Source organism: Balaenoptera acutorostrata, chromosome 11 (assembly GCF_949987535.1).
Source record: "Balaenoptera acutorostrata chromosome 11, mBalAcu1.1, whole genome shotgun sequence".
In the NCBI taxonomy this organism is placed as follows: Eukaryota; Metazoa; Chordata; class Mammalia; order Artiodactyla; family Balaenopteridae; genus Balaenoptera; species Balaenoptera acutorostrata.
The window spans coordinates 49,318,591-49,434,449 of NC_080074.1; the positions used below are offsets into that span (position 1 = coordinate 49,318,591).

General features: G+C 40.8%; 1 protein-coding gene across 2 annotated transcripts; it reads left to right on the top strand.

Moving 5' to 3' along the window:
- The first annotated feature begins 12,770 nt into the window (after positions 1-12,770).
- Positions 12,771-103,649, top strand: CPM (carboxypeptidase M). Of its 2 annotated transcripts, none has more exons than XM_007195044.3 (9): positions 12,771-12,794; positions 13,098-13,260; positions 56,906-57,003; positions 67,166-67,338; positions 68,727-68,911; positions 69,611-69,781; positions 73,248-73,400; positions 100,979-101,127; positions 103,407-103,649. In XM_007195044.3, the coding sequence occupies exons 2-9, from the start codon at positions 13,101-13,103 to the stop codon at positions 103,647-103,649; spliced, it is 1,332 nt and encodes a 443-aa protein (XP_007195106.2). In that variant the 5' UTR covers positions 12,771-12,794; positions 13,098-13,100. The 2 variants fall into 2 exon arrangements, with proteins under 2 accessions (XP_007195106.2, XP_057412224.1); XM_057556241.1 differs by having other exon boundaries at positions 56,910-57,003.
- Positions 103,650-115,859: the final 12,210 nt, after the last annotated feature.

Consider the following 115,859-nt stretch of genomic DNA (forward strand, 5'->3'; position numbering starts at 1 on the left):
CCCTGCTCTGTGCATCTCTTCCATCTGGCTGTTCCTGAGCTATATCCTTTTGTAGGAAACTGGTGCTCTAGTAAGTAAAATGTTTTTCTGAGTCTTGTGAGCCATTCCAGCAAATTAATTGACCCCAAGGGGATGGGGGTTGTGGAAACCTCCAACCTATAGCCGATTGATCAGAAGCTCAGGTGATAACCTGGATTTGTGATTCTCAGCTGAAGGTGGGTGGGCGGAGAGGAGGATGAGGGACCAGTCTTGTAGGACTGAACGCTTAACCTGTGGAATCTGATACTATCTCTGTGTAGATAGTGTTGACTTAAAACAATAAAACAGCCAGTTGTTTTACCATCAAAATGAGTTTATTCAAGAAACAGCAAAGAATTGCAATTCAGGACACGCAATTTATGGAGAACCACAGGCAAGTCCAGAGAACAAAGGAGAGGACCGTTCTTTTATAAAGGAGAAAGGGGAGTTTGGAAGAGCTGTTATAAACAAAGAGTCCATTGGTGGAAACAGGAGTTTGAAGTGTAGTGGCTTTTTATTGGCTGAGTTGTGACAGTCTCATTGGCAGGGCAGTGGCTGGGCAAGGAGAAAGCCTTCCTTCCTCCTGCTGGGTAGTAAAGTAGTAGCTTTCTTCCTGTTGGAGATGCAAGATATGTCTCTTGCTGTTAGTAATGTAATTGAAGTTGAGTGCTAGGGCCTTCCCATTCCGTTTTAAATGTTTTCTGTTTATTAGTTTTCAGTAGTGTCAGAATTGAGTTGAATTGTAAGACACCCAGTTTGTGTCCAGAGAACTGCTTGTTGGTGCGGGGGGAACCCCATGTCCCCACATTGAAATCAGGTGTTCAGATGCTTTTAGATGAGAAACAGCTATTAGAGTTGTTTGGAAAGTCGGGATGTTGGAAATGGATAGAAAATATGACAGTATAAATGTATAAAAAATGGAATGGCTCATCTCAATATTGTTTCTAACGGGTGTGAAAAATGTAATGAAAACTACATGAGCATATAAAATAAAACACACTGTTCTCTCTGTCTGGACCCTCCCTTTCTCCATCCTTTAGGTTTCAGCTTAAAGAGACACATCTTGAAGAAGCCTTCTCTGACCTCCACTCATGCCCACCCCAACCTGATTAGTTCCTTCTGTTAGTCTGTCTCATAATATCCTGTAATTTCCTTATTTGTGATACACATCAAAATGGTCACTGAGTGTTTCTTGATCTCTGCGACTTCCCCAATAGAATATGAACTCTATTAGCATGAAGGCTATGTTTCTCCTTTCCACCATGGTATTCACAGTGCTTAGTATATTATTAGATGGTCAATAAATAATTATTGACAGGCTGAATGAATGAATCAATCAAGCAATCGTGAGGAGACGAGAATTTGTTTTGGGTGTTGTCTAAGTATATTTATAATTTGATTTTGTGGAGGTCATTGTTGAATGGACATGATTTGGGCTATTTTCAAAAGGATCATTGAAAACTAAATAATTAGATGAACTTACAAGTATCAACTATATGCAAATAGTCTGTCATTCTGGTACATATACATCTTTTTCTTTCTTTCTCCCTGCCCTCACCCCTTTTCTTTTCGTGGCAGGTATGGGATATTAACAAAGTTGGAGAACCGTTTCTCAGATACACAGGTTGTTTTTTTTTTTTAATGAGCCAAAAGATATTAATTTCTCAACATTTAAAACAAAGCTAGAGAAGAAAATGGAATTCAGTGATTATACTGTTTCCTAAACAGACATGAGTACATTTATCATCTGCTCTTATGGCAGATGGTTTGATAGCTACATAATCCAGTGACCCAATTAAATGCTGCTAAATATTACCATCTTGGCTTTGGAAATTTGCCTTATTTGGCCCAGGAAGCTTTCTCTCAAATCTATCATATAAAGTATAGCAGAAAAAGTGAGAATTATTTTTTCACTCAAAGACCAAGCTTTTAAGAGAAAAAGTCACTTCTAACAATTGCTCCCTAACAGTAGATTATCATGATTGATTAAGATCTATTCCACTATTGGGAATATATTGGAAGAAGCTGGGATGTAGAAATAAAAGAGAAACAGAAGCAATCTACTATATCTTTTGTTCCTTTCTGTCTTGCTCATTTTCCCTAGGTGGTAATAATAATGATAACAACAATAGCTCCAGTCTGGGGCTTATGAAGAATTTACAATATGCCAGTTGCTGTTTGTTATAAGCTCTTTGCATATAGTAACTCTTTTAATATGTGCAACCCTATAAGATCCCTACAAACTTATAAGATTGATACCATGATTAACCCCATTTTACAGATAAGGCCATGAAAACACAGAGAGGTTAAGTAACATGCTCAAGGCCAAACAATAAGTGGCAGAGCCAGGGTTTAAACTTGGGTGATCGGGCTCCACGGACTTAGTTTTGAGCAATTTACTATATTGCTTAATATGTAAAAATATATTGAGGCTCTCTTCTTCCTAGAGTAACATTTATAAATCAGCAAGCATATACTAAGCACTGACCTAGATGCTGTGGAACCCAACTCACTCTAGTTGGGGTACCTTCCTGACCTAAATTAAATACATACCACACTTGTTTAGATTTTTCCTGACAGTGGTTCTCAACCGGTGTGTTAGGACACCCTGGAGGGTCAGATCTAAGCTTTGATCTGATTAAACTTTCATTTTGCTCCACTGTCAGTAGATAGATAAAATGTTGAGCCAAGAAGGTAATGCTTTGCAATGTAGAATGTGGTCCAAAACCCCGAAGATAATACATAAGAGGCAGAAAGTAATGTCAAGCCAGCTCCCAAGAAAGATCACAGGTTTCTTCGAACATGTGAGCTTCTTTAGCGGAGAATTTTGATTCTAGAATGTAAGCTACATAAGGGCAGGGATTTGGCCTGTCTTGTTCACAGTTGTACTCCCTAGGAGATAGCACAGTGCCTGGCACAGGTAAGCAATAAATAATTGATAACGAAAAGAATGAATGAATGAAAGAGAGGGAGGAAGGAAGAAAGGAAGGAGGGAGGGAGGGAGGGAAGGAGGGAAGAAAGGGTGGGCCAGAGCAACAAATAGTGTTACTCCCACAGTGATGCATGCAGCACTGAAGAGGGACCATGGGGAGAGTGATAATGGTGGATGCTTTTGTAGTCACTGCTATCTATTGTTATACCCTTCCAGGACCTACGTTGTGCTTTTTGATGACTTAGCATTTTTCAGCTCTTTCTTTCTGTATGCTGTCAAAAATTCTAGAATTCAGAAGTTTATCATGAACACAGATGTGTACACAATCCTTTATAAATCTCCCAAAGGAATGCTAACATATTTCCAGCTGCACAGCCAAGATAAAAGAACTATTCTGCTTGGATTTCAATAGAAGCTTGCATAACAAATAAAAAACACAATCACCATCCCTAGAGAAATGCTTATTAAAGAGATGTACAGTTCTAAAAAATAAAGGACCCCAACCAAAAAGAAAAAAAGATACAGCACAGACTACAGAGTTCTTGTTTCAATCAGAGTGCTTGAGCTGAACTGTGTTCTTTAAATTTCTGGGTCCCACTGTTTAGATATCACTCTGTGGTCGTCTAGGAGAAGGACAGAATCTTGGACCTTACTGGAAACCATCTCGCTTTTCACTGACAGCTTTCATACCCCTGACTAAAAATAGTAATCTTTCCATCCTCCAACACTGTAAAGTCACTTTCTTCTCCTATTTTTATCAAGAACTAACAGATTCCGTTTTGGTGGAGGTAGAGATCTGATTTGGGGGAGCTAGTTTGCAGGAGGTAGGTGTAGGGCTGAGGGGGGAGAGTCAGGCTTACAGTAAATACCCCTCTCAGCTATATGGGAAGCAGCAGGCAGTGGAGTCATTGAGTGGCATTAGTATGAGGCATCATATTGTACAGCTGAAATTTCAAGAAAACTTGTCTTTTTTAAAGGCGACGTTTTTAAGAGCAGTTTTAGGTTTACAACAAAATTGAGAAGGAGGTAGAGAGATTTCCCATATACTCTCTGCCCCTATATGTGCATAGCCTCCCCATTATCAACATCATTCACCAGAATAGTAAATTTTCCACCAAGGATGAGCCTACATTGACACATCATAAACACCCAATCATCTGTAGTTTACCTAAGTGTTCACTCTTGGTGTTGTAAATCCTATGGGTTTGAACAAATGTGTAATGACATTTATCCATCATTATAATATACAGAGTATTTTCTCTGCCCTAAAATTCTATGTGCTCTGTCTAGTCAGCCCCCACCCCTTCAACCCTACCCTGGCAACCAGTGATCTTTTCATTGTCTCCATAGTTTTGACTTTTCTAGAATGTCCTACACAGTAAGTCCCCTACATAAGAACCTTCAAGTTGCGAACCTTCAAAGATGCGAACGTGCGTTCACGTGTCCAATCACGTAAGTTAGTTCACGTGTCTGGCGTACATTGTCACATGCATGCATCCTCTACAAGTGGTTGTGCTTTTGTGTACTTTACTATACGGTACTGTATAGAGTACAGTAGGACAGTATCTTTATTTCAAGCCCAGCATGTACGGAAACAAGCGTAAAAGCAGCGGTGATGTAGCTGGCACTGCTAAGAAGCGCCAAACGATAACGATGGAAACAAAAGTGAAAATAATTGAGAGAGTGGAGTGAGGTGAAAAGATGGGAGAGCTGTTGTACTTTTCAACGTAGTGTACTGTAAGATTAAAAGTGTTTTCTTTATTTTTTGTGTTTTTTATGTATTATTTGTGTGAAAAGTATTATAAACCTATTATAGTACAGTACTATATAGCCAATTGTGTTAGCTGGGTACCTAGGCTAACTTTGTTGGACTTACAAACAAACTGGACTTACGAACACACTTTCAAAAGGGAACTCGTTCATATATAGGGGACTTACTGTAGTTGGAATCATATACTATGTAGCCTTTTCAGATTGGCTTCTTTCTCTTAGTGATATGCATTTAAAGTTCATCCATGTCTTTTTTTTTTTTTTAATTAATTTATTTATTTATTTATTTTTGGCTGTGTTGGGTCTTCGTTTCTGTGCGAGGGCTTTCTCCAGGTGCGGCGAGCGGGGGCCACTCTTCATCACGGTGCGCGGGCCTCTCACTATCGCGGCCTCTCTTGTTGCAGAGCACAGGCTCCAGACGCGCAGGCTCAGTAGTTGTGGCTCACGGGCCTAGTTGCTCTGCGGCATGTGGGATCCTCCCAGACCACGGCTCGAACCCGTGTCCCCTGCATTGGCAGGCAGATTCCCAACCACTGCACTACCAGGGAAGCCCCATACATGTCTTTTTATAGCTAGATAGCTCATTTCTTTTTTTAAAAATTTTTATTGGAGTATACTTGCTTTACAATGTTGTGTTAGTTTCTACTGTACAGCAAAGTGAATCAGCCATATATATATATATATATATATATATATATATATCTCCCCTCTTTTTTGGATTTCCTTCCCACTTAGGTCACCACAGAGCATTGAGTAGAGCTCCCTATGCTATACAGTAGGTTCTCATCGGTTATCTATTTTATACATAGTATCAGTAGTGTATATATATCAATCCCAATCTCCCAATTCATCCCACCACCTCCTTCCCCCTTGGTATCCATATGTTTGTTCTCTACCTCTGTGTAGCTCATTTCTTTTCTGCACTGAATAACATTCCACCGTCTGAATGCATGACAGTGTATCCATTCACTTACTGAAGGACATCTTGTTTGCTTCCAAGTTTTGACAGTTATAAATAAAGCTGCTATAAACATCTTTGTGCAGTTATTTTGTGTAGCCATAAGTTTTCAACTCATTTGGGTAAATACCAAGGAACGAGATTGCTGAATTGTATGGTAAGAATATGTTTTGTTTTGTAAGAAGACACCAAACTGTCTTCTAAAGTGGCTGTACTATTTTGTACTCCCACCAGCAATGTATGAGAGTTCCACGTCCTCATCGGCATTTGGTGTTATCAGTGATCCCAATTTTGGCCACTCTGATAGGTGTGTAATTAAATCTCATTGTTGTCTTAATTTACATTTCCGTGTTGACTTATGATGTGGAGCATCTTTTAATATGCTTACATGCCGTCTATATCTCTTCTTTTGTGAAGAGTCTGTTAAGATCTTTGGCCCATTTTTAAATCAGGTTGTTTGTTTTCTTATTGTTGAGTTTTAAGAGTTCTTTGTATATTTTGTATAACAATCCTTTATCAGATGTGTCTTTTGCAAATAATTTTTCCCAGTCTGTGGCTTGTCTTCTAATTCTCTTGATATTGTCATTCTGCAGAAGTTTTTAATTTTAATGAAGTTCAGCTTATCAATTATTCTTTTCATGATTCATGTTCATTTGTGTCAGGGAGGAAGAAATTTTCCTCTACCCTTCTAGATTGTTCTGGCTGGTCTAAGAATTAAATTGACATGAGACAGATTAACAGGAGAAAATCAAACCAAAGTTTAATAATGTGTATACAAGGGAGAGACCAGGAAAACTGAGCAACTTGCCAAAATGGCTGAAGCCTCACCTTAAATACCATCCTCAGATAAGTCAAAAGAGAATGTTGACGGTGCAGAGTCAGTTACAGGAGATTACTGACATTGATCTATTTGTTTACTCTTTCACCAGTACCTCACTGTCTTGATTATTGTAGCTTTATAGTAAGTCTCGAAGTTGGATCACGTCAGTCCAACTTTGTTCTTCTCCTTTAATTAATTGTGTTGGCTATTCTGGGTCTTTTGCCTCTTCAAATAAACTGTAGACTCAGTGTGTTGATATTGACAAAATAACTTGCTGGGACTTTAACTGGTATAGCATAGAATCTGCAGATCAAGTTGGGAAGAACTGACATCTTGACAATATTGAGTCTTCCTATACATGAACACACAATCTCTCTCCATTTATTTAGTTCTTTGATTTTGTTCATCAGAGTTTTATAGTTTTCGTCATATAGATTTGTACATATTTTGTTAGATTTATACCTAAGTATTTCTTTTTGGGGGGTGCTAATGTAAATAGCATTACGTTTTAAATTTTAAATTCCACTTGTTGTTAGTATATAGGAAAACATTTGATTTTATATACTAACCTTGAATCCTGCAACCTTGTAACAACCACTTATTTGTTCCAGGAGGTGTCTTTGTCTGTTTGTTAATTCTTTCAGATTTTCTACATATATGATCATGTCATCTGTGAACAAAGACAATTTTGTGTCTTCCTTCCCAATTGTGTACATTTTTTTTACCCTTTTTCGCCTGATTTCATTAGCAAAGACAGCCAGTATGATGTTGAAAAGGAGTGGTGAGAGAGGACATCCTTGCTTTGTTCCTGATCTTAGTGGAAAAGCTTCAGGTCTCTCATCATTAAGTATGATGTTAGCTGTAGGTTTCTTTTTGGGTTTTTTTTTTTTTTTTTGCTTTGTGCAAATGAATTTTATTTTATTTTTTATTGGAGTATAATTGCTTTGCAATGTTGTTTAAGTTTCTGCTGTACAATGAAGTGAATCAGCTTTGTAGTCTTTATCAATTTGAGAAAGTTCTCCTCTACTCCTAGTTTACTGAGAGCTTTTATCAAGAATGAGTGTTGGATTCTGTCAAATGCTTTTTCTGCATCTATTGATATGATCATGTGGTATTTCTTTTTTTAGCCTGTTGAAATGATAGGTTACATTATTTGATTTTCAAATGTTTAACCAGCCTTATATACCTGGCATAAATCTAATTGGGTCATGATGTATAATTCTTTTTATACTTTTTTGGATTCAGTCTGGTAATATTTGGTTGATGATTTTTACATCTATGTTCGTGAGAGATACTGATCTGTAGTTTTCTTTTCTTGTAATATATTTTTCTGATTTTAGTATAAGAATAATGCTGGCATCACAGATGAGTTAGGAAGTATTCTCTCTGCTTTTATACTCTAAAAGAGACTGTAGAGAATTAGTAAAATTTCTTCCTTAAATGTTTGGTAGAATTCACCAGTGACCCATCTGGGCCTGGCATTTTCTGTTTTTAGAAGGTTATTAGTTATTGATCAATTTCTTTAACAGATACAGGTCAAATTTTGTCTTTAAAAAAAAGAAATTTAAATGTTAACTTGTAGAAAATTGGTAAGATGCTAATATTTTTGTCTAATAGAGATACAAATAACTTTTGTCCTTTACAGATGAAAATGATTTCTGCTCTGTAGAGAAGATAACACCAAAGGTTATAGTTTACTGCTCTGCAGGACATTAATCAGGTTTATATCTAACTTATCAATAATTTAGAATGATTTCAGTGTTCTTTTTTTCTTACACTGATATATATACAACATTATTTCCCATATCTTTCTTGGAACCAGTTTTGTTTCCTGCTGGCTTCCTTAATAATGAGTTAAAATAAAAACTTGACTTACATTTACTCTGTATTTGTATGAGAACTTTTTCAAACATTTTGAAATTATACTTTTGACATTTTATAGGAATACAGCTTGGCCAATTACTTTAAATTGCATGTCTAAGAATTGATCCTAAGGAAATAAGTATGTGCTCAAAAATTTAGCTCTAAGACTATTTACTGTGTATAACAGTGAAATACCAGAAACAAATGTACAACATTAGGGGACTAATTAATACCTAAATTTGTTTTAAGAATGGTTGTTTCTGGGTAAATGGAATTTGTAGATTTTAAAAATTTCTTTTACCTTGTTCATATTTTCTTGTGACACTTTTAGAAGAAGGAAAAAGCAAGCTGGAAGGTCACAAAGTCTAGTTTCATTGGTCTTCCCATTTTTGTTGACATCTATTGAGGTATTTAGCCCCTGACCGTAGTCTCCCCCTCTGCTCCAATTCCTACCACTATCTCAGGGAACTTCAGAGTTCTGTCCTTGGACAGAATCATCTGCCCACCCTAGCTTTTCAAATTCCTTAATATCCCATTTCCAATGACCTTCTTCACTTCTGTAATTCACTCCAAAGAAATTGTAGATCCCATCTTCATTTAGAACTGTTTACCTCTGACACTTCTGTGCTTTTCACTCTGTTTTGCTTTTAGATGAAAATGCCTTCATTGTTCTTCCGATTAAAAGTAACACATGTTTAACTGCAAATTTTTTCAGAAAATACAGAAAGATTTAAAAAAGAAAAATCAAAACCTGGCAACTTAGAGCTGACCACTCAGCATTCTGTAACCCTTAAAACTTTTCACTAGGAATAGTTTGTTTGTTTGTTTGCTTTTCGAAATGGGAATTTACTATTCATTTTACTTTTACAATCTGCTTTTTGCCACTCAATGACTTATTTTTTCAAGCCAATAAATACAGACCTATATCATCATTAATATGGCTGAAAATATTTTATTGTATGGCTATAATATTCTTTATCTGACCCAAGGTGTCTCAACCTCAGCACCAAAATTTGGGGCTGGATAATTCTTTGCTGTGGGAGGCTGTGTTGTCATTGGAGGATGTTTAGCAGCATCCCTGCCCTCTACCCACTAGAGGCCAGTAGCACTGTCCTCCCTGCCCTCTACCCACTAGATGCCAGTAGCACTGTCCTCCCTGCCCTCTACCCACTAGATGCCAGTAGCACTGTCCTCCCTGCCCCCCACCCCTACACACCAGTCATGACAATCAAAAATATTCCCACCTATTGCCAAATGTCTTCTCTGGGCAATGTCAATGCCCAGTTGAGAACCACTGATATAATCAACCTGCTATTGTTTGTTTATCTACTTTGTCACAATTAAAAACAGTGGTGCTTATAAAGATCCTAACGTATAAACTCAGCACTTCTCCAAATTACATCTATAGCTTAAGTTTTTAGCAAGAAAGAGCGTATTTAAAATTTTGATGTCCATTCCCCAGATTTCCTCCAGAAAGGTGTATCAATGTATAATACCATTTAAATAGCAGAAATGTCATTTCCCCAGATCTTGTCCATTTCTAGGTATTATCAATCTTTTTAATCTTTCTTGGTGGTAAGCAAAACAAAATATTATTTTGTCCTTTTAATGTGTAATTCTTTGATTGCTAACCAGGTCAGTAACTTTTACTGTGTTTATTGACCATTTGTATTACTGCTTTTATGAACCACCTATTAATGGCCTTGCCCATTCTTGATTTTGTAAGAGCTATTAATTCTTCCAGTTTGCAATTTTTTGGGTAACATTTATGCTGAGCTTTCCTTATAGAAGGTATACATTTTTATGATGTTAAACTATCTGCCTTTTTATTATGGTTTTACCTTTAGTGGTGTCGTGCTTAGAAAGATCACCTCTGAAGTCTTAAACTTTAGTGTTTTAGTCTATTAGGGCAACGTTTTATTCCTCCATGTCTTTCACACTCTAACACTAAACTTTTTTGACCTCTAGAAAATTTGAACGTACATAGGACTGGAAATCTTATTAAAATGGGTGTTCTGATTCAGTAGGTTTGGAGTGAGACAAGGGACTCTGCATTTCCAGCAAGCTCCCAGGTGATGTCAATGCTGTTCCTGGACCACACTTTGAGTGGCTAGGTTCTGGACCTTCAGCCCTCCAACCCCCGTACTCCCTACCTCCATTCTCTGATTGGCTCTCTCCTGAATTTGCTTCCACTCCTTACCTAGTGTGAACCCCAAGGGCAGTAATTTCAACTATACCTCACCCCTTTGTTTATCTGGAATAAGAACCCTGGCGACCTCCATCCCAGTATTGACCAAGCCACCATCTTCTCCAGGCTCCAGCCACAGCGTCACTAAAGGAAATCTCAAAACTGCCACTTGCTTCTGTAACAAATGTTTGATTTCTAAAGTCACATCAGAAATCTGTCACTTTGTTCCTTGACAGTTCCCTTTCCCATTCCTTAGAGTAACTCTGCCTAAATTTAATCTCCTCGACCCTATTCCACCTCCTTTCAGGCCTCCAGTCAATAAACGACAATGAAAGAACTTCTTCAAACCACCTGGTAAAAATCACAGTTAGCATAGTAACTGCTGCATACTTTTTATTTTAATCCACTCAAAAACCCAACAACATCATATTAAGATTTTCCAACTCTTAGGAAATTCTGCTTAAAGATTTATGAATTAAACTAGGTTATTTACTTAATAGATATTTCCCAGAGTTCTCACAATATGCCTGCCAACCTTATTTAGGTTAAGTACAATTATCATTTCCATCTTACCGACTAGGAAACTAAGGCACAGAGAGTTGACACAACCATTGAGTGTCAGAGCAAAGACAGGGACCCACCCATATCATGTGATGCTATAATCATAGCTCAAACTTCTTTACTCTGCTACCTGGGAATCACAGGGGGCCTCAGGTTCCGAACCGCTCAATTCTACAGTAGTATCTGTATCACAAACAAAGAAGAGGAAGGATGAAAAGTAACCTTTAAAAATTGTATAAAAAAAAAAACAATAAATTATTTAACAACAACAACAAAAAGAGACAGGCAGTCACTAGAGGTTCTCAGCTCTTGAGGGCACATTCCATTCACATTCCCGGGCCTCGGAAATTTTGTTCAACCCGTCTGGGGTGGGGCCCTGGCACTACTGTTTTGTTTTGTTTTGTTTTGTTTGTATGGCTGTGTTGGGTCTTCGTTTCTGTGCGAGGGCTTTCTCTAGTTGTGGCAAGAGGGGGCCACTGTTCATCGTGGTGCGCGGGCCTCTCACTATCGCGGCCTCTCTTGCTGTGAAGCACAGGCTCCAGACGCGCAGGCTCAGTAATCGTGGCTCACGGGCCCAGCTGCTCTGCAGCATGTGGGATCTTCCCAGACCAGGGCTCGAACCCGTGTCCCCCGCATTAGCAGGCAGACTCCTAACCACTGCGACTACTGTTTTTAATCTGTTAAAGGGGAATGTTATCCCAAATCAGTGCTTTTCAAACGTTTTACATTCACTGGACCCGTGGCACAAATCTCCCGTTACTCTGATAGGTAATGTGTGACAGGTGTGCGCGGCCTTTGCCCGTCCCACACACCCTCTGGGTTTCGGCGAAGTCCTTGTTATCTCTAGTGCAAACACAGATCACCATATCCTTCCAGAAAGAAGCATTTTAGGTAGAGATAACTGAAACTGGCCTAGACAGTGTTAGTGGCGGCAGCGTTGACTTTACAATGATGCCTCTGCTGCCTTCCTCCACGTGGTTTCCAGATTGCCAGTCTTCAATGTAACTCTGATTTAGTCAAATCTCATACACTATAAATATTTGTCGGAAAATTGCCTGGACTCCACACGACGGCATTTAAAACTTCTACACGCACGTTCTGAAATGCCACGCGACTACAGAGCAGGGTTGGGCCGCCTGGCGCAGCTGAGAGCGCGGCCCTGGCGACTCGGGTCGGCGCCGAAGAGCAAAGGAGCCCGCGCGGGGCTGCGGCCGCCCGGAACTCTTGGCGCCTCGTGGGGCTCCAGGTGAGCCCGGGGCGCGGCGGTCCGCACCGCCCAACTCGAGAAGCCATCCGAGCCTTTAGCGTCTCCAAACTCGCTGCAGCTGGAGACACCTCGCGCGCCTTTGGTGGAGCGCCCCGGACCCCTTCAGAGGACGGAGCCGTGGCCGAGGTGAGCGCACTGCCGACCTGGGGCGCCGGCAAAAACTGGGGCCGCGCGAGGTAACTCGGTTTCGGGAAGCTCTCAGCCGCGCCCCAGCACAGGCCGCCGCGACCGGGGAGCTAGAAAGAAGCAGAGGAGCCCGGACCGCCCGGCTCGGCCCCGCCCCGGAGTGCTCCGCGCGGCGCCTGAGTGGGCCGGAGAGACGTCAGTCAGGCGTCGGGGGTGGGACCCTGGCCGGGCTATTAATACCGGGTCCCGCCCGGTGGCAGCCGCCGGGCTGCGGTGAGCGCCTGGGCTGGGGTGAGGAGGGTTTCGCGCGGGGTCGGGTGCAGCTGCTGCAGCTGTCGGGCGGCGGAGAGCGGTGGAGACGTGGGGAGGAGGAGAGGGTGGGAGGCTGGATGGAGGGTACCAGGGGCTGCCCGTGCTCCGGGTGCGCAAACTCCCGAAGGTGTTGCTTCCAACTTTTACCTCCTTCGGAAGCTGGGAGTGTTAGTGCCGGGAGGTCTGAGACTAGACAGCGGAGCCGAAGCGAGTAACGTGCACACTCCCCACGACCCCCTTCCTCACCTGCTCAGCTTTATTATTGTTTTTATTCATCTCTAGAACATGGACTGCGCCCGCCTCTGGCTAGGGCTGTTGCTGCCTGTGGTAGCTGCGCTGGACTTCAGCTACCACCACCAGCCAGAGATGGAACGGTTCCTGAAGAGTATTACCCAAAACTACAGTTCTATCACTCACTTACACAGTATCGGGAAATCTGTGGAAGGTAGGGTCCGTCTCGTGTACTTTCGCAAACCCCTAGTCCTCGGTTTCATTCATTAAATATGCCTTAAGCCTCCTGTTCCCTCTCCATGAAGCGACTCAGAGGGGCTCGAGCGGATCCGTCCCTGACTTGCGTGTTGGTTGTTTCTGCTTTTGTGTGTTGTGTTGCTTTTTGTCAGGGGAGTAGTAAGACCTGAATTTTACTAAACGTCTCCGCTGTCACTCGGTGTCGAGTGCTTTGCGTTAATGGCGTTCTGTTTTGGGATCTTGCAGACATTGATTTCCTGGGATGAGTACTTTAGGTTTTAGTTTTCTACATGAACTTCTGCCGAGGAGGTCTGTTTACCCATCTCAGGTTTGCTTCCCTTTTTGTGGCTTCTTTAAACAAGACTCGGACTGTTAGGATCGTGTCTTCAAGTCTCTTTTAAACTAAAATAGGACAGTTCTGTTGGTGAGATTTCTATGTCACGTATAATTAGCCCTATGGCTTAAAGTTATGCAAAAAAGTGGCTCTGGTACTGATTAAAAGGCTATTTTAAAAGGTATCCATTTGAATGAGACAATTGCTGGATAATAAGTGTACCATAGCAGTGATTGGTATTGCTCTTAGTATTTTCGCGTTCATTATTTAATTACTTTATTGTTTTAATTTAGAAACCATATATTAAGTATAAATATACAACTATATATTAAGTAATTCTAATTTTAGTAGATAGGAAAATTGAATCATAGTGAAATTAAGTATTTTGCCCAAGAACACTCAGATCTTGAGTGAGTTTTATAACCAGGATTGGCACTCAGATCATTCTACTTTAAGGCTTAGCCATTTTGGGACAAGGCCAATAATTTTACCAGATATTATTATTTCTCAATCTTTTATTATATTGGTACCTCCCCAAAGAGATTAGCAGATAACTTAATGTTTAAATTATAAGTTTTGTCAAGTGTATGTAATTTGGATGTCAGCTCTTTATAAGGTGTATTTCAACCCCATGTGAATTTTAGCTCTGAGTTTTTCAACCAATTTGTGAGTCTCTTAATTACCATATTCTTAAGTAATCGTTTTCCAAAAAATTAAGGCCATGGTTTTTATATTTTAAAAGTATTACATAAATTTGCTTATGTGCAATGCAACATAAAAATCCTTGGCTTATGTGTGTAATGGCATTTTTGTTTTTAAACAACATTGCTAAGGAGTTGGTGCCGGAATTACTCCATATTGCTCTATCATCCAAACTTATAGAGGTTGGATGTATGAGAAAGCGTATCTTGAATCAGCATATGTATTCAGCCTTTTGAAATCATTTTCCCCTAGGGCTAGAGAAGAGCAATTTTAAAAGATCTAAGAATACTAATTATATTAATAAAGGAAATATAGAACACAGCTAACCTGAGTTATTGTTCAGTCATTTAACCCACAAGGTGATGCCAATGTTGTTAATTTTAAGTACTAAATGATTTGGTTTTTATTTTCTTCAAGCACAAAGTGCTTGTGACTGGGGGCTCTCAATGTCAACCAGCTATTTTGATCTACCCTGCGTGCTATCAGACCACGCTAATAATGAAAGGCAGCAGGCTTAATTGTTTTTACCTTGTGTGCACTATTGTGGTTAAAGGACTGAGGAATTACCATGTAAAAAATAAAATCTGACACTAGTTTAGGTCAAATATTTGTATTGAGTATGTTCTGAATAATTACTCCGATTAAGAAAAATCCCAAATCTGCTATTAGGTTCTGAGTAGTAGGTTAAACTGCACGCTAGTAACTGGAAGTCGGTTGCCAAGGATATTTGTTGGTACTCTTTTCACTAGATACACAGTTTTCCCTGGCCATCCTGCCCTCTGATGTAAGATAAGTTTGCTTAGCAAACAAGATTTACCATATGTGTTATTTATTTTTCTTTGTTATTGTGAATGTGGGCAACATACCTAGAAGGGAAAGTAATATTCCTACCTCGCCAAATACATTTTTAGTTTTTGTAAATGCATATCACGTGTATTTTCATTACTGTAATCAGGGGTTCTCTTCTGCTTTTTTTCCCCCAGTTCACATTATTTCATTACGTATTTCCATGAATTGAAAGGTCTGCAGGTGTGAATTGATTGCTATATAGTATTTTATCCTTGATTATGTGAATTTCTTAGTCATTCACCTCTTTGCGGCATCTATATAGTTTCTGGTGGCCTCTGTTATAAACAGTGATGCTAAAAAAACCATTGATACACGTCATGATTAATGGCCTTCTATTATAATTGATTTTTTTCCAGTTTTTAATTTTGAAATGTTTGAAACCTACACAAAAGCTGAGTACATATATGCACTTCACCTAGATTCAGCCACAGTAGACAGATCATATTTCAGTTGAGCGTTCTAGAGGAAATCCCACTACCTAATATCAGAGTAAAGAAAATCTTAGGTAAAACAACAGAGGCAACTAAAAAACAAAAAGAACAGACAGCTGAGTTGAGAAAAATCAGAAAATGTACAATGTTCATTGATTCATTCCTTCATTCAGTTAAGGGAGCACCTCTCCTATCCTTTTTTTTTTTTTTTTTTTAATTACGCCTAAGCCCCTCTGTCTAGCATGTTCCTGGCACCTATTCAGTGATTTTTATCTGTTTGTTTAGTGGCTTGACTATTTGCTGAGGGAAAGCCATGTGAAGCAAGCAAAAAGTTGTGCCATTTGTGCCCTGCTATCAGGTAGCCCCCTTTAAAATACAAATGTAGTTATTACAGATTCCCCAGCTATTCTCTCCACATCCCCCCAAATTAGTTCTAGGACCACTTTAAATGAGATTTCCTACATCTCTTTTCTAAGACTCTTGTCTTTCCTCCTGCTAAGTCTAACCTTGATCTGAATAAGGAAGGTTGCAAAGGGCAAGGGTTAGATAATAAAATCTGTTATAAAGTGCTTTCCATGTATTCAGTGTTGTAATACATTATTTCAATCTCAACAACTCAAAGTAGGCCTTATACTCATTTACAGAAAGGATCCAATGAGGCACAGAGAAGTTAATTAACTTGCTGAAGATCACACAGCTGATCAGTGTTAGAGGGAGGCTTCAAACTCAGATCCACCTTCTCTGAAGCACATCTCTTTCTCATTAAGGAAGCGGTTTGACACAGGTGTGGCTGGTCACATGAAGAGTGAGGTAGTTACTGGAGGGTTTCAGAGTCATGTTTTGGGCACATTGGATCTGAAAGTAAATCTTCTACCAAGGATCCAACACAGTAGCCAGTAGCCACTTGTTTACTGAGCAGCTGAACTGTGACTAGACCAAATTAAGGTGTGCTAAAAGTGACTTTGAAGATTTCATACACAAAAGTAAAATAGTCCATTAATATTTTTATATTGATTCCATGTTGAAGTAATATTTTAGATATAAAGGTGAAATAAGAAATATTTTTTTAAAAACTTCACCTGTTTCTTTTTACTTTTGTTAATATGGTTGTGGTTTCTAAAACATTTTAAATTACATATATGACTTGCATTGTATTTTGATTGGGCTGTGCTGCTCTAGACAGAAATTTGTTATTAGCAATTTTCTTTTTCTGAGTACAAAAGGAACTCAAGTTCATTCAGAAAATTGGGAAGATACAGCAAAGCACCAAGGAGAAAATTAAAATCTCACCACCCAAAGGAAACACTTAGTAGACCTGAAAGACTATATGCCCTGTTTTGTGCCTTTCTCCCCTCCCACTGAGCCAAATATCTTGCTTGCCCCTGCAAACATGTTATTTCTAAAACCTGAGTTTTAATGCCTGCTTTGTGTTCTATCAATGGATATACTATTGTTTTTTTAACTTACACCCCACTGACAAACATTTAGTTTGTTTCTAAGTTTTCCTGTTATAAAAAAAAAAAAAAAAGTGCCATAGTGGACATCTTTGTAGCTAAGACAGCAAAAGTTGTCAGAGCGCACACAGGCTTTGGAACTACAAGGCCCAAGTTCAAATTCTAGATCCTCTATGTTGTAGCAGTGTGACACTCGGTGGTTAGAGTAATTCCTGGCACATAATAAGTACTACATAAGTGTTGCTGTTAAGGATACATTACCTGCTATTGGGGATACATTTCCAAAAAGGAAATTACCAGGTCTTAAAGCAGTTCTATGTATTTGATACATGTAACCAAATTGATTTCCAAAAGGAGTATTGATTGATAATCTCAAGAAATGTATGCTTACGTCTTCTAACTCTTATACCAGTCGTAAATCAGGCATTCCTGGTTTGAAAGATTACTATAGTATTTGTCAAAGGGTACAAAGTTTTGGTCATACAGGATGAATACGTCCTAGAGATCTACTGCACAGCAGAGTGCTTATAATTAACAATATTGTTTACTTTATTTTTTTTATTTTTATTTTTTTTAAAGTATTTATTTATTTATTTATGGCTGTGTTGGGTGGGTCTTCGTTTCTGTGCGAGGGCTTTCTCTAGTTGTGGCAAGTGGGGGCCACTCCTCATAGCAGTGCGCGGGCCTCTCACTATCGCGGCCTCTCTTGTTGCAGAGCACAGGCTCCAGACGCGCAGGCTCAGTAATTGTGGCTCACGGGCCCACTTGCTCGCGGCATGTGGGATCTTCCCAGACCAGGGCTCGAACCTGTGTCCCCTGCATTGGCAGGCAGATTCTCAACCACTGCGCCACCAGGGAAGCCCTGTTTACTTTAAAATTTGCTATGAGGGTAGATGTTATGCTAAGTGTTACAGTGATGATGATGATGAAAGATTACTGTAGCATAAAGTTTTCATTGTTGTGTTTAAAGTATAAAGGAGAATTTATTTCTTCTGCGTTTTCCCCCAAGAATTCTCACCTTCACATATGCATTCAACAAATATTTATTGAATTCCTCTGCCAGGAGTCGTCATAACATCACAGATACTCAAAAATCTCGCTAGAATTGGCTTAGACTCCTGCCCCAAAGAGACATGTACTGTGCTCATGAACACAGACCTCTCATTGCCTACTCCCCTTGCCTGGGTAGATTCTGGCTGGCAATTTACCCTCTGGAAAGGACACTTGATACAAGATTTTGCCACAGCATTCGATTTTCTGTCACCCTGTTCATTTCTCAAGTGTGATCGGCAAGCCAGTTTGCTTGAGATCCTGTATAAAATGCTTTCTGTGATGTAAATATTGACATATTGAGGACTAAATATCAAGACAGCCACTAAAATCTGGGAATTTCAGCTGTAATATACATACCTGTGATTTAAAATTACATTGGGGTAGCAAGCCTTTCCCCTTCTTTAACTTGAAATGTAAAGTCCTTTTCTGAAACACCTTAGGAACATCAGCCTTGTTTTATAACCATTAAGTTTCTTAAAGACACTGCCTTTTTTTCTTACAAGGAAATGATTTAGATTTCCACTATATTTGTGGTATGAGATTTTAAGAGGAAGAGACAGAATATCCAAAAAGTAACACAGATGTTACTCTGCTTCTTATATCTAGGAACCATTTTTGTTCCAGATCTCAGAAATATCCAACCACCAATACTCTAGGGGCATTTGAAAGTTAAAAAAATAATAATTGCAGCCAACATTAAGTGAATTTTACTCTTTGCCTGGCACTTTACATATACCCCTCAATCACTCTAACAATGGTATGAAATACCATTATTATCCCCCAATTTACATGTGAAGAATTGAGATTGAATGAATCATCCACAGTTAGTAAATGACAGCGGGGTGATTGGAACCAAAGTCTGTCTTGTGCCAAATAGTGGACCCTTGAAGCTCTTTGCTGTAGAGAAAAGTTTCTCCAGTTACCTTTTTCTCTGTTCTTGTCCCTTTTCCCCTCCCCCACGCATCCTTCTCCTCCCCTTGCTCCGACTGCTGTGATTCTGCAGAAGTTGAGGAGCGTCCTCCAACATCCAAGAACAGGCCTGTGTTAAATGTATTTTATGTGCGGAGTGATAGGCTATGGAATCCTAGACCCCTTTTCAGTATTTATGGTTTCATCCAAAGCAGTGTGAATTCCATATTTTGGTGTAGACTTAATTTTTTTTCTATATACCAAAACTGTTTGGTTATGAGGCAAAAGGAGAACACTGAGATTCTGGTTTGCACACTTTCGGGACACCCACCCACCAAAATGCTGTCTCCTGAGCTGAGAACAGTGGTTCTCATTAAGAGTAGTACTGCCCCCTAGGGGGAATTTTGGAAATTGAGGGGAGGTTTAGGCCATAACTTTTAAGTCTTCGGAGGGGGGACCTCGCTGATGCATCCTCCTGATCTTGTTAGCAACACACAGAATAGTCGTGCCTAGTGAAAAATCGTCCTCCACGTTTTCTAATGTCTTCCATAGGTGTAAGACCAGCTTACAATTATCTGAGCCTAAAACCAATTCCGATTTATGTACAAACACAAAATACTTTTTCCCCACAATTTTAATATGTACCAAACTTTCCAGGAATGTACCTGTAGGTAAATTGAGGGAAAATTCAATTATATTTTTCTCTGAACTTGATTCCGAGATATTTCACGTTCTTAAAATCCTGGCATCAGTGACCACACAGCTGCATCAGTCTGCGTTTGTAATAAATGCCTTCACCGTGAATCTCAAGAATTGATATAAGCAGCTTTTTCTTATTATAAGTTGCTTTCTTTTTCTTTTTTTTTTTTTTTTTTTTTAGAAATCAGGCTGTGGGTTTTTTTTTTTTTTTTTTTTTTTTAATGAGGATCTTGAATCAGATGCGTATGTTTGATTGATTGATTGATTGATTGATTGATTTTGGCTGTGTTGCGTCTTCGTTTCTGTGCGAGGGCTTTCTCCAGTTGTGGCAAGCGGGGGCCACTCTTCATCGCGATGCGCGGGCCTCTTTCGTTGCGGAGCACAGGCTCCAAACGCGCAGGCTCAGCAGTTGTGGCTCACGGGCCCAGCCGCTCCGCGGCATGTGGGATCTTCCCAGGCCAGGGCTCGAACCCGTGTCCCCTGCATTAGCAGGCAGACTCTCAACCACTGCGCCACCAGGGAAGCCCAGTTGCTTTCTTTTTATGTAAAGTTTGAACATTTTATCAATCTTTCTGAAATTATGTATGCAAATATTATTTTCTGTGGATTTCATGCCAGCATGGTGAAGGAGGAGCTGCAAAATCTTGGATGTGAAAAAAGAGGCATCAACTGATAGGGTTAGGGACTGTTGGTCTAAAACCACAGATGCAGAGAGCTGATAAGACCCACTTCAGATTTATGTAGCCAGCATCCAGAAGGTGTTTGGTTTCCGTTCTTAATCAAAACACGAGTGCCTAGAGGTAACACTGCGGTGACGAATAGTATCTAGAGTTGAGAGATAACTGCCATTCGCCCTGTTTCCTTCCTTTGGTTTGTGAATTTAGAATGCCCCTTTCTCGAAGAGTGCAAAGTCAGAAAGTAAGATAAGAAGAATCTTAAAGTAAAAAAAAATGTTTTTTATTGAAATATAATTGATTTACAATGTTGTTAGTTTCAGGTGTACAGCAGAGTGATTCAGTTATATATAGATTTCTTTTGCAGATTCTTTTCCCTTAGAGTTTATTACCCAAAAAAAGGTAAAATTTTGAAGATTATATCAAATACCAACATGCATTTGGGTTAGGGGAAGAAGATTAAATCGGAACTTCCTATCTAGTGATTGAAAAGAATTGGTATTCTTCCTAGCTCCGTAGCCATTCAATGTAATATAGGGTAGTGGTTTGCTGAGAGGTTAGGAAATCCTAATTTGAGTTTGTGTGCAAATAAACAGACATAAAATAAATAAAACAGACATAAGTTGCACATTAAAAATGTTTTCTCAACCCTGTTTTACAAGGACTGCTACATGTCAGATGTTTAAAAAGTGTACATTTTCCAGTCTGTGACCCTTCATGTACATAGCTTTGTCAAAAGCTCAGCTGGAGGTTTACTCTCCTTGGCATCACAAAATGCCGCCAACTTCAAACAAGTTGCCTTCAAACTGGCTTCACAGACATATCCCGAACTTCCTCAGAGCTGAAGATAGCAGCCTTCATGGTGGGGTATAAAGGCATTAATGACAGGGTAAACCCTTCAAATATGCAAGCACTGTCGCAGAGTCTAGAAGAAGAAAGCAAACCCTCCGTTTGTATAAACAAAGAACTTTCAGTTAGTTGTTTACTCAGTTTTTAAAATTTCTCTGATAGGAATCTCTCTGAGGAAACTAGAACCACACTTAAGGAGCACAGCCAAAGTCACCTGAACTGACAGTTATCCAAATACATAACTCAGCCTCCTTTCTGACAAAGTGCACGGGTATACTGTGAATACAGTCAGGTGAAATGGAGCACAACGTCACATTTTTAGAGCAGGAATGGATGTTAGAGACCGCTTGATCATTTATTCAGTTGATTGAGGCTTGGTTCAAAATGTCACCTCCTCCTGGAAGCCTTTTTCTAGTCACGTGGGCAGAGTTAGAATCTCCTTGCGCCCCTCTTCCAGAGCATCTTCCAGGAGCTCTGTCTATGTTGTACCTGGAGGGCAGGGACCACGCTTCATTCGTCTTCATATCTTAGGCCCAGTTAGGTGCTGATTATATGTGACAGGCACAGTGAGCGTCACAGCTGAAGAGTTTTTCCATGCATAGTAAAGGAAACATTAATGTAAATATGCTTTTATACACTTTTATACAGTATAGTATATAGTATGCTATTATGTATAAGTATATAGGATGTATATTTTTATATATATACTTTTATATACATTTATACAGTTACACATACTATATGTAACTTTATATATGCAACGTTATATAGTTATACATATGTTGTATGTAGTAAATACTTCAGTTTCTCAGGAAAATGAAATAGTTTTAGCAAAAACAGGTTATACTGCAAGAAAACAATGTTATGGGAAGTAGCATGATACCTTGGAGAAGTAGTATAGAAGGACCTCATTGTGACATAGCTCACGCTGGTGCGTAGGAGGGCAACAGGGAGGTTAGTGGCCTTCAGGCAGTCAAGGGCATAACTGAATCATTCACTGACACACCTAGAGGGGTTCTGGCTCCCTCAGCCCCCAAACACTAACCAAACATGTATTAAGAGAAGAGAGAGTAAATAGAGGAGACACACACACACACACACACAGACCCCCTCCATTAAGAAGGGGTTAAGTAAATATCCCTCGTTTTATTTGAACAGTGCAAAAATAGTTCAAGTGTCTATCTAGAGAATGTGAAAAAGCGAAAAGGACCATGTGATGAAGCCTCCCCCCTCCCCCCCCCACCAGAAAAGTTAAGCAGATACTTGGAATCCCTCGATTTTAAGGGTCTTTTTTCCCCTCCATACTCAGGAATGCTTTACAGGTTTAAGATGTTCAGGTTTTGGAAATACACAGGTAGACAGACTGAAGGTTGAAAGTATCTTAACTTTAATTTTTAGTCCCTGTTAAGTATCCATTCCCTTGCCCATTGTTGGTAACTCAGTCAAGCCCATCCATTAAAATTCTTTTAAAGGGGGCTGTTCACTCTTGTGAAAGTGTGGACACATGGGGAGAACAGATCATTTTAACATGGGGCAATTCCACAGGAGTTTTCCCATTATTTTAAAATTAGATTTACTTACACCTTAGTAATCATACCAAATGCACGTGGGGTTAAATTTGAGATGCAGGTTCCTCAATTAAGGAACACATTTTATTTTTTTTCTATTGCTCTTAGAGACTGAGATGAATAATCTCTCTCTACTAGAGATAACCTAGAGATAAGCCTAGTGGGATTATCATTTGTTACCGGTAAGTTCCTTTCTATTTATGAAAAAACAGAAAGACAAATTGGGAAGTACCACATTCTAGCCTTACTAAACATGTAGCTGCGCCTGGGGATCTTGTGAGTTTTAATGACATATACTTCAAAATGCACAAAATGTGTCTTCAGTCTCAGCGGCACTCTAGCTTGCAGTGTAGGGGTGGGCAGAGAGTCCAGAGGCTTTGAGGTGGAAAGGATTGTGCTGTATTCCAAGAACAGAAATGAGGCCGGTGGTGCTGGGGCACAGTGAGCATGCAGAGAGTGGGACTGGGTAAAGCTGGAGAGGCGCGCAGGGGACAGTTCACAGAGTGCCTGGTATGCTAATTCAAACAGGGAGAGTTTGAATTCTGTTCTAAGAATAATGGGAAACCATTGAAGGGTTTCAATCAGAACGATGTCATCTGATGTAGGTTTGGAAAAATTATAACATTGGCTGCTGAATAGAGAAAATTTTTTTTTTAATAAATTTATTTATTTATTTATTTATTTATTTTTGGCTGTGTTGGGTCTTCGTTTCTGTGCGAGGGCTTTCTCTAGTTGCGGTGAGCGGGGGGCCGCTCTTCATCGCAGTGCGCGGGCCTCTCACTATCGCGGCCTCTCTTGTTGCGGAGCACAGGCTCCAGACGCGCAGGCTCAGTAATTGTGGCTCACAGGCCTAGTTGCTCCGCGGCATTTGGGATCTTCCCAGACCAGGGCTCGAACCCGTGTCCCCTGCATTGGCAGGCAGATTCTCAACCACTGTACCACCAGGGAAGCCCTGAATAGAGAATTAATTAGAAAGGGGCAAGTATAGAAGCAGGGAGACTAATCCAGTTGTAATAATCCAGGCAACTGTTGATGATGGTAATTTGGATGAAGATGCTGTATTAGAAATGGAGAGAAGTGGAGGGATTAGAGATTTACTTTGGAAATAAAACCAACAATACTTCCTTAATGGATTGGAAGGGGGTGGGCAGAGATCAGGGAAAAATGAAAGATCCAGGATGACCTGTAGGTTTTCAGCTTGGACAGCTGAGCACCTGAGGTATTATTTACCAAGATAGGAAATACTAGAAGAGGACAAGTTTGGGTTGAAATCAAGACCTCTGATTTAGACAGTTTTTAAAAATTTGAAATCCTTAATAGACATCCAGTTGGAATGTCCAGTAGGCATGTGTGTAGGTGGGGTTTGGAGGAAAGTTTTGGCTGTAGAAATAAGTTTGAGAGTCATCAACATGTAGATGGCATTGAAACCTATGGGATTATAAAATAATCTAACAAGATAGTAGAGATAAAAAAGGGCCAGAATAGAGCCAGAGGATACTGTTATATTTTGAGTCTGGTAGAGATAGAAGCCAAAAAAGGAGATGGAAAAAAAAAAAAATTCAACAAGGAAGTGGGAGAAAGATGAAGAGTGATATCACAGACATGAAGGAAGGGCAGCAGTTCAAAAAGGAGGCTGTCTCCGGGTCCCATGACCACCCACTAGTGAATTGCTGGAAGGACTCGTGACTCAACAAAGTCATGCTCGCAGCCAAGATTTATGAAGCAAAGGACACAGTGCAGGCACAGCAGAATAATGATACATGTAGGCAAAGACTAGAGAAGTCAGCATGGGCTTGCCGGTTCTCCCTCGGTGAGGATCCCACAGATGCATGCTTCTCTCCAGCTGTGCACTCAGGGAAGCCCACTCGAGTCTTGGAGGCCCAGAGTTCTTCACAGGAGCTGGTCACATGACTATTGTGACCCACAGGGTGCAGACCCACACTAGGTCCCAGGTGCCCATCATGAATCTTCATGTTTACTTTAAACAACGCTTTCAGCCTGGTACACGCTGACCCTCTGCCTTGCATCATTAATTAGTGAACACTGAAGGAGTTTAGTGCTCAGAGTTTGGTTAAGAGTCATTACAACGAGTGCAGGTGTTCCAGAGATAAGCAAGAAGTGAATAAAGCAGACCAGCTGTGTTAACTCTTTCCTCACTGAGGTCGTGGTCAACCATGTTGGATGCAGTTATAAGTGAAGACTGAGAGCCGTAAAGTTAACTGACAGATCCCAAAGTAGCCTTAGTTAAATCTATTTATCTCTAGACAGATTCATTCAATTTATGCAGCAAACATGTATTGAATGCCTAGTATAGTTTGTGGCGTGTGCTGGCCACAAACTATATATAAAAATATAGAGGTAAAGAAGTCACATGTGGTCCCTGTCCTGATGGAGCTGATGATCTGAGGGGTGAGTGGGAAGGAAGAGACATCCTAGTAAATGCAGATGAGATTCACCCTAGGGGAGTAGATGGCAGGGGACGGGAAGGACAGAAGTCAGCCAGGTGAAAGGGGGAAGTCAAGGCCATAAATAGCCTGTTCAAAGGCCTGATGGGTTAAGGAGCATGTGGGCCTTGTGCAGCAAAAGAAGTTGAGTGTGGCTGGAGAGGAGAGCATGAGGGGACGAGAGGAGGCAAGATGGGCAGATGGTGGAAGGCCTTGCCCACCTTGTGAAAGACTTCTTGCTTCTTCCAAAGGGAATCACATCATCCTAGGGATTCCTGCCTGATAGGAAAGTGACAGCTTTGTTTTCTTGATTGGAAAATTCCTGATCATTTTACAATTCATTTAGCATTACAATAAAGATTCCCTTTAAGAAATAAGCTGAAACAGCCATGTCTGGAATAAGAAATCAGTGAGAAAATACAAACATGCCAGGGTGAATAAACGAGAGCACCAACAAAACATAATAAGAAATCTGTAAAAAATAATAACAGTTCCTAAGAGCTGTCAGTGTGAAGAGTTCTGATTTAAATAGCATAATTGGATCGGATTATTCACTTAAACCTTAAAGGTCACTTATCTTTATCATACAGCTTACCAGAAACATTTCAATGATGCATTGCACATAGTGTCTTTTTGCCCTCACAGAGCCCAGATTAGACAAAAAGAAATGATTTTTTTATCAGCCATTTTGGAGACAAATTCTGGTTATGCCAGACTTATACAGAAAGTGATAAATATTACTTAAATCTAGAATTCAAAGAGAAATGTCAGAGTACCTAGGAACAGACACTTAAAATTTTTTCCCAACGGTATGCAGATATAATATTGACGTACGACATTGTGTAAGTTTAAAGTGTGTGACGTGATGATTTGATAACCCATGTATTGTAAAAGGATTACCATAAAAAGATTAGTTAACACATCCTTCTCCTCACACAATTACTATTTTGTTGTGGTGGTGGTGCAAACATTTAAGTCTAATCGTTCAGCAACTTTATATAATACCGTATTGTTATCTATAGTCACTGTGCTGTATATTAAATCCTCAGAACTTAGAGCTGGCAGTTTGTACCCCTTGATCAACATCTCCCTATTTCCCCTGCTCCCCAGCGCCTGGCAACCACCAATCCACTCTGTTTCTATGAGTTCAGCTTTTTTAGATTCCACATATAAGTGAGATCATAGCTCTGTCTTAGTTCACCTAGCATAATGCCCTCATTTCCTCCATGCTGTCGCAAATGGTAGGATTTCCTTCTTTTTCACAGCTGAATAATATTCCACTGTATGTACATATCACATTTTCTTTAACCGTTCATCCATCTGCAGACATTTAGGTTGTTTCTATGTTTTGGCTATTGTGAATAATACTGCATTGAACGTGGGGATGCAGATACCTCCTGGACATACTGATTTCATTTCCTTCAGATAAATACCCAGAAGTGGGATTGCTGGATCACATGGTAGTTACGGTTTTAATTTTTTTATAGTAGCTGTACCAATTTACATTCCCGCCAACAGTGCACAAAATAGAAACAGATTACCTTCTGTTTTAAAGCAATATTGGAATATTTTTATTATGAAGTACAGTTGACCCTTGAACAACATGAGCTTGAACTGCGCCGGTCCACTTACATGCAGATTTTTTTTCAATAGTAAATACAACCAAGCTACATGATCCGTGGTTAGTTGAATCCTCCACTGAGGATCTACAGATACCAAGGACCAGCTAAGTTATACACAGACTTTGACTGCTCAGAGGCTTGGCACTCCTGACCCCTCTCACTGTTTAAGGGTCAACTGTACAGCCACTTGAACTTTTCAGGTGATACGTAGCAGCACTGAGAGGGGACATAATCTTGGGCTCATTTTCTAGGTAAGCTATTGAATAGGAGCAGCGAGGATGGGAAAATGAAAGAAATGCAGCTGCTCTTTACTGAGTACCTGTCATGTGCCAGGCACCGTGCTAGGCCCTTTACAATCTTTCCTCACTTAAGCTATATGAAAACTTTAAGTTATTTACGTTCACGTTTTAGAGCTGAGAACAAAGAGACTTCATAGATGAAGAAATTGATGATCCAAAATTATGTCTTGGTAACTGATAAATTTGGGTTAGTAATCCAAATGTGTCTTTCAGTAATTCATTTACATATCCGTTCAACAACGATGTATTGCCCTGCTGTTGTCTACCAGAACCTGGGCAGGTGGATACAAAGAACCTGGACCTTTCTCTTTAGGAACTAGGGCTGGGGCCTTACACCCAATCACCTTAATGGGAAAAGCACTGTAACAGGGCCATGAAAGTTCAAAGGCCTGGCCTCCAGGGTGCTTGGGAAAGTCGAGAAAGGCTTATCAGGGAAGCTGATAATTGAACAGAGCTTTGACTGTTCCCAGGCAGATAGGTGAGGGGGTAGGAATTCCCGGTAAAGGGAATGGGAAAACAGACTGGAGCTAAGAGGCAGGGTGAGATTTTGCTTCCAGCAGCAGCTGGGTCACCGAATGCTGCCCCTGTACACGGTCAAGGATAAAGAGCTGACAGTGATTTCTAATGTGTCTTAGCATCTAGGGTATCTTAGTTTGTGCTCACTGGAAAATACAAAGTTTTAGAAGGATTTTGTCATTATGGGTTTGGTTTGGGTTTGGTTTTGGTTTTTTGTAAGCAGATTGTTCAAAGGACAGTGATAAATAGGGAAATATTTTGACTCACGTAAACTCTTCACTAAAACTGCATTCTTTGTAGCCCCCAGGGGACTATGGTTCCACAGGACATTCTGTTCTCTGTCCTTGGGAAAATATGTTTAAAGAGTAATAAAAGGGGGTATTTGACCATTAGTAATAAAGTTGTACACTTTATTAAATGCTTGTTATGTACTAACTACTTCCATGCCTTATTTTAAATCCTGCCATCAATCTGGGAATTAAGTAGTGTTATCCCTGTTTCACAGATGGGAAACTGAGGCTTGGGGAAAAGGTGACTTGCCCAAGGCAACTTAGCTGGTAAGGGGCAGAGCTGGGAACTCAAACCCAGGATTCAAAGTACCAGTTCTTCCAGTTTTCAAATGGTCTCTAGAACCTGGAGGCTTCCGTCAAGATGACTTGAGATACTTTAGTGAGTAAGGAGACAGTCAGCAGCTTGGGTTCCCCTTCTTTAAACCAGAGCAGCTTAGCTTTCACTTCTTACATTGGATCTTCACACAAGAATCTATTGGAATAAAGGTTCCATGACCCAGGGGCAGGTAACATGAAAACTCCTGCGCTGACTATGGAATCTTTGCAAGAACAGACTGAGGAAGTGCCATAAACAAGGCAATATGCCGGACTCTCTGGCGGGTGCTGAAGGGTATTAATTTCTGCCCTTTGGAATGTTCTTTTTTAGTGGGGCATATATATGTGATGCTTTACAAAGGTTCAGAGCCCTCTGAAACTGATCAAAACAAGATTGTATCTGTTAGAAAACATTGAATATACTCTATCAAGCCAGATGCTAGGAGCTTGTATAAATAAGAGTATCTTGGCTGATCACCTATGTGTTGGATTAGACAAAAGATCTCACTCTTGAGCCTTCCCATGCCTACATCCTTGCTGTACTCCGGGCAGACGTAGTCTATCTAAACATCGCAGAATGCTCAGAAACACTCTGACCACCTCTACTGATTTGTCTGGGCCCAGGAGCTCTGCCCTGACAACTGAGATTTAGACTTATACAGACTCCATTGATGGACGAGGTGGTAGAGAGCAGAATCTGGCCATCAAGAACGTTGGATTTTCCAATGAGCACAGAGTAAGGTACCTTAGATGCTAAGGCTGCAGGACCCCCGCCACCCGATGGGTAGGACAGAGTGTACTCAGCATCCTTGATGTCTGGGAGGAGAAGTTGCTGGTGTAGCATAGGGATGCTTGAGCTGCCCTGACCTGCCTAAACTCCTCCTGTGCCCGGGAACCAGAAGGTTGGGTCAGACAAGTAACTGTGTCATTCCTCACCACTGGGGTCCTACTTGCTAGAGGGGGAAAGCTTTCCCCTGTATGCTAGAGATGGAGATAGAAGTGAATTAAGGGAGGAAAACAAAAGTAACCTTTTACATGGGGTAAATTAACAGAATCCCAGCTGCTAAACACTGAGGTTTGCTCCATGAGCAGTCCAAAGCCTGTTTCCTCTGAAGGACATATTATGAGCTGATGTTAAAAGCACATGTGATCTAGTGAGAAACTGTTCAATTTTCAGGTGGAAACTCTAGGGAAATAGAGTAAGCTACTGAAACAGAATACTGTTCAATATGAGAAGGTAACTCTCCAAGCATTTGAGTTTCAAAACACCTTAGGCTCATAGGAATCACAGTGTAATCTTAGAGTGACCAATGAGAAGTTTAATAATGTCCTCGCTTATATTCATTCTTTTTATAGCTGCCTTTAAAACAAGTTCTCATTTGGCTGTCATTTAAAAAATAGGTTTTAAAATTAGGTGGTAGGGTGAAATTTGAGTGTTTTATTGAAGCAATCTTAATTTTTTACATCTTGGTAAGGAAGGGATGTTGATACCAGGTATTGAAACTGGAGAGCTATCAGAATAGGGGGAAATACCACATTTATGTCCACACCTGTAAATACACAGATATTTGCATTTAATAGTGCCTAAGAACACAGACTCTGTAGAGTACAGATTGCCTGGGTTCAAAGCCTGGTTACGCTATTCAGTAATTGTGATCTTGAATGAGTTTCTTACCCTCTGTGCCTATTTCTTCTTTTGTAACATGGAAGTAATAGTATCCATCTCATAGGATGACCAGAGGGTTAAATAAGTTCATAGATGTTAAGCTCTCAGGATGTGATTGGCACATAATAAATGCTACAGAAGTATGAGCTACTATTGCTGTTATATAAGTTGGGATATTTGGCAACTTAGATGAATGGCACTGACACATGCTTTGGTGTTTAAAACACTTGAAGCTACCCTTTATTGAGGGCATCTTTGGTGTCAGGCACAAGAGAGGCAGTATGCGTGCTTTGTCTCATTGAACCATCACAACACCCTATAAGGTAAATACCAATTGACAGCTTTAGAGACTGACTTGTCAGCGGTTTCATAACTTGCCTGGGGCCGCAAAACAAGTCGCTGGCACATTCAGACCAGAGCTCCCAGACTATAGAGCTTGCCTCCGGCATATCTGCGGTTTTAGGCTGACCTCATTCCCGCCAGCACACCTTGTGACCTGGCCCACACAAGTTCTAGCATCGGGGCTAGACCCTCCATTTTACAAAGCAGGAGTATTAGTCCATTGGATTAAGTGGATTGCCAGCGGTCACCCTCTAGTTAGACTGAGAAGTTCAGATTAGGAAATCAGATCTAATATTAAGGCTGTGTCTCTATATGTAGGGTCCAATTGCTTGTGGTATGTTTGACAAAAAAGACTCAGGATAAGTTGTCAGATACCAGGTAACGGATTCCATTGGGATCTAGCATATGCATGCTCAGATACTGGGTGACAGATCATCCTTTGCTTTAACTGGTTTTTATGTACTTGACAACTTAAATGAACATAGGAAAATGAGGAGTTTTTGTTTTTCCACTTTTGCATTTGCTTTGGAAAATCCCCTATCTCTTTGAGAGGTTTAAAATCACATTAACAGTAATGTAGTAATCTTAGGAAAAAACCCACCCATATTTCTCTTTATCACTCTTTATCTCTGGCCCTCAGCAGATGAGAGCTTTCTGTCCTATAGAAAAGCACATTTGCACAAAGTATGTATGAGGATGTAGATTTACAGCATTTATTTATAATAGTAAAAATGAAAATGATATAGTCATCTAATTGATGCCATTGAACTGTACACTTAAAATGGTTAAAATGACACATTTTATGTTATATTTTATCACAGTTTTTAAAAATTAATAATGTAATATACCAAAACTATTGCTTGTACACTTTAAGTGGGTGAATTGTGAATTGTGTAGTATGTGAATTACATCTCAATAAAGCTGTCCAAGAATAACCATACATTCATCAACAGGGAATTGACTAGGTTATGCTATACCCAGTCAATGAAACATTCCACAACCTTTATAAAAGAACAAGTTAGATTTTTCTTTTGACACGGGAAGATTCCAGAATATATGTGAAGGAAAAAAATTCATATCCAAACTTTTTTCTGTGCATTTACATAGAAAACATATGCACATGTCTACAGTTTTATGGGTATTGCTTAGCTAGTATTGTTATGCAGCTTGTCTTTTTCACTTATGTGTGTTGGGGGTTGGTACCTGTAGGCATACCTCATCGTTTCAAACTGCCCCATACTAGTCATGGTTTGAGTTTACCATAGCTTATTCAGTCATTTCCATGTTGATGAGTATTTAGGTCATTTACAACTTGTAGTTTTCTCAAACAATGCTGTGATTGATACCCTCAAACAATGCTGTGATTGATACCCTCACTAATTTCCCGAGGTGTAGGCATTGCTAAGTCAAAAGGCACGTGCATTCTTGTACTTGGTAGCTACTCACAAATTGCCCTTCAGTAGGATGTATATTTACACTCCCAACACCACACGAGTGTGTACATTTCCCCACATCTTAACCAACGCTGAAATTTTTTTCCAGTCCAATGTGTAAAATATGTCTCCATTTAAAATTGCACTTTCATGATTGAAACTTAGAATGAGCATGTTTTCATATTTTACTTCACATTAAATAAACATCAAGGTACTGCTCTAGATGCTGGAGACAGCAGTGAACCAACACAAATTCCTGCCCCGTGGAATTTACATTCAAAGTTCACTGGCCATTTTTATTTCCTCATGCCTTTTGCCTATTTTCCTACTTGCGTGTAGGCCTTCTTACATATTCAGGACAGTCTTTGTTATATACGTGGCAAATATTTTCACCCATTCTGTGGCTTGTCTTTTTTTTTTTTTTTTAATGAGGATCTTGAATCAGATGCGTATGTTTGATTGATTGATTGATTGATTTTGGCTGTGTTGGGTCTTCGTTTCTGTGCGAGGGCTTTCTCCAGTTGTGGCAAGCGGGGGCCACTCTTCATCGCGATGCGCGGGCCTCTCTCGTTGCGGAGCACAGGCTCCAGACGCGCAGGCTCAGCAGTTGTGGCTCACGGGCCCAGCCGCTCTGCGGCATGTGGGATCCTCCCAGGCCAGGGCTCGAACCCGTGTCCCCTGCATTAGCAGGCAGATTCTCAACCACTGCGCCACCAGGGAAGCCCCTGTGGCTTGTCTTTAAACGTTGTTTTCAACATCTTTTGCCTTACAGAAGTTTTAAATTTCTATGAGATCATCAATCTTTTTCTTTATGCTTTTATGTTTTATGTCTCATTTTAAAAGGCCTTCTTTACCCCCAAGGTCATAAATGTATCCTATACTTTTTTCAATATTTTTATAGTTATAGTTTTTACATCTAGCACCTGAATCCATCTGGAATCTATTTTAGTGAATGGAGTGGTCTGTGGATGGATTTCGCATCCTACAGTATATATTTTTAAATGCTCAAATTTTTAAAAAGTATGTATGATTTTCATAAGCATTAAGAGTGATGACAATTTTGAAAAGATACTTAGGGAGTGGATGTCCAGAGGAGAAAAGGTAAAATGGTGGGAAAAGAAGCCTCTGGCCTGTGGAGTAGATTTGGGTCATAATGGATCCAGATGGGGACAGAGACAGAAAGAGAGGCCCTGGCTAACCTCGTGTCCTGGGAGCTACAGCAACTCAGGCAATACATGAAACATCTCAAATAAAGAAAATGTCAACTTCAGAATACAAGAATGAGAAAACAAGCCAGAATGCATCAGAGATTAGATTCTCTGGTATTTCTAGTAGTAATATAATAGAATTTGTTAATTCATCATCTGGGACAAAAATGAGTTTGGGATAATTCCCTATTTAAAAATAATCCAGCCCTGCATTAATGATGGACTTTATTCCCATTAGTTCTGGCTACCAGCGGTTAATAATAAGTGGCATATTGATGAACACTTTTTTAGATATAAGAAAGCAAATGTTGTGTGGCAGAAATAAGGGTAACAAATGAACGAAACTCTGGTAGATAATTCTTTAAAGGGGGGTGGAGTGGGATCTAGTCTGGGCTAAGCCACTCAAAACCACCCTTCTTCCTTTAGCATTAGATCCGTATGATCCTTTAGTGTCTGAGTGTTCCGCTGATGTGTTAAGCTGAGTGTTATGCTGATGAGTTTAAAAATACCAATCCACTTATCAAACACGTGTTTGCTTGCTTCGTGCCAGGCTCTGTTTAAGTGCTTTTCAAATGTTAGCTCACTTACTCCTCATAACAACCCCATGAGGCACAGATATAAGCCTTATTTTACACGAGGAAACTGAGGCTCCAGAGTTAAACAGGGGCCCAGCATCACACAAGAAGTAGCAGAATCACAGCCTGGACCGAGGCGGTGTAGTTCCAGGTAAACATAACCGCTCTGCTAATGCTGCCTCCGCACTGGCGATTTCAGCAAATGCAGCGGTCAGGAAACAATTACTATACTCTGAGCCCTCATGAGGCAGAACTGAAAAACAAGTATCAGGGAAAGATAGTTGTAATGCCTCTATGGTTATCAGATCACCCAGGAAGGAGCTTCTTTAAAGTAGAAAGACAGGACTTCCCTGGTGGCGCAGTGGTTAAGAATCCGCCTGTCAATGCAGGGGACACGGGTTCGAGCCCTGGTCCGGGAAGCTCCCACATGCCGCGGAGCAACTAAGCCCGTGCGTCACAACTACTGAGCCTGCGCTCTAGAGCCCGCGAGCCACAGCTACTGAAGCCCGTGTGCCTAGAGCCCATGCTCCGCAACAAGAGAAGACACAGCTACTGAAGCCCGTGTGCCTAGAGCCCATGCTCCGCAACAAGAGAAGACACAGCTACTGAAGCCCGTGTGCCTAGAGCCCATGCTCCGCAACAAGAGAAGACACAGCAACATGAAGCCCGTGTGCCTAGAGCCCATGCTCCGCAACAAGAGAAGCCACCGCAATGAGAAGCCCGTGCACCGCAACGAGGAGTAGCCCCTGCTCGCCGCAACTAGAGAAAGCCCGTGTGCAGCAACGAAGACCCAACACAGCCAAAAATAAATAAATAAATTTATTGAAAAAAAAAAAAAGGCAGAAAGACAACTGGCCCATCTGCCCTCCGGACCAGCCCTCTGACTTCAGTTGCAACGTGAGTTCCGTAGTTCCTGGCAAAGTTTAGCCTTGTGGTAAAAACCGAGCAGAGTGCCTGTAGATATAACATGTGGCATATCCATGCAGGGCTAGTCTGCTACCTTCTGGAAGACAGTGGTTCTCCATTTCGTTTGCATCCCAGGATGGACTACTACACGCTCCTGAGAAGGAGTTCCATTTACACACGGCAATATGAGTGAATCCCCAGTAGGGGATAGATAGCACCGGGGAGTAGGCCCAAGGGTGCCTCTAGTTGCTGGATGGGCAACTGTGTGTTCAGTTTATACAATCCACAGTGAGCTGTGCAAGGTGCAGTTTTCTGTGTGAATATTGTATTTCACTAAAGAGGTTTTTGTTGTTGTTTTTAATGGTGTATATCGTAGTCAGCTGAGGTATTGGGAAAAATGCAAACGCCTGAACTCACATCTAGGGGACCACGAGTTTGCAGTTTTAACAAACACCCCAGATAATTCTGCTGCAGGTAGCCCAGAGACCTGCTTGTAAGAAACACAGTCTGCTGTTGACCTGCTTAACCCTGGCCAGCAACAGGACTACGTAAGCTGAGGAAAAGAATTATTTGAGAATGATTATTCGAGAGATATATCTTATATGATTTTAAAGATCCACATAAATGCGGAAACACTGTACAAAATGCGTGCAACAAGATTTTTCTGAATCCTTCTCATGCCTGCATGAGAGGTATTTAAAAATCTTCCCACATTTTAATGAAAAGAGCATAAACTCCAGGCCTGGCTCTATTCTACTCAAGTTTATCTCCATTAGATAGAAGTCATCTGTACATGACTATCGTCGTTCACGTCCTCCACTGTCTCTTCTTCCCCTTCCACCCAAATGCAAGTGCCATGGTTACAACTGCTCCCCCCAGCTTACCCGGTTGGGCCTCTGTCATACCATTTCATGCCCACTTACACATATGTTAAGTGGGGAGGGCGGTTTGAACAGCACATTATCACTGGCACCTGATTCTGAGGAATGGTTGGGCACATCTCAGGGTGTTGCCCTAATAGTAATTCTGTGGCCCAGCGTTGCTAGCTTGTTGAACAATGAGAAACCCTGGCAAATCTCGTTGCCCAGCCTTTCTTAAGAATCTGCCTCATCTGTATATCCCAACCATTTGATTGAGTGTGGTGAGGTGAAATAGGTGACAGCTTGAATAAGGTGCCTGTATACACGTGTCTGAAACTCAGTTGAGGTAAACAGAGGCACACTGTCCGAGAGGATAAAGGCCGGCCACCATGTGTGGCAAATGATAAGTGCAGACCTGCCTCTGTTGCAGCAGATGTGAAATGATCCAGGGCTACATTGACTCATTGTAGGAAAGTGTCTAATATAGTCAAAATGGGTCTCTGGGATGGCTCCTTATAACTATTTGGACTTTTCACTAAAGGTGCCTGTGTCACAACCCCTGGAAAAGAAGGTGCCTTTCAAGAGGCCTGACTTGCATCGTATGTTGATAGTGCATAAAATTGATCGTAGGCCTTTGGACATGGCATCTGGCCCACTCTCCCTTCAGAATAGTTTGCCAGTGGGCCATGTGCTTTGTGATCAGGCTGCCTCGTATCCTTGTGAAACTGGAAGGGCATAAGTCGTTAATTAAATATATATAAGCAAAGATCGAGATAAGATGTGCTTTAGTGCGTGAGTAAACTCCGGTGGCTGGTTAGCAGCTGCATTTCCTCACGCTTCTTTAGAAACGCGCATTTCTCAACCCACATTTTAAGGTAGGAGCTGATCTGAGGTGCAAGCTAATTATATGGTTTGAAGTGGAAACATTGGATCTGGAAGATTTTCTGACCTTGAAACGTTCAGTCGCAGTGGCCCATGTGAAATATCGGGTCTGCTCTGGCAGACAGCTCAGAGCTTGAACATTCAGTGCTGCTCCCTTGGACATACTAAGCCAAAGCTGCAGTTATAGGTACAAGATGGCACTATTAAAGCTATGATCTTCAGTTTAGGAAGACTTAGGATCAGTCAGTTGGACATACACAGCCAGAGAAACAGTTGGGAAACTTAGCAACTTCCAAAATAAATGATTTCTTTGTCCATGTGGGCATAGGCCTACTTTGCAGATAACATTGACTTTGACTGGTAAGGAGTTAGTGTCTCAAAGCTCTTCTAGAGGGGGGCTTCCCTGGTGGCGCAGTGGTTGAGAATCTGCCTGCCAATGCAGGGGACACGGGTTCGAGCCCTGGACCGGGAAGATCCCACATGCCGCGGAGCAACTGGGCCCGTGAGCCACACCTACGGAGCCTGTGCTCCACAACGGGAGAGGCCGCGACAGTGAGAGGCCAGTGCACGGCGATGAAGAGTGGCCCCCGCTCGCCGCAACTAGAGAAAGCCCTCACACAGAAGCGAAGACCCAACACAGCCAAAAATAAATAAATAAAATTTTTTTTAAAAAAAAAGAGACACCAGAGAGCTCCCCCAACCTCTTTAAAAAAAAAAAAAAAAAAAGCTCTTCTAGACACAAAAGGAGAACAAATGACTTTCCAAAAGCTTCTTATTGATGAGTCTAATACCACCAATGGAGAAGTGACTTATTAAGGGTTGCTCTTATTGGGCGGGGAGAGGGACATGGGAGAGGAAGCTCTGGCTTTGTTTTAGGAGTCAGATGCTTCATGGATTTAGGAGTTAGCTGCCTCAAGTTCTTTGTCCTGAGAAAGATAAACATTTATTGCATCTAAGACGGTAACAGAAAGTTCCACTTTACATTGAAGGAGCAATGTGGAACAAACAAACAATCTTAGAGTAAAACAAAAAGCCAGTTTGACCCCAGGCTGTCAGAGCCCATTCCCTCAACTGTAAAATGAGGATAGTACTAATTGCCTTACCTATCTCGTGGGGTTTCTGTTGAGGATTAAATGGTAAGATGAAGAGTGAAAGTGTGTGAAACGCTTTGGAAATTATGTAAAATATCAGGATTTTAAGTAGATATGGTTTCCTGAAATCTTTGAGTTCTTCCTCAGATTCCATGACTATGACATCATTTAAATATGCTACCCCTTCTGTAATCCTAGTAATCCAATTCTCAGTGCAACACTGGAAAAGCCCCAAATCAATAGAAATTCCTACTAAAGCAGCTCACCCTATAATGCCCCTCAGTGAGTGACAGTTGTTGATGGGTCTGCTGAGAGCATCATTGCCAACTCTCTTGTAAGCTTGAGAAATCCGTTGATAATTTCTGAAGGTTGGGTTTTGCAATGATGTGACTGCCAAAGCACTGATTCTTGTGGTTTTGTTTTTGTTTTTGAAGTAAATATTTATATTTGTATTGACTTTGCAATGAACTTAACATGTTACTTTGTTACAGAAGTTGACACCAGCTTGTGGCTTAAATGATCTAGAACCATAGTGTTAAATATGCTCATATTCTTCTTGGCCATATTAAAAATAAACAGAAGCAGAAGTGTAAATAAATCTCATACTCACCACTCCTTTGAAAGAGGTTAAGTGATTATCATGTAGCTTGTTAAGGTTGTTGACAACAAACATATGCTCTGATTTTGTTAAGGGGTAAATTGAAAGGACCCTTGAAAGCCACAAACTCTGAGTCCACGTTCACAGGCACTTTTTCATCCTCTCCTTCTCAGCAGCCACGGTCTGCCCCTGCCTCCCCTCCCATTCCTCCCCGTAGTGGTCTTACCGCTCTGTTCTACCCAAAGCCCAGAGGGGAGTGGTGACCAAATGCAGGCAGAGGGAACAGTTCCAACCATTTACATCCTTTTTTCCCTGATCCAAAGCCCAATCTGGAGGAAGACACGAAAGTCACAATTAAAACTGCCCACCATCCAAGCTTTACTGATCCCTTATTCTTATCCTATGTTAATCACTTTGTCTTTGCTAAGTTAATGACTTAGTTAATGTTGTGACCAGAAAACTCAATGATCACGTAAATCATGTGATTTAAAAATATTTCTGTAATTTTTTTCTGGTTGTAATAGAAGTTTTAAATATCCTATAGTTAACATTCACATTTGCATCGAAATGACTTTTCTTTCTTAATATATGTGGAGATTTAATAAGCTATTGTGCCCTGGTTTTGCATAGTAACTTTTTTTTTTTGGCTGCATTGGGTTTTCATTGCTATGCGAGGGCTTTCTCTAGTTGCGGTGAGCGGGGGCTACTCTTCATTGTGGTGCATGGGCTTCTCATTGCAGTGGCTTCTCTTGTTGCAGAGCACGGGCTCTAGGCGCGTGGGCTTCAGTAGTTGTGGTGCACAGGCTCAGTAGTTGTGGCACACGGGCTTGGTTGCTCCACAGCGCGTGGGATCTTCCTGAACCAGGGATTGAACCCGTGTCCCCTGCATTGGCAGGCAGATTCTTAACCACTGCACCACCAGGGAAGTCCCATAGTAACTTCTTTTTTTTTGGCTGCATTGGGTCTTCGTTGCTGCGCGCGGGCTTTCTCTAGTCGCGGCAAGCAGGGGCTGCTCTTCATTGCAGTGCGCAGGCTTCTCATTGCGATGGCTTCTCTTGTTGCAGAGCATGGGCTCTAGGCATGTGGGCTTCAGTAGTTGTGGCTCGCAGGCTCTAGAGCGCAGGCTCAGTAGTTGTGGCGCACGGGCTTAGTTGCTCCACAACATGTGGGATCTTCCCGGACCCCAGGGCTCGAACCCATGTCCCCTGCATTGGCAGGTGGATTCTTAACCACTGTACCACCAGGGAAGTCCCCCATAGTAACTTCTTAACCTCTTTTCTAGTATAGTTCTGTGTTTTCATCAGGAAGAGGCAGCCTGTGAATTTCTCACCTTGGGGCCTCCATTCCCCACCTGCCATGGCTTCACCTTTCAGGTGAACATCTTGACCCTCATCTCACCTTACAGACTACAGAAGCCAGTGAATCAGGCCATGATTTTTTTTACCTTTACCTTTAAAAAAATCTTTGCTCCCCAGCTTTTTATTTTGAAATTTTTCAAATCTATAGAAAAATTGCAAAAATATTAAATACTCAGTCTTCATTTATATATCCACAGCTGTTAATATTTTGCCACATTTGCTTTCTCTCATGAGCTCTATCTGTAGGTTTTGCTGAATTATTAGAAATGGTAAATAGCAAGCTTACTTACAAACACTTAAACATGTACCATCTAAAGATAACTTCTTCCTAACCACAGCACACCATTATTAAATTAAGACAATAATAAATACTCAATGAACAATATGCTCCATTTTCAAAGTTCTCCAATGGTTCCAAGAATGCCTCTTATAACTCTTTTTTTTCCTCTTAGAATCCAATCAAAAATTGGAAACACATTGTCTATAGTGTTCTATCTCTTTAGTCTCATAATCTGGCACAGTCCCCCTGCCTTTTGTTGACACTGACCACCTCCTGTTGGACGAGTTTTATGTCACTAACTGATTCCTAACGAACCAGTTCCTTTTCAACAAACTCTGGGGTTGCCCACCTACAGTGATGAGTTGGAATCTCTCCACAGCAGGACCAGACTGGAAATCTTAACATGATTTCCAGCCTCATTCACCTGGAGATGGTTAAAATCTGAGTGATGGCTTCAATCACTTTGGCAATAGACCACGTAAGAACATGTTGAGGAAGACGTGTTTATGATCCAGCACAATAGGCTGAGGCGACCTGCTTCCTCCCTGCCCTCGTGGCAACGTGTGCTCACTGCTTCCAGACTCAGCACCAGCCTCAGGCATTTTGCTCTGGGAGTTCTGAATGACGTTCAGTCCTCTGGTGGTGTGAAGGTTCGTGACAATTTTTACGCTGTCACCATCGATTTTGAAGGACATGTTCTCTCAAGACAGTCCATTCTGCTCTGTGAATCCACAGTCAATTTTTTAAAAATTTTAGTTGATTTTGGTCTACCTGAACTGATCTGCAGATCTTCTGAAAGACACATTTTTTTGGCATGAGGTTTCTGTCAGTATGTTAGGGACACTGTTTACATTTGAAATTTGTCTTTAATTGCTCTGATGCTGCATCATCTCCTAGGGCCTGTAGGGCCAATAGCATCATCAGCTGGTTCTGTGCACTCAAGGCCCTCAAACAAACATGTGCTTACCATGTTTCTGGCACTGTTTATAAAACTCGTGAGGATTAAATGAAATAGAAACCCCATGAGGTGTGGGTACCATCAGTCCTACAACAGATGAGAAAACTGATTCACTCAGTGAGATTAAGTAATTTACCCAACACCATATGGGTAGTAAGGGGCAGAGCTGGGGTTTAAACACTGGCAATTTGATTCAAAAACCTGCACACGGCATTGTTACATAAGGTGCCACTAAAGGGACACTGTGTAACCTTCAGGAACTCTCATATGCTGTTTAGAGGCCTCTGTTGTGCTGAAATTCTGGTTTAGATGTGCTTACCAAACTGTTGACCCGTTTGTGAGACAAATCTCAGAATGGTAAAACCAATGAGAAGTCCACCTTTGTTAATCGCACAAATGCATCAAATGTGCGCTTTTTTAAAAAAATTAATTTATTATTTTATTTTTGGCTGTGTTGGGTCTTCGTTTCTGTGCGAGGGCTTTCTCCAGTTGCGGCGAGCAGGGGCCACCCTAAATCGCGGTGCGCGGGCCTCTCACTATCGCGGCCTCTCTTGTTGGGAGCACAGGCCCCAGATGCGCAGGCTCAGTAGTTGTGGCTCACGGGCCTAGTTGCTCCACGGCATGTGGGATCTTCCCAGACCAGGGCTCGAACCCATGTCCCCTGCATTGGCAAGCAGATTCTCAACCACTGCGCCACTAGGGAAGCCCTCTCAAATGTGCTACTTTTAGGTCAAGTTTAGACCTTGAAGGAACCTCATCTTGGCAACTTCGGGGCTTCTCCCATTGTCAGGAGTTCAGCATCCTTCTGTCTGGACCCTGGCTTCCTTCACTTTCAAATGAAAGCCTTTTAGGTACAAACTCAGCAAGTAGGATGGCTGAGAGAAAAGGTCTTTATTCTCCTAAGTAGCTTATGAGGAAACTAGTAAATTAATTGCCATTATTCCCTGCCACTAAAAGATGAGTTCTTATGGTAGCAATAAATAGGCAATGAGGATAAGCAGGCCTCCAACAAACTGAGGTTTTTTGGGCAGTGGGGGTTGGGTTGGGGGGCTTCAGATGAATCTGAATTGACCTCATTGTAAAACACAGCTATGTGACACCTACAGGAACTTATAAGAAATAAAAACACCAACTGGGGAGAAAGAACCAAAACACCAACACTGAACCAGAATGCCCCTGCAAACCATAAGAGAGAACCCACCAACGGACAGTACACGTACAGTGCTAACTGTAATTATTGATCTTTCAAAATCAAGCATTTTTTAAAAGTCTCAAGTACTTGTTTGTACTTTAAGATGACATTCAGCTTGGCTGTTATTACTGAACCACTTTTCAAAAAGAGGATCTGACTTTGTTTGACCTCTCCCCTAAGGGACCAAAAACAGAAGTTCTCAGGACTTCCCTGGTGGTGCCGTGGTTAAGAATCCCCCTGCCAAATAGAGACACAGATGTAGAGAACAAATGTATGGACACCAAGGGGGGAAAGTGGTGGAGCAGTGGGAGGTGGGTGGTGGGATGAATTGGGGGATTGGGATTGACATGTATACACTAATATGTATAAAATAGATAGCTAATAACCTGCTGTATAAAAAGTAAATAAATTAAATTTTTAAAAGGAGACTAAAAAAATAAAAGAATCCTCCTGCCAGTGCAGGGGACATGGGTTCAAGCCCTGGTCTGGGAAGACCCCACATGCCGCGGAGCAACTAAGCCCGTGTGCCACAACTACTGAGCCTGCGGTCTAGAGCCCGCGAGCCACAGGTACTGGGCCTGCATGCCACAACTACTGAAGCCTGCGCACCTAGAGCCTGTGCTCCGCAACAAGAGTAGCCCCCGCTCGCCGCAACTAGAGAAAGCCTGTGCGCAGCAACAAAGACCCAATGCAGCCATAAATAAACAAATAAATTTATTAAAAAAAAAGAAAAAACGGAAGTTCTCAGCTTTTTATAGTATGAGGCCTCTAGAGATTTTCACTTTGGGGATTTAAAAATGAGTTTCCTGTCTCTGTATGAAAGACTAGAAGGGAACATGAAGAAATTAGGGTGGTTGGAACATATGAATTATGGCTAGTTTTTAAAACTCAATTTTCTAAAATCTTCTTTTAATTTTATAGGTTAAAAATTAAAATTTTTTAGAGGAAGTGGAGCAGATGTATCGGCTTCTGACCTGGGCGTAGAGTGGGAGGAACAGAGGAGGTGGTGTTGGAAGGAGGACGGAGGCAGAGGAATTGCCTGCCGTGTTCTTGTTTGGGTTGACGGTTGGTGATTAATGAGACAAGCGCTCTGCTTCTCTAGGAGTCACGACTAGTCTTGAAATCAAAATGAAGAAGAAAGGAAAATGTCCTCCAGCTCAGTTCATCTTCAGATTTTTCCTTTTCTCTTTTCAATTGAAAAAGGTCGTGTCCCCAAGCAATCAGAAGAATCCCTGATTTAGAAATTGAAACCCCCAAACCTCCCACTGAGCTGTTCAGGAAGCAATAAAATGGAACTGACATCTCCATTTCTCAGGTATCATTTCACAACATTAGTGCCACGGGGACACGTGTGTAAGCAAATGAAATCCCATCTCCCCGTGATGACAGAAGAGTCTAACCTGAAGCCAGATATTTTCTTTGGATCTTAGCACTCTCTTGTATGGATATTTCCAAGAAGGTCTGCATACCCTGGAATTGATCTAGAAATCTGGATCTTTTTCAGAGCCCACCCCAGATAGCTCTTGATAGACTAGCTGCAGACTTTTCCTTCAGTACTGGACCAGGGGTGACCCTGGCTCCAACTGGACTCCCTTATTTGGTCATTTATCCAGCCATCCATTCCTTTTGCAAGCATTTATTGACCATCTACTGTGTATGTGCCGGGCACTACACTAGATGCTGCAAGCACAGAGGTGCACAATACCTTGCCTACAGGAAAACCTGTGGTTTCAATGTTAGGAGAGGGGTTGCAGAAGCACTGTGGGAGAAGTTGAAAAGAGAGAGCAACTCAGGCTGGTAAAATATAGGATCAAGGAAGGAGAAGGGTAAGAAAGGTGATGGATGGGAGGGGGCGTTTGGTTGAGCCTCAGAAAGGCAAGTGGAAGTTGGCTACTTAGATCAGGTAAGGTAGACAGAGGACTAGCCATGCAGGAGAAAGAGCGTGTATTTATAAGCGTCGAGGCCTTTTGGAATCACACCTGATTAAGCATGCCTAGGTGTATGGGATTGTGGTGGAAGGCTAGAGGCAGCAAGGGGATAGTCCATGAGAGGCTGGGGTGCCATGCTGAGGGGCTTGGGTTCTACCTTGATGTCATGGGAGAAAAAGGGACCGGTCCATACAGGATAAGCAGTGAAGCCATGCAATCTGATTGACATTTGATTACCATGACCACCCGGACCCACCAAATAATGGAGAGTTTACCAAACGTTGTTTTTCTTTTGGACTTTGTTTTTTCAAATGCTGAAAGTGATGTCAGAAAGCAAAAAGTTAGTGTTTTTCAGGGCAATCTAATCAGTTAGTGATTTACATTTGTTTCAGCTGACTTAATGCGAGGCTCAGGATTGGCATTCAGGGCATATTTGTTGAAGGAATAAATGAGAAAGTGAAGGGTTAAGCCTTTGTACAGGATGGTAGCTAATATAATGAAGGTGTACCTGATTTTAGCTCCTACAAGGATTTACAAACAAGACTCTTCCACATGAAACCCTTAGAAAACTAACCGAAAGGCAGACTGTTGTTTGGTTGGTTGTTTTATTGAGAAATAGTCGACCATAGTGTTTTCAGTGGCAAAGCTTGTGATGCCATTTTATAGAAATATCCTACAAAAGGAGAAATCAGGGTGAGCCAGAGTGGTCTGGGGAAACTTCCTGGAACTGAATGCATTGGATTTGAAAAGGCAGAAAATTCAGTGATGCATTTTAGGCCGAGGATGACACAAGTGAAGATGAGGCTGAGCCTGATGCTGGTGGGAGCACTTGTGTTAGCAGAAGGTGGGCCATACGGGTGGAGGTCAGGGGTGGAGGACCCTGAACCCCCGGGGGAGGGATTTGGGTCAGATGAGCCAGTATTTACCAAGAAGAAGTAGTCCTGTGATGCACCCGTAACTTTGGAAACGCTACAGTAGATCTTTATTGAACACCTACTACACACGAGGCACCTTTAGGTGCCAAGAATATAGCAGTGAATAAAACAGGCAAACCCAACAAAATGGCAAACACACCGGCAGTGCTCACGTGTTACGTTCTAGTTGAGGTGGCCATTACACAAGTAAATGATTAAGCTTACAATCTCAAAGAGTGAAAAATGCATGAAGAAAAGTTCCACAGTATTAGGGAATGACCAGGGTATATCTGGTGACGGTGGTGGTGCAGCCAGGGGGTGGAGTGGGGAGGATGACAAGTCACTGGTGGAGGCTGGTGCAAGCGAGGTGGTCCTCGGTAACAGCCAGCCCTTCCCCGCAACGATAGCAGGATTCGCACCCTCCGCTGATCGAAGCTTCCTTGTCCAGGCCTGGCCCATCAGTGTAAGAAGCCAGGAACGCTGGGTCTAAAGGAGCTGGCCATTGGGATCTACTGCTGGTGGGCCCATTGGAAAAGTGCAGATGGACATGTTTCCCGGGTCTAAGGCACGCAGGCTTCACACCTGTGCACAGGCCCTGGGGACCGCTGAGTCTCACAGCCTCCTGCGGGGCCCGGCTCACCCTCACACAGCAGGTGGCCGCACTTTGGACCCCACACCAAGATCTCTGCAGTGGGAAGTTCCAGTGCGGCAGACTTCGGCATTAAACACCTGCCTATCGGTCCTGGGATGGCTCCTGTGCCCCACTCCTCCCCATATCCAACTGGGCCCCGAAACTCAGGGCTTCAGCTGGAATTTGGAAGAGTCAGCCCCGTCCCACAGCTGCTTCCAGGCAGAGCAGAGCACTTGCTCTCGTCACCGTAGCTGCAGGACCCCCGGGATGCCCGATTCCTTTCTGCACCCCTGAACCCCTTCTTTTTTTTTTTTTTTTTTTTTTAATGAGGATCTTGAATCAGATGTGTATGTTTGATTGATTGATTGATTGATTGATTTTGGCTGTGTTGGGTCTTCGTTTCTGTGCGAGGGCTCTCTCCAGTTGTGGCAAGCGGGGGCCACTCTTCATCGCGATGCGCGGGCCTCTCTCGTTGCGGAGCACAGGCTCCAGACGCGCAGGCTCAGCAGTTGTGGCTCACGGGCCCAGCCGCTCCGCGGCATGTGGGATCCTCCCAGGCCAGGGCTCGAACCCGCGTCCCCTGCATTAGCAGGCAGACTCCCAACCACTGCGCCACCAGGGAAGCCCTGAACCCCTTCTTGACAAGTTCCTCCATTCATGAACAAGCTCAGGAATTCCTAGCCCACTACACAGGAAATGGCAGCGAAGCTTCTTGGGGTCATGTGGCTGACTTCTGGCGGGGGGGGGGGCGGAAATCATTGCATCTGTCCAAGTGGGTTCGCAGCTTTGCAAGTACAGAATCAGACAGACTAGACCTTCATGTGGGCTGGCCAGACCGCTCAACTCAGTGCAGAAGCCACAGTGAATGCTGGACCATTTGCCGTGACAGGAGGGCATGTGTGTGAATCTTGGGCCCCAGAGACAGGGTCTGTGGAGAGCAGATGGGTTTCGTCCATGTCTCTCTGTTGCTGTTCCACCCACACTACTTTTTCAGCCTAGTCAACTTAGCAGACAGATCTCTGAACTACAGCCATCTCCAGATTCCACAACTTTAGGACAAAGCCACTAAGGCTTGCCTGTAGTCTTTGTGTTTTTTTTTTTGTTTTTAATTGACCTATTTTTCCATATTTTTTTTAATTTAATTTAATTTATCTTTTTATACAGCAGGTTCTTATTAGTCATCCATTTTATACACATCAGGGTGTACATGTCAATCCCAATTTCCCAATTCATCACACCACCACCACCACCCCCCTGCTCCTTTCCCCGGTTGGTGTCTATACGTTTTTTCTCTACTTCTATGTCTCAATTTCTGCTCTGCAAACTGGTTCATCTGTACCATTTTCTAGGTTCCACATATATGCGTTAATATATGATATTTGTTTTTCTCTTTCTGACTTACTTCACTCTATATGATAGTCTCTAGGCCCATCCACGTCACTACAAGTGACCCAATTTCATTACTTTTTATGGCTGAGTAATATTCTATTGTATATATGTACCACATCTTTTTTTATCCATTCATCTGTCGATGGGCATTAAGGTTGCTTCCATGACCTGGCTATTGTAAATAGTGCTGCAATGAACATTGGGGTGTATGTGTCTTTTTGAATTATGGTTTTCTCTGGGTATATGCCCAGAAGTGGAATTGCTGGGTCATATGGTAATTCTATTTTTAGTTTTTTAATGAACCTCCATACTGTTCTCCATAGTGGCTGTATCAATTTACATTCCCACCAACAGTGCAAGAGGGTTCCCTTTCCTCCACACCCTCTCCTGCATTTGTTGTTTGTAGATTTTCTGATGATGCCCATTCTAACTGGTGTGAGGTGATACCTCACTGTAGTTTTGATTTGCATTTCTCTAATGATTAGTGATGTTGAGCAGCTTTTCAAGTGCTTCTTGGTCATCTGTATGTCTTCTTTGGAGAAATGTCTATTTAGGTCTTCTGCCCATTTTTGAATTGGGTTGTTTGTTTTTGTAATATTGAGCTGCATGAGCTGTTTATATATTTTTGAGATTAATCCTTTGTCTGTTGATTCATTCGCAAATATTTTCTCCCATTCTGAGGGTTGTCTTTTCGTCCTGTTTATGGTTTCCTTTGCTGTGCAAAAGCTTTGAAGTTTCATTAGGTCCCATTTGTTTATTTGTGTTCTTATTTCCATTTCTCTGGGAGCTGGGTCAAAAAGAATCTTGCTGTGATGTATGTCATAGAGTGTTCTTCCTATGTTTTCCTCTATGAGTTTGATAGTGTCTGGCCTTACATTTAGGTCTCGAATCCATTTTGAGTTTATTTTTGTGTATGGTGTTAGGGAGTGTTCTAATTTCATTCTTTTACATGTAGCTGTCCAGTTTTCCCATCACCACTTATTGAAGAGACTGTCTTTTCTCCATTGTATATCCTTGCCTCCTTTGTCATAGATTAGTTGACCATAGGTGCATGGGTTTATCTCTGGGCTTTCTATCCGGTTCCATTGAGCTATATTTCTGTTTTTGTCCCAGTACCATATTGTGTAGATTACTGTAGCTTTGTAGTATAGTCTGAAGTCAGGGAGTCTGATTCCTCCAGCTCTGTTTTTTTCCCTCAAGACTGCTTTGGCTATTCGGGGTCTTTTGTGTCTCCAGACAAATTTTAAGATTTTTTTCTAGTTCTGTAAAAAACGCCATTGGTAATTAGATAGGGATTGAATTGAATCTGTAGATTGCTTTGGGTAGTATAGTCCTTTTCACAATATTGATTCTTCCAATCCAAGAACGTGGTATATCTCTCCATCTGCTGGTATCATCTTTAATTTCTTTCATCAGTGTCTTATAGTTTTCTGCATACAGGTCTTTTGTCTCCCTACGTAGGTTTATTCCTAGGTATTTTATTCTTTTTGTTGTAGTGGTAAATGGGAGTGTTTCCTTAATTTCTCTTTCAGATTTTTCACCATTAGTGTATAGGAATGCAAGAGATTTCTGTGCATTAATTTTGTATCCTGCAACTTTACCAAATTCATTGATTAGCTCGAGTAGTTTTCTGGTGGCATCTTTAGGATTCTCTGTGTATAGTATCATGTCATCTGCAAACAGTGGCAGTTTTACTTCTTCTTTTCCAATTTGGATTCCTTTTATTTCTTTTTCTTCTCTGATTGCCATGGCTAGGACTTCCAAAACTATGTTGAATAATAGTGGTGAGAGTGGACATCCTTGTCTTGTTCCTGATCTTAGAGGAAATGTTTTCAGTGTTTCACCATTGAGAATGATGTTTGCTGTGGGTTTGTCGTATATGGCCTTTATTATGTTGAGGTAGGTTCCCTCTATGCCCACTTTCTGGAGAGTTTTTTTTATCATAAATGGGTGTTGAATTTTGTCAAGAGCTTTTTCTGCATCTATTCAGATGATCATATGGTTTTTATTCTTCAATTTTTTAATATGCTGTATCACATTGATTGATTTGCATATATTGAAGAATCCTTGCATCCCTGGGATAAACCCCACTTGATCATGGTGTATGATCCTTTTAATGTGTTGTTGGATTCTGTTTGCTAGTATTTTGTTGAAGATTTTTGCATCTATATTCATCAGTGATATTGGTCTGTAGTTTTCTTTTTTTGTAGTATCTTTGTCTGGTTTTGGTATCAGGGTGATGGTGGCCTCATAGAATAGGTTTGGGAATGTTCCTTCCTCTGCAATTTTTTGGAAGAGTTTGAGAAGGATGGTTGTTAGCTCTTCTCTAAATGTTTGATAGAATTCACCTGTGAAGCCATCTGGTGCTGGACTTTTGTTTGTTGGAAGATTTTTAATCACAGTTTCAATTTCATTACTTGTGATTGGTCTGCTCATGTTTTCTATTTCTTCCTGGTTCAGTCTTGGAAGGTTATACCTTTCTAAGAATTTGTCCATTTCTTCCAGGTTGTCCATTTAATTGGCATAGAGTTACTTGTAGTAGTCTCTTAGGATGCTTTGTATTTCTGCGGTGTCTGTTGTAACTTCTCCTTTTTCATCTCTAATTTTATTGATTTGAGTCCTCTCCCTCTTTTTCTTGATGAGTCTGGCTAATGGTTTATCAATTTTGTTTATCTTCTCAAAGAACCAGCTTTTAGTTTTATTGATCTTTGCTATTGTTTTCTTTGATTCTATTTCATTTATTTCTGCTCTGATCTTGATGATCTTTCCTTCTGCTAACTTTGGGTTTTGTTTGTTCTTCTTTCTCTAGTTCCTTTAGGTGTAACTTTAGATTGTTTATTTGAGATTCTTCTTGTTTCTTGAGGTAGGCTTGTATAGCTGTAAAGTTCCCTCTTAGAACTGCTTTTGCTGCATCCCATAGGTTTTGGATCGTCGTGTTTTCATTGTCATTTGTCTCTAGGTATTTTTGGATTTCCTCTTTGATTTCTTCAGTGATCTCTTGGTTATTTAGTAACGTATTGTTTAACTTCCATGTGTTTGTGTTTTTTACATTTTTTTCCCTGTAATTCATTTCTAATCTCATAGCGTTGTGGTCAGAAAAGATGCTGGATATGATTTCAATTTTCTTAACTTTACTGAGGCTTGATTTGTGACCCAAGATATGATCTATCCTGGAGAATGTTCTGTGCACATTTAAGAAGAAAGTATAATCTGCTGTTTTTGGATGGAATGTTCTGTAAATATCAATTAAATCTATCTTGTCTATTGTGTCATTTAAAGCTTGTGTTTCCTTATTAATTTTCTGTTTGGATGACCTGTCCATTGGTGTAAGTGAGGTGTTAAAGTTCCCCACTATTACTGTGTTGCTGTCGATTTCCTCTTTTATAACTGTTAGCAGTTGCCTTATGTATTGAGGTGCTCATATGTTGGGTGCGTATATATTTAAATTGTTATATTTATGCAATTTAAATTGCATATATATTTATATGTTAGATTGTTGATCCCTTGATCATTATGTAGTGTCCTTCCTTGTCTCTTGTAACATTCTTTATTTTAAAGTCTATTTTATCTGATATGAGTATTGCTACTCCAGCTTTCTTTTGATTTCCATTTGCATGGAATATCTTTTTCCATCCCCTCACTTTCAGTCTGTATGTGTCCCTAGGTCTTAAGTGGGTCTCTTGTAGACAGCATATAGAGGGGTCTTGTTTTTGTATCCATTCAGCAAGCCTGTGTCTTTTGGTTGGAGCATTTAATCCATTCACGTTTAAGGTAATTATCGATACGTATGTTCCTATGACCATTTTCTTAATTGTTTTGGGTTTGTTTTTGTAGGTCCTTTTCTTCTGTTTTGTTTCCCACTTAGGGAAGTTCCTTTAGCATTTGTTGTAGAGCTGGTTTGGTGGTGCTGAATTCCCTTAGCTTTTGCTTGTCTGTAAAGCTTTTGATTTCTCCATTGAATCTGAATGAGATCCTTGCTGGGTAGAGTAATCTTGGTTGTAGGTTCTTCCCTTTCATCACTTGAAGTATATCATGCCACTCCCTTCTGGCTTGTAGAGTTTCTGCTGAGAAATCAGCTGTTAACCTTATGGGAGTTCCCTTGTATGTTATTTGTCATCTTTCCCTTGCTGCTTTCAATAATTTTTCTTTGTCTTTAGTTTTTACCAGTTTGATTGCTATGTGTCTCGGCGTGTTTCTCCTTGGGTTTATCCTGTATGGGACTCTGCACTTCCTGGACTTGGGTGGCTATTTCCTCTCCCATGTTAGGGAAGTTTTCGACTATAATCTCTTCAAATATTTTCTTGAGTCCTTTCTCTCTCTCTTCTCCTTCTGTGACCCCTATAACGTGAATGTTGTTGCGTTTAATGTTCTCCCAGAGGTCTCTTAGGCTGTCTTCATTTGTTTTAATTCTTTTTTCTTTATTGTGTTCCGCAGCAGTGAATTCCACCATTCTGTCTTCCAGGTCACTTATCCGTTCTTCAGCTTCAGTTATTCTGCTATTGATTCCTTCTAGTGTAGTTTTCATTTCAGTTATTGTATTGTTCATCTTTTTGTTTGTTCTTTAATTCTTCTAGGTCTTTGTTAAACATTTCTTGCATCTTCTCGATCTTTGCCTCCATTGTTTTTTCTGAGGTCCTGGATCATCTTCACTATCATTATTCTGAATTCTTTTTCTGGAAGGTTGCCTATCTCCACTTCATTTAGTTGTTTTTCTGGGGTTTTATTTTGTTCCTTCATCTGGTACATGCCCTCTGCCTTTTCGTCTTGGCTATCTTTCTGTGAATGTGGTTTTTGTTCCACAGGCTGCAGGATTGTAGTTCTTCTTGCTTCTGCTGTCTGCCCTCTGGTGGATGAGGCTATCTAAGAGGCTTGTGCAAGCTTCCTGATGGGAGGGACTGCCTCGCCTGTAGTCTTTGAATAGAGAGCAGTTTGGGGACAAACTGGTACATCAGTTGGCAAACCAATTTGAGATTTGCATACCAAAGGGAGCAGATGATAGCTTTAACTTCTCAAACCTTCCTCATAGGATCCTCTCAACCTCCTCCTCCCATTTCCAATTCTCCCAAGGGGAGACAGAAAAAATCTCACCACCAGAAATGGGACACGGCAAGCTTGGGACACAGGTTCACATTTCTCTGATATTTTCCATCTCTTAGGTGACTGAAGCAGTGCTACATAGTGATTAAGAACAGAGCAGGCTCTGAATAGACTATCCTGCACCATCCCTTGTTAGTTTGGTTCTCAAACTTTAGCATGTGTGAAGATCCCCCAGAGAGCTTGTTAAGACACAAACTGCCGGTTCTCCCCCCCCCCCACCCCGAGAGTCTCTGACTCAGCACCTAGGGGTGGAGCCTGAGAATGTGCATTTCTAACAAGTTCCCAGGTGACACTGATGATGCTGGTCCTGGGACCACATGCTGAGAATCATGGCCTTATGAGCTTCCCTAGGATGGCATCCACCTGTGTGAAAGGATAATCTTTGTGCCTACCACTTGTGGTTTCAGGGCTAAGTGAATAAATGTAAAATGCTCTGAGCTGTGAGTCATACTACTGTGCAAACACAGCCAATCTGGAGACTTTTGTCCCTGTTTTGTTTGCGTCTGTTTTGTTTTTGTCATGAGCCACTTAGCAGGAACCTCTTCCTCCACTTTCAAGCCCAAGGACACATGACTTTGGAGACTGAGTGTTTAACTTGACTGCAGTCATTGCAATTTTTCAGCTCTTCTGGGACATTATTTGAAATAGGGCTTTGCGTGCTGTGTTCAGCAATTTGTGTATGTGGTAATGGGAACATACCTACGTGAGACCGAAGTTTTGGTGTCAGATCGTTGGCTTCTTTTTAGGGAAGGCAGGAGGGACTCGCCAGCCTTACATCAGCCTTGCCAATGGAGTTGTTATTCCCACTATGTACGAGGTCACAAACTCATGCCTTGAGAAAGCTCCCCCAAGGTTTGACTTAGGTCCAAGGGTAATTGTAAGGACACAAAGAGAAATATGGAAGTCTAGGAAACAACTGATCCATCACCCTGGAGATCGGAGCCTGGTGGGTGGGACCATGAATACAACCAGCCTCATCGACACTGCAGCTCTGCTCCTGGGAAGGGGCCACCCACGCAGCGTCTCCGCTTCTCTCTGGGCATGTCCCGCTGAAACTCTGGGAGTAGAGAGAGTCTGATGGGGTCGTTATGCCAACACTCAGTATGGACTGTCCCTGTAGGGTAGCCCTCGATTTGGGTGTCTTGCTCTGGCTCAATCGTCAAAGCCAGGTAGCAGCCTGGAACTTGCTCCAGGCGCAAATTATGGCAGCGCCATGCTGAAAGAACTGCCAGGGAACTTTCCCCCCAGGGTGGGGTTGGCCCTGGCCTACCTAGTACTTTCAGGGAGATTGAGGCAGCCTGGCGTCATCAGAAGAACACAGATATTGGAATCAGACAGACCTGGGTTTGAACCTTGGTTCTTCCACTTAAATCAATGAATTGTGGATATCACCCACCACACAGAGGTGTTGTAAAGATCAAGTATTATAAAGTGCACAGCATAGTGCCCGGCACAGTCTCTGAACTTAATAAATGATAAGAGTCGGTATTTTATTTTTTAAAAACTGGAAAGACGGAAAAGTGAAAAAAAAAAAAAAGTACTTGGTTTTATCATCCTATCACTTAGCCCCTTATTACTGACAATGTGCAGTTTTCAATTCTTGTAGGGACTCGCCCATTATTTCATTTAAAGCTTTATATGCTTTGGATCTGTTTTCTTCCATGGTATTTTTTTAATGAACAGTCTGTTTTATATGGTTGTAGTTAAATAATTTTGCATTCTGATTTCTTTCACATGATAAAATATTTTTACATTATAAATTCTGTACGTAATTTGAGTGGACATGCTGTAATTTACATAAAATTACTTAGAGTTGGACACCTAACGATGGAGCATTGGTTGAATAAATGGTGCTGCATTTGTGTAATAAAATACTAAGCAGCCATTTAAAAAGATGTAGTCAAAGAATATTTGTTAATATAGAAACATGTTCATGATTATATGGAAAATGAGATGATTTTACCTCAAGATCCACTGCCTCCCAAATCTATCTGGATATTCACTGCCTCAATCTCAGCAGCTTTCAAACTTTAATAGGCCTCAGAATCACCAAGGGAGCCTGTTAAGTGCAGGTTTGGGGCCCTCCCCCTAGAATTTGATTTAGGAGATGGGGCTCAGGGATTGGTGTTTTTCCAAGGATCCAGGTGATTCTGATGTGGGAATGACACTCCCATTTCTACCTGTTGAAGCTGTACTTCATTTTCCAAGCTTCTCCTTCTACTTTCTCCTGAACGCCTAGAGCGTTCTGTTTCCTTGCCTTGTGGATCTTTGTGAAGCCTTCTGAATTGTAAGACTTTACCTGGTCCTACAAGCAAACTCAGCTGGGCACCATGTCATATCCCTGGGCTTTGTGTCAAGCTCTGAGTGGGCTCCTGGATATAGATACTGAAATCCTGGAATCCAGGTTTTGTTTACTTTGCAGTGAAGAGAAAGTGGCCGAGCATTTCAGAACTCTTGAGCACACCTGGTATTAGCAGGACCTTTGAGGAATAAAGGCAGCCTGTCCAACCTTGGCAGAAAAAAATCTTATTTAAATTACCCTCACCTTGGCAATCAAGCTGTGAAAAGTCAATAGTTTGTCCTTTGTGCATTTACTCTGGTCTAAACCAGAGATAACCAGTGTTCGTTGGAGAGGCTGGTTAAAAAACTTTAAGAGGCTTGTCATTCCTGGTGAATATCTCCAGGTTTTCATTCTCAGACTTTGTGCCATGGAGGTTATTCAAGGTAAGTTTCTCATCTTGTGGTTTACTTAGGGGCCATTCAAGTCAAAATTGAGATTGAGTTACCACCCAAGTACTTCTTCACTTAGGTTTTATTGGTTTGATTTCCCTCCTTCCTTAAACCAAATAATATTGGATACCCCTGTCAAGTCAGGTTTTTCTTGTCTTACACTATCCTTTATATTACAGGTCAGCTGTTGCAAATGCAGAGTTAGAAATATAACAACTAGTAAACATTATGTTGAGATGATACTGAATTTTTTCCCTTGTTTGTGAGGGAACTAGGCCAGATTCTGTATAAATCTGTGGTTATTCTAGGTTTAAAAGCATTAATAGCTACAGAAAAGAATTCCCCAGAAGGAAACCTAAAGAGCCAAGATTAATAGAAAAAAAGCTCAGAAAAACCTCTCCCTTGCTTCACGTGAAAATATTAACTTGGTAGATTTGAAGCCCTAGATGACCTGAGAATTGGTACTATTGGTGGATGAAAGGTTCTGGTTGATGAAGCGGTTCTGGCGGGAAATCACTGGATGGATTGTACTTGTCCACATGACTAACTCGGAGTCATTCTTCAGAACTCTGTTTAGAAGTCAGCTCTAAAACCCCTACATCTGTAAAGCTTTATGTGATCCCACTCCTTGGAAAAAGTTCCTCGTTTACTCTACAGCCACAGCAGTACCTTATACACACTCTAAGGTCGTGTATGTCACAGTCTAGTGTAATGATGTTTGCACACTGCTGTTCTGCACTAGACCAGAAACTCACTGGGCGTAGAGAGTGTGACTTATTTGTAGGGTCTAATCACCTGCTTAAATGCCTGGATATAGTGGTACTAAATAAATGGATGTGTAAATGAATGATGTGGGCGTGCTGCACTGAACAGGTGGCACCAATCAGATAGACTGCCTTTTGGGGGTGTTTTCTGACAATTTCTGCAGTTACTAAATATAAAGCATCACCCTGTCTAGACGAATTTCCCTATAATTGTTAGAATAAATTAAGAATAAATGGTGAGGGCTTCCCTGGTGACGCAGTGGTTGAGAATCCACCTGCCAATACAGGGGACACAGGTTCGAGCCCTGGTCCAGGAAGATCCCACATGCCTCAGAGCAACTAAGCCCGTGCACCACAACTACTGAGCCCACGTGCCACAACTGCTGAGGCCTGTGTGCCTAGATCCCGTGCTCTGCAGCGGGAGGGGCCACCGTAGTGAGAGGCCCATGCGCCACAGCTGGGGAAAAGCTGGCGTGCGGCAGCAAAAACCCAACAGAGCCAAAAATAAAATAAATAAAATAAATTTTAAAAAAAAAACCTTTCTAAAAAAACAATAAATGGTGAAAAAGACAAGTCCAGTATCTGCTTCTCCCTGGATTCCTTATGGCAACTGGGTATTCCCCAGCCCATTGGACCCCCAGATTGAAGGAACTACACCCGAAATTCTGCAGAAATCCGCTCAACGTTAGCCCACGAGCTGCTGTTAAACTCCTTTCCTGGGTTCTTGAATTCCACAGAAGGCTTAGCTGTCACAGATATGTGAACTTTGTATCTAGGTGCTAGATATCAAATACTTCCCCAATCTCTAATTTTGAAGTGTTTGTATTAAAAGAGCCAGATGATTTTAGAATCGAAAGAAACCTCTTCATTTTACAGATTGGGACACCAGCCTTCTTGAGAGACAGGCAGTTTTCGTTAGTGGCAGGAGCCCTAGAGTTGAGTCACATAGGCCGGGATTCAGGTCTTGGCTCTGGGGCTCAAATCACAGCCTCTTACTGGCTGTGTGATCATAAGCAGTTTATTTAATATTTTTTGAAGGTCAGTGTTTTCATTTGTAAAGTCCGGTTAAAAATCCATCTCCCTGGGTCAGGACAAGGGATTGCCTCAGGTAACGTGAACCAGAGATGCAATGGTAACATCTGCCCAGAGCAGATGTTCAACAGTCTTGAGTCTCTGCTCTCCCTTGCCCAAATCACACCATTTATGGCAGAGTCAGGACTTAGAAGTTTCCCTTGAGGCATTGTTAGGATGGCTTGTGCTTCCCGGCTTACGTGGCAGGACTCATGCCCATCAAGGACACTCGTTGCTGAGAGGCTGTGTTACATGAGCATTCGAATATGACAAGACTCAGGATTTACTGTAAAAACAATTTCCCTTCTGAGTTACATATGTTCTTGCTGTTGCTTTCTTCACGTTCCTTGCACTGAGAGTTACGGCACCCTCCCTATCAACTATCAGTAATAATTTTGTGTAACTGTGTGAATGAGCAAGATCGCTTCTATAAAGCACCAGAAACTCAGAGCAAGCTATGTAAACATTTTGGAAAAATAAGATCTACATAGCCTAATAAGTCTTCGATTTTAAAAAGTCACATTCTAGAATAAGAACTTAAATATTTGTGCTAAATTGAAAGGGTTTTGGAAACTAAAAGTGTTTTAAGCAAGGCAGCGTTAGTCACATGAACTGAGGTGGTTGTGAAACATCCATCAGGTGGGAGAAGCAGCATCGTTTGTTCACGGTTCTCATTCTCCCAGAGTTCATTCGTCATTTCAAAAGACAACTCATTTTTCTATACTCTTCTTCCCCGTAAAGGCAGAAACCTGTGGGTTCTTACTGTGGGACGCTTTCCAAAGGAACACAGAATCGGGATTCCAGAATTCAAATACGTGGCAAATATGCATGGAGATGAGGTATGTGTATGGCTTGAATATCTGACATGTCACCAGAGAAGCTTCCCCTCGGGTCTCTTGTGCTCTGTCTAAATGCAAAGGAAGCAGCAGACACTGTAGCAAAGAATCTGGAAAGGTCTTCCGGTGAGGCCTTCTGCGAGGATTGAAGGAACCAGGTTCCAAAAACCAGCACAGCCATCTGGTTGTTTGCCCAGTGCCCTGTGCAGGTAACTGGAACGTTTTTTGTTTGGGGTGTGGAAGAACAACAGTGCCCCAGCTCTGGACTGCCAGCAAGTCCCCGAACTCCTGCCTGTGTTGGTTTTCCCCGTCTCCTGCTCAGCATCGAGGTGACCCAGCAGAGGAGCAATATTCTATTTGAACTAAAACAATCAGATCCCAACTAGCTATCCAAACTCCTAGGAGCTGGCTTTTTGAATGCTTTTGTCACTTTCTCTTAATCTAACACTTGGCGTTTTCAACGCTTAAGTTTAGAGCAGCGGTCCCCAACCTTTCTGGCACCAGGGACCGGTTTCATGGAAGACAATTATTCCACAGACCGGGAGGAGGCGGGGAATGGTTTCGAGATGATTCAAGCACATTACATTTATTGTGCACTTTATTTCTATTATTATTACATTGTTGTATATAATGAAATAATTACACAGCTCGCCATAATGCTGACAGGAGGTGGAGCTCAGGCGGTAATGCAAGCGATGGGAAGCAGCTGTAAATACAGATGAAGCTTTGCTCGCGTGCCCGCCGCTCACCTCCTGCTGTGCGGCCCGGTTCGTAACAGCTTGCGGACCGGTGCCAGTCCTCGGCCCAGGGTTGGGGGACCCCTGGTTTAGACCGTCAAGCTTAGGGCTCTGTCATCCCCATCATTCAGCAAACCCTTAAATTCCATCATGATGTCTCGCCTCTTTTCCAGCTTATCGGGGATCCACTCTCTTTATTTTGCTTTGTTTTGTTTTATGTTATTTATTTTACATTTTGCAAAATACCCTTTACCACGCCTGCCTGCCCAGCCATTCTTGCCAGGTATTTGAAGGTGCTCCTCTCCATTTCTCACCTTCCTTCCTCAGAGTATTTTGAGAATATGACAACTGCAGGATCTTCTGTTCCCCAGAACCCCACACAACTGGGCAATCCAGTGGGAGGGAAAGATAGTGCCCAGTCTTGACAGTAAAGAAAATTGACGTAGGAATATCAAACGCACTTAACTTTAAGGAATGTCAAAGAACAGGAATATTCCTATAAGTATAACCTGCTGACTTGTTATGACACTTCCAGGTCTGCAGTAGTGTGGGTGGCACACGCTGCTCGAATGCTGGGCTTCCTGTCCTGGCTTAACCCTCCCCAACCCCGGGGCGCCACCCCACGTGACACACACACATTCTGCCCTTCCCAGGCACGCTGCTCAACCCGTCCTGGTCCTGCCGAGCCAGGGGACTTCTTGTCACTGGAGCTCAGATGCAAACACTTGCCTTTGAGAGAGTGGTTGGTCTTTGAACCTGATTTGGGGGTGGTTGGAAGTTACTTTTTTAAGCATAATGGGCTTTGCTGGAAAAGGCTTGATATTGCTGGGAGTCTGACCAAAGTTGTTTTTAACAAAACAACTATTCATGACAGACAGCAGCCCAGACTTCCTTTCTCTTTTGCTATCTAGTCAATTGATCGAGGTCCTGTGGGATCCATTTTTAATAAGAGACATTGACTCCAGTAGCTTATTTATTGAATTCCTGGCATTTCAGAGGTTGCAGCCTGATGCTCAGAAGTTAATCCTCTCAGTTGAAACTTCCAAAGAAAAGCAAGAGTCCTTCCTCTCACTCACCCCTGAATTCACTTGTACTTTCCCAAATTTCTGACATCTTGCCCTCCAGGTAGTTAATGTATCCCATCAAATCAGGGCTCTCTCTTTCACTGTTGTTCTTTGAGGAATGCTAAGGACTGAGATGACTCAGAGGGAAAAGTCCCAGTGTGTTTCGTGTGTGGGAACCTGAAGTCCTGCTATCCCCTGTGTGTCCCAGCTGGTAGCAGTGTCTGGCGGCTCTGGGGGCCATTGAGAAACTTATTATCCTGAATTTAGATCTTGTATGTTCTGTCCTCCTGGAGCCACTAGGAGCTGGGGAAAGTGATGGAGTAACCCAGGAGCAAAAGGGTCACTTGGATTAGAAGGTTTAATCACCTTACTCATCCTTCTTCTCTTAGACCTTTTGGAATTGAAAGAGCATTTTCAAGAACCCACTCTTAAAAAGCAACATAGATAATATTTGGGGGCAGTAATTCTTAACCTTCTTTAGTTGGATTCCTTGCTATTCTGGCACAAACTTTGAATGCTGATCTCAGGGTCCATGGATCTTCTAGGAGTTTGTGGATCTCACGTGGAGAAGCCCAGCAGGGGTCATATGTGTACCGAGCAGTGTGGTGGACAGAATTGACCACGGTATTTTTTAAATGTTTCCTCTTTTCCCTGGACCCCACCTCAGTGTGTGCGTGTGCGTGTGTGTTGCCCACACTTAACCCCATGGCCAGGCAACAGTGAGCGTCAGCACCATCAGGAAGACCCAGTCATGTTGAGCACACACACCGTTTTCCCCCGAGAATCTTCACCTACTTCGTGATGCCTTCTTTTAGAATCGGGTCTTTATTAAATTAAAAATAACCTGTTATTATTACAAAATCAACATACGTACATCTTAGAAGAAAGAAAACATTGTATACTGACCTTATACAAATTAGGACTGTCGATTCCTTATCATTTATCCTTCCAGATATTTTTGTGTGTGCAGTTTCACCAAATGAGCAATGCTAATTTGCTCTTTGAAACATTTTTCAGTTAATACAAGCTACCCTTTCATGTCAGTAAATGTTTATCCTATCTTTACCTTATATCCCATGTTCTAGTTTCTCCAGTTGTCCTCAAAATGTCCCCCAAAGTGTCCATTCAGAATTCTGTCCAAGATTATGCATCATATGTGGTTGACATATCCCTTGAATCTCTTTTCATCTAGCACGTAAAGAATCTTTTCATGACGCTAGACTTAAGCGAGAATGTTGATCCATTGTGTGTCCTGCAGAACGTCCCACATTTTGGATTGTTTCCTTCCTTATAATATCATCGATTTTGTGCCTCTCATCCCCCTATTTACTTCAAACTGGAAGTTAAATCTAAAGGTCTGTGGGATTCAGGTGAAACATTTTTGGCTACTGTGTATCTTCGGAATCGTGAGTTCAGGCTAATTAGCCTGGCTACATCCACAATGCATGAAGCACGCTGAGGGGAGCAAAATCTACTTAAAACGGCCCATTTTCAGGTGAGAATTGTTACAAAAGAGTGAAGTCAAACCTCCTCTGGTTTTGTACGATATTCCTCTTGTTCTCAGTCACCTTGTCATGAGCTCATGTCCTCACGATGCTGCATCGATCAGGCTGGCAAGTTCCCCTCCATACAGCACTCTTCGACAAGAAAAGAGTAACAGTAGCCAACATTTACTGCGCATGGACTACGCTAAGTGCTTTGTATGCGGCCTTTCTTTTGCTCACTTCTGCAGAAGGCATGTTTGTTAGTGCGTTGACCAGGAAGGGAATGCAGGTTTCTTTCTGTTGGTCCTCTGGGCCTGCATCAGAGCCTGAGCAGTGAGCCTTTCCCAGCTACGGCTCTGCCTCCTTGACCCCCTCCACTGCCTTTGGAACGCTCTTTTTTTAGTGTTTTCCTTTTTACATATAGACCTATGATCTATCTCAAATTAATTTTTGTTTGGATGGATTCCCAGTTGTTCCAGCCCCGTTTGATTAGAAGATTTGGGCTCATTCACCGTGTGAAAGCGTAGCAAACTCTTAGAGTAAGACTGGAGTGAGCATCTCCATGTCACTTTTCTCTGTCCCTGTCTCATGCCTACTGCCCGCCTCCCCTCCCTGATTGCCGGGGAGTCACACAGGCGAGCCGACGGAAAGAGCACCTGCCACCCTTGATAAACCTTTGTCACCTGCTGTTCATGCTTTTTCAGAGTGAGGGAGACATTTCTGAGCTTCTAACTTTTCTCATTTTAGTAAGACTAGCAGGTGTTTTCCTGGTTTATCCAGGTTCTTGTCTGTACACACATCAGCGTGTGGAATTGTAGAAGCCCCAGTCCCAGATGTCATTCACACAGGCTCCTAATCGGCAGTGTGCGCACACCTGACGTCCAGTCCTTGTTATTCATTGGGAGGGATGAGACCAGAGGTCCCTGGGCGGGGCTTTCTGCCATTCTCCTGCTCCACAAACATTCACATCGTTTGGGAGTGGGGTCTTTGTCCCCCTCACCCTCCCCTGACACCTCATTCTGCTACTGGCTGGCTTTGTAGTAAACTATTACCTATAATCTAAAATCAGAGCTTTAATGAATGCTGGGACCATCATACTGGAAATGGAAACATCTAGTACCCTCAGCCTAAATGTGGGTGCAGGAGAGAAGCCTGGAAAATCACTCCTTGCTCCTTCCTTGAGCCCTCCCTGTTCTATGTTTTGTGCCTATCTGCCATCCCATGTTTTAAAATTTTTGCAGGAAAGAAAATCTTATACCTGGGCAATCTCTAGATTGTTAAGACATCTCTAATCCCTGTCTAATGGAAATATCCAAGTGAGGCATGACTATGTGTTTAAAAAGTTGGGTGCCTGGAATTTTAAGCTAATCCAGGAGCAGGCAAAGTGCAGGTGAGAGGTTGGGTCCACAGGTTCCCTTGACTGCAGGGCCCATGGTCTTTAAGTATGGGGGGAGGTATTCAGTCTATGTCTGTTAAGCATAACTGAATTGCCAATTCTGATTCTTTTTATTTTCTAGAGTTTTTTTTTTAAGCTTCTGTTTCTTAAACATCAATGAATTATTTTTCCTATGATGGTTTATTTGGGTATAAAGTTCTGAAATACCCACATCACACTTAGAATTTCACATTTGGTGGCATTAGTTTATAGTTTATTGGATTCCAGACACATAGTGGAAAGGAAAAACATTGCAAAAATATGGATAATAGTGATCATAGTTTTCAACCTAAAAATAAAGGCTAAATGGTTTTTTGCACACCTTCTAGGTATAAGAGACATTTAGACAGTAGTTTGTATGTCTAACTGTCTATATTTAGAGGGTATTTTAATGTTCTACATGAACAACAGGACATAATATCCAAAATTGTGCCTATCCTGGAAAATCTTGGGCTGTGTAGTCAACATGCAATAGAGGTTCCAAACTTACTAAAACAAGACAAAACAAAGCTTGCCACTTCTCCAGCCCTTTTTTCCACCTCTATCCCAGATGATGACAAAATGTGCTCAGTTACACAGCATGGCTTTGGATAATTATTTCCTTTTGCATTTAGACCAAACTAATCCTTATTCCAGGCGAAGTGTCTAATTCCTTTTAAGCATGTATTAAATTCCTCATATAATTATCCTCTTTCTCTCCATCTCCTTTTGGTGAGGGTGGGCCGGGGAGCCAGGGTGTCGAGTCCTTGGCATGATCAGAATTGCTGGCCCCCAGCCCTGTGAAGTGTGTTCAGTATTGAATGTCCTTTCAATGAACTAACTTGATCATTTGTATCTCCCCTCTCACTGAGAACCTTAAGTCCTCATGTTTTCAGAAAGTTCCTCCTCAGAATAGTCATGACTTTGTAATGGATTTGGCAACTGTAACCAACAATCATTTATTGAGCACGTGATATACCAGGAGCTGGGCGAGATACCAGGGCTACACAGGAAGCTGGTTAGGATCCCTGCCGTCAGACCTTGGATGGTGGAGTTGCGGGGGGGTAGGGGGGTCAGTCAGGGTCGGTCAGGCCATTGTAATATGTGTGAGCCCTATCAGGAGAGCACAGGTGAGGAGAGTTAAAGGACCACCTAGGCAGGTCATGGAACCCGGACTTGGGGAGGCCACGGAAAAGTGTGCTAGATAATGTAATATTTAGGCTAATACTTGAAGATGAAGGATTTAGCTAGGCAATCAGACAAATGAATTAAGTCTGTACCACACCATGTGGAGCCCCAGAACTGACAGGCTTATTTTCACCCAGAAGCTGCATTACAGTGTAGCATTTCAAGAACGGACTCCACCATTAGGAGAGCTGAAGTGTTGGCACTACCCTCTAATTCACTCTCGCACAATACACTACCCAGTTGTGGACTGTTGCTTCAAAATTTTTTTCCAATTGTTCTTAGAAGTGCTAGAACACTCGTTTTTATCTATCTAACAAATTCCCACTTGAATGAATTGAAGAAAAACTGATAGAGAATTTATTTTCTGCTTTCTGGGTTCTTGCCATCTTTTTTTTTTTTTTTAATTTATTTTATTTATTTATTTTTGGCTGCATTGGGTCTTCATTGCTGCACGTGGTCTTTCTCTAGTTGCGGCAAGCAGGGGCTACTCTTCACTACGGCGCGCAGGCTTCTCATTGCGGTGGCTTCTCTTGTTGCGGAGCACAGGCTCTAGGCGCGCGGGCTTCAGTAGTTGTGGCACGCGGGCTCAGTTGCTTCACGGCATGTGGGATCTTCCCGGACCAGGCCTCGAACCCGTGTCCCCTGCATTGGCAGGCAGATTCTCAACCACTGCACCACCAGGGAAGCCCCATCTTTTTTTTTTTTTTTAACTTTTTATTTTATACTGGAGTATAGTTGATTAACAATATTGTGTTAGTTTTAGGTATGCAGCAAAATGATTCATATACATATACATGTATCTATTCTTCAAATTCTTTTCCCATTTAGGTTGTTACATAATATTGAGCAGCATTCCCTGTGCTGTACAGTAGGTCCTTGTTGGTTACCTATTTTAAATGTAGACATGTGTACATGTCAATCCCAAACTCCCTGACTGTCCCTTCCCCCCCCCCACCCTCCCCCCAGTAACCATAAGTTCCTTCTCTAAGTCTGTGAGTCTGTTTCTGTTTTGTAATAAGTTCATTTGTATCATTTTTTTTTAGATTCTGCATATAAGCGATACTATACAATATTTCTCTTTCTGACTTACTTCACTCAGTATGACGATCTCTAGGTCCATCTTGGGTTCCTGCCATCTTAATGACCAGATGAATTATCAGAGAAAGACTCTAGAAGCTGATGTGCTCACCCAGACTTTCAAGCTCTTCATTAGGGATTCTTTCATTAAGTCCACACTCTCACAAAAGGAGCTAAATGAAAGGCTGGTTAAGCTAACGGAAACAGTTTTGACCACATTCTTTTTTAAAATTTTAGTCTCTCTAAGGTTTCATATTCAAAGACTTAATTTTAAATGAAGGGAGGTCTATACATAAAACATGAATGAGTGTTTGAGACATTTATATTAAGGTTGAGAAGAATTAACTTGAATAATATGTGGCATAAATTTGCTGTTACAGAGACAGGAAAACGTGGTCCAAGAAAACAAGAGGACTTTGTTTAACTCCCTCTGAAATTTCATCTGTTTACCTCACCATTTTTTTAATTATCTGACTCTTAATTGGTTCTTTATCATACTTCCAAGATTTTTCTTTCATCCTCTGCAGTTACGAACTTGTGGTTTGTTTTGGAATATGGAGACAAACAGAAAATACCTCGGTCACACATTCGTTACCTTGAAAGAATCATGATTTTATCGTTTTTGTAAAAATAACATAGGTTTTCTTTAATTTAAAAAGCAATACTAGAAAAATAAGAGGAAATAAAAACTTCGGAATACTATCGCTCAGAAATCACCATCATTAGTATTTGCCAGATGCTATTCTAGACATCTATGTATTTCTACAGCAATAGAATGAGAGGAATCAAAAGGATATAAAATGAAATGTGTGTCATATTATACGTGTTATCTTTAAATAAGAAGTATGAGGTTTAACTTTACTTGAATTTAACAGAATAGAACTGAAGTGAAATGAAAATAATTGGTGAACTTGGTATTTTCTCAAAATAAGAAATTATCGGAAGATTCTTCTACAGTCAAAAAATTAGGAAAAACTGAAATTATAATGATTTGAAATATATATATCTTTAAACTTTGGATAATATCCTATGACCCATTGCTGGGAAAAGTGAAGGAATTAGCACTTTGAAAAGTCTTCTGTCCTCTCCTTTCCTCTCTCCCGGCACCCACCCTTGCCGTTAGCTATAAACCTTAACTTTTACCTTCTATCCTATACCCACACCACCACAGTTGCTTAATTTAGTTCTATAGCTTAATCACAGCTTCTTACTCTTTGTTTTCATTTTCTTGTGGGTGGATGAATTTAACTGCCAACTCCTGTCTTGAGTTTAGGCGTGCATGACAATGTAGGATTCAGATAGTTAAGAGGAAATTCACATTTAGAACCATGTGGGGATTCCAATACATCTCACTTGGTACTTGACCTGGGACTCAGAGGGGCCTCAGGTTTTTCCTGGTACGTCCCTCTAATGGAACCATCCTACAGTCTCCAACCAGCATTTAGAAATCTCGCTTCCTTCTCTCTTTCCTTGACCTTTTCTCTTCCCCAACCCTTGGCCAGAAAAGCCCCTTCAACCAACCACACTGCCCACCTTTAAAGCCACCTTTCACAGCTTAAAATTGCCAGCCCCTCCTCCACTGGTTTCAGGGAAGCCAGTAAGGAGTGTCCAAATGTGCGTGATCTTCCAAAACACCGAATTGGAAACCCAGTGTGTGACTCACTTGACTTTTTTGGTTATTAAGGACCTTTTGTAAGGTTTGTAAGGACCTTTTTCAAGTGACAATTTTGACTGTAAAAACAAAAATCACAGTGGTGGAAGAAGATAGACATGAGTAGGAAAAAAATTGCAGTCAGAATGGAATTTACTTCCACTCTGAATTTTATGGCTACCTATAAATATGTAATTTACATATTTAAAATTTTCTTAGTTCCATTTTAATTATTCTGTGTTCATTAGGATAATAAATTCATAAAATGTGATCTCTTTACTTGCCAGCGAGGGGCATAAAATATGGAATTGCTCATCCTTTGTCCCAACAATGAATTGCTACAGAGCAGTCATAAATGAAAATTCTTTTCCTGCCCACGGCCTTCATTAATGCACCAGAAGCACTGTCCTTATTTAACCACCTGCTGCCCTGATTTCCCATATACTAACTCCTCTACAACATCTGATCGCATGTAAGAGGTAAATATTCCTTACTTAGAAGCAGAATCTTTGAACTCAGGATTACAGGGGAAAAGTAATATAGCCTAATCAAATCTTTCTAGAATAAGGTTGAATACGTGAATTCCTTTAAAAAAAAAAAAAAAGGAAATCTCTCCCTTGGGGATTATAAAGCAAGCTCTTTCACAGGCCTTCAGTTTCCCCGTCATTGTTGGTACATAAGGTAATTTTAGGTGAATGTGACCATGTTTGTTTTCATAGTCATGCTTTTATTTTACTATACAATTAGAAACATATCTAGCAACATGGTAATTATACAAAGTTTCTTATTTTTAATGTAAGTAAAAAGTGAGCCAATTTAAAGAAAATGCAAACTAAATAATAGTATAGATAATATGCAGATATGGCAAAACATTGTGAGGATGTTGTGCCAATGAAACATGAGGATGTGGAAATCAGAAATACAGAGGTACGGCAAAAATTGCACAAATGTGCAAGAGGGGAATTTGGAGATAAAAGAACTTGGAAACAGGGGAATATGAAAATCAGACCTATTTAAATTAATCTACTTAAATTATGCATATTACAAATTCAGATTTTTCTCTATTAAAATCTACATGTCTACTGCAGTGGTTCTCCACGTATCATCCACCGAGACACGCACCACGGCTCTCCCATGTGCCAGGCATGCCTGTGGAGATGCACAACTCCCTGCCTGATCTCTAGCTCCCCCTCTCGCCACCACTCCAGGAAGTATTTGGAAGACAGACAAACTGGAAATAGGATAATAAGAATAACCTTTACTCCACTCTAATTCATTTTTAGTAAATTATTTACAGATAGGTACTTCTTTTTAAATTAACTTAAACCCAAAAAACAAAAACCTTTTACTCACAAAGGTTTTGCAGCACACCAGTGATGGATTGCCACATGCCAGAGTATCAGTATACCTGAGAAACGGTGGTCTGACATGTGGTTTTGGTCTCACATATCATGTGTAGTGTTTCTTGTTGGGGAATTTGTTCTTTGGGGACTGTTTTCCTTGTTTTCCTCTCACCTAACAATATCCTCTTCTCTCTTTAACACCTATAGACTGTAGGGCGGGAACTGCTGCTGCATTTAATTGAATATCTCGTAACCAGCGATGGAAGAGACCCTGAAATCACAAATCTAATTAATAGTACCCGGATACACATCATGCCTTCAATGAACCCAGACGGATTCGAAGCTGTTGTAAAGCCCGACTGTTTTTACAGTAAGGGAAGGTAAGCACAGGCTAGTCTATCTTTATTTAAAACACAACAAAACCATAAAAAGGCCCCCATCAGATCAGACCCCTTCGCCCTGTAAAGAGAAGTTAGTGAACCATCTCATAACCTGTGTCGTGTCACTGCTGTGCTGGAAACTTTTCAGGGCTGCCCATTGCTTTGACCTTGAGAAGTAAAATCCTGAGCAAGGCTGCTTTACCCCTGCACCTGCCTCACTGCCCCGGCTTCATCGCCTCTTCCCCCGCACTCACCCTGCTGCAGCCGCTCAGACCTCCCTTCATCTCCTGCAACCACCAGCTGCCTTCTCACCCCTGGCATTTCCCACCCCTCCCCCCGTACCCTGCTTCAACAGCATTTCCTCAAAGCCTCCTTCCCTAACCTATCAGATATTAGATCCCCAATTATTCTCACATCACCTGGCACTTTACCCTCATAGCACAATCTTTAATGTCTCATTTCTTGTTTAATGTCTACCTGAGGGCAGGAATGCTGCCTGTTGTCTTCATCCCTGTTAAATCCCAGGGCCTAGGGTAGTACCTGGACCCTCAATAAACAGGTTGATTTATTAAGCCAGCACACGAACTAATCACAAAGAAGAGTGAGTCTTGTAGTATTTCTGATTTAAAGTTTATTGTGTTTCAAGCAGCCTCAGGAAGTTTGGAACTTCTCAAATGTCTGATAAACATTGATATCTGTGCAATTAAAAATTTGTTTTTACCAAAGATTAATAAATCACCACTTGATTCCCTTCCACATTTAAGTTTTTTAGCATATTTAAACATGGCCAGTCCACTTTTCAGAAATACATTTGTATAAAATAGCACATTCCTGTTGTTTCTGTTACCAATTGCTATGGAACAAACTGCCCCCAAATTGAGGGACTTAAAACAACCACCTCTTTATTTACTCTCCACTATGTAAGTTAGGCATTTGGGCAGGGCAGAGCAGGGATGGCTAATCTCTATGCCATGATGTCAGGGGCCTCAGCTGGGGTCTGGCTGGGACCGTATCTCTAGAGTCTCAGTGCTGGCTGTCACCTGGGTTCCTCATTCTTGCACATGGACCCTTGATGTGGACAGCATTGGGGTCTCAGAGCTCCAAGTGGGAGTGTCAAGAGCAAAAGCCCCGAAATGCAAACACTTATCAGACCTCCACTTACATCCGAATCACTACTGTCCCACTGGCAAGAACAGGTCTCACGGGAGGGGACAACATATTGTGTGAATGCCAGCTGTGATTCATTGGAGGCTGCCCAGGCAACCATCTACCACCTCTGTATTCATATTTGGAAAAACACCTGGAGCCCAAAGCAAAGGTCTACACACTGCACGAATCTGCTCCCTCAGACAGCAATAGTAAACCCTAAAAAATTCTTTCTTTTAAAGGGAAAATAGTAACTTCTATGACCTGAATAGAAATTTCCCCGATGCTTTTGAATTTAATAATGTACCAAGGCAGCCTGAAACTGTGGCAGTCATGAAGTGGCTGAATACAGAGACATTTGTCCTTTCTGCAAACCTCCACGGTGGTGCCCTGGTGGCCAGTTACCCATTTGATAATGGTGTTCCAGGTAAGCAAACTTGGGCCCAGCTCTTGCTTTCTAAGTCCAGAGTGAAACTGCAAACTCTCTGCCTCTGAATGGGGATACACTCTTCCTCTCCTCACTTAACTTCTCTGGCAGGGATAGAAAGAGCCCCATTCTCTTGACCCTCAGCTATCCTTCCTACAATTTATAAATGGTAGATGGGCAAAGTGGCTGAACTGATAACAACACGGGATTACTTGACATTCATCAGTGAAACGGTAAAATTGGGATTTAAATTAGCCCACAAGAGGCAACACAGCTAAATAAATAAATAAATAAAACGAATCATGTAAGTAATAATTCCTGATTCCTCTTAAAACTGTGGGATAAGGTATGTACCAAGGACTTAAAGTATTCGAGTGGCTTCATTTAACCCCTACAGTACCTAAGGAAAGTTTACTGACCTCCAGAAATCAGCAAGAGTGACTAAGAGGGTATTTAACTTTTAAGCTGACTGAGAAGGAGTTTAGACATGTACATGGTTATTTTGTGTGATATTGCCTTCTGTATGTCCATTAAAAACTAGGAAGAGGACTAAAGGGAGTATTCGTGGAAGTGGGTACAGGATCTCACTAGGAAATTAGAGCCTTTGTGTGTGATGTGATGATGCATGTGCTAATATGGTGTGTGCTTCCTCCGACTATAACTTCAACTAAAAGGTCTTGGTCTGTCTTTCACGTACAGCCACTGGGACATTATACTCTCGGAGCTTAACCCCTGATGATGATGTTTTTCAATATCTTGCACGTACCTATGCTTCAAGAAATCCTGACATGAGGAAAAGAAATCCATGTAGAACTAAAATAGAGTTTCCTGGTGGAATTGTAAATGGATACTTTTGGTATCCACTCAAAGGTGAGTTTCTCTTCGTTCTGCTATTCTCCTTACTGCCTTCACCCAGAGGTGCCAGCTGGCCTTCACCCCAGCAGTTGCCAAAAGTTAGGCACAGTGCAGTCCCTTCAGTCGTGTCTCTGTCAGCTAATATCACAGAGCAGTGAGGGGAACTGATCATTTGAGAGATGCTCAGGCATGCTCCCCACTGCCAAAGCCTCCTGAGTTCAGACACTGGTTCAGCATTTACCTTGGAGCTGGGAACTGTGCCAAGAAAGATGAATAGGACACAGATATTAAGCCCAAGTTTAAGAGAGAAGAGCAGCATACAAATAAATAATTGTGATGGCATGTAATGTGAATAAAAGTAGAGATTTAGGGCTTCCCTTGGTGGCGCAGTGGTTAAGAATCCGCCTGCCAATGCAGGGGACACGGGTTTGAGCCCTGGTCCGGGAAGATCTCACATCTTAGTTGCACAGAGCAACTAAGCCTGTGCACCACAACTACTCAGCCTGCACTCTAGAGCCCGCAATCCACAACTACTGAGCCCACGTGCCTAGAGCCCATGCTCTGCAACAAGGAGAGCCACTGTAATGAGAAGCCCGCCACCGCATCGAAGAGTAGCCCCTGCTCACTGCAACTAGAGAAAGCCCGCGTGCAGCAAGGAAGACCCCACGCAGCCAAAAAATAAAATAAAAATTTTTTAAAAGTATAGATTTAGAAAAGGTACAGTGTACCACAGAGGTGTAAAGCCAAAATACATCAGGGAGTAGTGAAGGCCTTAGAGAAATGTAATGCTTATGTCTCATCCAGTGGGGACAGCTGCTACTTAGAACAAGGCAATTATTGCCATGCAGCAGTGGGGGGCAGTATTGCCAGATCTTCCAGTTTGTGAAGCAAGCTGGATATTTCCATGACGTCTCCTGATTTTAAAACCACTTTGCAGGCTAAGCAAAAGAGCCCTCTAGTTTTTCTCCCTTGGAACAGGATGGCCAGGTGAGGGAGGGAGTGAGGAGCTGGCCATGTAGGGAACATGGTGGAGGGGTGTTCTTGTCCGAAGGAATAATATAAGCAGAAGCCCAGGGGTGTCAGAGTCCTAGTCTGGAAATTGACAGAGAATAGGAGGGACCTAGGACAGCAGGGTGAGAGGGGAGACAGTGGGCTGGAACCAGGTTTCCACTGCCTCAGTGGAAAGTGCCCCCTTCCAGACTGGTCAGCTGATCCTACCAACAGCAACCCCCAGCCTGCATTTCCGTATACAGGCTACTTCCTCAGTTGTCACTTTGGATGCACAGGCTATCAAGTAGTCTTGCACAAGCTGGGACTTTTGTGTCTGGGCGGGTCTCTGCCAGCTTTCCAGATAATATAAATAAGTATAGACCACAAGTGAGAGGAACCAGGACCAGCCAGATACCACAACATCCCAAACTTCTCTCCGCTGTCCGAGAGAGAGCCTCCCCACTCCCACCACAGGGCTGAGTCCCCGCTCACTACTCTCCACAGGGAGGAAAGGGCCCCCTCCTGCCCAGCAGCAGCGCTGTCCTTCATGTGCGTTGTCTGTAACTTTCAAGACAGATCCAGATGTGTGGGAGATTAACTAGAAACCTAATTTTGCTGTTGGGAGTTGTTCCCAAGTGTGCCTGTGTGTCAGCTGTGTATCTCTGTGAGAAAAAAAGAGGGCAGAGCCAGAAACTTTGAGGAGCTTAGAACAGAGCATCCTGGCTCAGTCTGGAGGTTTTTGTGGCCAGGCCTGACTGGCATTATCTGGAGCGGCACACACTCGCCACACTTGGTATTCTCCATCCAGCACGCTTTGCACACCTGTTGTGCACACCTGTTTTGCCATTTAACTTCTTTCTACCTGAGACACAGCCATCCAGCCAAGGGCTTTTGTTTTGTTTCATTTCTCTCTTCCTTTTTTCCTTCTTCTATTTCTTGGTGAAAATGAGGTCAGAGAGAAATACAAAACTTGTAAGTAAAGGAAAAGAAAGGATAGAGTAATTCTTCCTGGCTAAAATCTGTACGTACATAGATATTACTCAATGTTTACATAATATTTTGACCATTTTCTGAGCATAAATTTGTTTTACTTCATTACTTCCCAAATACCCTGATGAAATTGAGAATATATATTTCACTGGGCAGATATCAAGTATAGCTAATTAAAATCTGGCAGAGACTACTTCCTTCAAAGTTACCATATTTCTTCAAATCCAACATGCCACTGATTGTAAAACATGTCCCACCAAGAAAGAAAAAAGTTTCCAGCCAAACTAATAACCCAATGATGTTATTCAGCCATCAAATTTAAGATACTTCCCAATTCAGAGATTTTAAAATATGAAAAGTTTTTCATCTTAGAAAATATAAAATACGGTTATAACCCTTTGAAAATAGGGTGTTGAGAGGTAAGAACTAGAAAGTGAGCATGGGCAGTGGTAACCCCAGAAGTACCAGGGGCCTGCGTCTTCCCCTGCTCCCTGAGAATCAGCATGGCTCCTTCCCTCCCATTCCCAAACACAGTGTGGTGTGATGGCTGAGAGCATGGGGGCGCTAGGAAGATGGCCTGTGCTCCAGTCTCAGCCATTCACTGGCAAGAATCCCTGGGCACATGAACTACCATTTGTGATTAAGCTTCCTCATCTGTAAAATACGAGTGATAATTACTGTGAGGATTAAATGAGCGGATGGTGAAGCTCTTCAAACAGTACCTAGCAAGAGCGAACACTCAGTAAACACTGGCCATTATTATTCCTCCAAATTCATATACTTAGCTTTACAGAACAAATGTGTTTATGAATGGTTTGTAGAAATATTTTAAAAGAAATCTCACTCTAGTTTATATCTGTTTAAAATGTAATTTAGGAAGAAATGTAACTTGAAGAATCCTTTTTTTTTTTTTTTTTAATAAATTTATTTATTTATTTTTGGCTGCATTGGGTCTTCGTTGTGGTGCGCGGGCTTCTCATTGAGGTGGCTTCTCTTGTTGTGGAGCACGGGCTCTAGGCGCACGGGCTTCAGTAGTTGTGGCTTGCGGGCCCTAGAGCGCAGGCTCAGTAGTTGTGGCACACGGGCTTAGTTGCTCCGTGGCATGTGGGATCTTCCCAGACCAGGGATTGAACCTGTGTCCCCTGCATTCGCAGGTGGATTCTTAACCACTGCGCCACCAGGGAAGCCTTTGAAGAATCCTTTTTGTAATTGTGATTTTAAAAAAGGACCCTTCCTCTATCCCTCACTTAATTTTGATGCACAGCTGAACATCAGTCAGCTCTGATTCAGTTACCCATATGGGAATATTTAGGATTGCTTTGTCATGCCTGGATAATAAAATGTCAAGCTCTAATTGTACTTGCTAATATGTCAAATTCATCTTTTCCTGTTTACGTGTACTTTCATTACAACCGTCTGATTCACCTGTCCCCAAGGTACGTGATACTTGGCTTCACTCCAATTTCAGACCTTAAAAAAAATTAAATATGCTTGTGTTTAGGTGGAATGCAAGATTACAACTACATCTGGGCCCAGTGTTTTGAAATTACGTTGGAGCTGTCATGCTGTAAATATCCTCGCAAGGAGAAGCTTCCAAGCTTCTGGAACGATAACAAAGACTCGCTGATTGACTATATAAAACAGGTGCACATAGGTTTGTAAGATTTTCTTATTAATTCCTGTTAACACAAAATATAGCATCTGGCAAACCCTCTGGGTTGAGAAAATGCAAGCCCCTATTTATGTTTTCTAGGTATAGCCTCATTTTTAGTACCAGAACAGTGGTTCAGAATTCTCTCTGCGTGAACATCTGCAGCCTGTGAGAAATGCAGCACCCATCAGTTCATATAAGAGAAAGCATGGTGTGTTACTTTAATATGGGGGTGTAAAATCCAGGGTACTTCTAATTTTACAAGTTGAATGACCTGGAAATCTGGCAAAAGATCAGGAAAACAGGCTGTTACTCTGTTACATCATCACCCATTTAGAAAGAAGCCAAGTTTGCTTGTCACTTGCCATATAATATCACAGACCAGAGAACGTTGGACATGCCATTTTGCATTTTTTCTAGAACTGGGGTGGTAACCTAGCACCGTTAGCTTCAACCCCTCCCACCCCTCAACTCTGCCAAATGACCTGGCATTGGGAGTCTTTGCAGCCTGTTTTTTGATGGCTGTCTGGCCTTTATCACAGATGAGCAGACTTAATGTGACAGGAGTGGTCCTTCTCAAACATGTGCAGCAGACTCACCAGGAGGGTTTGTTAAAATGCGATTGCCAGGCCCCATCCCCAGAGTTGCTGATTTAGTGGGTCTGGAATGATTAACATCTTCCCTGGTGATGCTGACGCTGCCGGCCCAGGGACTAATCTTCGGAAACCATTGTACTAGAGCAACACGTTGCTTGTGATGATGATGGAATCCTGGGCAGGGTGTGGAAGGCTCTTCTGCATTGCCCAGGTTAGTTATTTTTCTCCATTCAGAACGGCTTGGGGGGAGAAAGGTATCAGGAATTAGGGCGACAGTTATGCTACCGCATCAAGCCAAAGTGGAGGATGTGTGTTTGTGAAGAGGTTTGCATCATGGGCCTGCTGCATAATTGCATAATTCCTGGATTTTCTGCATGCTTCACACCAAAGCTTCCCACCTGCTGAGAAGAGATGGAGACGGTTGAGGCAGGGAAAAGTCAGAAGCAGAGGGGTACAGGGCTGAGTGCAAGGACAATTAGGAGCTCCCCTTGGCCACACATCCCTAACATGGCTACTCCTTCCCCCTTTCATACTTGACCTCCAACCTCTTCACCCCCATGCAACAAGTACACAAAGATTATTTTTGAATTGGCGGGGCTGCATCTAACTGGCTGAGACATTTATGGGGTAGGTTGATGGGGGAGATGACGAAATGTCATCTTTCTTTTTCACCAGCATCTTAATAATTTTTATTAAGCTTATTATTGGGTCTTTCTCCTTTTTCATTATGTCACTAGACTTTGTATTCTGGTATGTCTCTACTTGACTTTTCTCATGAGGCACATTTCTACTTTTACTGTATTTCTACCTAAGTCAATCTTTTAGTGTGTACTCTGTCCTTTTCTAAAATTCCTCCTTCAGAAGCATCAGCATGGGACTGCAACTAAACACGAAATACACTCCACGAACTGCACTGCTATCTTCGGAATTTCAGTCTAGCTGGAAAGGTTATTTACTGAGCCCTGAATTAAGGTGGGCTCTGAAGTATCCTGCTGAAATAACATTGCCAGTGAAGGAGCTTTGTAAACTGTTAAATAACATAAAAGTTACAGCCTAACCATTGTTATTTATTAATTTAAAGTGGTTACAAGTCCATTTAACTAGGTTTTATAAAGAATATTCATACATCTACCTGTCCCTATAATCAGATGTGCACAGCTTACTTAAAAAAACATATGTATATATTAACACATCAACCCTGCCCCCTGTGGTTTAAGACAGGGTTTTTTTTGTTTTCTTTTGTTTTTGTTTTCTAGTTTAATAATGAAACTCTATTTCAAAACACTGATACAGTGTGGTTACTGTTACTTGATAGAGAGGTTCTCTCCTTATTGGTGCCCAATAGGAAGCCAAAGAGTATCTTTGATTGTGAATAATGGAAGCAAACATCTTTTTACCACTATTGCTCTGGTTTAAGAAAATTACTGATGTTTGTCAAGCTGCATCACATTCACTGGCTCAGTGTCACCACTTGCTAAGATGGTCTCTGAGATTTCCAGATGGGTCAAAGTCTCTGGCCTACCTTGTCTGGGAAGGAAAGGCCTCCTGCTCTAATGGAAGGACCAGGCCTAGACGGCAGGAGCCTGGGTAAGGCCTAAGCTGTTCTGTCATCTGCCCCTGTGTGAAACTTTGCAAGCCACTTGTCTCAACTGGTTTTAGTCAACTGATAGCTAAGAGTAATAGCATATGCCTTGTCTCACCCCAGCTTGGTCTAAGTCTCCGATGGGGTCATTCTTTCAATTAAATCTCACTGCCAACCTCAATCTAAACTCAGGCCCTTTGGTGCTGTGTTGTCATGCTTAGAGGGTTGACTAGGCTCCTGTTGGGATGAGGGTAAGGCAGACGTTAAGGCGAGTGTGAATTCTAGGGACCTGGAATGTCCTGCTTGTTCCCTCTCTGGGGAGAAGCAAAGATGAGCAAGACGTGATATTACCTGCTGCTGTTCTCTCCCTTGAACTCCTCAGAGCAGATCTGAACCCAGAGGTTTGAGGGATGGCCCACAGCATCCAGAAACCTAAGCAACCTGGACCTGAGATAATCTGGTATGTGTTGAGTTCCAGAAGCCTGTGAGACACAGATACGCATCTGTTATCAGATCCAAAGTCAGTGGCAGCTATAATCATTAGGTGGGGACATGGGAGTGAACAGTCTCCCGAGTACCACTGGCTCAGACTCTGCGCTGTAGCCAGTCCTTGCCCAGCAGGGGCTTTTCATCCACGGAGCTTGATACATCCCCAAGGGAAGGAGAGCTTTACATTTCTCCCCCTCATTTCCAGATGTGGCCACAAAATTTAAGTCTCAGATTTTATTCTCCTTTGCTTATTATCGGAGCTTTTTTCAAAATTTTGCTTTTTGTTCTCCTGATGTCATAGTGCTGGCTGTCTCTGCATCTCTTTGGATCTACTGGTCTTTTTTCAATTTTTGATTTCAGCATATAGAAATAAATAATGTCTTCTGGTAAAACAATCACTTCCTTCTAAGTGAAAAGTTTCATGGTGCCTGGACAGAATATTGAAAAGACGTATAAGATCCAAAGACAGCTTATATTTGGCTGGTGCTACGGGGTTATCCTCTAATAGAAATTCTGTATTTAAGCATGGTCTGTGTTTGTTCAGTAACGGAGTGATATTCAGATATTCCCAGCTTGAACAACTGTCTCTAGGTTTGGCTAAGGGTCATACAGAAATGAATCTTTTAATCTTTAGAGGACATTGAATGAGAGTCAAAACTGGAATATGAAGACTTTTGGCAATCGACCTGAATCCAAGTTACTCTTCCTTTTCCCGTGTTTGAGGATAGTCAGACTACCGGTCCCTGGAAACCTTTGTTTAGTTTGACACATGATATAGGGGTGTTGTGTGGGTACCTAAGGCCATCTAAAAACGCTGTTCATAGACTGTCCAAAAAATTCAAATCTGTTCTGTTAAAGTGTAACAACCAATTCCAGCCAAGAAGGAATTCGCAAATTTTTTTAATTTGAAGTATAGTTGATTTACAAGTTGTCTTAATTTCTGCTGTACAGCTATATATATATATAGCTGAATATATATGTATATTCTTTTTCATGTTCTTTTCCATTATGGTTTATCACAGGATATTGAATATAGTTCCCTGTGCTCTACAGTAGGACCTTGTTGTTTATCCATTCTATACATAATAGTTTGCATCTGCTGATCCCAAACCCCCAATCCATCCCTCTCCCACCCCCTCCCCCTTGGCAACCACAGTCTGTTTTCTATGTCTGTGAGTCTGTTTCTGTTTCGTAGATAAGTTCATTTGTGGCATATTTTAGATTCTACATATAGTGATATCATATGGTATTTGTCTTTCTCTTTCTGACTTCACTTAATATGATAATCTCAAGGTCCATCCACGTTGCTGCAAATGGCATTATTTCATTCTTTTTTATGGCTGAGTAGTATTCCATTGTATGTATGTACCACATTTTCTTTATCCATTCATCTGTCGATGGACGTTTTAGGTTGTTTCCATGTCTTGGCCTTTGTGAACAGTGCTGCTATGAACATAGGGGTGCATGGATCTTTTTGAATTATAGTTTTGTCTGGATATATGCCCCGGAGTGGGATTGCTGGATAATATGGTAATTCTATTTTTAGTTTTTTGAGGGACCTCCATAGTGTTTTCGATAGTGGCTGCACCAACTTACATTCCCACCAACAGTGTAGGAGGGTTCCATTTTCTCCACACCCTCTCCAGCATTTGTTATTTGTGGACTTTTTAATGATGGCCATTCTGACTAGTGTGAGATAATACCTCATTGTAGTTTTGATTTGCATTTCTCTAATAATTAGCGATGTTGAGTATCTTTTCATGTGCCTGTTGGCCATCTGTATGTTTTCTTTGGAGAACTGTATATTTAGGTTGTCTGCCCAGTTTTCAATTGGGTTTTTTTTTCTTTTAATTGAATTGTATGAGCTGTTTGTATATTTTGGAGATTAATCCCTTGTCAGTCACATAGTTTGTAAATATTTTATCTCAGTCCGTAGGTTGTCTTTTCATTTTGCTTATGGTTTCCTTTGCTGTGCAAAAGCTTATAAATTTGATTAGGTCCTGTTTGTTTATTTTTGTTTTTATTTGTTGCCTTGGGAGACTGACCTATGAAAACATTGCTTCGATTTATGTCAGAGAATGTTTTACCTATGTTCTCTTCTAGGAGTTTTATGGTATCGTGTCTTATATTTAAGTCTTTAAGCCATTTTGAGCTTATTTTTGTGTATGGTGTAACAGTGTATTCTAACTTCATTGGTTTACATGCAGCAGTCCAGCTTTCCCAATACCACTTGCTGAAGAGACTGTCTTTTGTCCATTGTATATTTTTGCCTCCTTTGTCAAAGATTAATTGACCATAGGTGTGTGGGTTTATTTCTGGGCTCTCTATTCTGTTCCATTGATCCATATGTCCGTTTTTGTGCCAGTACCATGCTGTTTTGATTACTGTTTGCTAATATTTTTTAAGGCACCGTGACATTTTTTTTTTGGTGTCTTCTGCCTTAGCATCCTGAATCTTAGGTGTAAAGTCAATTTCAAAGATAGCTTAATTTTTTATGAGTTTGGGTTGGTTTTGTTTGGTTTGGTTGGTTTTGAAGAAGACAATGAAAAATACAAAAGATGCCAACACACATACTGCCAGTACTACAAGCTGTCTTGCTCAAATGTACAGACTTTCAAAGTGGCAGGAAGACTATAAGCTAGTTCAGAGACCTAAGGAAGAAATAAGCATAGCTTCCTCCTTCACATATTCTTGCTCTTGCGGAACAAAGTTGAACTGAGATCCCAGCAACTTATCCAGTATTTCTGTGTCAACTTCAAACTTATATGGCTAGTCTTTCTTTTCCTTTGTATCATTTTTCTTATCCAAATAAGAAGAAAGAGAAGGATTAAGAAAGGATTAATATTTGTTGAGCCTCCTGTTCTGTTACTTGTGTTTGATCTTCACGACAATCCTGGAAGATATACATATTATCCCCATATTATAGGTGATGAAATTGAGGCTTGGGAATGTTTAGTGACTTGGGAGCTGGGATTCTAATGTATCACAGGACTTCCTAAGAAGGCCATAATGGAAATCTCTCTTCAAAAAAGAATGCCATTGAAATTCAATGAATAAATGCAGAATCAGTTTACTAAATTATGACTGATTATGGTTGGGTACTCCCTGAAGATCAAAAGGGTACATATGACCCTTGAACAACATGAGTTTGAACTGTATGGATACACTTATATGTATGTGTTGGGGGGGCAAGGGAATTGGTTTTTGTTTTGTTTTGTTTTTTCACTAAATATGTACTACAGTACTGCACAGTCCATGGTTGGTTGAATCTGCCAGTGCAGAGAGGGCCAACCGTAAAGCTATATGTGGATTTTCAACTGTGTGGAGGATCAACGTCCCTAACCTTGCATTGTTCAAAGGTCAACTGTAGTAGGAATAAATATAAATGGAACCTATTTTTTTAAAAGGCAAAAGAGGAACAAATTAAAATGGAGGTTTACATAGTTGACCTAAATAGAAAAAGTGAGAAGGAAATGTGGAATTTAATCATTCCTTCTCTTGAGGAAAATAATGAAGAGTCAAGAATCTGGAAAAAGTTAAAGGCAACTTGGGTCAGATAGAACTTAATGTTCGAGGTAAAAATGTTGTTGGTAAATGTCAAAACTTTTATATTTCATTTTAACCTTTTCTGAAGGAAACTATTTAATGTGTGCCTCATATTTTTCCTGTCCTGGTAAATAATTACTAAGTATTACTGTTTTGGGACATTTCAGGGAACCTTTTTCATTGTGGCCTCTTCTTTCTCATTTATGTCATTACGATAACATGACTTGTCACTGAAGTGAACAAACTGGAATAGGAAAATAGGGTTTAAAATGAGAGGAGTCTTAAAATATAAATGGTCTTTTATTAACTGTATTCTTGAAATTTCAAGGTGAGGGGTATGGCATCGGGTTCAGTGTGGGCTCTGAAGACTAGCATGGATTTACAGCCAGGCTGTGCTGCTTTGTTGGTTATATGAGCATGAAAAGGGTTATTTAATAATCCAAAGCCTTAGTTTCCTCATCAGTAAAATTGTGATAATAACATTGCCTACCTCATAGAGTGGATGTGAAGATGCAGTGAGAAAATGCACATTAAGCACTTAGCATAGAGCCTGAACTATACTAACTGCTCTGTAAATGTTGGCTCCCATTATTAGTAATAATAAGACTCCTTCAATCGATTCCATGCTTCCAAGCAATGCTGTGATTATAATTGTTTCCCAAGTAGTTTGCCTGACCATGAGACAAAACCATTGAGTCCCTTACACAGATAAGTATCTTATTGTAAATTGGCATTTTTGACCTTTATTTAGGATTTTATGGAACTCAGGCAGTACAGTTTGGTGACTGAGTGAACATCTTGGAAATGGTAGGAGTAGATTTAGATTGTTATCTATGTTCTCTCATTTTGATAATATGCTATAAATGGAATATTCAACAACAACAAACAAACAAATTTAACCTATAAATCAGATTGGTAGTTTGACTGTATTTTAAGTTACATTGAAAATAATGTTCATTGCAGCACTGTTTACAATAGCCAAGACATGGAAGCAACCTAAATGTCCATCGACAGAGGAATGGATAAAGAAGATGTGATACATATATACTATGGAATATTACTCAGCCATTAAAGAGAATGAAATAATATCATTTGCAGCAACATGGATGGACCTAGAGATTGTTATACTGAGTGAAGTAAGTCAGAAAGAGAAAAAGAAATATCGTATGGTATTGCTTATATGTGGATTCTAAAAATAAATGATACAAATGAACTTATTTACAAAACAGAAACAGACTCACAGACTTAGAGAATGAACTTATGGTTACCAGGGGGGAAGGGTGGGGAGGGATAGTTAGGGAGTTTGGGGTTGACATATACACACTGCTATGTTTAAAATGGATAACCAACAAGGACCTACTGTATAGCACAGGGAGCTCTGCTTAATGTTTTGTGGCAGCCTGGATGGTAGGGGAGTTTAGGGGAGAATGGATACATTTATATGTATGGCTGAGTCGCTTTGCTGTGCACCTGAAACTATCACAACATTGTTGATTGGCTATACTCCAATATAAAATAAAAAGTTAAAAAAAGTTTACCAAGTTCTGATTCAAGATGGTGACATAGGAGGATCCTGAACTCACCTCCTCCCATGGACACACCAAATCCACAATTGCATATGGAACAGTTTTCTCTGAAGGAAACCTAAAAACTACCTGAGCGACTTCTACACAAGAAAAAACCCACATGGAAATGGGTGGGAGAGTCTGAGACATAACCTTGCCATAAACCCATCTCCAGCACAGCAACCCAAAATCAGGAAGGAACTCACAACTCTAAGCTTCTCCCTGAGGAGTAAATGGTTTTAACTACACATCTGGTACCCCATCTTTTAAGACGTGCACCCTCAGGCTTCCCTGGTGGCGCAGTGGTTGAGAATCCGCCTGCCAGTGCAGGGGACACGGGTTCGAGCCCTGGTCCGGGAGGATCCCACATGCCGCGGAGCAACAAAGCCCGTGCGCCGCAACTACTGAGCCTGTGCTCTAGAGCCCGCGAGCCACAACTACTGAAGCCCGTGCGCCTAGACCCCGTGCTCCGCAACAAGAGAGGCCACTGCAATGAGAAGCCCGCGCACCGCAACTAAGAGTAGCCCCCGCTCACGGCAACTAGAGAAGGCCCGCTGCAGCAACGAAGACCCAACACAGCCAAAAATAAATAAATTAATTAATTAAAAAAAAAAAAAAAAAGATGTGCACCCAAGAGATAATCCCACAAAACATCTAGCTTTGGGGTTTTTAGGTTTTAAAATAACACTGAATTATTTTTCATGCTAAGTCTTTTATTAACTTTTTAAAAAATTTTTATTTTATACTAGAGTATAGTTGATTAACAATGTTGTTAGTTTCAGGTGTACAGCAGAGTGATTCAGTTCTACATATACATGTATCTATTCTTTTTCAAATTCTGTTCCCATTTTGGTTATCACAGAGTACTGAGCAGAGTTCCCTGTGCTATACAGTAGGTCCTTGTTGGTTATCTATTTTAAATATAGCAGTGTGTACAGGTCAATCCCAAACTCCCAATCTATCCCTCCCCTCCACCCTTCCCCCCAGTAACCATAAGTTTGTTCTCTAAGTTTGTGTGTGTTTCTGTTTCGTAAATAAGTTCACTTGTATCTTTATTTTTTGGATTCCGCATATAAGCGATATCATATATTTCTCTTTGTCTGACTTACTTCACTTACTGTGATAATCTCTAGGTCCATCCATGTTGCTGCAAATGGCATTATTTCATTCTTTTTTAATGGCTGAGTAATATTCCATTGTATATATGTACCACATCTTCTTTATCCATTCCTCTGTTGATGGACATTTAGGTTGCTTCCATACATACAACTGTTGGCTATTGTCAACAGTGCTGCAATGAACATTGGGGTGCATGTATCCTTATGAACCATGTTTTTCTCTGGATATATGCCCAGGAGTGGGATTGTTGGATCATATGGTAGTTCTATTTTTAGTTTCTTAAGGAACCTCCATATGGTTCTCCATAGTGGCTGTACCAATTTACATTCCCACCAACAGTGTAGGAGGGTTCCCTTCTCTCCACACCCTCTCCAGCATTTATTGTTTGTAGACTTCTTTTTTTTTTTTAATTTTTATTTATTATTTATTTATTATGTTTATTTTTGGCTGTGTCGGGTCTTCGTTTCTGTGTGAGGGCTTTCTCCAGTTGCGGCGAGTGGGGGCCACTCTTCATCGCGGTGCGCGGGCCTCTCACTATCGCGGCCTCTCTTGTTGCGGAGCACAGGCTCCAGATGCTCAGGCTCAGTAGTTGTGGCTCACGGGCCCAGCTGCTCCGCGGCATGTGGGATCCTCCCAGACCAGGGCTCGAACCCGTGTCCCCTGCATTGGCAGGCAGATTCTCAACCACTGCACCACCAGGGAAGCCCCTGTAGACTTCTTGATGATGGCCATTCTGACTGCTGTGAGGTGATACCTTATTGTAGTTTTGATTCGCGTTTCTCTAATTTTTAGTGACATTGAGCATATTTTCATGTGCCTCTTGTCCATCTGTATGTCTTTTTGGAGAAACGTCTATTTAGGTCTTCTGCCCCTTTTTTGACTGGGTTGTTTTTTTGATATTGAGCCCATGAGCTGTTTGTAAATTTTGGAGATTAACTCCTTGTCAGTCGCATCGTTTGCAAATATTTTCTCCCATTCTGTGGGTTGTCTTTTTGTTTTGTTTATGGTTTCCTTTGCTGTGCAAAGGCTTCTGGTTTCATTAGGTCCCATTTGTTTATTTTTGTGTTTATTTCCATTACTCTAGGAGACGGATGCAAAAAGATATTGCTGCAATTTATGCCAAAGAGTGTTCTGCCTGTTTTCCTCTAAGAGTGTTCTAGTATCCGATCTTACATTTAGGTCCATAATCCATTTTGAGTTTATTTTTATGTATGGTGTTAAAGAATGTTCTAATTTCATTTTTTTACATGTAGCTGTCCAGTTTTCCCAGCACCATTTACTGAAGAGACTGTCTTTTCTCCATTGTATAGTCTTGACTCCTTTGTTGTAGATTAATTGACCATAGGTGTGTGGGTCTATTTCTGGGCTTTCTATCCTATTCTATTGATCTATATTTCTGTTTTTGTGCCAGTACCATACTGTTCTGATGACTGTAGCTTTGTAGTATAGTCTGAAGTCAGGGAGCCTGATTCCTCCAGCTCCATTTTTCTTTCTCAAGATTGCTTTGGCTATTCAGGGTCTTTTGTGTCTCCATACAAATTTTAAGATTTTTTGTTCTAACTCTATGAAAAATGCCATTGGTAATTTGATAGGGATTGCATTTGTAGCTTGCCTTGGGCCGTATAGTCATTTTAACAATATGATAATATTTTGACAATTTTGACATTTTGACAATTTTGACAATATTTCTTCCATTCCAAGAACATGGTATATCTTTCCATCTGTTTGTGTCATCTTCAGTTTCTTTCATCAGCATCTTATAGTTTTCTGAGTACAGATCTTTTGCCTCCTTAGGTAGGTTTATTCCTAGGTATTTTATTCTTTTTGATGTGATGGTAAATGGGATTATTTCTTTAATTTCTCTTTCTGATCTTTCATTGTTAGTGTATAGAAATGCAACAGACTTCTGTGTATTTATTTTGTATCCTTCAACTTTACCGAATTAATTGATGAGTTCTAGTAGTTTTCTGGTAGCATCTTTAGGATTCTCTATGTATAGTATCATGTCATCTGCAAACAGTGACAGTTTTACTTCTTCTTTCTCAGTTTGGATTCCTTTTACTTCTTTTTCTTCTCTGACTGTCATGGCTAGGAGTTCCAAAACTATGTTGAATGAAAGTGGCAAGAGTGGACATCCTCGTCTTGTTCCTGATCTTATAGGAAATGCTTTCAGCTTTTCACCATTGAGTATGATGTTAGCTGTAGGCTTGTCATATATTGCCCTTATTATGTTGAGGTAGATTCCCTCTATGCACACTTTCGGGAGAGTTTTTATCATAAATGGGTGTTGAATTTTGTCAAAAGCTTTTTCTACATCTATTGAGATGATCATATGGTTTTTATTCTTCAATTTGTTGATGTGATGTATCACAGATTGATTTGTAGATACTGAAAAATCCTTGCATCCCTGTGATAAATCCCACTTGATCATGGTTTATGATCCTTTTCATGTATTGTCAGATTCAGTTTGCTAGTATTTTGTTGAGGATTTCTGCGTCCATGTTCATCTGTGATATTGGCCTGTAATTTTCTTTTTTGTGGCATCTTTATCTGGTTTTGGTATCAGGGTGATGGTGGCCTCATAGAATGAGTTGGGAAGTGTTCCTTCCTCTGCAATTATTTGGAATAGTTTCAGAAGGATAGGTGTTAACTCTTCTCTAAATGTTTGATAGAATTTACCTGTGAAGCCATCTGGTCCTGGACTTTTGTTTGTTGGGAGCTTTTTAATCACAGTTTTAATTCCAGTACTTGTGATTGGTCTGTTCATATTTTCTAATTCTTTCTAGTTCAGTCTTGGGAGATTGCACCTTTCTAAGAATTTGTCCATTTCTTCTAGGTTATCCATTTTATTGGCATATGGTTGCTTGTAGTAGTCTCTTATGATCCTTTGTATTTCTGTGGTGTCCATTGTAACTTTTTTCATCTCTAATTTTATTTATTTGAGCCCTCTCTTTTTCCTTGATGAGTCTGGCTAAAGGTTTGTCAATCTTGTTTATCTTTTCAAAGAACCAGCTTTTAGTTTCATTGATCTTTTCTCTTGTTTTCTTTGTCTCTATTTCATTTATTTCTGCTCTGATCTTTATGATTTCTTTCCTTCTAAGTTTGGGTTTTGTTTGTTCTTCTTTCTCTGTTTGCTTCAAGTGTAAGGTTAGGTTGTTTGAGATTTTTCTTGTTTCCTAAGATTGTATTGCTATAAACTTCCCTCTTAGAACTGCTTTTGCTGTGTCTCGTGGGTTTTGGATTGTCATGTTTTCATTTTCATTTGTCTCTAGGTATTTTTTTATTTCCTTTGATTTCTTCAGTGCCCCCATTGGTTGTTTAGTAGCATTTGTTTAGCCCCCATGTGTTTTTTTTTAAAGGATTATATCATATAGACTGTATTTTCTGTCAAAATGCAGTTAAACTAGACATCAATAACAAATATACAATATATATTTGGAAATTATGAAACATAATTCTAAGTAACTCATAAGTCAAAGAAGAAGAAATAATGGAAATTAGAAAATATTTAAATCTTAATGATAATGAAAAATACTGCCTATCCAAATTTGTGGGATTTAGTTAAAACAATGTGTAGAGGGAAATTTATAGCATTTAAATGCTTATGTCAGTGTAGAAGGGCTGGTGATTAATGAATATATTATAATAGTTTCTACTGTTGCAAGACGAATTACACCAAAAGCTAATGGTGTAGAACAACAATAAATATCTATCCTCTTTCATAGTTTTTGTGGGTCAGGATTTCAAAAGCATGGCTACGTGGTTCTGGCTTGAGGTGTCTCGTGAGGTTGCAGTTACATCATCTGAAGGCTTGAATGAAACAGAAGCATCCACTTCCAAGGTTGTTAGCTGGCAAGCTGGTGCTGGCTGTTGGCAGGGAGGCCTCAGTTTCTCTCCATGTGGCCCTTCACAGAGTGCTACTTGTGTGTTCTCACTAGATGGTGGCTAGGTTCTCCCAAGTGGGTGATCCAAAAGAGAAAAAGCCAGGCAGAAGCTATTCTTTTTGTGACCTATTCTTGGAAGCCACATACCATCATTTTTGCCACATTCTATTTGTGAGAAGTGAGTCACTAAGTCTTGTTCACAAGAGGAGGAAAATCAGGTCCCTTTTTTTTTTTTTAAGGAAAGGGTGTCAAAGCATTTTAAAACAATCACAATGAGCTGAGCACCTATTCATTGTAGAGGTGAGAAAAAAACTCTAGCAAAATAAGTCCAAGGAAACAGACAAAAAGGCAATTTTAAATGACAACATCATAAATTAACAAAATAGAAAACAGATACACAATAATCTGCAAAGTCCAATTTTGGTTTTTTGAAAAAGCTGACAAAATTGACAAACTTCTAATGAGACTGAACAAGAAAAAAAGAGAGGAGGTACAAATAAACAACATGAGAAATAAGGAAGGAACAAGTACAGATGCTACAGAGAGTAACGGGGGCACTGTGAGTATATTCTTTAAAAACAAGAGGATATTATACATAACTTTATGCCACTAATTTTTTAAAATCATAAATGGATACATTTCTAGAAAACTGTAACCTACTAAAACAGACTAAGAAACAGAAAAACTGAATAATCCTATAACAATTTAAAAATCTGTCAGTAGTTTAAAATCCTCCCTCAAAAAGAACACTAAATTAAGAAGGTCTTACAGGCAAGCTCTACCAAATGGAAAAATACACTAGTAATTCCAGTCTTAAACAAACTATTCCAGATTATATAAAAGGGAAAAGAAGACGTAGGAACACTCTCTAACTCCTTTTCCAAAGCAAGAATAACCTTGATAGCAAAATCTAAAAATGTCATTGCAAAATAGGAAAATTACAGGTCAAATACACAATGTGAACATTCCTTAAGATGTTAGCAAATCAAATCAAAAGTAAATTTCTATAAACGAGCAGCAAACAAAGTGTTCACAGCAGCACTGCTAATAATAAATAATGGAAACAGCCCAAATGCCTATCAACAGTAAAATAGATACTAGAAATTATAGCATATTAACATAATGGAATGTATTCAGCAATGAAAATCAATGAAATACAGCTACAAGCAATAACACGGGTGAATCACTGGAATATAATATTGAAAAAAAGAAGCCATGAAAGAAGATGTAATAAAATTCCATAGGATTAAGTCTAAAAACATGCAAAATGATTAAACACATATGATAAAATGACAAAATCCAGGATGGTGCTCTCTCAAAGGGAAAAGAAGTTAATAGGATCAGGGAGAGGCACATAAGAAATAACAGAGGTAACAGTAATGTTCTTTATATCTTCTGTAAGCTTCATAAGCTTTCTTTTATAGCTACTCAATATTTAATTTAAAAACCTCAAAACAACTAACAGAATGAACAATAGCTCCTAGTATGGTCTCTTCCATCGCATATGCTGAGAATTTTCTCCAAGCTCTCCTGAATGTTGATTTTTAAAAGAAATTTGGAATATATGCCAAATAGAACTCTTTCATAATGTTGATTATCTAGCCACATATTAAAACAACCATACCATTTGCTCTTTCATTTTAATAAGTATGTTTCAGTCTTAACCATATTCCAGCTACAAGTAAAAAAACTGGAAAGCTATTCAAGCTTTCAGTCATAATAACGTCAAAAACTGTCCTGTCGTTTTTTAATTTACCCAATCCAAATAGCACAGACAAAAAATTTTTGCTTGAATTCACTTTAACTCTCTGGTTGTTTAATCTTCTCTATTATTGTTCCAATTTGTCACCCTTAACTACCATAATAACATGATTTTTAGACCTTCATACCAAAATAACTACTTGGTTCCTTGAAAGTGGAGGGGGAAGGTGGGCAGGAATTCGTGGTTTCTCTGAAACTATAGCGTGTGTTTGACAGGCCAAAAGAAATATTCAAGAGTAGTTCCATGGCAACATAGCTTTAAACAACAAATGAACCAAAGACTATATAGGTACTGGTGGTGATAAATGCTAAATGGCTGAGAGGAGTTCTATTTTTTCTGGTCTCTGATGGAGACCTGTTCTTTCAGTTCCAACTCTTAGACTGTTTAGAGAGCTTCAAGTAATTTAAGTAAATCCAAAAGTATAAACAATATGAATAAAACATGTTTAGACCTATTATTTCAGCTTTATTGAGGTGTAATTGACATAAAATTACAAGACGTTTAAAATGTACATCGTGGTGATTTGATGTAGGTGTATATTGTGAAATGTACACCCATCTCATTAATTAACACATCCATCACCTCACGTATTTATCCTTTTTGGGGGGAGGTAAGAACATTTAAGTTTACTCTTTCAGCAAATTTCAATTATACAATACAGTGTTATCACTACAGTCACCACGTTTTTCGTTAGATCCTCAGACCTTATTCATCTTATAACTGAAACTCTGTACCCTGTTACCAACCTCACCTTATTTCCCCCACCCCCCACCCTGGCAACCACTTTTCGGCTTTGTTTCTAGCCTTTGACTTTTTTTTTTTTTAAGATTTCACATATAAGTGAGTCTATGCAGTATTTGTCTTCCTCTGCCTGGCTTACTTTAGATTAATTACATTTAAAAAGTATTCCAACCCATGTCCTCAAAAGCTGTATAATCTTCCTTTACAAACCAGAGTTTTTATTTAAATTGTATAAAAATCATATATATGGTTTGTTTTTTTTCTTATTAGTCATCAATTTTATACACATCAGTGTATACAAGTCAATCCCAATCGCCCAATTCATCACACTGCCACCCCCACCCCCCCCCGCCACTTTCCCCCCTTGGTGTAAGTACGTTTGTTCTCTACATCTGTGTCTCAATTTCTGCCCTGCAAACCGGTTCATCTGTACCATTTTTCTAGGTTCCACATATATGTGTTAATATACGATATTTGTTTTTCTGACTTACTTCACTCTGTATGACAGTCTCTAGATCCATCCACGTCTCAACAAATGATCCAATTTTGTTCCTTTTTACGGCTGAGTAATATTCCATTGTATATACATACCACATCTTTATCCATTCATCTGTCGAAGAGCATTTAGGTTGCTTCCATGACCTGGCTATTGTAAATAGTGCTGCAATGAACATTGGGGTGCATGTGTCTTTTGGAATTATGGTTTTCTCTGGGTATATGCCCAGTAGTGGGATTGCTGGACCATATGGTAATTCTATTTTTAGTTTTTTAAGGAACCTCCATACTGTTCTCCATAGTGGCTGTATCAATTTACATTCCCACCAACAGTGCAAGAGGATTCCCTTTCCTCCACACCCTCTCCAGCATTTGTGGTTTGTAGATTTTCTGATGATGCCCATTCTAACTGGTGTGAGGTGATACCTCATGGTAGTTTTGATTTGCATTTCTCTAATAATTAGTGATGTTGAGCAGCTTTTCATGTCCTTCTTGGCCATCTGGATGTCTTCTTTGGAGAAATGTCTATTTAGTTCTTCTGCCCATTTTTGGATTGGTTTTTTTTTTTTAAATATTGAGCTGCGTGAGCTGCTTGTAAATTTTGGAGATTAATCCTTTGTCAGTTGCTTCATTTGCAAATATTTTCTCCCATTCTGAGGGTTGTCTTTTCGTCTTGTTTATGGTTTCCTTTGCTGTGCAAAAGCTTTGAAGTTTCATTAGGTCCCATTTGTTTATTTTTGTTTTTATTTCCATTATTCTAGGAGGTGGATCAAAAAAGATCTTGCTGTGATTTATGTCAAAAAGTGTTCTTCCTATGTTTTCCTCTAAGAGTTTTATAGTGTCTGGTCTTACATTTAGGTCTCTAATCCATTTTGAGTTTATTTTTGTGTATGGTGTTAGGGAGTGTTCTAATTTCATTCTTTTACATGTAGCTGTCCAGTTTTCCCAGCACCACTTATTGAGGAGACTGTCTTTTCTCCATTGTATATCCTTGCCTCCTTTGTCATAGATTAGCTGACCATATGTGCGTGGGTTTATCTCTGGGCTTTCTATCTTGTTCCATTGATCTATGTTTCTCTTTTTGTGCCAGTACCATATTGTGTAGATTACTGTAGCTTTGTAGTATAGTCTGAAGTCAGGGAGTCTGATTCCTCCAGCTCTGGTTTTTTCCCTCAAGACTGCTTTGGCTATTCGGGGTCTTTTTTGTCTCCATACAAATTTTAAGATTTTTTGTTGTAGTTCTGTAAAAAAAATGCCATTGGTAATTTGATAGGGATTGCATTGAATCTGTAGATTGCTTTGGGTAGTATAGTCATTTTCACAGTGTTGATTCTTCCATTCCAAGAACATGGTATATCTCTCCATTTGTTGGTATCATCTTTAATTTCTTTCATCAGTGTCTTATAGTTTTCTGCATACAGGTCTTTTGTCTCCCTAGGTAGGTTTATTCCTAGGTATTTTATTCTTTTTGTTGTAGTGGTAAATGAGAGTGTTTCCTTAATTTCTCTTTCAGATTTTTCATCATTAGTGTATAGGAATTCAAGAGATTTCTGTGCATTAATTTTGTATCCTGCAACTTTACTAAATTCATTGATTAGCTCGAGTAGTTTTCTGGTGGCATCTTTAGGATTCTCTGTGTATAGTATCATGTCATCTGCAAACAGTGACAGTTTTACTTCTTCTTTTCCAATTTGGATTCCTTTTATTTCTTTTTCTTCTCTGATTGCCCTGGCTAGGACTTCCAAAACTATGTTGAATAATAGTGGTGAGAGTGGACATCCTTGTCTTGTTCCTGATCTTAGGGGAAATGCTTTCAGTTTTTCACCATTGAGAATGATGTTTGCTGTGGGTTTGTCACATATGGCCTTTATTATGTTGAGGTAGTTTCCCTCTATGCCCACTTTCTGGAGAGTTTTTATCATAAATGGGTGTTGAATTTTGTCAAAAGCTTTTTCTGCATCTATTGAGATGATCATATGGTTTTTGTTCTTCTATTTGTTAATATGCTGTATCACATTGATTGATCTGCGTATATTGAAGAATCCTTGCATCCCTGGGATAAACCCCACTTGATCATGGTGTATGATCCTTTTAATGTGTTGTTGGATTCTGTTTGCTAGTATTTTGTTGAGGATTTTTGCATCTATATTCATCAGTGATATTGGTCTGTAATTTGCTTTTTTGTAGTATCTTTGTCTGGTTTTGGTATCAGGGTGATGGTGGCCTCATAGAATTACTTTGGGAGTGTTCCTTCCTCTGCAATTTTTGGAAGAGTTTGAGAAGGATGGATGTTAGCTCTTCTCTAAATGTTTGATAGAATTCACCTGTGAAGCCATCTGGTGCTGGACTTTGGTTTGTTGGAAGATTTTTAAATTTATTTATTTATTTTTGGCTGCATTGTGTCTTCGTTGCTGCGTGCACGCTTTCTCTAGTTGCGGTGAACAGGGGGACTACTCTTCGTTGCGGTGTGCAGGCTTCTCATTGCGATGGCTTCTTTTGTTGCAGAGCACAGGCTCTAGGTGCGCAGGCTTCAGTAGCTGTGGCTCGTGGGCTCTAGAGCACAGGCTCAGTAGTTGTGGCACATGGGCCTAGCTACTCCGAGGCATGTGGGATCTTCCCAGACCAGGGCTCGAACACGTGTCCCCTGCATTGGCAGGCGGATTCTTAACCACTGTGCCACCAGGGAAGTCCCCTGTTGGAAGATTTTTAATCACAGTTTCAACTTCATTACTTGTGATTGGTCTGTTCATATTTTCTATTTCTTCCTGCTTCAGTCTTGGAAGGTTATATCTTTCTAAAAATTTGTCCATTTCTTCCAGGTTGTCCATTTTATTGGCATAGAGTTTCTTGTAGCAATCTCTTAAGATGCTTTGTATTTCTGCTGTGTCTGTTGTAACTTCTCCTTTTTCATTTCTAATTTTATTGATTTGAGTTCTCTCCCTCTTTTTCTTGATGAGTCTGGCTAATGGTTTATCAATTTTGTTTAACTTCTCAAAGAACCAGCTTTTAGTATTATTGATCTTTGCTATTGTTTTCTTTGTTTCTGTTTCATTTATTTCTGCTCTGATCTTGATGATTTCTTTCCTTCTGCTAACTTTGGTTTTGTTTGTTCTTCTTTCTCTAGTTCCTTTAGGTGTAAGGTTAGATTGTTTATTTGAGAATTTTCTTGTTTCTTGAGGTAGGCTTGTATGGCTATAAACTTCCCTCTTAGAACTGCTTTTGCTGCATCCCATAGGTTTTGGATCGTCGTGTTTTCATTGTCATTTGTCTCTAGGTATATTTTGATTTCCTGTTTGATTTCTTCAGTGATCTCTTGGTTATTTAGTAACGTGTTGTTTAGCCTCCATGTGTTTGTGTTTTTTACGTTTTTTTCCCTGTAATTCATTTCTAATCTCATAGCGTTGTGGTCAGAAAAGATGCTGGATATGATTTCAATTTTCTTAAATTTACTGAGGCTTGATTTGTGACCCAAGATGTGATCTATCCTGGAGAATGTTCTGTGCGCACTTGATAAGAAAGTGTAATCTGCTGTTTTTGGATGGAATGTCCTATAAATATCAATTAAATCTATCTGGTCTATTGTGTAATTTAAAGCTTCTGTTTCCTTATTTATTTTCATTTTGGATGATCTGTCCATTGGTGTAAGTGAGGTGTTAAGGTCCCCCACTATTATTGTGTTACTGTCGATTTCCTCTTTTATAGCTGTTAGCAGTTGCCTTATGTATTGAGGTGCTCCTATGTTGGGTGCATATATATTTATAATTGTTATATCTTCTTCTTGGATTGATCCCTTGATCATTATGTAGTGTCCTTCCCTGTCTCTAGTATCATTCTTTATTTTAAAGTCTATTTTATCTGATATGAGTATTGCTACTCCAGCTTTCCTTTGATTTCCATTTGCATGGAATATCTTTTTCCATCCCCTCACTTTCAGTCTGTATGTGTCCCTAGGTCTGAAGTGGGTCTCTTGTAGACAGCATATAGAGGGGTCTTGTTTTTGTATCCATTCAGCAAGCCTGTGTCTTTTGGTTGGAGCATTTAATCCATTCACGTTTAAGGTAATTATCGATACATATGTTCCTATGACCATTTTCTTAATTGTTTTGGGTTTGTTTTTGTAGGTCCTTTTCTTCTCTTGTGTTTCCCACTTAGAGAAGTTCCTTTAGCATTTGTTGTAGAGGTGGTTTGGTGGTGCTGAATTCTCTTAGCTTTTGCTTGTCTGTAAAGCTTTTGATTTCTCCATCGAATCTGAATGAGATCCTTGCCAGGTAGAGTAATCTTGGTTGTAGGTTCTTCCCTTTCATCACTTGAAGTCTATCATGCCACTCCCTTCTGGCTTGTAGAGTTTCTGCTGAGAAATCAGCTGTTAACCTTATGGGAGTTCCCTTGTATGTTATTTATCATTTTTTCCTTGCTGCTTTCAATCATTTTTCTTTGTGTTTAATTTTTGCCAATTTGATTACTATGTGTCTCAGCGTGTTTCTCCTTGGGTTTATCCTGTATGGGACTCTCTGCCCTTCCTGGACTTGGGTGGCTATTTCCTTTCCCATGTTAGGGAATTTTTCGACTATAATCTCTTCAAATATTTTCTCTGGTCCTTTCTCTCTCTCTCCTCCTTCTGGGACCCCTATAATGCGAATGTTGTTGTGTTTAATGTTGTCCCAGAGGTCTCTTAGGCTGTCTTCATTTCTTTTCATCCTTTTTTCTTTATTCTGTTCCGCAGCAGTGAATCCTACCATTCTGTCTTCCAGGTCACTTATCCGTTCTTCTGCTTCAGTTATTCTGCTATTGATTCCTTCTAGTGTAGTTTTCATTTCAGTTATTGTATTGTTCATCTTTTTGTTTGTTCTTTAATTCTTCTAGGTCTTTGTTAAACATTTCTTGCATCTTCTCGATCTTTGCCTCCATTGTTTTTTCTGAGGTCCTGGATCATCTTCACTATCATTATTCTGAATTCTTTTTCTGGAAGGTTGCCTATCTCCACTTCATTTAGTTGTTTTTCTGGGGTTTTATCTTGTTCCTTCATCTGGCACATGGCCCTCTGCCTTTTCATCTTGTCTGTCTTTCTGTGAATGTGGTTTTTGTTCCACAGGCTGCAGGATTGTAGTTCTTCTTGCTTCTGCTGTCTGCCCTCTGGTGGATGAGCCTATCTAAGAAGCTTGTGCAAGCTTCCTGATGGGAGGGACTGGTGGTGGGTAGAGCTGACTGTTGCTCTGGTGGGCAGAGCTCAGTAAAACTTTAATCCTCTTGATTGCTGATGGGTGGGGCTGGGTTCCCTCCCTGTTGGCTGTTTGGCCTGAGGGAACCCAACACTGGAGACTACCTGGGTTCTTTGGTGGGGCTAATGGTGGACTCTGGGATGGCTCACGCCAAGGAGTACTTCCCAGAACTTCTGCTGCCAGTGTCCTTGTTCCCACGGTGAGCCACAGCCACCCCCTGCCTCTGCAAGAGACCCTCCAACACTAGCAGGTCTGGTTCAGTCTCCCCTGGGGTCACTGCTCCTTTCCCTGGGTCCCGATGCGCACACTACTTTGTGTGTGCCCTCCAAGAGTGGAGTCTCTGTTTCCCCCAGTCCTGTTGAAGTCCTGCAATCAAATCCCACTAGCCTTCAAAGTCTGATTCTCTAGGAATTCCTCCTCCTGTTGCCGGACCCCCAGGTTGGGAAGCCTGATGTGGGGCTCAGAACCTCCACTCCAGTGGGTGGACTTCTATGGTATAAGTGTTCTCCAGTTTGTGAGTCACCCACCCAGCAGTTATGGGATTTGATTTTACTGTGATTGCGCCCTTCCTACCGTCTCATTGTGGCTCCTCCTTTGTCTTTGGATGTGGGGTATCTTTTTTGGTGAGTTCCAGTGTCTTCCTGTTGATGATTGTCCAGCAGCTAGTTGTGATTCTCGTGTTCTCACAAGAGGGAGTGAGAGCAAGTCCTTCTACTCTGCTATCTTGGTTCAGGCTATATCCTCCACATGTATTTTACAGTTTTTTTTTTCTTGTAGTTGATTTCTAATCTCATACGTTGTGGTTGGAAAAGATGCTTGATATGATTTCAGTTTTCTCAAATTTACCAAGGCTCGCTTTGTGGCCCAGCATGTGATCAATCCTGGAGAATGTTCCTTGTGCACTTGAGAGGAATGTGTATTCTGCTGCTTTTGGATGGAATGCTCTATAAACATCAATTAAGTCCATCTGGTCTAATGTGTCATTTAAGGCCTGTGTTTCCTTATTGATTTTCTGTCTGGATGATCTGTCCATTGATGAAAGTGGGGTGTTAAAGTCCCCTACTATTACTGTGTTACTGTCAATTTCTGCTTCTATGGCTTTTAGTATTTGCCTTATATATTGAGGTGCTCCTATGTTGGGTGCATATATATTTACAATTGTCATATCTTCTTCTTGGATTGCTCCCTTGATCATTATGTAGTGTCCTTCTTTGTCTCTTGTAATAGTCTTTATTTTAAAGTCTATTTTGTCTGATATGAGTATTGCTACTCCAGCTTTCTTTTGATTTCCATTTGCATGGAATGCCTTTTTACATCCCCTCACTTTCAGTCTAAATGTGTCCCTAGATCTGAAGTGCTCTTGTAGACAGCATATATATGGGCCTTGTTTCTGTATCCATTCAGCCAGTCTATGTCTTTTGGTTGGAGCATTTGATCTGTTTATGTTTAAGGTTATTATTGATATGTATGTTCTTATTGCCATTTTGTTAATTGTTTTGGATTTGTTTTTGTAGGTCTTTTTTCTTCCCTTCCTCTTTTGTTCTCTTGTGATTTGATGACTAAGTTTAGCGTTGTGTTTGAATGACTTTTCCTTTTTTGTGTGTGTCTCTGTTGTAGATTTTCAGTTTGTGGTTACCATGAGGTTTTGCTATAGCAGTCTATATATAAACAAGATTGTTTTAAGTTGCTAGTCTTTTAATTTCAAATGCATTTCCTGTATCCTGCATTTTGCTCTCTTCTTCTCACAATTGCTGGGTTTGATATATTTCTGTGCCTATGATTTCCTACCTTTACTGTATGTTTGCCTTTACCAGTGAGTTTTTCCATTCATAATTTTTTTGTTTCTAGTTGTGGCCTTTTCTTTTGCCCATAGAGAAGTTCCTTTAGTATTTGTTGCAAAGCTGGTCTGTTGGTGCTGAATTCTCTTAGCTTTTGTTTGTCTGTAAAGCTTTTGATTTCTCTGTTGAATCTGAATGAGAGCCTTGCTGGGTATTCTTGGTTGTAGGTTATTCCCTTTCATCACATTAAATATATCATGCCACTCCCTTCTGGCCTGCAGAGTTTCTACCGAGAAATCAGCTGCTAACCTTATGGGAATTCCCTTGTATGTTATTTGTTGCTTTTCACTTGTTGCTTTTAATATTTTTTCTTTGTCTTTAATTTTTTGTCAGTTTGATTACTGTGTGTCTTGGTGTGTTCCTCCTTGGGTTTATCCTGCTTGGGACTCTCTCTGCTTCCTGGACTTGGGCGACTGTTTCCTTTCCCATGTTAAGGAAGTTTTCAGCTGTTATCTCTTCAGATATTTTCTCAGGTCCTTTATCTCTCTCTTCTCCTTCTAGGACCCCTATAATGAGAATGTTCATGCATTTAATGTTGTCCCAGAGGTCTCTTAGACTGGCCTCATTTCTTTTCTTTCTTTTTTCTTTGTCCCACTGCAGTGAATTCCACCATTCTCTCTTCCAGGTCACTCATCCATTCTTCTGCCTGTTACTCTGCTATTGATTCCTTCTAGTGTACTTTTCATTACAGTTATTGTATTGTTCATCTCTGCTTGTTCTTTAGTTCTTCTAGGTCTTTGTTAAACATTTCTTGTATCTTCTCGATCTGTGCCTCCATTCTTTTTCTGAGATCTCAGATCATCTTTACTATCATTACTCTGAATTATTTTTCAGGTAGATTGCCTGTCTCCCCTTCACTTAGTTGTTGTTCTGGGGTTTTATCTTGTTCCTTCATTTGGGACATATTTCTCTGCCATCTCAATTTGTCTAACTTTCTGTGATTGCAGTTTCCATTCTGCGGGCTGTAGGATTGTAGTTCTTCTTGCTTCTGCTGTCGCCCCCCACCCCCCAGGTGGATGAGACTGTTTAAGAGGCTTGTGCAGGCTTCCTGGTGGGGGGGACTGGTTCCTGCCCATGGGTGGGTGGAGCTGGGTCTTGTCCCTCTGGTGGGCAAGGCCGTGTCAGGGGGTGTGTTTATCAGGCAGCTGTGTGCTCAGGAAGACATTAAGCAGCCCGTCTGCTGATGGATGGGGCTGTGTTCCTACCCTGTTGGTTATCTGGCCTGAGGCGTCCCAGCACTGGAGTCTACAGGCTGTTGGGTGGGGCCAGGACTCGGTGAGAAAATGGCAGCCTCCAAGAGGGCTCATGCCAATGAGTACTCCCCAGAACTACCACACCACCACCACCAGTGTCCTTGTCCTTACAGTGAGCCACAGCTGCCCCCACCCCCTGCTTCTGCAGGAGACCCTCCAATACTAGCAGGTAAGTCTGGCCCAGTCTATTATGAGGTCACTGCTTTTTTCCCCTGGGTTCTGGTGCATACAAGACCCTGTGTGCGCCCTCCAAGGATGGAGTTTCTGTTTCCCCCAGTCCTGTGGAATCCCTGTGACCAAAACCCACTGGCCTTCAAAGCCAGATTCTCTGGGGGCTCCTCCTCCCATTGCCAGACTCCCAGGCTGGGGAGCCTGACACAGGGCTCAGAACTTTCACTCCTGTGGGAGAACTTCTGTTTCCAGTTTTTGGGTCACCCACCTGGCATGTATGGGATTTGATTTTATTGCGATTGCATCCCCTCCTACTGTCTTGTTGTGGCTTCTTCTTTGTCTCTGGATGTAGGGTATCTTTTTTGGTATGTTTCAGCATTTTTGGTCAATGGTTGTACAGCAGTTAGTTGTGATTTTGGTGTTTCCATAAGAAGTGGTGAGCTCACCTTCTACTCCGCCATCTTGTCTCCTCTCAACAGTGAATTTAAATGTACAGTCCTGGAGGTTAGAAGTTCAAAACCAGTATCACTGGGCTAAAGTCCAGGTGTTGGCAGGGCTGGTTCCTTCTGGAGGCTCTCAAAACATCTAGCTTTGAAAATGATGGGGCTCACATCCATGAGACCCACAAGGCTATAGCAAACTGAGAAACAGTTCTTAAAGACTTACCTGGCTACCCCCCAGGACCCAGCACTAAGGCAGCTGACTGAAAAGTGCCCAGTCTTTCTGTGAAAGAGGCGTATCTGCTTGTCTGAAAGTTTCAGTCTGAGGGGCAGTCATCTAATTTAACATACATCTAGGAGCCAACTGAAATACTCTCCAAAGATGGATGCTTGTGGCTGCCATCTTTGCCCTGTCCCTTCACCTCCCTCCAGGATCCTGGTATCTCCTGGAGAAGAGTTTGTGCACTTGTCTGGTGCACTGTTTTCTGCAGTTGCCACCCAGGGGCTACCCCTTGATTTCCTGGTTCTGTTGGCCAGCAGGTCTTGTGTTCATAAATCCCACAGAACTGAAACAAACAGAGAAGGAGTTCTTAACCAGCTACACTCAGGGCACAGTGGAGAGGCAGCAGACTGAAAACCCAGTCTTTCTGTGAAAGAGGACTATTAGTTTATCTTCATAGTTGTGGCCTAAGGAGCAGGATTCTAATTAAATACACATCTAGCGGCTGACTACAATCATTCATCAGAGGCCACTGGGCACCATCTTCACTCTCAACCTATGCCCTACCCCAGATCACCAGTGTCTCCAAGAAAGGAGCCTGTGTACCCATCTGGCCCCATGGCTTTTTTGGCTACTGCCCAGAGAACATATCCCTTGATAGCCTGGCTCTGTTGACCAACAGGGCTTGTGTTCATGAGTTCAAAGAGATGAGCAAAGCAAACAAAAAAATGGTTCTTAATTGGCTGTCAGTCACCCCAGGGCTCAGTGCAGGAGGGAGTAGACAGAAACACCCATCTCCCAGTCTTCCCCTGAAAGAGGTATATTTGTATACTTTCGAAGCTGTGGGTTTGGCTTCCGATCTGCCTGAACCTTTGTGCTGACTGAGATACTCCCCTTTGGGACACTGACAGGTCTTGGCACACCCTCAACCACTGGAGCCATTAAGACTAAAGTAAGCTGCTGGGATAATCATAAAAGTTTGAGAGAAAACCCAGAGCTGGGGCAGGGTTGAACAGTAAGTTCACCTCTTACACAAAGCCACTCCTTCAAGACTGGAAGAGATGGTTGTTTTATATAATGCATAGAAACCAACACAGAGAGTCAGCACAGAGGAATATGTTCCAAATGAAAGAACAAGATAAAACCCCAGAAAAGAGCTTAATGAAATAGAGGTAGGTGATTTACCTGATAAAGAGTTCAAAATAACGGTCATAAAGATGCTCACTGAGCTCAGTAGAACTATGCATGAACAAAATGAGAATTTCAACAAAGAGAAAGAAAATATAAGGAAGTACCAAATAAAAGTCATAGAGCTGAAAAATACAGTAGAGGAGTACAACATCAGACTAGATGAGGCAGAAGAAAGGATAAGTGAACCTGAAGACAGGACAATGGAATTCATCCAATCAGAGCAGCACAAAGAAAAAGAATGAAAAAGAGTGAAGATGGCTTAAAGAACTTATGGGACAACATCAAGCAGACAAACATTTGCATTATAGGGGTCCCAGAAGGAGGAGAGAGAGAAAAAGGGATATAAAACTTATTTGAAGGAAAAATGGCTGAAAAGTTCCCTAACCTGGGGAAGGAAGCAGACATCCAGATCCAGGAAGCCTGGAGAGTTCCAAATAAGATGAACCAAAAGAGACCCACATTAAGACACATTGTAATTGAAGTATCAAGAGTTAAAGAAAAGTAGAGATATCACCTTACCCCTGTTAGAAAGGCTATTGTCAAAAAAGACAAGAAGCAACAAGTGTTGGCAAGGATGTGGAGAAAAGGGAACCCTTGTGCACTGCTGATGGGAATGTAAATTGGTGCAGCACTATGGAAAACAGTATGGAGATTCTAAGAAAAATTAAAAATAGAACTACCATATGATCCAGTAATTCTACTTCTGGGTATTTATCCAAAAGAAATGAAAAAACTAACTTGAAAAGATATCTGCACCCTCCATGTTCACTGCAGCATTATTTATAATAGCCGAGACACAGAAGCAACTTAATTGGATGGATGAATAAAGAAAATGTGGTATATTTATACAATGGAATACTATTCTGCCATAAGAAGAAATTTTGCCATTTGTGACAATATGGACAGACACTGAGGGCATTATACTAAGTGAAATATCAATAAATCAGAGAAAGACAAATAGCTTATGATGTCACTTATATGTGGAATCTTTAAAAAAAAAAAAAACCAACTCATGATACAGAGAATAGATTGGTAATTGCCAGAGGCAGGGGGTGGGGAAAAATAGGTGAAGGCAGTCAAAAAGTACAAACTTCCAGTTATAAAATAAATAAGTCCTGGGGATGTAATGTACAGCATGGTAAATATAGTTAAATACTGTATTGTATATTTGAAATTAGCTAAGAGTAAATCTTAAAAGTTTTCATCACAAGAAAAAAAATAAGTGGGCATATTGTGGTGACTGTTTCACAATACATATATTAAATCATTATGTTGTACACCTGAAACTAATATGATGTTATATTTTTATTATATCTCAATTTTTTTTTAAGTTTACCATCCCTTCTCAAATACTCGATTAACTCAAAACAGCTAATAAATATTGGGCATATTTTTCTTAAATAATTACAAGAATTTTTTTTCATATGCCATAAAATGTGGTATTAACATTTAATTCTTTTTGTCTTGCAGGTGTAAAGGGTCAAATTTTTGATCAGAATGGGACTCCATTACCCAATGTAACTGTAGAAGTCCAAGACAGAAAACATGTCTGCCCCTATAGAACCAACAAATTTGGAGAGTATTACCTCCTTCTCTTGCCTGGGTTCTATGTAATAGAGGTAAGTATACAATGCTAACTATTGTTATTAAAATATTATAGAACTCACAATACTTACTTACCTAGAAAGAATCTAAAATAAGTCTGGAAAGTCCAAAAGTAGATACATCAGGACAGAATAAAAGGCCAACTTGCATTTAGCGGGGAGTGAGGTGGCAATAATAGGAACAAACTCAGAAAATCATGTTTTTTCCCCAACTGGCAATTTTTTAAATAGAAGCCAAATCCCATTTCGGGTGGTACCTTTTATGATTAAAAAATGGAACAAACCTTATTAATAATAAGAATAAATAAACAATGTGGGGTGGTGGAATGAATTGGGAGATTGGGATTAACATATATACACTACTATGTATAACATAGATAACTAATGAGAACCTACTGTATAGCACAGGGAACTCTACTCAATGCTCTGTGGTGTCCTAAATGGGAAGGAAATCCAAAAAGGAGGGGATATATACATAGAGCTGATTCATTTTGCTGTGCAGCAGAAACTAACACAACATTGTAAAGCAACTATACTCCAATAAAAATTTAAAAACAAAAACAAAAAAAAAAATGTAGCCACAGTTCTTCCAAGCTTCATGGAATACCAGTTTAACATCTGTTCTGTGAACCATAACTTCTACTATTAAAAAACTGTGACACAGGTTCCTTAGAATTCACTACAAATAAAATTTGATCCACAAAGTTTACCACTATATTAAGTGATACATATTTTGCAGCCCGCTCATAAGCAAACGATGGTGAGTTTTCCAATCAATGCAAGTAAAATTCCAGATTTTAATTTTATTTAGATGCATGTTTCTAAGGCTTTTCTTCCTCTAAGGACGCATGGACTAGTTTGAGGCTGAGTGGGTTTATGTGAATGAACTAAATGAATAAGTATCTGATTTATTTGGCCAGATTATGACTCTTCCTCTGTGATGTGACTTTATCTAAGAATGTCAAAATTCATCTAGTTTGCTTAGTGGGTCTAATGCCAGCCATAGTAGTCATTCTGTATAGAGCTACTCCTGAGAGAAGGTAGTCATCTATTCTGTAGTAAAAACTGGCTTTGTAGTTGTTTCATCTTTAGGACATAATAAAGGGCATGGTTTTCAGTTCATAAAACTCTGTAGGATTAAAAACCCCTGCTCCATAGGTTATCGCCAAAGTACCCAGCACTTTGAGTGAGGGGCTCATGCTTTTCTTGAGTATCTTTCCTCCTACTGAGGACATGAATAGAGCTGGAAAAACCTCAACTCACTATGAATCTTTGCCTAAAAAGGCCATTTTCCTGTTATTTACTGTGACATTTTCATTCTGTGGAAAAAAAGGGTTTTCCTTGTAGTGAATCTATCAATAAACTGTTTTTATGCAATCCCATAAATAAGCCACATCTTGGATATATGTATATGTATAGCAGATTCACTTTGCTATACACCTGAAACTAACAATTTGTAAATTAACTATACTCTAACAAAAAATTTAAAAAATAAGCCACATATTTATAGAATAAAGTTAAGAATTGTTCATTTCCAGTTAGACTAACACAGCACAAGTTGGCTTTAGTTACTAGCTCTAGGACAAAAGCGGAAGGTAAGACTCTGGAAGCTGAAATGAATGGCTAAAATACATGCCAATTAGTGGTTATGTAAATGTTATTCCCTATTCTTTTCCCTCTCTACCATATATAATAAAAGCATTTCTCAGTAGCAATAGTCTATAGTTAGTTTAGCATTTGTCATTATTTTCCTGATCATTTCCTCCACCAAAAAGATAAATCTAGCTGAAGATTCAGACTCATGGACAAAACCAGGTAAAATCAAAGCTTTTTAAAGAAGCAATAACTTATATATACACTTAGATCAGCTGCAAGGAAAATGGAATAAATTGAGAAAAAAATTCCACTTATAAATAATATTGACACAGAATCAGGATATTAAGTACAGACTTGAGACAAAGAGAAACAGTCAACTCTTTACCTTTGCGCTCCATGAAAACGATGGGGACAGAAATCAGTCTATTGCTTCTGACTTACATCTCCAGATAAAGGAACTGTCTTTATTTCACTTTGTAATTCTCAGCAACAGCATTAACAACTGTGGTCCATATCAGTAGGCACTTGGTAACTCATTCACCGAGCAGGACTGAAGCTGTTTCTAGCCCGGGGAGACCTGGCAGGTCGTTACATGTGTTTCATAAAGGCTGCATTTTAGTGGTGGATATCAGTGTTTTTCACTGTTGGCACCACAAAACATCTGAAATCACTCAGATAACTTTCTTGTTTCCTCTCAGGTTACAGTCCCTGGACACAATCCACATCTCACAAAGGTGACTATTCCCCAAAAATCCCAGAACTTCAGTGCTCTTAAAAAGGATATTATACTTCCATTCAGAGCGCAGTTGGATCATATCCCAGAATCAGATCCTTTATGTCCAATGATTCCTCTTTACAGAGATTTGCAAGGCCACTCAGCTGCAACAAAGCCCAGTCTGTTCTTGTTTTTAGTGACTCTTTTTCACATATTGTTCAAATAAAGCAAAATGTGAAACTCAACCCCCATCACCACCTTGAATCAGGGCTTACTCGTGCCAGGTTACTGCAACTCTAACTCCCTCTGTGGGACCTTGACTGGATAAACTCCACGGTCCTTCCCTAAGAAGAGGAATGTTTGTTTGTTTCCAAATCCTGCAACAAGCAATGTATGGTGATAATGAAAGGAATGATTTAGTCTTAATGATGGAAGACACCTACCCATCAAGTACTGCTCACTTACACTTAATCTTGAAGTAGTCTTAGAAATTTGTAAGAAGTTAAACTTGAGAAGCATGAAAGAAGTTCCTGCAAGAAAAAAAAGGAGGTAATTTTGTATACAGAGAGCCATTTGAATATAAGCAATGAAGATGAACATTTATTGATCACCTACTATATACAAGACCTTGCCATGTGTGCTATATGTGAAGAGATAGTGCCATATATAATTTTCAGTGCAGGGAAAAATGATAGCACTGGGAATATTAAGTTTTGCCAACGTTCTAAGGAAATATGAGAGAAAATAGGCAATCACGTCTCAGTGGCCCAAGAAAATATGGACCTGATGGGATGACAAATTTGTCTACAGAGCCCCAAAATAATAGGTCAATTAAGGTAAGGGTCCCTGCCTTTCTGCAACCAGATGCCACAGTCTTCTGTTATGCTAATGACCCCCAAATGCCTGAGCTTCAGACTCAGGTATGACTGCCCACTGGACACATCTACCTGGATGTGACCCATAGATACCTCAAACTCATCATGTTGAAAAATTGAACATACTTCTCTCCCCAGAGCTGCTCTTCCTCCTGCATTCTCTCAGTTACTGATAGCACCAAACTAGAAACCTGGGAGCCACCCTTGATACCTCCTCCTCCTCCTCCATCCCATCTATTCAGTCACTAAAGATTGATGCTATTTGTATGAGTTGATTGATTCTACCCTCTCTTCATGGCTACTAACACCACCAGGTTTACGCCATCATAGCTCACCTGTACCACGGCAACAGCTCTACTGGTCTCTTGCTTCCAGCTTTCTCCTCTTCACATCCAACCTCCACACAGCACTGGAGAAAGGGGTCTATTTAAACAAAAATCGGCAATCAACTGCTTGTAGTTCCTACACGCATAACACGCTGTGTGTCCCCTGTGTCTGCAATGCCATTCTGACCCACTACATTTTCTTTCCCACTCCTCCTTTAAAACCCAGTTCAGGTTGTTTAATGGGTACAGAGTTTCTGTTTGTCATGATGAGAAAGTTCTGGAAATAGTGATGATGGTTGTACAACATTGTGAAGTATTTAATGCCACTGAATTGTATACTCAAAACTGGTTAAAATGGTAAATTTTATGTTATGTATATTATACCACAATAAAAAAAGGATAGTGACTATTAAATATTAAAATAATGCTTCATTAGGTGCTTCGTAATAATGTACTCTGCAAAGTGAAGGCTCCAAGGCATACATGCTGTGTAAATTACATGTCTTACTTAGGTGAAACTCCAACAGAAACAAAGACTAGTCTGTAAAAGAGTAAACAAGTAAAATATAAAGATCAATGATGATTCCCTTAAAAAAAAAAAAAAACAAGAAAAACCTCAGTTCAGGTATCAACTCCTCTGGGAAACCTTTGCTGACCATTGTCCCATTCCACTCAGTTTCACCCCCTCCCAGCCAACCTGGGGGCCCTCTTTGCTCTGCAAATTAAACAGGTTACCTCTGTTGTGGGATTTACAGCACTGCACTGTGCTCTTCTATTTCCATGAGTGATTTTCTCTGGCAGAGTGTGAGGTCTCTGAGACCAGGGTCTATTTAATTTGTTTGAAAAACTTATTCTAAATCCTATCACATGGTGACACCTGAATGAAGGAACCAAGTGCTCCAGCAAACTGCTGCTCTTAAAACATTATGTGCAAGAATTAGGGGAGGTGGGGGTACCAAACAGCAGACCAGCAACTCTGGGGAGCAGGTTTCTGAGTGCTGTGTATTGCTCATGAAAGTGAGTTGCCTTGGTTCTTATTTTAAATTGAAAGTCCTGTAGGGTCTGGAAACAGAAACTATACTGGGCTTGGTACCTGCTTGAGACCCACAAATGAAAGGGAGATACATGGGCATTTAGGAGCTATTCCCATGCAAGTTTATTCTACATGCACAAAATCATACATGTTAATATCAGCAATATTTGTAGACCTCTTTTAAATCTGGTAATAACCTAAATATCTTGATCATTTTTATTTAAATAAGTGGTAATTTATTATATACTTGAAAGTATATATTAATATAATATTGCAGAAAATGATTTTGGTAATATTACAGATAAAAGTATACAAAACTCAACTTGATTTACCATCAAGTCCTAAACAATTTTCAGTCAGGCATTCTGAGTTCTAACTTTTCCTTTTCTAAGATAGCAATTCTGAAGGGACATGAACCAAAATCTGATTTGGTTCATGAGCCTTAATGTAAATTTCTGAAGGAAATAATGCTTTTAAAATCAGAAATTTTATCAGAATCAAACTTAAAACCATTTAGAGACAAGCAAAACAATTTAGAAAATTTCCAAACCAAATATAAACCAAACCTGAATTTAGTTCAGAGCAGCTTTGGGGTATATTTTGCAGCGACAGCTCTGTGCTTGAAAGTGAAGTTTGCTGCAAGGATTTAGTATGGTAGAATCCCAGCTACACCCTCCACTCATCAAGTGACGTGTTCAAGAGAAAAAACGACCATGGAATTCTGACTACAGTGAGACCAGATCCCCAACACCTTTCCTACTGTTCTCCACCCTCTTAGGCTGTTGATTATGCTCCCCGGGTTCTAAGTTCAGGTGTAATTCCTTTTATAGAGAAACCACCATAGTAAAAGATTTTCAAGATAGGCGAAAAGAAGATAGCATGTATAATAAAATGATAATTAGGAGGCAGGAGCCCTGTGATTCAACCCACCACAGTTCAGTTTCCTTACCTGTAAAATGAAGGTCTCTGCTTGACTGTGATTCTGACTATCAGTAGCAGCGGTGTAAGATGCCACACTCTGGTGCCAGTTTTGGGTACCTGCCCAGGTGGAGGAAGGATAATTAACACTCAAGAGGCATAAATATTTTGAAGGCAGTATAACTTATTAGAGACCAATAAACAGAATTGGTCTGAAACCTGAAATATTGGCTAGCTAGAATGACCACTTAATAATATTTAAGGAAATGTTCATGAAGTAACACAGCTTTTACCCGTGTACCTCCTCAAATTATAATAAATGTTAACATGATGAATTTAAGTGGTGGGGAGCATTTTAGAGAAATGTTAAGTCTCTGCAGGTAACTATCAGTGTTGATTTTGGTGCTTAATTTGTCACAGACTTGAGCTGTTGGATGTATCAGCAATGTTAAAAAGCCTCGATATTTCTGAAAGTCTAAGAAATCAACATTTTTGTTCTAGAAGCAAATTTGCATTTGTAATATTTCTTAAAATGGTATGAGAGGCTAGCTCTACCTTTAGAAAGTAAAAATATCTGGCACTGGATTAAAAATATCTTTTCCTAGGGAATCTAGAAAAATGAGCATAGCATATTGTCTCACTGTGACAGGGGAAGTTGCGTATTGAGAAATTTGGTTCTTATTCTACACGGTGACAATACAGTTGATGCCTATGTCATGACAGATTTAGATTTGGGGGAAGGGGAGAAAATTATGATGGTTGAAGTGAAAAAAAGTTCACAGCACCTAAAGTAGAAATTTGGGGAAACAGTCTAACTTCATTACAGACTTTACATTGTATCACTGATAAGCAGATATTGTACTGTATTGCTCACAAACTATTTTATCGTACTTCAGCATATGAACTACTCCATAGCCTTTTATAGATGTTGCATAAGCTGATTTTATGTTTTCTCAGTGACTTTCTTTTGTACTATAATTAAAAACTTAAAATGTACAAATTGTCTAAGACTAAAAAGTGTTATTGGGCAGGGGCCAAGACTACCTCTGAATTCAGTAAAATCAGAATATTTCTGATTCTCAATAAAGAATTAATATTTCTGTAAACAACAAATGCTGTTTCTTTCCATTACATTACTTTGAAAACAAATACTTACACCAGTGTACAAAGTCCACATACCAGAGAGAACTGATTGCCATCAAATAAAGACCAAATCTAATGACCTTTTATGAGGCAATAATATTGTAATAATTCTTCAAAGCCCAGAGAGTCCTTCCACAACAGTTTATATGATATATACCCATCCAAATTACTTTGTGCCATGGGGGAGATAATGGATGAAAAGTGTGCCTACTGGCACAAAAACCAAAAAACACACAAAAAATCACACAAAAAAACACATACCACAAACACACACACACACACACACAATCTTTGGAAAATTCCCAGCGCACACTGTAAAGGGTCTGAGAAATCAAGCAGGAAGGAAATGGATTCCCCAAACAGACTCAGCCATGGAACCATTTTCTTAAATAATTTAGCCTAGTACCATCTCTTTGAACTTATATATCTAGAAATTTGGGGAAATGCTGGTATAGGGAGGGGTCTTTTGTCTTGAATAATATTTTATTGATTTCAAAGTGCTTTTGAAACACAGAATAATAAAATATTTGCCTCTTCTAGGAATTGGATAACTAACGGCCCTAACCCTCATCCCTTCATCGATGCAACCTCTTAACATCAAATTTCTAGTCATAGGACGGAGAGGTTGGGCTCAAGTGTATGTCTGCCCCCTGAAACATGCTAAACAAATAATCGTTTAAATAAGACAAGACTGAGTAGGAACTGACTAATTTACAGGTACCAATTTCTAAAAAGTGACAAATGTCTCAATTTTGAAAATGAACTGGGGCCAGTTTTTCTATTTTCAAAAGAGAATTCATTATATAGGACCGCCTTTAGCAGGAGTTTCCTGGTATATCTTAGCTAGACTTTGATACTTTTTTAAAAAAATTTTTTGGCCGTACCACACGGCATATGGGATCTTAGTTCCCTAGCCAGGGATCGAATTCACACCCCCTGCAGTGGAAGCACGGAGTCTTAACCACTGGACCGCCAGGGAAGTCCCTAGACGTTGATACTTTGCAGCTTCTTATAGCATTTATTACTCCCTACGCCACCATCCAAAGCAAAGCACAAATGAACTAAATTTTAAACTATTAGACATAGAGGGGAAAAAAAGTAAAAGAAGATAAACTGTTAAAAGGATTAGTCAGCTTTTGGGTTGGTAGTATGTTTTCGTTTTTTCCTACTTCATTTTTGAAATTTTCTACTAACTACTTTTAGAATGAAAGAAAAGCAACTGATTTAAAAAATGGAACCTCAAATTTCAGAAGCACCAGCGTACACAATTGCTACACCTTCTTAAATATTCATTGAAATTTCCAGATCTTAAAATAACAGTTTATTAACTTAGCTCAGTTAATTAAACTTTTCCCTAATTGATCAAGAACATGTTCTTCAACACTAACACATAGTATTTTTACACAGTGTTTGTCTCATGAAGCCCTGAAGGGTGAATAGTGAAGGATTTCAGGACCAAAATGTGTAACAACTCCCATTATTTCTTTGCTTTCTAGCCCAGCAATCTGTCTTCCAGGAGTATTCTGTACTTACTGTTAGGAGTCTACCTACCAGTAGTTAGGAGCTGGCGGTTGCCTTCCGAGAACTCCCAATGCGGTGCTTCCGCCTGGTGGTTAAAGTGCTTAACTACAGAGACCTGGTCTTCTCACATGCCTCTTAAAAAAGAAAAATGAACGATTGTGAGAAAAGGTGAAAAAAAGTATTTTTTTAATACAGAGGGATGTTCTGTTTTTAAGAAAAGCTTTCCCGGGGCTTCCCTGGTGGCGCAGTGGTTGAGAATCCGCCTGCCAATGCAGGGGACACGGGTTCGAGCCCTGGTCCGGGAGGATCCCACATGCCGCGGAGCAACTAAGCCCGCGTGCCACAACTACTGAGCCTGCACTCTAGAGCCCGTGAGCCACAACTACTGAAGCCCGCACACCTAGAGCCCGTGCTCCCCAACAAGACAAGCCACCGCAATGAGAAGCCCGCGCACCGCCACAAAGAGTGGCCCCTATTCGCCGCAGCTAGAGAAAGCCCACGCACAGCAACAAAGACCCAACTCTGCCAAAAATAAATGATTAATTTAAAAAAAAAAAAAAAAAGAAAAGCTTTCCCAATTCTATTACAAGTCTGATACCATATCAACTTTTAAAGACCACTGTTTCCTTAGAATGTTTCTCTTTTGCCATTTAAGTAATTTATTGCATGGACAATATTTTTTCAGGATGATTCTTACAACTGTCTTGTCCTCTTGTAAATTAGAAAAAACTGCACAGCTGATTTCCTTGCCAAGCAACATCCTTTACTGAATGCCTACTGTGCACACAATGCATTATATGAGGCACCTGAGGGAACAAGGCAACACAAAAGGATGCTACAATCTGCCACTGAAAGATACAAGGCAGCAAGGCAGTGAATTTAAGTGTGAACAGAGTACCAGGCAACGTGGGAAAAAAAAGGGCAGGGTGAATTCAAGTCTAGCTCAGTGGGTTTATGGTCATGAATGGATGCAAGGAGGATATTATTAAACGACTTCTGGTCCTTCCCACCAGCCAGACTCCATCCCAGGCTCTATGCATTTATTGTCTCTAATTCTAAGGCCACTAAGCAAGTAAGTACCAGATCTGCTATTTTGAATTTAGCCTGTCCCAGTCCACTAGGATGAAAATTAAAAGTCATGAGAGACTCAGGAGGCCTATGACCTTTGTTGCAGCAAGAAAGATGAGAGAAGAGAGTGGTGAAAAGAAAGCACCTGTTCCAGACAGCTGTAAAAGTAAAATGATCAGGCAAACATCTGAGATAATGTCCAACAAGCAGTGAAATTATTGAAGTTTTTTTTTTAATATTTAAATCAGGGAAGCAACATGAAGATATCTGTAAATTATCTATAAATGAACCAATAAAGAAAAAAAAAAGGTGGTGAAGTCAATTTAGGCAGATGTTACTGTGATCTTGGAAGAAGGCCTAATACAGGGTATTGCCTGGAAAGGTGTGAACCAAAAATAAGCACATAAAAATACTAAAACTTAACTGAGAAATAAATGAAATTCACCTAACATGACAGTAACAAAAAATGTTTTGAAAAAGTTGACACTTTGAATATGAAAGATATTTTGATAAGCTGACTTCAAGTTGTTGGGTGAACATATAAATAGTTGTATTCTGAAGGCAGATCTATGGGACTGAAACAAGGATGAGAGGGCAATGCTGGGAATTCCCTGGTTGTCCAGTGGTTAGGACTCAATGCTTTCACTGCCATGGGCCCGGATTTCATCCCTGGTCAGGGAACTAAGACCCCACAGGCCGTGGCAAAAAAATAAAAAAGAGAGAGAGAGAGGCAATGTCTATCAATTTTTTAAAATACAAATTTTTAAAGGAGAGTTTTAGAAGAGTGGTAAGAATTCAAGTATGTTTTAGGATCACCACCCTCCTAAAAACAATCAATTATGGTTCTCTTATCCAAAATAATAATATTCTAACAATATTTTAATATATAATTTCAAATGCATTACCTACTAGTAAATTACTAAACACACGTGGAGTCTCCCAACTGCTTGTCACTTCACAATGCCCTTGTTCTATTTTCTGTTGCTCTTTGCTAGTTCCTGTTAACAGTTCATTTTACAATTTGTTATTATAATTAAACACTTCTGAGCACCTTCTAAATGTGCTGGTGCTTTCAGATAATTATCTTTTTACAGCAGTATTTGTAAATGTCAAAAATTCCCTATCATATCTAATTGAAAGCTGGCTGTATGATAGACAATATGGCCACAAACTTTTAAACAACTGGTACTTTTTAAAGAAATAATTATTAAGAAATAATTTTTTTATAAATACTAAGTCAAAACCCAATTCAGAATCCACATAACCAGAAAATGCAACTACCAACTTTTCACAATACAATGAATGACTACTTGCAGTTATTGTCATCAGCCTACAGACCTAAACACTAATCAGTACCTTTAAAACATTTATTAAAATTAAAAATCTAAATTATGCCAACAACTAACCCTGGTTTAGCTTTGGGACCCACAATCTCCTGCTTTTAAAGCCAGCTTCAAGACTCAAGTCCCAGTGCTTTGATTCATTCAATAAACTCTTATTGAGCACCTATATGTGTATCACAATCAAGATGTTCTTGGCTTCATGGAATTTAGTTTCATAGATGACACAGAGAAGTTACAGGCAATTACGATAGGGCTTTTCATGCTGACAAGTGACAGGGTAGCTAATCCTAGTCCCATCCGTGCACTAGCTACATCTCTTCCAGACCGTTCAGAACTATCACGTGTTGAGAAACCACTTAAGCCAGGCTGCCATATGGTAACACAAGTGAACAGGATAGGAAAACAACAGCATTTCGTGGCCCTACTAAATTGTAACATCATTCTCTCATGTTGGTCTTATTCGATGCCTTAGAGGCTCCCAACTGCCCATATATGTGTACTTCCAAAGTGGGCAGGCATGGCCCTTCCAAAAAAAGAGAAGCATATTCAGACTACTGCCTTTGATTACCCAAATAGATGATATTCAAATATAATTTTTATTTTAACAAAACTAATTATAATGGGGGAGAAATGTGGCCAAGATGGCAGAAAAGGAAGACCCTGAGCACACCTCCTCCCATGGGCACACCAAAATTACAACAGGGAAACTACTGATGAGAAAAACTGGAAGACTAGCAGAAAAGATCTTCAAAGATATAAAGAAGGAACCACAATGAGCAGGGTAAGAAGGGTGGTGACGCAGTATAGTCAAAATCCATACCCGTGGGTGTGTCACCCACCAAGGAGCGCGTGGTCTGCCCCACATTGGGCTCCCCAGCCTGGGGAGTCCTGCACCAAGAGGATGAGCCCCTGGACGTTCTGACTTTAAAGGCCAGCAGGGCTTACTTTTGGGAGAGCCAGAGGGCTGTGGGAAATAGAGACACCACTCTTAAAGGTGCACACAAACTCTCACATACTCCAGGACCCAGAGTAGAAGCAGTAATTTGAAAGGAGCATCAGTCCCACCATCTGATCTTGGAGTCTCCTGGAGAGGTAGGAGGCAACTGCAGCTCACCCTGGGGACATAGACACTGGCAGCAACCATCTTTGGGAGCTTGTTCTACCACATGAACACTGTGCTGGCAAGTGCCATTTTGGAGTCCTCGCTCTAGCTTATTAGCCTTGGGATCCAGCCCCTCCCACCAGCCTGTCATTATCAGTACTGGGATGCCTCAGCCCAAGCAACTAACCAGGTGGAGAGACAGCCCCACCCACCAGCAGGCCTGCTGCCTTAAGATCCCCTGAGCCCACAGTCAACCCAGGACCTGGCTCTACCAGAGGCCTCAGACCCTGGCCCTGCCTACCAATGGGCTGGCACTAGCCACAAGACCAGGCTCACCCACCAGTGGGTAGACACCAGTCCCAGGATCCCATGGGCACCAGCCCTACCCACCACCAGGCCAAAATGCCAACTCCAGGACCCACAGGACACTGCAGCTAAAGACCCCAGGACCTGGATCTGCCAACCAGTGAGCCAGCACTAGCCCCAGGACACGCTGGGCCTTGGCCCTGCCCACCATCAGGTGGACACCAGCCCCAGGACCACTTCAGTCCTGCAGCCTACAGTATCAGGACCCAGCCCACCCACCAGTAGGCCTGCAGCAGTCACAAGACCCTTTGAGCCCTGGCCCTGCCCAACAGCAGGCCAAAACCAGCTCTGGGACACCTTGGGACCCTCAGCCAGCTGGTCCAGGATCCAGCCCCACCTACCAACAGGACACCAGCTCTAGGACCCTTAGGGTCCTGCAGCCAGAGACATGGGAACGCAGTCCTGCGCACCAGTGAGCTAGCACTAGCTCCAGCACTGTCTACCTGCAGGCCAACACCAGCCCCAGGAACCCCCAGGCCCCGATCCCACCCACCAGCAGGCAGACACCAGCTCCAAGACCCTTTGGACCCATTAGCCAGCTGCCCCAGGATCCAGCCCCATTCACCAGTGGGCCAACACCGGCTTTGGGACACCTCAGACCCAGCAGCCAGCTGTGTCAGGAACTGGCCCCACCCACCAGCAAGCCAACATTAGATCCAGGACACACTCCTCCACCTCCATCCCCCGCAACCACCCACTCTAGTACCTGGCTCCACTCACTAGTGGATTAGCTGGAGCCCAGGATCCCCCAGGGCCCCATAGCCAGCAACCTTGTAATCCAGCCCTACCCACCAGCAGACGGCAGCCTCTACACAAGGCAGGGCTTGGAAACCAACCAGAATGGGGCCAGCCACACCCACCAGATGGCCCATAGTAATCAGCCCACCACAACAGAAGGGTTCAAGCAGCCCAGATAGGGGGCACCCTTAGAGCACATAGCCCTAGTCACCAGATAATGATCATAATGATGTTCAGAACTTTAGATAAAGTTCTATGGGTGAACAGAGCAAAAAGTTAGACAGTTTTAATGAAGAGTTAGAAAATATAAAGAAGAGCCAAACAGAGATGAAGAATACAATAACTGAAATGAAAAATACACTAGAAAGAATCAACAGTAGATTAGATGGTACAAAGGAATGGATCCACAAGCTAGAAGACAGAGTAGTGGGAATCACTGGAGCTGAACAGAAAAAGCAAACAAACAAGCAAACAAATAAAAAGAAATTAGGACAATCCCAATGTTCATAGCAGCATTATTTACAATAGCCAAGATATGGAAGCAACCTAAGTGTCCATCAACAGACAAATGGATAAATAAGATGTGGTATATATATAATGGAATACTACTCAGCCATAAAAGAGAATGGAATTTTGCCATTTGAAACAACATGGATGGACTTGAAGGGTGTTATGTTTAGTGAAATAAGTCAGAGAAAGCCAAATAATGTATGATATCACTTATATGTATAATCTGAAAAATAAAACAAACTTGTGAATGTAACAAAAAGAAACAGACTTACAAATAGAAACAAGCTAGTGTTTACCAATGGGGAGAGGGGAGAAGGAAGAGGGGAGGGGCAAGATAGGGGTAGAAGATTAAGAGGTACAAACTACTATGTATAAAATAAATAAGCTACAAGGATATATTGTGCAGCACAGGGAATATAGCTAATATTTTGTAACTATAAATGGGGTATAATCTTTGAAAATTGTGAATCACTGTTTTACACCTGAAATTTATATTGTACATCAACTATACTTCAATTAAAAAAAAAAAAGAAAAGAAAATGAGGAGTTTAAGAGACCTGAGGGACATCTAGCGTACCAACATTCACATTATAGGAGTCTCAGAAGGAGAAGAGAGAAAGGGGCAGAGAATATATATGAGGACATAATAGCTAAAATCTTCCCTAACCTGGGAAAGAAAACAGACATCCAGGTCCAGGAAGCCCAGAGAGTCCCAAACAGGGTAAACTCAGAGGACCACACCAAGACAAAAATTGAATAGCAGGACTTCCCTGGTGGTCCAGTAGGTAAGACTGCACACTCCCAGTGCAGGAGGCCTGGGTTTGATCCCTGTTCAGGGAACTAGATCCCACATGCATGCCATAACTAAGTCTGCATGCCACAACTGAAAGTCCACATGCTGCAACTAAGAAGTCCGCATGGAACAACTAAAAAAAAAAAAATAAGATCCCACATGCCACAACTAAGAGTCAGTGCAGCCAAAACTGATAAATATTTTTAAAAATTAAATGGCAAAAATTAAAGATAAAGAGAGAATATTAAAGGCAGCAAAGGAAAAGCAACTACTTATGTACAAGGGAACTCCCATAAGGCTATAAGCTGACTTTTCAGCAGAAACTGCAGGTCAGAAGGGAGTGGCACAATATACTTAAAGTGATGAAAGGGAAAAACCTACAACAAAAAATACTCTACCAGGCAAGGCTTTCACTTGAGGGTGAGATCAAAAGTTTTACAGACAAGCAAAAGCAAAAGAGTTCAGCATCAGCAAACCAGCTTTACAAGAAATGTTAAAGGGACTTCCTAAGTGGAAAAAAAAAAAAAAAAAGCCACAACTAGAAAAATGGAAACTACAAAAGGAAAAATCTCATTGGTAAAGACAAATATACAGTAAAGGTAGTCAGTCAACCATGTACAAAGTTAGTAAGAAGGTTAAAAGACAAAAGTAGTAAAACTGTGTATATCCACAATAAGTAGTTAGGGGATACACACACAAA

Excerpts from the sequence above, each read along its gene's own strand:
- CPM (XM_007195044.3), top strand. The coding sequence starts at position 13,101 with ATGGACTGCGCCCGCCTCTGGCTAGGGCTGTTGCTGCCTGTGGTAGCT. Across the intron at positions 13,261-56,905 it reads TATCGGGAAATCTGTGGAAG|GCAGAAACCTGTGGGTTCTT; the intron begins GTAGGGTCCGTC and ends TTCCCCGTAAAG. Across the intron at positions 69,782-73,247 it reads CTTTTGGTATCCACTCAAAG|GTGGAATGCAAGATTACAAC; the intron begins GTGAGTTTCTCT and ends GCTTGTGTTTAG.